General features: G+C 32.9%; 15 protein-coding genes, 2 long non-coding RNA genes and 2 pseudogenes across 21 annotated transcripts; 9 read left to right on the top strand and 10 right to left on the bottom strand.

Annotated features, from left to right (window-relative positions):
* The window catches only part of LOC148211054 (uncharacterized), a 1,433-nt pseudogene extending 1,001 nt beyond the window's left edge, over positions 1-432 (top strand).
* A 9,764-nt stretch (positions 433-10,196) lies between these two features.
* Positions 10,197-14,229, top strand: LOC111023279 (uncharacterized). Of its 2 annotated transcripts, none has more exons than XR_015791240.1 (2): positions 10,197-10,735; positions 11,272-14,229. It is a non-coding gene; the product is annotated as an uncharacterized LOC111023279 (long non-coding RNA). The 2 variants fall into 2 exon arrangements; XR_002603098.2 differs by having other exon boundaries at positions 10,994-14,229.
* Positions 14,230-16,193: 1,964 nt separating this feature from the next.
* Positions 16,194-19,052, bottom strand: LOC111026086 (methionine gamma-lyase). Its single transcript, XM_022304065.2, has 3 exons — positions 18,441-19,052; positions 17,452-17,656; positions 16,194-17,028 (listed from the first exon to the last, which is right to left on the bottom strand). The coding sequence occupies exons 1-3, from the start codon at positions 19,002-19,004 to the stop codon at positions 16,466-16,468; spliced, it is 1,332 nt and encodes a 443-aa protein (XP_022159757.1). The 5' UTR covers positions 19,005-19,052; the 3' UTR covers positions 16,194-16,465.
* An 8,845-nt stretch (positions 19,053-27,897) lies between these two features.
* On the bottom strand, positions 27,898-31,618 carry LOC111026174 (esterase/lipase/thioesterase family protein). The gene is made up of 8 exons (XM_022304201.2): positions 31,018-31,618; positions 30,478-30,606; positions 30,216-30,347; positions 29,416-29,558; positions 29,203-29,300; positions 29,002-29,096; positions 28,411-28,464; positions 27,898-28,272 (listed from the first exon to the last, which is right to left on the bottom strand). Exons 1-8 carry the CDS (start codon positions 31,462-31,464, stop codon positions 28,081-28,083), a joined length of 1,290 nt encoding a protein of 429 aa, XP_022159893.1. The 5' UTR covers positions 31,465-31,618; the 3' UTR covers positions 27,898-28,080.
* Positions 31,619-33,939: 2,321 nt separating this feature from the next.
* Positions 33,940-34,591, bottom strand: LOC111026045 (DUF538 family protein (Protein of unknown function, DUF538)). The gene has a single exon (XM_022304010.2). The coding sequence runs from the start codon at positions 34,538-34,540 to the stop codon at positions 34,073-34,075; it is 468 nt and encodes a 155-aa protein (XP_022159702.1). The 5' UTR covers positions 34,541-34,591; the 3' UTR covers positions 33,940-34,072.
* Positions 34,592-39,118: 4,527 nt separating this feature from the next.
* YSL1 (YELLOW STRIPE like 1) lies at positions 39,119-44,072 on the bottom strand. 2 transcript variants are annotated; one of them, XM_088125725.1, is made up of 7 exons: positions 43,283-44,072; positions 42,695-42,867; positions 41,614-41,708; positions 41,353-41,487; positions 40,671-40,860; positions 40,427-40,587; positions 39,119-40,176 (listed from the first exon to the last, which is right to left on the bottom strand). In XM_088125725.1, exons 1-7 carry the CDS (start codon positions 43,707-43,709, stop codon positions 39,288-39,290), a joined length of 2,070 nt encoding a protein of 689 aa, XP_087981851.1. In that variant the 5' UTR covers positions 43,710-44,072; the 3' UTR covers positions 39,119-39,287. The 2 variants fall into 2 exon arrangements, with proteins under 2 accessions (XP_087981851.1, XP_022159813.1); XM_022304121.2 differs by having other exon boundaries at positions 39,119-40,213; positions 40,479-40,587; positions 43,283-44,070.
* A 7,437-nt stretch (positions 44,073-51,509) lies between these two features.
* LOC111023163 (NADP-specific glutamate dehydrogenase) lies at positions 51,510-52,509 on the top strand. Its single transcript, XM_022300536.2, has one exon. The coding sequence runs from the start codon at positions 51,599-51,601 to the stop codon at positions 52,316-52,318; it is 720 nt and encodes a 239-aa protein (XP_022156228.1). The 5' UTR covers positions 51,510-51,598; the 3' UTR covers positions 52,319-52,509.
* Positions 52,510-55,209: 2,700 nt separating this feature from the next.
* LOC111024874 (uncharacterized) lies at positions 55,210-60,933 on the top strand. The gene is made up of 9 exons (XM_088125274.1): positions 55,210-55,855; positions 55,907-56,154; positions 56,209-56,377; positions 56,884-57,224; positions 57,381-57,666; positions 57,815-58,894; positions 59,102-60,090; positions 60,151-60,450; positions 60,913-60,933. Exons 1-9 carry the CDS (start codon positions 55,210-55,212, stop codon positions 60,931-60,933), a joined length of 4,080 nt encoding a protein of 1,359 aa, XP_087981400.1.
* Positions 60,934-64,185: 3,252 nt separating this feature from the next.
* Positions 64,186-67,868, bottom strand: LOC111022739 (phosphoribosylformylglycinamidine cyclo-ligase, chloroplastic/mitochondrial). Its single transcript, XM_088125928.1, has 8 exons — positions 67,337-67,868; positions 66,169-66,263; positions 65,987-66,088; positions 65,831-65,890; positions 65,143-65,315; positions 64,959-65,061; positions 64,715-64,873; positions 64,186-64,552 (listed from the first exon to the last, which is right to left on the bottom strand). Exons 1-8 carry the CDS (start codon positions 67,698-67,700, stop codon positions 64,382-64,384), a joined length of 1,227 nt encoding a protein of 408 aa, XP_087982054.1. The 5' UTR covers positions 67,701-67,868; the 3' UTR covers positions 64,186-64,381.
* On the bottom strand, positions 66,169-67,110 carry LOC148211053 (uncharacterized; annotated as a pseudogene). Its single transcript, XR_015791831.1, has 2 exons — positions 66,534-67,110; positions 66,169-66,263 (listed from the first exon to the last, which is right to left on the bottom strand). The product of XR_015791831.1 is annotated as an uncharacterized LOC148211053 (transcript).
* A 3,586-nt stretch (positions 67,869-71,454) lies between the features above and the next one.
* LOC111004499 (zinc finger matrin-type protein) lies at positions 71,455-73,976 on the top strand. Its single transcript, XM_022275545.2, has 6 exons — positions 71,455-71,781; positions 71,869-72,075; positions 72,157-72,236; positions 73,097-73,172; positions 73,361-73,486; positions 73,603-73,976. Exons 1-6 carry the CDS (start codon positions 71,632-71,634, stop codon positions 73,744-73,746), a joined length of 783 nt encoding a protein of 260 aa, XP_022131237.1. The 5' UTR covers positions 71,455-71,631; the 3' UTR covers positions 73,747-73,976.
* A 750-nt stretch (positions 73,977-74,726) lies between these two features.
* Positions 74,727-77,777, top strand: LOC111004498 (Metal-dependent protein hydrolase). The gene is made up of 7 exons (XM_022275544.2): positions 74,727-75,066; positions 75,324-75,470; positions 75,648-75,746; positions 75,903-76,094; positions 76,221-76,340; positions 77,129-77,200; positions 77,276-77,777. Exons 1-7 carry the CDS (start codon positions 74,803-74,805, stop codon positions 77,498-77,500), a joined length of 1,119 nt encoding a protein of 372 aa, XP_022131236.1. The 5' UTR covers positions 74,727-74,802; the 3' UTR covers positions 77,501-77,777.
* A 209-nt stretch (positions 77,778-77,986) lies between these two features.
* OPT7 (oligopeptide transporter 7) lies at positions 77,987-82,943 on the bottom strand. Of its 2 annotated transcripts, XM_088124990.1 has the most exons (6): positions 82,748-82,943; positions 82,156-82,658; positions 81,954-82,051; positions 79,362-79,931; positions 78,840-79,278; positions 77,987-78,763 (listed from the first exon to the last, which is right to left on the bottom strand). In XM_088124990.1, the coding sequence occupies exons 1-6, from the start codon at positions 82,782-82,784 to the stop codon at positions 78,158-78,160; spliced, it is 2,253 nt and encodes a 750-aa protein (XP_087981116.1). In that variant the 5' UTR covers positions 82,785-82,943; the 3' UTR covers positions 77,987-78,157. The 2 variants fall into 2 exon arrangements, with proteins under 2 accessions (XP_087981116.1, XP_087981117.1); XM_088124991.1 differs by lacking the exon at positions 82,748-82,943 and having other exon boundaries at positions 81,954-82,056; positions 82,156-82,297.
* A 2,450-nt stretch (positions 82,944-85,393) lies between these two features.
* LOC111025697 (putative serine/threonine-protein kinase WNK10) lies at positions 85,394-88,902 on the bottom strand. The gene is made up of 8 exons (XM_022303596.2): positions 88,681-88,902; positions 88,320-88,586; positions 87,868-87,905; positions 87,497-87,724; positions 87,187-87,407; positions 86,935-87,092; positions 86,338-86,842; positions 85,394-86,233 (listed from the first exon to the last, which is right to left on the bottom strand). The coding sequence occupies exons 2-8, from the start codon at positions 88,395-88,397 to the stop codon at positions 85,518-85,520; spliced, it is 1,944 nt and encodes a 647-aa protein (XP_022159288.1). The 5' UTR covers positions 88,398-88,586; positions 88,681-88,902; the 3' UTR covers positions 85,394-85,517.
* A 3,232-nt stretch (positions 88,903-92,134) lies between these two features.
* LOC111025429 (UBX domain-containing protein) lies at positions 92,135-97,746 on the bottom strand. Its single transcript, XM_022303295.2, has 4 exons — positions 96,819-97,746; positions 93,129-93,299; positions 92,757-92,960; positions 92,135-92,616 (listed from the first exon to the last, which is right to left on the bottom strand). The coding sequence occupies exons 1-4, from the start codon at positions 97,653-97,655 to the stop codon at positions 92,386-92,388; spliced, it is 1,443 nt and encodes a 480-aa protein (XP_022158987.1). The 5' UTR covers positions 97,656-97,746; the 3' UTR covers positions 92,135-92,385.
* A 2,494-nt stretch (positions 97,747-100,240) lies between these two features.
* Positions 100,241-104,078, top strand: LOC111004494 (BTB/POZ domain protein). Its single transcript, XM_022275539.2, has 2 exons — positions 100,241-100,414; positions 102,393-104,078. The coding sequence occupies exon 2, from the start codon at positions 102,866-102,868 to the stop codon at positions 103,739-103,741; it is 876 nt and encodes a 291-aa protein (XP_022131231.1). The 5' UTR covers positions 100,241-100,414; positions 102,393-102,865; the 3' UTR covers positions 103,742-104,078.
* Positions 104,079-107,922: 3,844 nt separating this feature from the next.
* LOC111023092 (Dof-type zinc finger DNA-binding family protein) lies at positions 107,923-109,836 on the bottom strand. The gene is made up of 2 exons (XM_022300444.2): positions 109,503-109,836; positions 107,923-108,912 (listed from the first exon to the last, which is right to left on the bottom strand). Exons 1-2 carry the CDS (start codon positions 109,524-109,526, stop codon positions 108,079-108,081), a joined length of 858 nt encoding a protein of 285 aa, XP_022156136.1. The 5' UTR covers positions 109,527-109,836; the 3' UTR covers positions 107,923-108,078.
* Positions 109,837-115,970: 6,134 nt separating this feature from the next.
* LOC148211052 (uncharacterized) lies at positions 115,971-117,714 on the top strand. The gene is made up of 2 exons (XR_015791825.1): positions 115,971-116,835; positions 117,173-117,714. It is a non-coding gene; the product is annotated as an uncharacterized LOC148211052 (long non-coding RNA).
* Positions 117,715-133,805: 16,091 nt separating this feature from the next.
* LOC111025864 (uncharacterized) lies at positions 133,806-139,082 on the top strand. The gene is made up of 8 exons (XM_022303753.2): positions 133,806-134,024; positions 134,314-135,636; positions 135,822-135,912; positions 136,062-136,219; positions 136,323-136,374; positions 137,624-137,703; positions 137,784-137,877; positions 137,975-139,082. Exons 2-8 carry the CDS (start codon positions 134,461-134,463, stop codon positions 138,559-138,561), a joined length of 2,238 nt encoding a protein of 745 aa, XP_022159445.1. The 5' UTR covers positions 133,806-134,024; positions 134,314-134,460; the 3' UTR covers positions 138,562-139,082.
* The last annotated feature ends 2,445 nt before the right edge of the window (positions 139,083-141,527 follow it).

Genomic DNA, 141,527 nt, shown 5'->3' with positions numbered 1-141,527 from the left:
TACTCTACAGACTCGCTGTCATACTCTAATGGAAGAGTTGTATTTCAAATTTGCAATCGTTTTGGACACACCGCATTGGACTGCTACAACTCCATGAACTATAATTTCCAAGGTAGACATCCCCCAATGCAACTTGCTTTCATGGTTGCTACTCAAAACCAACTGTTCTTTACTTCTACATCTCTAAATCCCACTGTTTGGTTAACTGACTCTGGCTGTAATGCACATATTACGTCTGATTTAGGATACAATTCAGAGAGTCGTGTGGACTAACTGATTGTTATCAACTTGAAATTCTTTAATCCACATCCTGATTTAAGCATGCAATTCAGAGGGTCGTGTGGACTCAATATCACACCGATGCAAAGTACCCTCATCTACAGATTGTTAGATCGCTCGGAGGAGACCTGTTGATATTCTTAGGCAGAATCATACATCAACACAAAACTTCAAAAAGATTTACTTTTTTGCACTATTATTTTTGCAATAATTTTAGAATATAACATTACAGCTATAAAAGTGGAAATTCAAAATTTCAACCTATGGAAAATATTATTGATGCCTTAACCACCACCGGTACAAAATTTAGAATAATATAAATCATGGTCATATAATTATGGTCTACTGGTATAACCATCGTTTTGCAGTGGTAGTTCATGTCAATTTTGTCTGTACTATAGACTAAAACTTATGTGATGAATTGTAGTCTATAACACGATAGATCATGGTTAACGTTAGCTGTGGTCTATAATACTATGACTATGCTGAAGTCGACTTAATTTTTTAATATGTTATGTTAGCTGTGATCAGCCTATTAATTTTGCAATTCTGAAATTGGCCTATAAATATGGGTTCTTCATGCTCTTTTCCATACGTATGTTTGTTGTTGGATGAGTATAAATGATCAATATTAGGCATTTTTCAAAAGTTCAATGTCAAGGTCTAAAAAAGAGCTTTTCTTTTAGAAAAACAATCTTTTCTTTTTCTTTTTAAGGAAAAGGTCAAATAATATTAACTAGTAGAAAATCTAGGAAAATAAAAGAGGGTCAATAAAGCAAAAACGATCCCAATGAATGCCGCCTTGGCAAATCCAAATACTATTAGGACAATAAACCTTCCATTTTTCCACCAATTATAACTTTCCTTTAGTTTAAATATTATTTTTATCTTTTTTTTTTCAATACAATAACACTAACACGTGGGACTGGGGATTTGAAATCACAACTTTTTTTTGTTGAGACAGTGTCTTGCTGAGCTAAGCTCAGGTTGGCAATATTATTTTTGTCTCTATGTAATTTTGATTTTGGTTCATTTTGATTATTATACTTTCAAAATTTTTGCTTTAGTTTCTATATTTTCAATTTTTTTCAGTGTTGTTATTATTGTACTTTGGAAATCTCTATTTTAAGTTCATTACTCTTAAAAAGTGACCAATTTTGTCCCTATTTATAAATTTTTTTTTCAAATTTTAAACTCAATGAAAATCATTTGATACAAATTTATAGCTATATTTCAAAAAATTTAATGAGTGAATTGTCATGCTAAAATTATGATCGGAAAAATGAGATAAAAATGAAAATCAATAGACCAAAATAGTCACTTTTTAAAAGTACAAATATCAAAATGAACGATGTTTTGAGAGTACATAAACTAAAATAAATCAAAGCTAAAGGTACACGACCAAAATAATATTTGAACCTTTTGTTTTAGTTTCGTTCAAGATGTCTCATACCAATAAAAAAATATTACCGATTCATCCTTTTTTTTTCTCTCCATATGCATGTACAACTATGTTTGAATTCAGCTGAATATGTGTTTTAGCCTCTCACATTCTTTGAGTAAGTTTTCTTTATTTGGCCTTTTAACCTTTTAAAAGTTTTAATTTGTGTCACACCGACGAGGCTGGGTTGCTTGTGTGGTGTCAGTCGACAGAGATATCTGGTGTAAACAAAGCATGACGGAGGGAGGGTGAGGGACAGAAAGTGGGGGGTGGGGGTGGGTTTGATTGGTTTCAGTCAATCAGGTCAGTTTTTCGATTTCCAATGTACCTTGTATTAAAATATTTGTTTTTTTAGAAGAAGAGGTATCATATTTCATTAAAAGTACGTGAAAGACACACATTCAAAAGAGGAATTCTGGATAAAAGCACTCCAATTGAGAGAAATATTAGTAGATATATCGTAATTACAAAAGAGACTTGATTTTGAGAACCAAGTAGATCCAGAGACAATAATATCCAAACATTATACGAATTAAAACATATCTTTAGCCTTTGCATTCCAAACATATACCTAAACATGTGTGTATATATATACTACAACAAAACCATTAAACTTTTCAGCTAAATCTTTCATATTCAGTGTGACAACTTCAAAATTTTGAGAGTGAGTTCTTCTTCCTCACACAAGAAAATCTACATAAATGGTTACATTCTTTAAGCCTCAAGCATTTAGCAATGACAATCCTCTCCTAATTAACCTCCACCTCTTTTCTGAAGACATTATTTTTAACCCTAGAAAGAAATTTAGCCCAAAGCCACAAAATTTCTATCTTTATTGTTCTTAAAAGACAATTCCTATAGAAGAGTTATTGCTTTATGAGATGATTGACATATCTTCCTCACATGTTATTCCCCATTACAACAGTTTCCTTGATCATTCTTCCCCCAGAGGCAATTTGCAGCCACTTTACAAGAGTTGACTGATAGGTCCATAAATTTTTTAACCTAAAGAGAAAGAGGAAACAATGGCTTTAATATTATTATATCATGTGGTGGGGATTTTGGAGCAAAGGGAGATAGATATTGTGTTTGAATTGAGACCCAAAAAGCTTTGGACTCATTTTCAAGCCATTTTCATGAAAGACATGAGGATTAGGTCAATGGGGTCAGGTTGTGGAGTTTTTCAATAATGTGAAAGTGTGAAGAAATTTTTTTTGGAAAAATTCTCCAAACTTTTATGGTCAAAAGCAAATAGTTTTATTTGTGTAATTGGTGTCAATGTCTACTTTTTATGGCCATTTTGGCCAAACCCAAAGTGTAGACTTTTTTGCAGACTGAATATTTTATGTGTAAAATGAATTATTGTAATGTGTCTGTTGAGTTCTTGGTTAATTTTTTGATATATATAACAAATTTCAATGCAATATAAAAAACATGGTAGTGATAGAAATGGATGCATTTTAAATAATTAGGTTACACTGCAGATTGGGTAGGTTAAATATATACTAGTATTAAGCCCATCTTTTGATGACATTAATTAATTGAGTTATATTCAGGCACGTTAAATAGCTAAAGTGAAAGTTGTTAGTACAGTGAAAGCTTTTATTGTTGTACGAATTTTTTTAGAATTAAAAAAAAACTTTGTGGTAAAATATAAAATTATTTAATTGAACACACATTATATATAAACAATATAGTTCAAAAATCATACTACTAATTAATTTTTGAAATAAATTTACTATTCTTTATTAATTGAAAATATCTTTCAGAATTAAAGTATCATACATAAAGAATAAGGCAATAAACAAAAATCATATAAAAAATAATTTTATAAATTTGAGACAATTTCTACCCTTCTCTAATTATTATTATTATTATTTTTTAATATCAGTATCAAGGAGAAGCAAAATATAATATAGAGATTAGATTTTTATTTTTCTTGTTAATGATATAGCATTTTAAAGGTTAAACTAAGAGATTCAAACATACGACTAATAAAATAAGTTATTAACAATCCATGAAAATTTAATTACCAATCTGAGAAGGAATTCAATAAAATCTATTAATATTCATAGGGTTCCATTTTAAAACCAATTGGCAATAAGAGTAACACACGTTTATTATAAATTATTGTAAGGCCTCTTTTCTTTTCAATGTGGGATGCTTAATAAAACCAACATTCACGAGTTTAAAAGAAACTTACAAGATAGATAATAAAGAGGGCTAGAAAAGAATTACCTAAATCTTTATATCGTATCCCATTTAATTTTCTCTGTCTTTAATATATTGTAGTTTACATACCTACTCCAACTATCACTAATTCCAAAAATGTTTGAAAAATATTGCTTTACAAAAATTTATGTTTTACTTTTCCCAAATCTATCTTTAAAAAACAATAAAAAAAAAAACCTTAAAGTATTGATCATAGGAATCCATAGATATGTACACTTCGATATTGACGAAACCATAGTAACCTAATCAATATTTAACCCATTTTAAAATATTATTAAAAATATTTAAAAATAAACATTACAGTCTAATTAATTTTTTTTAATCTTATGTTCATTATAATTTAAGACTTAAAAAGTTAATTTGAAAATAAATTCATGGATAAGTTAGTTGTACAAAATTTCTAGGGAAAATTCCCACACCCTCATTTTCTATATTTTATAATGAAGATTTAAATGAAAGTCCAGAATGATTGAGAGGTGGCAACAAGATCTAAAAATTCTGGATGTGATAATAAACATTACAGTCTAATATTGTTTTTTTAGTACAAAAATATATAATATTGTTATATAAAAGTAGATTACCGATTTTCAATCTCGTACCTAATATCTTTAGGGTAGAAAATTAAAATTTCTAGGTTAAAAAACACATTTAGTCCATGAACTTTCGTTAAAGTAACAATTTAGTCCTTGAACTTTCAAAAGTAACGATTTAGTTCCTATACTTTTAAATTGGTAACGAATTGGTCCCTACGGTTAAAAATTAGGTTAACAATTAACAGAATGTTGACGTGGCTGCCAAATAGGATTGATGTGTACAAATTAAAGAGCCACATGTGCATGTCGGTTCGGTTCAATTTGGTTTATATTTAAACCGGTTTAGGGCTTAAAAAAAAGTAATCACCAAATATTTAAAACTCAATCTCCCCCGTTGACTATTCGCATATCTCATTGTTCGACGGCTGCTGTGCAAAACTTCAAAATGACTTTTCCTTCTCCTGGCTTCTGCTCAAATTTTCGAAGGAGCCTTCTCGGCAAAGTTTCAACGATAAAAAACGATCATCCTTGACAGAATTTCTTGGCTAAAAAACGTGACTTTTTGGTTTACTTGAAGTAGAATTTCCAGCGTTCAATTTCTTAAGTTTTGCTTCTCTTTCCAGGTATAATATCATCTTCAGTTTTCTATTTTTAGAGAACCTTTGCATATTTGAGGTCGTGAACTAGATTTCTCATTGTCTTTTTTTTACCTGATGGGTTTTTTTTCTCATTAAATTTTGTGTATTTTTCCCATTGAACTGATGCTAGTTTTGATTCTCATATTTATCTCTTTTTCTCTCTATTTTTCTGTCAAAGATAAAATGTGAATGTTATTCGATATTGTTATTTTTGTCATTTGATATTGTTATTGTCGTGATTTGAAAGAGAACATTGGTTCGATCAATATTGTATTCATAAAACAATAGTTCGATTAACAAGTAAAAGAAAAAAAATTCACAAAACCAATTTTTTTTTGTTCGAGAACAACCAAAAAACAACTCTAGTTTTCTTTTCTTTAGAAAAATTTTCAGCTCACTTGTAATCTCAATATAAAAAAATATCTTTTAATCATCTCAAGTTAAATTATTATACTTTTTAGATATAAGTCAGTTCAAGTAACCTTCAAATAATTTACCTCTAATATTTATATTTTATTTTATTTGTAGAGATGGCTACTTTTATAGTAGAAGTACATCACAGTGGTTATTTTATGCATGAGCCGTATTTTCGTAAGTGGTAAGGTGGATCGTTATACAAATTTTAATCCAGATTATTGGTCTTTATTTGAGGTAATTGACGTTGTTGAACAATTGGGATATTATAATTATTTTAAATTGTGGGGTAGGGATTAGGTGGTTAAAATAAATTAGAGCTTTTAAAATAAAATTAAAAAATAGTTGATAAATTAATATATTTTTATTCTATTTTTCTACCTTTTTTCAAAGGATATCCTAATTGTTGTTCTAGTTGAGTTTGTTTGACTTTTTCTTTTTGCATCTCTTTTGCTTTCAGAAAAAGAAAATGAAAAAGCCATTAATTATTATTGTTGATTGTGATTACAGGAGAAAAAATTGACCTCAATAAAATTCAAGATTGGATTAAAATAAAGCAGTAATTAACTTTTATTAATTGAGTCATTTCAAAAAGGAAAAAAAAAAAGCTTATGAAGTTAATTAAAGTGTTCTTTTCATTTTCATTGACATGGCTCAACCAATATTAACTTTTTCCTTTTTGTGCAATCAACCATTATTCACTTTAATTTGTCAGCTAAATAGTTAAAATGCTTAATCATACAATTTTTTTTTTTATTCTTTTTTTGAAGGCAAGCCTAAATCATAGAATTTCAAAAGCTTTGACAATATGCCTATTTGAAAACATAACATAGTGAATGGAAAAAGAGCAGTCATTCTGTAGTTTTTTTTTAAGAGAAATATATGTATAGCATTTATTTTTGGAAATACATTAGTTATCATCTTCTGTTCCTTATTTTTTAGAAATATTTTCTAGTTCATTGTTTATTTTTCCTATTTCTAAATTTTCAGAAAGTTAGTATAATTTTATCATTTTTTTAACATGTACAATGTAAAAGTAACTTTTTTTTTACCGATCAGACCATTTTATTAAAAAAGATATGTGAAGGATATACAAAAGAAGAAGGCCTCGATGAAAACATTCTAATTAAGTAAAATGGTAGAGATATTCATAATTACACTATAGGGACGATTTGGATGACCAAAACGATGCAGTAACTTTGATATCATTCCATGTATGTACACATAGTCTAGTAGTATAGAAAAAGGGCGAAATCAGAACCTTCAACTTCGTAGGAGTAAGAATAAATAGATATATGAGTTATCATTTTAAGGAAAAAGAATGAAATAATATTTTGTAAAGTTTGACATTTACAAAATAAGAATGGGGGCATGGGCGGGCTTTTGCTTCCCATCAGATTCATTTAAACTTTAAATTGACGTTAGAAAGAAATAATAATTGGTGGGAAAGAAATGAAAGGATACCAAAATAATTAGACCAATTACTCAATAATTGAAATAATAATAATAGGAATAAAAAAACCCCAACAAATGTTATTTAGAAATATTCGACTAATATTCTTAGAAATCATATTTTTAGAGAGACCATCTAAAAATATTGGGATTTTAATGAAATAAATATCAAACATCTTTTTGACAAAATTTTATTTATTAAAGGTATCATAAATCTTTGGAAAATTACTATATAGTCCCCCAACTTTTTAATATTTTATTTGGTATCCAAATTAAAAAATCTCTTTACACTTTCATCCCTAAGGAGATATATACTCTATTTTGGTCCCCTATCGACGTTAGGTTTCCTTAGTCTATTTAACACAAAAAAAAAGAAAAAAGAAAAAAGATATGTGATGTGGCATTTTAAATTAATTTAAACATTTATGTGGCAACTTTCTGTTTTAAAAAATCTCTTTTTTCTAAATTTCAGCCTTACCCTCTTCCCAACGAGATGGAGAAGACCGTGGTAAGGGTGAGATCGATGTTTTTAAATAAAAAAATTATCATATCAAAATTTAAAGTAATTTAAAATGTCATATCTTATCTTTCTATTTAAAGGGGCTAATGGAAGCTTAATCTTAGAGATGAAAATGTAAACATTTTGAAATCTGAAACTAAATAGGTATATTACGGTACTAAAAATATATATATATATAGGTATATTACCCAAATCTCGGGACCAAAAAGTAATTTTACCTAAATATTTGTCATTAACTTACCGAATGTTTTTTTAGATATCAAAATAGTCTCTTTTTAAAAGTATAAGGATCAAAACCAACATTTTAAGTATAGGAGACCAAAATGAACTATCTATTTTTTTTTTGTCAAAATTTCAGGACCATCTATTTTGCACCCTCCCTGTAGAACTGCTTCTCTATGAGGGTTTTTTATTTGTTACTTTCAAGACTTCTCTCGAATTTCCAGCTCACATTGAAATATTGATTCCCTTCTTTGGAATGTTTGACTGGAAAGAAATAATCGAACCTTCATAAACGTCTCTAGATAGAGTGCTAATCTGTAGGAAGACATCAATATCTCAGCCTCATTCTAGTCTTCTAAATCTCTTATTTTTTTTGCAATTATAACATCTCTACTATTTCTCTTGATTGGAGTGCTTTCCTCTAGCCTCTTTTTTTGTATGCTCGTTGCATATTCCTTAATGAAATGTTACTTCTTTTAAAAAAAATGAGACAAAAATAAACCAAAGTTGAAAATATAAGGACCAAAGTAAACATTTTAAAATTACAACAACTAAAATAACCAAAACGGAAAGTACAGAGATCCAACTAGTATTTTAACCCTGTATAAAATGATCAATACAATAAAACAGAAGCAATCATTCATAGTAATAGTATATGTGTTGGGCTCACATGTCAAATTAGTTATCCAAACCAAAGACCCATATCAAGACTATATCGTAAGTTTAAAAAAAAAAATCAAGAGTATATTAGATAATTATTTCTCATCTTTGTAGTCCTAAAATTCATTTTAATATAACTTATCCATTTAATTTCAGAGTCTAAATAGTATAGTTTTAAAATTTATTAGCTAAACAATAAGTCTAATGTCTACTTTTTTGGCTTTTAAATAGTGAAATCTTTAATCTTTGATCAACTTTCAAATGTTACGGTCTAGTATGTCCTAAATTTTGTATAACAATTTATTTTAATCATTCTCATTAATTCTTTGATAAAAATATAAAATTGTTTCAATACTCAACACACACGTGTCTTTATCATTTTTCTATTAAAAAATTTAAAAATATATGTGTGTTATATATATATTTAATATAAAGCCTACAAACTAAGATAACTTTTTTAAAAAAAAAAAGATTAAGAACTAATTAAACGTAGTACCATAAAAAAATGCGAAGTTGTAAGAAGTAAAGACTCAGTCATATCAAATGCACCTAAATCTAACTCATACCCTCAAACAGCTAGTAAAAGTTGAAAAATGAAAAAAAAAATATTTAAGAAAAAACAAATGTTATGCATAGACTCATATATAGTATTTGATATTCATAAATAAAGTTCCAAAAGTGAAAACAAAACAATAAATATACTCATTCAGTAGTCATATCAACTCATTCAGTGATTGAAATAGTAAAGCTCCTTCCACTTTCCCATTGAAAAAGGAAAAAAATCTCCAAAGGTGGGGAATTTTGTAAAGTAGGGAAAAAGAGAAAAGAGAGAGAGAACAGTAAAAGAAACTTAAAAATTAACACACAGAGGCAAAATAATAATAATAATAATAATAATAATAATAATAATAATAATAATAAATCAAATTGAATCTGAAGATGAAAGAAATCTAAATCAGAGAGGAGGACACATGGGGTCTCGGTGGACCAGCAGTCACCTGAAAAAATAAAGCTCCATTTCTGACTTTCCACCAACTCTGTTTCCTCTCATCTCGAAGAAAAAGAAACAAAAATTAAAAAATAAAAAAAGGAAGAAACTGAGAAAACCCACTGAACGAGGATTTACCTTTTTTATGAATAATTTGTGGACACTTACCCCAAAGTTTTTCACAGTACCCCCATCCAAAATATATAAACTTTATGTAATTTCTTTTTCTTTTTCCCCAAAAACCCCATTTTCAGATTGTTTTTCTTCTTCTACATTTCATTTTCCAAAATAAGGTTTGGTTTGGTGGGTTAGCTCAACGAATCCCCTTTTCTTCTCAATGTGCTATGATACAATTGACTTTTGCTCTAATTTTTGGTAACTGACCACTAGACTAGAGATTTTTTTTTAATTTTCGGACGAGCTAGCGATCTTGTGGAACAATATAATAACAACGGCTTTATTTTGATCCTCTAAATCAACTTTCTTTTGTAACTATGATATTCTCACCATCTCTTTAGACGAAAGCACGTTTATTTAGGCTTTTCTTATAATATATGTCTATGTATATAATATTACCTTTTCTTGTTTCATATATGGTGAATTTTAAATTTTCATGGCCATCAATATCACGCTCATCATCTTTTAATCATAGGGCTGATTTTGTAGGGAGTTTTGTGTTTAGGTTTAGAGTAGTGCTGATGCGTGATTAGGTCATCATGATCTTAGAGTAATAAAAAGTTCTAGAGAGAGAGAGGAATTCTAATTTCTATATATAGAGCATTGGTATGGTTTAGAAGGAAAATATAGGATGGGATTTGAGAGTGAGAAAAAGGGATTTTTTTTCCTTTTTTTTGTTTTAGGTGGGTTGGAATTGGAACCCAAAAAAACCCGGTTTTTGTAGGTACCCATTTGTCCTTTTTTTCACTTTACAAGTTCTATCCTTTTGCCCATTTCAATCTTTCATCTTCTCGAACACGCATTTCTCAGACTGCCCTTTATCTCTTTTTCTCCCTTTTTTCTTTATCTCTCTCTCTTTATTTCTCTCTATGGAAGCTGAGGAACGAGAAGAAGAAGAAGGCCAAAGAAGCAATTTTGTTTGAGGGGAATGTTGTCTGGCTCGAGGCCACTGATTACTGAATCTGAAATGGGATCGAAAAAGAGAACCAAAAAATCCTCTCTTTATCTAATTCTAATTCACTTGAAAATTACGACAAATCGGCCATTACAGAAGCAGTGTCGTCGGACCAGGCTTCATTCCCCCCACAATTCTTGCTTCGATTTGCAGAAGAGAAACAAAGAACCCCCAAATCGATCGCTGCTGCTTCATCGGGTTCTCCTCCTCCTCCCGATCTGCAGGTAAAATGGTATTTTCTTTTTTTTTTTTTTTTGATCTTGAATTTTGTTGGTAGGAAAATAAAGTTTCAACCTGGGATTCGGTTTAATTTTGTGAAAGAAAATAGAGGATGGTTTAGATTCGGTTGAGGCAGGAGCAGATTGGGGTAATGATGGTGTTTATTTTGACTGTCTTTTATTTTGTTTTTAGATCTCTTTTTCTGACTAAAGAGTGAAAGGATCATCATTACTTCTTTTTTGTATTTCTCTTTCATGGATCAGATTCAGGGCTGATTTAGAGAGAGAGAGAGAAAGGTCTACGCTTTCTCTTCTAACTGATCTTCTAGTCTCACCCTTCATCATTGTTCTGATTTTTCTTTCTTTACTTGCAATCATGCCTTTCAGAATCTTCTTTGTCTGTTTCTCTGATCCATATATATTTTCTTTCCATTTTTTCCCATTAGGGTTTTCTCTCCATTTCCCTCATTGATTTCAAGTTTGAGTTTTTTTCCTGTTCAAGTTAGAGATTCAAAAGCTTCTTTTGTTTTCGTGCCTTAAAGGCTTAGATCCCTGTTGAAGTGCTTTTATGAAGGGGTTTTTCAGAGTGTGGTGTGATAAATAAAGAAAGAAAGACATGGATGAGAATCTGATTTGGTTCGGTTTCATGAAGATCTGCTTCTGTGGCTGTATATCTGAGGAATTTCAGCCTTCAAACTGAAGTTTAGTTTCTGCACATTGAAGGATAAATAGCTATAACTAAGACTAATTAGAGTGGGAATTGGAAAACCTGTTCCTACATGGACTTGAGAATCGCTTTCCCCTGTCGAATAGTGGATCTTCAGACATTATTGCAGGACTTTGAATGAGCTTGCCAAGAAAAAATTTAGATTTTCTATGGTAAAAATCACTCCTCTCATTATGTTTGACAAATTAAAAATTTTAAATAGATTTTTAAGTTATCGGATGGTGATTTTGAAAAATCATCATATTTCAATCCATCTTTTCAAAATCATTCATTCGTCGATCACTCTCAAACAAATCTTTAATGCAGACATGATAGATTGATTAACAAGTGATTATTTGACATAACATGCCAACTATTGGCACAAAAGAGTATGTTAACACGATAACAAAGGACTTAAAAGCCAAAAAAAAAAGAAGCTTTCAATGTATATGTTGTTTTCTCATTCCATTATTATTATTATTATTACTATTATTTATTTATTTATTTATTTTTCTCACTCTATTTTACTTAGCGTCTCTTATCTCACGTTATGTCGAATTATTATTATTGTTGTGGTAAAAGATTCATTATAATCAAAATCAAATACAAGATACAAGTGGTGATCTAAATTCTAACCCACAAAATGTAGGAAGAAAAAGAAGAGGAAAGAGAGTGATTTGAAAAGGTGAGGAGAGAGAAAGGAAGAGGAGGAGGGTAATGGGTGAGTGTACTGTGTAAGTATAGGGTGTCTGATGGGGAGGAGTGGTGTGTCTCATTCTGTCATCAATTTTTGAAACTGAGACATATGCTCCACATAAATGTTTATAATTATTTGTCTGCATCTCTCTCTCTCTCTCTCTCTTTTTCTCTGTCTCTGAAAAATCTGAATCATTTGTGTTAAATTAATAAGAGAAGTCAACATCAGCAATTACACACCATGCACAGTCAAAGAAGCTACTAGGGGCTGTGATGTGTGTTCTTGTTTTGCCACACCTTTTTGCAAGTGAAAAAACCTATAATTTTTTTTGTGCAAATTAATCTTGATTAGACAGAGCCTGAAAAGTAGTGTGGTGGGTTAATTAGAGGGAATGTTCTTGGATTGAGTATGGAATTGCCATTGAAAGCATTTTGTGAACATGCAAATGAAACAAAAGAGATTAATTTTTTAGGACTGTGTCTCTAATGGGTTTAACACTAAAGTGTTTAATGGGTCTTGTCGAATAGATCTCTAAATTTTGAAAAATGTCTAATAAATTCTTGAATTTTTAATTTCGTGTCAATAGAGTTCCTAGCCCTATTAGATATATATTTCTTAAAGTTTACGGATTTATTAAAATAAAATTGAATTGCGTGCTTAATAGAACCATTATCCTTCAAATTTATGTCTAATATCGTTGTGAATTTTAAAAAGTCTCCCAGATTTATTAGATACCGATTAGGAATCTAAACACTTTTAAAATTCATGAATATATAGAGACAAAATTGAAAGTTTAGGATTTGTATTAGGTAATTTTTTTAAATGGAGGAATTTAAAATTTAGTAACTAAACTTCTAATTCAACTTTTAAATTACTTTTTAATTATTAGAGATGAAATTGAGGAGGGATACAAAACATGAGAGAAAATGTTACATATTTTTCTTTTCCTCAGATCATGATTATCAACCTTGATCGTATATGCTCACTGATTTTATTCCTTTAGAAAAAAAGTGTCATTGGCTTTTCTGACCTTTTATTTCATTAATGTTATAAATTATAAGTTAACTTATAAACTTAATACCCTTATTTTCTCGCTAGTGAATCCTTCAACTCCAAAATTTTCAATTACATACATCTCTAAACTTTACATTAACTCACATTTAATCCTTAATGGACCAACATGTCATGCCACTCTATGCTCTATTCATTTAGAAGTTAGGTATTTTGGAAATAATTAAGCAATCTAAAACTTTTTAAAAGGGATCAACTTTCTCCACTTGAGAATTAATGGTTTTAAAAAGAAGATCAAACAAACTTCGTTTTGATATTTCGGATATTTTGGAAAAAGTGTATATTGTGGAACTATATTGAATCTTTGTCATTATAATTATGAGTGGTTGCTTCCTAATTTAAAAGAAAAAATTAAAGAGGGAAAGCAATTATTTGTTATATTTTCTTCCTCTCCACTGATCTCCACAGCTAGTCAATCGAAGATAGAAAGTAAGAGAAATTCTGATTTCAACAACACCTCATGTGAACTGTAAAGTTTCAAAATTTTCTGCCCTATATTTGTAGACTTTATCTAGAACTTTTCCAAAAGTAGAGCGGGGAACACAAACTCTTCAAAGTCTCTCTTTCCCGAAAGAAGAGTTGGGAACACAAACTCTCTCTCTCTTTAAAGTACTTAGTCTTTCGGTGTCGATAGCAACCATGTGAACTATATTTGATGAGATTTATATTAGAATTAATTATTAGTTTTAGTTTCTACATAAGACATATTTTACAGGAATGAAATGAGACAAAATGGATCAAATTGAAAAAAAATTCATGGCCCGAGCAAGTAAAGAGAAGACATTACTATAATTATCGAAGTTCAAATATCCAAGAAAAAATGCAGCACGACACATGCAGCCAAAAACAGAAAAGCGCACCTAGGCGTTGCAGCATAGCACTGCGATGCTGCCTTATGGCGCCGTGGTGCTCCGAACTTTTTCGTCCATCTTTTTTTTCCCCATAACAGTATGACGCTCACTTATGGTGCCATGTGCCATGGCGATATCGTGACAGTTTTCTAATAAAATTATCTTTTTCACCCGTCATTGGTAATCTTTTAAGACTTTTGAGAGAGATATGAGATAACTCGAAAATAGAGGGAAAAAAACCATCAAGCACCTTAGATAAAGGATTTTCAAGCCTCGAGATCGTGGAGATACCCGTCATTGGTAATCTTTTAAGACTTTTGAGAGAGATATGAGATAACTCGAAAATGGAGGGAAAAAAACCATCAAGCAGCTTAGATAAAGGATTTTCAAGCTTCGAGATCGTGGAGATTGAGTAGGAAACGATCAATCAACACAACAAATTTAGTTTATTTCTTTTCCCTTGATTTTTGTAGTTTTTTATGGAACTTTCTTTGTGACTTTGTTGTTTTATATTGAATATAAATAGCTAAGGGTCTATTTGATTGGAACTCGGATTCTGTTTTTTGTTTTCAGATTCACTAAATCAAATAGATTCATTGAATACGCATTTTGCAGGATTTGGAAGATCCATTTTTTAAAACTTCTGTGATACAAACCGTAGAAATTCTGAAAATCACTTTTTAAAGTTTACAGTGTTTTCAGATTTAGAATTTGAAATTTTTAAGATACAAATTACATTAAAAATGATAAAAACTTTAATAAATATATTACTTCATATTATAAACTCATTTTATGTTTGTTTAATTCTCTGAAGAATGGGATACAGATTGACCAACACAAAAGCCATCTCTATCAATCTACGCTCATTGATGAGATGGCGACATAGAAAAGAAAGTCTACCGATTGTCACCCCCCCCCCCCTTTTCACTTAAAAGTAAAAAAGAGAGACAAACTTTGGAAGTTTAATAGGGTGGGATCGAGGATGGAATCGAATAGCGAATGCACTTGCGGTTAAGACAGGTCCTGCATCTCCTACCTAATGCAATTGACCGACCCGGCGTCTCTTTCGTTCAATAATGCCTTCGCTTCCAGACGCTATTTACCAATAAGAATAGGAAAAAGACACTACCTTTTTGAATTGGAAGAAGCTCAACCTTGAAAAAGAAATGTGGTAGGCCGACGTTGAACGCTTCAACTTGGCCACTGAAGAAGGCGAAGACTGGGCAAAGACTAGGCCCACTTACTGCTTACTGCCATGCCATGGTTTAAGCTTGATTGAATGATTATTAATATTCTATTTATGTAGCTCTATGTTTAATACCTTTAATCTATTGATTATAGATTAATTAATTTTAGAATTGAAATCTTATGGTCAGGAGAGGTGGTTTAGAGTTAGAATTGAGATGCATGAATAAATGAGTTTTAAGATAGCTAGGGGGATTTAAAAGTCATTTAAAGGTTGTCAAAATACTGTCTTTACTTGTTATAGAAACTAGATAGAGATATTGGTTTCAATTACTTAGGAGAATTGCCTTGTGCTCAGGAGATGCAGTTGAGGTTTGAGAGTTCTAGACCTATAGAATTAATAGTCTTCATTCTTGGGAAATTAAGTAATTGGTTAATAAATTCACGGATGAAATCAATTCCCTAGAACTTTTATCCCCATTGATTTTATCTTTATTATTGTATCTTTAATTGTTTTTATTCTAATTCTTTCATTCGATTTTGACTCTCTAAATGAATTGAGCGATTGTATATGTGGTACTTAAGTGAACTAGAAACCAATTCAGAGGACGATATTTACCACTTTTATTAAAACTTGATCTATACACTTGCAATAAGCAATTTCTGCTGCATAATAACTTATGAGAGTTTCAATTACTTTAAAATAATTTTTTTAGATAATCATCTTTGAACTATTTCTTCACAAATGAATTTTATAGCAATCTTTTTTTTTTTTTCAAAAAAGTACTTTTATTTATTACCAAACACGGTATAAATTGTAAATGTAGTTCTAGTTATAAAAAGTCACTTAAAAAACTATACTTATATTAACATACTTTTTAACTCTTCCAAACGTGTTCCTAAAAAATGATGTTATTTATTAAAAACCAATTTTCTCAAAAAAATTATCCCAAACACACTATTAATGCCGATACAAATACATAGATTGTAACCAATAACTATAACTCCCAATTAATTTCTATCTTACATCAACTTCTTAACTTGATTACAAAGAATTACTCCAAGCTCAACAATATATCCTTATAACTAAATCAACTCAAAAAAACATAAGAGCCACATAAATAAAAAACATAATTAAGACCCGACCAAATCCTACATTATTCTACCTTAAAAACCAAACAAAAAGTGGTTGTTCTTTTTTATTCATTATTCAAAATGATAAATCTTCAAAGCTTCATCTTCAACAAGCCCCTCTCCAATTGGCTCCACTTCTGCTCCAAGGTTCCCACATAGCCAACAGAAATCCTAACCAAGCCGGGAGAAATGCCAGCCAGTTCCTTCTCCTCGGCGTTCAGCTCGCTGCTGGTGCTGCTGCCGGAGCACGACATAAGGGTCTCGAAGAACCCCAAGCTGACGGCCATGAGCCCAAACTTGGTGTGGTTTTGAAGGAGATTCATGAGCCTATTGGCTCGCTCCTCGGTTTCCATGTCGATGCACAGAACGCCGCCATAGCCATAGCCATAGCTTGTGTTGGCTATGGAGTTTATGAGGTGATGGTCAGGGTGATCCTTGAGGCCTGGATATATCACTTTGAAGCCAAGGTTCTGTATTCTTTGGGCGAAGATTAGAGCTCTGTGGCAGTGCTCTTTCATTCGGAGCCCTAAATGGGGGACTCTTTGTGACAGTTCACAAGCAACTTTGGGGTTCATTGTTGGCCCTAGAAGCATCAGTGTCCCCTGCTGCAGGTCCATCATCGAATGCACCAATTTTTTTGACCCACAAACAGCACCTATGCAAACCATATAAATATCCATGTTAAATTATAAATTTAGTCTTCATACTTTTAAAATAGTTTTCACTAGTGGTTCACATTTTACTAATATTTTGACACGAATTATTCCACATCAGAAAGTCAGCCGGAGCTCCTCCAGATGTATAGTCGCCAAATATTCTCCTCCCCACAATTAATTAAAAAAAAAAAAAAAACTTACATAATTGCTTGGGTGGAGGCTATTAAGTAATGGGCTAAAGGTTTTTTTTTTTTTCTCGAAAAAGGCTTAAGTATGATTAGGGTAGCAAATTGGTGTTTTAAAATCTCAAATACATTATTAAATATATATTAGTTTGACAGAACAACGTGGATAAGGCACATGTAATCTCCAATTCCCTGAACTATAAAAAAGTAGAGAGACAAATGGCGCTATCGTCATACCGGCAATAATGTCGGCGCCGCCGCTGATGAACTTGGAGGAGCTGTGAACCACGACGTCAGCTCCAAGCCTCACCGGTGAGATCACCATTGGTGCGAACGTATTATCCACGACCACCGTCACCCCCTTTTCATGAGCCATCCGACTTAGCTCCGGTATGTCCGCCACGGTCAGGGTCGGGTTCGCCACTGTCTCGAAATACAACACCTTGTCGAGAATATAAATAAAAGATTAGATTTACCATAATCCATAAACTTAAAGTTTTTTTTTTACGGTGATCCTTCACCGTAATATTTTAGTAGGAAATTATAGGAAGAACTCATTTGTTATCTTCTCCCAACTTAATATAAATAATCAATTTGTTCGAAAATTTGCATTCGCTATTATTTGTAATTTTAAAAATTTCAATTTAGTTACTCTTATTAGTTTTTCCTTTGAACTCACAATAAATCATCTCTAAATTTAACCACTTACATTATACTTATTTATTTATTATTACTATTATTTTTACTCAATCTTTAAACCCTACTATAACTAACTAAATATATTTATCCACATATAAAGCATTATCTTATTATCATGTAAAAAAATTATTGATATAGTAACTACACGTGCAATTCAAATTCAAATACAACTAAAATTCAAATTCAAATACAACTAAATATCTAAAAGATGGATAGTTCGATTCTCACCCTAAAAAATTCTTAAATTAAAATAAAAAGAAAAAAAGTCACAAGATATTAGGTTCTATTAAGTTTGAGTAAACCACACCAATCAATTTAAAATTTTTAAATCTGAATCACTTAATTGAAACAAAACTAAACTAAAGCTATAAAGACCAAGTTGGAGTTAAGTCCACACTAGACTAAATCTAGACATTGAAACTATGTTTAAACTATAGAGACCAAATTTATAATTTAACGGCATGAATAACATATAAATTTAAGTTAAGTTTTAACCTAAAAACTTAAAAGTTTTGGAATGAACTCACCTTGGTCTTCCCCTCCAGCATGGCATTTGCAACCATCCCATGGTCCTTAATATCCACAAACGTGGTTGTAATGTTGCAGACCCTCGGCAGAAAATGCGAGAGAAGCGCGTGAGTGCCGCCGTAGAGAGTCCTCGAGGCCACAATATGGCCGCCGGAGCTCACCAGCTGAAGCAAAACCGAAGAAACGGCGGCCATCCCACTGGAAGTGCAATACGCCGCCTCAGTTCCTTCCAGCGCCGCCATCTGACGGCTGAGAGCCATCACCGTCGGGTTGAAGTGACGGCTGTAGATGAAGCACTCCCCTTCTGGGCCCTCCTCCCCTTCGAACATCCGCCGCATCGTTTCCGCCTCCATCACGGTGAATGTGATCGAGGCCTCAACCGACATGTTCACTCCGCCGTGCTCCCCGAACTCGTGCTCCGCCAACGCCAGCGCCGCTGCAGGATCCTCCTCGGTCGCTGACTTCGTCGCCGGCTTCGGGCTTTTGGCCTTCTCGTACTTGATTAACTTCTTCTTCTCGTTCCAGCATGGGTGAGGAATAGGACGAGCTTCTACTTCAGCCATGGAGTTCCCCTTTTTTCTTTCTGAAAATGAGGAAATTAGAGAGAAGGATTTTAGGGGGTTTGGAGGGATGGTGTTGGAGGGTGAGTTTTGAAGTGTTATTTATAGGGGAGAATTTGAGAGGTTGTTGATGACTTTGCCAATTTAATAGTGATCAAGTCAAGTTAATTGCCTATTTAAATTAAGTTTACTAATTAATTGAATAGTTAAAGTGAAATTAAAATTTGTTCGTTTTGTTACGAGTTCTTTCTCTTTTAATTAAATACCGTTGTATGTTGACCGTGGAGTCATGCACCTTGCATTCGTCTCGATGGTTGGTGCCATTTATTTGTTTATACCCATGAGGATTGGGATTCTAATACTTTAAATTGTGTTGGCCTGCTGTTGATGTTCGATTTTTTGGGTAATTGCCATGTAAGTGATACTTCGATGTTATGAATGCCTTCATCTACAAGTTCTGACTATCTGCACACAAAAATCTAGGATCAATCTGGTGATTTGCTTAATGTACTTTGATTTTTAAGTTATAACTCAAATTATGAGCGAACGAGTGTGGATCTAGTATAGTAGAAGAGAACAGTAATCTCTCGATTAAGAATTTGCTTGAAAGTATTTATCAAATCCTCATACGGAGTTGTATAGGAAAAATTAACTTAATTACTTTGATTAGAGTGGCTCTTTTCTTTATATATGAACAACCAATCAAGGGCGTGGGACCCCTCCCGAAATTTCGTTTCAAAGTGATACTATGCCAGACCTATGCTGGGTGACTTTGTCAGTACCTTTAATTGTATTATAGGACGTTCGTACAATGTGCTAGATCTTCTCTTCTCGTGCACTCTGCCCACATACTTTGCAGTTTGATGAAGCCCGACTCGTCCTTGTAATTAGCGAGTTCCATGTGGTGGCCGTGGCTTCCTCTTAAAAATTTTCAACACCTACCTATTTTCTTTACTTTGTTATCTCGTTTTTTAAAATTTCAGAATTTAACTCAAATTTTTAAAACTAATAGAAGTAGTTGTTAAAACCTAAAGTCTATATTTGTCTACCTATAGATTTAAGACAAATATTACTAAAAATAAATATTTAAAACATAAATATAAATAATTTCTAACCAATTTTTAATGACAATTAGAGTAACTAATTTCATGTAATAAATATATCAAGTTAATTAAACATACTAATTGAATAACGCCATTAACTCCAGTAATAAATTTTTACAATCAATGTCTATCATATCAATATAAATTAGAAAGGAATAGGAGAAATATAATTTATAGGTTCAATCAAATTGTGACCTTTTATACCATTAAACGTAAATTGTCTTTAGAGAACCGATTAGCCTCATAAATTTGCTCAATTTTACCCGACTACTTCTAAAATTATTTTACTTTTATCTTTTCTCAACTAAAACCTTTGAAGTTTTCTTAAAAACTCAATTATTTGCATCACCGCTGAAACCTTCAAATTTAGTTTGAGAAGCCTTCCCAACTTCTCTCTCTTTTTTTTTTTCCACAATTAAAACATTTTCAATTCTCTTAAAAACAAAATTAAAAAAAAAAAAAAAACCTACCATCAACATATTGCATAGGTTAGACTAATTTTAATTCATTCCTTCTCCCCCTCTCTCAACTTTGATCCCTTTGTGGCCACCCGACACCAAGTATGATTACATGATTATATGATTACTAAAGTAGAAATCCAATCTTCAAATTTTTTACTTGCTTAAATTAATCTAGCAGTTTTAAAGTTATACATTTTTTTCTCCATTTCTTTTACTTTTTAAAAAATTTATTTCATGTTATTTGATACACCAATAATTGTTTACTTTATCATATTAATATAGAATAATAGAAATTTTAAATTTCAAATAATATATTCTATATACGAGGACTCCTGATCAAAATTTTGCTAAGACTTCATATCATCTCCAGCCACCCCTACCTATGGTAAGGTCTAGTTTGACAATTGTTGGAGGTGTAAAATAGCACTGCCACGTGGAGGATATCGGATAGACGTCAACACTAACGGTTTGAGCAAGCTGAACCGAGAGAGCAGAATAGCCAATCGAAAGAGCAACCTCCTAGACTTGATCTGCTTCAGGAACAATCATCCCTACTTATCTAAATAAATGTGCAATAAGAGCTTCGACTCCACATGGCCATCGCCGACAGGAATAGCATCAATTCGACATGCCCAACTATCAATCGAATATGCTGTCGGACGTCCAAACCTATAAATAGGGGATCTCGCTTTACAACTAGGGATCTGATTCTATCTCAGTCTTAATACTTTGGTCGAGCTCCTTACTGACTTGAGCATTTGAGTGTTTTGACTCTTTTGTGCATGTATTTTCAGTGCAAGATCTTCTAGCTTGCTCCGATTCTATAACTCACTCAATTGGTCATCTCGACCTGCTGTCGAGATTGAATGTTGTTGCACCAAAAAGGAATAATTTTAGAATAAAGTGATTTTGGTAAAAGAGATTAATGATAATTGATTTTGTGAAATTGATTTTTGGATAGAGTTACATACTCTCTCAAATGGTTTTTATATAATTAAAAGTAATTTAAAATGATTGATATTTTAAGTTTAAAGAGAGAACTTGCCAAAAGTGGTAGAGAGAGAAAAAAGTTAGAGACAAACAAGAATCTTAGAGGGAAAAATTTTAAAGAGTGAAACAAAATTTTAAAGAGAGAAATAAACTTAGATGCTAAAAATTTAGGGAGAGATTAAAAAATTTTAGGGATAAAAAATGAGGGAGAACAGACAAAATTAAAGATAAAAAAATTAAAGTGAATTTTTTTTTTTCCAAAATCACCTTAAGAATATCATTGCCAAACGTGTCCGGCTTAAAATCGGAGTGATTTCGACATTTTTGGAAGTGTGATTCTATGTCAAAATCACTCTCCATGTCCAAACTTTTCTAAAGAAAATCAATCTATTTTTATAGTACATCCGGTTGGAGCGAAACAACCGAATATTACTAATCGTGATTCGTCATTCACTCATCTTTGGGAGGATATCAAAGTTTCAGTATCTAATTGGTCCTCCAAGACCTCTCCTTTAAATTACGATATTTCTGCCATATCATTTAATTGGAGTGCTTTTATATAACCTCCTTTTTCCGTATGTTCTTCGCATACTTCTTAATAAATTATCTCTTATTTTTTCAAAAAGAAAAAAAATAGAACATCAATTTGAGTCTATTTTAGAAGATAAACTATCTATTACTATTTTTGAAGTCAACGTCTGATCCTTCACCACAAAATTTATTGGACTAAAAAATTAATTTTCAAATATCAGTTCACTACTAGGCATATTCATATGTACTTGTCCAACAATGATGTAAAAATGTACCTACATGGCCAAAATGAGCATAGCTTACCGGTAATTGTCATATATCTTCAATTAAGAGGTTGTGAGTTCAATTCTCACCCTCACGTGTTATATTAAAAAAAAAAAGAACACCTACATGAAATACTATATGAATAATTGGCCTCAAAGAATAGTTTGGATGGGTGGTCTTGGGTTCAAGCCACGCGCACGCAACCTCCACGAATAATGATTTCTTGGTAATTAAAAAAAAAAAAACAGATGAATGATTCGACCCATGTGAAATGCACCCACCTGAAATAATAAAAATTAATAGCATAATTCCAAGTGCTAGTTTGAAGAGGGAAGGTCCAAAGATAAATTAACCTTTTTTCTTATTTCAGTACAAAATCAATCTCACTTTTTAATTTTCTTGTTCACACCATAATAATTTCGATGTTTTTTCAACTTAAAAAGTTTAATTTAACTAAAATAGATTGATATATGAATAGAAAATTGAAAGTTTAAAAATAACTATAGGAATCCAAATGAAAATATATGTCAATATACATTACGATGAACTAATCGTTTATAACTTATTACATACCATTTATTTTATCAGAGTACCATGTGACCCATATGTCAGAAATTTATAATATCATGATAGGACGCACCACAGAGCTAAAATGTCTTGTAAAAAAATATATCAAATGCAGGTATTTTAAGGTTTCACAGTTTTGGTCTAATGTTGGCATGTGGAATTAATATTCTTGGGCTATTATTATTATTATTATGCTAAAATTTATTTTCTTTTTCTTTTTTTTCCTATTCACTTGAGTTTGGTGGGTGCCAATCCTTAGAATATCCCAAGTAGATATATTAATTTCTATACTAGATCTACTATTATTAGGCCAAATTCATTGTATTGATTAGCAAATTATTAAATCCATTCAACTGACTTGTTTCAGAGTCAATCACTTTGTTTTCCTTCATGTATATTTTTCATTCAGAAGAATGTACAATTATTAAAATTGTAATAATTATAAAGTCAAAAGTTTACTAAAATTTCCATATTATAGAATTTAAATTCTAGAAAAAATTACTTATTTAGTCTTGAGTTTTTGTTTATAGGTTACTTTAGTGTTGAGAAATTTTTGTTTTTATTTTTAAAAAATTTTTAAGTGACACATCATCAATCTAATAAAAAATTCAAAGTTTTTAAAACATTAGTGTTGGTCTTCAACAGAATAGTGCAAGCACAACCTCGTCCTAATGGAATTCAAAGTTTTCTTTTTAAAATCAACCGTAAAAAAATGGGTGAGCAATTGATTTATGATGGTAACAGTTGAAATAATTTTTTAGATTTAAAGATTAAAGATCCAACTTACCTACTATAACTTAACAAGAAAAATAATAATAGGCAGTACTAAGTGTGTTTCTGGCATGCTTATATAAGAAATATCGATTATGCTCCCTAATTAACTTACATCAAAGGGATCTTAAAGTTTTAAGTTAATTATCAATATTTTTATTAATAACTATAACTTTAATTTTATTATTTCCAACAGTAACAAAAGAAAAGACCCTATATGTCTAGGTTTGGATTCTTCGCTAGTTATTTGTTCAAATTTTAAATATTAAATTACTAACCTTTTCAGAATCAAGTAAATTAATTATCCTTGAATTGGCCAAATCAAGATTTTAATTTAGAAACTCAATTCAAAAGAAGAATGGAAACATGCCTTTAAAAACTTACTACTGTGTTAAAAACAAGTTAAGTTTTCATAGGAGGACTAGGATAAAAGAATTACATCATAATGGATTTTTGAAAAGTAAACTTGTTGAAAACTAACATGGAATTCATTTTCTTTAAGACCAATGGAAATTTATTGACAATGATTCGAATCGACTTGAACTTTATCCTTATTTTTTCTTTTTCCAATTTTTTTTCGAATTTGAAAGAGTTAGCACTCGTTCAAACCTACAAAAATGTCTTGTTCAAAAAAGAAAAAGAAAAGGAAAGGAACCCTTAGAATATGAGAGAAAGAATAAGAACATGGATGGAAAGAATAGTTGCTATTTTTATTATTATTAGAGAAGTAAAGTTTGAAACAACATACAAAAACAATGCTTGCTAGAAATAATTTAAAAGAAACACTATCGTATATTTTGGATTTATAAGGTGATTGCAAACAAAGTCCTACATTGACTAAGGAAGGGAATGATCATGGGTATATAACAAAGAATAATTATCTTCATTGGTATGAGGCCTTTTGGGTGAAACCAAAAGCAAAACCGTGAAGACTACGTTTAAAGCGGACAATATCATACTATTGTGGAGTACAAACGAATCACGGAGTTTAAACAATATTGAATTACTAAACTACAAAGTCAATGTTAAGAAACTAAATTTGTGTTTTAAAAAAATAAGTGAACATTTTTTTTTGGTGAGCTTGCTTATCCTAAATTAATTATTAAGTTTATAATAAGGTGATTTTAAATAAATTAATGGCATAGGATCAAATTTACCCTTTTTTTTTTTTTTAGAAATGGATCAAATTTACCTTTTAAACTCTACCTTTAACTTTTACAAATTATATCAATTCGATGAGATATATATCTATCTTTTAACTAGGTCGAAAGTTTGATTTACAACCCCACATTTATGGTACTAAAAAAACTTTTACAAACCATGAACTCTCAATAATAATAATAATAATAATAATAATAATAATAATACACAAACTCAATATTCTTATTTTCTTCCAAATTAATACGACTCAAATTGGTTAATTGCATCGGGGTAGGAACATTTGTCCTCTCTCGACCTTATATATTATATATAATATTACTCATTCTGAATTTTTACCAAGGAAAAACTCATTTATAATTCTACTGAAGTCAACATCAAATAGATAAAATCAATTTATTGCCATTATTTCACGTGTTTTTTTTTTTTTTTTTTGAGATATCTTTCACATGTTCGTTGGAATATCAATGTGAAGGAAATTTCCTCTACTAATTAATTATTTGAGAGAGATTAATTTTAATTTTTGATGTTACCCCAACTCCAAATATTTCTTTAAGAAATTAGAAAACCTCAATTTAAATAATGAATGCACGAAATCAACATGGAAAGTTCAAATGAAAATATATATATATATTAGAAATCCTCTGCAGGGAAGCATCTTAGGTTTGTTCCTATTTTGGAAGATATAAGGATAAGGATTAGCTTACACGATGTTAGAGATAGTATGGACACGACATAATATGAACATAATAAAGACGTGTTAATTAATTTATAAAATTTATTTAATTAAATTATAGTTGGGGTTAGTTAAGAAACATTTTCTAATATCATGATTTAGTAGTTTTTTGTTACGTCCCATGTTGGCTTGGAACATGATAGAGAGAGAAAATGTTGGAGATGTAATACCTTTTTTCTTTTTATGACTTGGAATTAATTGCTTTTTTTAACATTTTGATGACGGGTGCCCGAATCTTTACATGAGCTTAATACTAAAAATTCGTGTGTTCGAAACTATGGGACCGAAAAATACATAAGAATTAATTCATAAGGTAAGTGGTCATTAATCGAGTTTGAACACATTTCCTCTCAATAATTTAAGTTTCTAAACTTGACAAGCTTTTATCTCTCACTGCTCACCAATCCTCCATTAAATTAGAAACTAAAAAAATGTGCAATATGTTCTAAACATTCTAAACTTCAGGACTAATAAGACTACTCTATTTAAAAGCAAAAAAAATGTCTGAAGTTGATCTACCAAATATCTAAATGCAACATTTAGATTGTCTCCGGATAAAATGGTACACAAACGAATTTTCAGAAACAAGAGATCACTAACACACAATACTCAACTAATGAAGAGCTAAAATGTCTGAGGGCAAACTACTCAAAGCCAGCCATGGGAGAAGGCCAAGGGCCGACCTGATAGGTCGGGATCCAGTACTTCGACACATACGAGAGCATCCTATGCGTATGCCTTGGGACAAGGAAGGGTTCAAGGACACCCACATGGAACGGTGGTCCTTGGCTTGTTGCCCAACTGAGTAAGAAAATATCCTAATGGGACAGATAGCTACCCTTTTTGATGGTTATAAATACACCACCATCCTACTGATTCAAGTATGCAAATCTGTCTGAAGCGGATCTATCTAAGCTCAAATACTGTACTAATTTGAGCATCAAAGTGACTTATCTGTCCCTACAGGTACCTTGAAGAAGCTTGTTCCTGATCGCTCGCACCCACTTTCATACATTTAAGCACATCAGTGAGCTAGTGCAATACTTCTACTGAAAAATTAAGCCATATGTTTTGAACCATGGATTTAACATGAAGGCTAGAGAGTGTTTGACCTTTGCTTTTCAATAATTAGAGCAAATTTTATCTTGTAAAACCATTAAAAAAAAAGTAACAAGCATGTGCGAAAGGGGAAAAAAGTAGTACAACACTAGCAGCATAAGTAGCATAAGTTGAAAGTAAAATAAAATTTTGCGCTTGAACAGAAACTGTGTTGGATAAAGATAAGGAATCTAAACAATCATTCCTTCAACACTACCAAATAATTAATGGCTTCACTTCAGTAATTATAAGCAGCACCGTATCTAGAGTAATCATAATGTTGGAAAAAAAATAAAGAGTATATCTTTTAAATTTTCAAACAAAAAGAGTCATGTCTCATCATCTTCTCGACAATGTTATATATTTTAGCAACTCATTGACTACTATTTAGGGTGTTTGGAAGTGACGGTAGAATTAGTGATTTTGAAAAAAGAGATTTAAATAAAATTGAATTTCCAAAATTATCATCCAAGTGATAACATGATCAATGGAAAGGGAAGTGATTTTGACAATAACCAAAGTTATTTTGGTCCTGCCAAAATCTCTCCATATCCATATGTATGTAAGGGGTCATTGTTTAGTAGAGTTGTGTTCCATGTGACTTGAACCCAAGACTTCAAGGATATTCTTTGAAGTCCCAAGCCTCTGGAGACATAGTTGGGTACTATTAGTGGTTAACTTTTGGACACTCCCTCCTCCTGCCATTTAGGATTCTTCAACAGGATTATAATCAAAATTTATGTGCTCAAACCATCGAAGAATCCTTTAAAGAAGATCGGGAGGTGGAGGAAGAAGGAAAGAAAAACACGCAAATGAAAACCAAATTTTAAGTCTGAATTCTATTTATTGTTTTCAGAACATCTATACGAGAGAGATTTGATTTTAAAAAGATTTACGACATGTCGTTGACTTAGGAGTAAACTCAACTTTTTTCCTTGTAGATATGTTGGACCCTACGAGATGTCGAGCGACATTAATTGTCGCTCAAAGTTTAATACCATGATCCGTCTGGCCATCATGAAAATTTTAATCTTCATTATTTTAGTCAAGTTTCTACTCCTAGTTATGAACCCACTTATAGTTCTACAACACGTTCCAATTGTACTGAATACTTTTAGTTAATTGAATTTTGTGTGACTTGTTAATTTTGTTTGTTAGTTTATAAGCTAACTTTTTAATTTAATTTGGAGAACAAGAAACAAAGACATTTTAAGGAGTAACTGAATATTTAATCTCACTTCTCATTGGAGGACCATAACTACTATTCAGATCAACATACATTCTACAGTTTTGTATAAATCTAGACATGGAAAAAAGCAAATGGCATTATGTTTAAACCGTTTCGTCGATAGCTCAATTTGCTATTCTTCTATCGTGCTCATAGATGTCACCATCAATCGCTATGCCAATGACTCTGCCACTGTAAAACCAGAAGAAGATGCAGGAGCCTTGGATGCTTGCCTTTCCAAATGCACGAGGAAATCAATCACAAAAGGATCGGGCCACGGAGCTCCAAAGGGAGCCTCGGGGCCTGCAACCCACCCTAGATGGCCACCTTTAGGTGTCACTATTAACAAACAGTTCGGGTTTTCCTGCCACGACAATAACATTTGAAAATATACACATTAAACTACTACTAAATTCATTTCAAAATTTTACAAATAACAGATTATGGTATATTTAATCTTTCTAATATATACTTTGGAGCTAAAGGATAAGCACGTTCGAACCTTTATATCTTCACGGGGGATAGCCCTGTCTGGAGCAATTGGATCATTTGCTGCCTGCAAAGCAATACATGTCACCTTTAGGCAACAAATCTTGTTCCTCAAAACATTAAAAACAGCATTGTACAAAATGGCCCAGAAATATCTGTGTGGGAGAACAATGTTCCGAACTAAAATTTGCCTAGATATTCTGTAAGTTAAACTGAGTGGCTTGTAAAATCTATAATATTTGCCAAATAATTAACAAATGAGTGTTTATTTATGTGAAGAATTCATCCTTTTGCTAATTAACAAGACCTTGTTCACAACTGCTTTAAGTTGAACTAAATTAATGGAAAAAGATGGTTTAAGAGTTGTTTGGAAACTGTTTTCAAAATAGTAAATTTTATTCTTGTTGAAAACTTGTGTTGCATTTTTAGTGAGTTTAGTGAAGGTTTAAAGAAAAGCAAAGAACTTCTCCCTTAAGCATCTTCTCTCTCTTACATTTGAATGAACATGTTTCTTATCTTGCTCTAAATACAGAGTTTAACAGCATTCTTGAGTTCTAAAACAAAAATGTGACAAGACAACAACAATTAAAAAATAGAAAAGTACCTGGATGCAAAGCAGAGGAATTTTGACATCTTTTATGAATTTTGAACTGCTAGACTTGGAGTAGTATTCATCCACAGAGTTGAAACCAAATGAAACTGCAGGTTATTCAAGTAAAAAGAAAGGAAAAAAATTCTAAGCAGAAGAAATGGCGTAGATCGACAACAACCAACAACACTACCGAAAATTAAAGGGAAAGAATACCGCGAGTTAAGGCGTCATCATAGTCTCTAACAGTTCTAGCATTGGCAGCCAAGGGAATATTGAATTCACCAGGCATATCACTGAACAGATCAGCATGCCTGCAAGAGCAAACTCAGGGGAATCTGGTGAGGTGATACAATCTAAACTAAGCTCCGTGGATTTTTCGGTATCAGATACATGGTAACAAAAAACGTTCAGACAACGGAGGATTACTTGTTGAAAATTCGACATAAAGCTCGGGCGAGAGAATTGTCATAAACTTTGTTGAAGCCCTTCCGGAAGTCCTCATCTGCAACTACTAAATCAAAGGGATTACACAAAGATACAGCACCGGACAGTGGACAGGAAAGAGAATCCTGCAATGAGACAAGTATGAATGATACGTAAGAGACAAAGAACTGGACATAGGAATGCATATGATATGGAAAAGCAACTCAAGCTATTGTATAAAGGGATTTTGTTCTTCTCCCTGGTTGTATTGGGAGGTCCTAGGATCGCCAACCCCTCCCCATTCCACTTGGGATTATCGCCAATTACGTTTTTTGACAATATTGTAACTTTCAGAAGAATGCTGAGTTTGTTTCAAGTTGTATTATAAGTTATAACATATTTTGAAATGCAGCGATTTCATTATTGAAATTTTCATTTTTTAAGACCAAAAAGATGGGGGAGAAGTAGGCACAGTTCCACAAGTGACCAAGTTGTTCACATTTGTAGACATGAGGCCTAATATTGTCTTACTTTGAGCTCAAATTCACAGAGTTTTGTTGTTTATTTCCACCTAAAAGACTTCATACAGAGCTATCGTCCTTGTACGTTTTGGATCTTCTCACTTCTAACTAATATGGGACTACATCCTCATCCCAATAACCACTGTCCTAACGGGCTTTTTCTCACAGTTTCAAGACCCAGTTTCCCTCATTCCATGAGATTTTAGGGAGTTCAAAAAAGAAATGGCAACCAATAAATAGAGTTAGGAGAATGATGGAGATTAATATGTACTATTTTTTTACCTGTCCCAAATAATTAACGAGAATGTTTCCACCAAGAGACCAGCCAACGGCATACACGTTAGCCTTGTTGTATCGTTTAGTAACGTGTGCAACTACTTCACGCATATCTCCTAAAAATGAAGCCGAATAGAACTGCATATATATCAGTGTTGTAAAACGAATCATAAACAAAAATATCGACTCTTAATATTAGAAAAAAATGGAAAAAAGATCATCTTAGATACAAAGCATTTCTATACTCCAACAAGAAAAAAATGAATACCTGGGGAGTGGTAACAGGGCTATTCCCACATCCACGGCTGTTGAAGACCACGACCCTCCAGCCACGATATTTGGCTCTAAGCAACATGTGCCTCACATATGAATCCTGACTTCCTCCTGTCAGACCAGGCTGCAAAGATTCAAGAACCCAATGTGAAATCTGTTAGATATGGATCAACCCCATTGAAGTATTAAACTACAATTTCAAGTTCAATGTTCAAGCATTCTTTTACAATTCATGCATTGAGCTAATGTCAAGAATGATCCATCTCTTATTTATAGAATGTTGGAATTCAAGTAACTTGTTCTTAATCTCTTAAAGTAAATTAAGTGATTGCTCTAGTGTTTGTGAACTAGGGATTCACATAACTAAAGAACTCCTAATCCATTCCAATTAAGTAGATAGTTCACATCATTAGGTAGCAGAGAACATATTTGATATCATATCCAAATCCATCTATACTCATAAATGCTCCTTCAATAATTGTATTGCAGCAAGTCCCAAGAAAGAGAAAAGAAAAACGAAGAAAACCCCACAAACCAGGAGAATGAGAACGGGAGAATCCGGTGGCTGGCGGAGATCATCACCGGCGACCCAGTCCAGAGCAACGGTGCCATTGTCCGGCATCCGCAGGCACTCCCGGCGGAGCCTCACATTGGGGCAGGACCTAAAGAAGGCGGCAAAAATCGTCTCCAAATGGCGATTCGACCCGATTACAGAGTAGGGCTTATAGGGGCGGTCCAAGTTGTTGATGGCCGGGAGGAAGCGGTCCCGGCCTCCGCCGAGAACTTCCAGCGAGGGATGAGGCTGATCGCAGTTCTCCACCATTCCGACGGCGGCGGTGGTAGTGGTGAGACGCGAGAGAAGAAGGGGGAAGCGTCGGTGGGCGGTTCTGCTTGTGGTAATTAAAGGAGTGAAGGAAGAGAAGCGTGAAGTGATTAGTGGTGAGGAAAAGGGAGACGTGGAGCCCAAGAAGGGCGTCGCCATTGGTGGAGGAAGATTGATCGGAGGGTCCCGCCGAGAAGGCGGATAAGCTCCGGTAACGGTAACAGATGTCGCCGCTGGAATTGGATTGGCGAGATCGAGATCGAGACGGAGATGGATGGATTTTGATTTCTGGGTAAAAATCCCATTCGAAAATTTCGGACACAGTTTCCCAAATATAAGGTGTTGCAGTGGACCACGCTACTGCTGTATTTTCTTTTCGTAGATATTTCATGGACCTCCCACAGTCTCATTGTTTAACCCATCAATTTTAATATTGATTTATTTTAAGATATAATGATACAAAATTTTGAAATTTTCGGGTCCTACGTGTCATATCTTTTTATGATTGATTTAAAATGGTAGGTCAATTTCTAACCTTTCAAATACCGTGCACATATTTACAACTTTAATTCCAAGTTTAGAAACCTCCAATCTCATTGCCATGGTAATTTTAGATCAAATTAATGGTTTAGTTGTTTTCTTTTTTCATGTTAGATATCCAAATAAATGAACTTTTAGATTGTGTGGTGGTTTATTCATCATTAATATGGTATCAAAGCGGAGGGTCTTGCGTTCGAATCCCCTCCCTGCACACCCTTAAATTGTAGTTCATAGGCGAACATCGAATCTTTAATTTCTATTGAGTTTAGTAGCAATACGTGTTTGGTAGCAAATTTGTATATTTGTAAACTAGTGATAGTTACCAACTAATATTAGTTAAATCTAAAAATAATATTAGCGAATTTATTAACATATATGTTATAAATTTTGTAAGATTATTATTTTACAGTATTATATATTTTATAACCTATTACATTTTACATTCTTTTTTAGTTTTAACAAAAATGAAATGTGAGTTTATAACATGATGAAATACATTTGATTTCATCAAAGTTTTTAGCTTTCTTAATATAATTTTTCATTTTAAAGTTTCAAAATTCATAATCTAAAACACTGAAAACATGTTGTTTTTAGAATTTCCACGGTTGGATCACAAAATACAAAAACACATTTAAAAAATCTAAATATTTACTAAATCCATTTAATTCAATTAATCTGAAAACAAGAACAACAAATCTAAATTGCATAGGAAGAGACCTTAAATTATTGCGTATAAAAGTTTAGAGACTAAATTGTTATTTCAATATAAAATCAAAGTTTTTTCAAAAAAAATTTATTCCTTTAGATTCAAATCAAATAAATTTTATGAATTTAAGTGGAAAATTTTATACCTTATCTACACATTCATCCAAGTATTTATCATTAACCATTATTATATATAATGTGTTGTCTCTAATTTATTGGGCAATTTTTAAATTTCACGAATTCGAATAGAATAATAACCTTTCAATTTTGAATATAATAAATCTAATTTTTAAAAGATACTTAATAGATAAAAAGAAATCTAAAAAAAAGAATGTTTTTACTCATGAACTTGCCGTGAAAGTTAAAACGATGAATGACACACAAAAAAAGAAGTATCTTATTTTGGGGTAGGCCATTGTCTAGGTTTTCTATCCTTCGATCACGTGGGAAGTACGAGGACCCATATCGTCCTAACTTGTGTCATTTTCTAACTATATAGTACAACTTAAATAATTTTCATACACATATTAGTGATAACTATAGTTCAAAACGTCTTGGGCAACTATCATATTTAACTCGTGGTGATCATTCTAGAAAATCAAGTTGATATGAATTATCTCGGACCACAAGATTGGCAACATAGTTTTGATCCACACTATTAGTTTTAGTTTTCTAGGTTTTATGAAATTTTTCATTGTGCTATTTTATTTCTTTTCAATTTTACCTAGCTACTTGGTTAGAGTAAGGATATATTCATGTCTTTTACCTTATTGACACGTGACTTTTATTGAACGGTGGTTTATTTATGGTTATATAGGACGAAAAGTACAACAATATATTATCAATATTTCACAAAGGTTTATCTTTGTTATTATTTACACTTTTTTATTTCCAACATTAAAATATGATTTTTTTTGTCTTCAAAATACTCTCCATTAATTTTCTCTTATTACATCGATCATGTTTCTTTTTTTCAATCGATTATTTCCTAATAAATGAATGGTCATTTAAGGCATATGTTTACATTTATTAACAAAGGAATGTTTTATGTTGAATTTGAATTTGAATTTTTTTTTAACAAAGAGTTTGTGATTTGGGATTATGCTAATTTGAAATATAAGAAGATTAAAATTGGATTTAGTTTAGAACAATACTTAGTTAACTACCATATTTTCGTGATGACCACCAAAAAATTTTTGACACACATTTTTAATTTTTTGAAAAGAAAAATCTCATTTTCTGCATTTCTCTCGTGCTGCAAAATAAGAGTGTAAGCACCTGACTCGGATTGGGTTGATTCGTTTCGTTTCTTACCCCGTTTATATAATAAGAATAATCCATCAAACATAATTATTAATTCTGATAACAAAAAGAATCAAAACAACAAGGTATAATAAATCTCTTCCAGAAAATTAAAGGAAACAACACTTAACAATAATTAATAACAAAAGAAAAAAGAAAAGAAAAGAAAGCAGTTGAAAACAATGTCATCGTAGAAGATGAATAATATTATATTGTCAATTCAATATTCATCAGCCGTCTCCAAATACTTATGCTTCTCTTCCTCAGACATAAACGCGGTCACCGGATACGATTTCCCGATCCCCACGGGAGTTTTAAAACAAATCTTGTTCCTCTTTGGATCGTCGATGCTCATCTCGGCGATGGGAACCCACAGAAGAAGCTGCTTGGTCTTAACGCCGGTCATCTTCTTCATCCTGAACTTCTCCACGTACGCAGTGACCTCAGTCGCGTACACGACCCGCGAGTTTGTCCCCTCGAAGAAATGCTCGTAGGGGCTCTTCTGCCTCATCCAAATGAACCCCGTCTCCTTCACGATCCCGCACTCCTCCAGCTCCTTCAACGGCATCACTCCCGTCGGGAACCCCAGCTCCTTCAGAAGCTCCACCGACCTCCGGTAGCACTCTTCGTGTCCGAACGCGATCTCCGCCCCCGCTCGCTCGTCTTCTCGGGGTCTCACTGTCGCCATTGATCAAACTCTCGCCAGGGGACTGATTTTTCTTTCTTCTCTTTGATTTGGATTTGTGGGTTTAGGTTTTATATGTATGTATATTTATATGTTTGTGACTTAGTGAGGTGGGTGGGGGGAGGATGAGCTGAATGGGGGGTTTCCTCATGAGTTGTTGAACGACAAAACAAAAGTGTGGGAGCTTTGAAGTTTTGTTTTTAGGTGGAAATGTTCACCTAATTAAACAAATGACTAGAGTATTAAAAAGGGTTATTTTACTTTCTTTGATGATATTGACTGGGGATGAAGAGAGAAGAGAGGCTAAAATTGAGTATAGTTTAAGACATCTTATGTTACATCAATATCGGATATCTGATTATGAGATATGGTGAGTTTAAATTTTTCTACAAAATATATAATAATAATAATAAATAAAATAAAATAAAACCATGCATAAAAATGGGGAATCGAGGCAAGGACAAAGATGGGGAACATTATTCCCCATCCCTACCCCCGTTTAAGTCATGACGAAAAATTTTCTCGCGCCCTACCTTGTTGTTGAATGAGAAATTTCGACTAATAATTAAATGTCACGTCACAAATTTAAAATTATATTTAAGACCAGTCATAAAATTACATGTGTCCTAAATTAATTTTTAAATCGGCAAATCAAATTGTGGGATGCGTCTCTTTCATGGTCGTCCGATAAAATCAACTAGTTGAATCAAAACCTATAAAAGAGACTAGGCCCAAGCCCATGACCCAACAAGACCCAGCAAGACAATATAAATAGAGGAGGTCACCTCTCATTTGGGGATAGAGAAAAAGATATAGAAGTATTGGAGATTCAGAGCATTAGGGACATTCAGAGTCATCTATAACCGTTTAGAGTGTCAAGCATCCAGAAGTAACAAGACTCGAAGAACTGAAGACTTGAAGACTACGAGACTTTAAAAATTCTGAATCTTCTCTTCGCCAAACGACCGACCGAAGAACTTCACAAGCTGCAAAGCTGAAGAACTTCACAAGCTACAAGCCGAAAAACTTCACAAACTGCAAAGCTGAAAAACTTCACCAGCGCAAAATCGAAGAACTTCACCAGCGCAAAGTCAAAGACTTCACAAAGTCTTCATCAAGCTACAAGCCAAAAACTTCATAAACAAGTCAAAGTCTTTAAACAAGCTCAAAACCGAAGACTTCACAGATCCTTCGTCAAGCAAAGAAGCTGAAGGCATCAACCATTCAAGAACAAGCTCACGAGCCCTTGAATTAAAGTTTACGTGTGAGAGAATTAATCAGAGGATTATACATTAGAGGTTATAACACCTACATTGATAGCATACTTTGTGAGCTACATTTCATGAAATTTACATTGAAATTATTTGTTAGTTTTTGTTTCTTCATGACAAATTTACCTAAGATATATTTTGCAGGAATAAAGTATCGGGAGAAAACGAGACTTATTTGGATCAAAATGAGAAAAAAATCAGAATCAAAGTGACCAAGATGGAATAACAACAAGATTTGAAGCCAAAAACTCGAGAAGATAGCGCCACGGCGCTGGCCTAGAGCGCTGCGGCGCTCCAAAGTTTAAATTTCGTGTTTTGTGAATAGTGTAGAGTCATGACCCTGTGTGTAGCGCCATGGCGCTGCTGCGACAACTTTTTATAAAAATAGGGTTGTGCAACCGTCGAGATGGAGGAGTTTGGGAGAGGTTTTTTGACAGTTTGCTTTTTTGGCCAATTTGGAGGGCAATGAGACCATTGGAGAGCTTAGAAAAGTGATTTTCAAGGCTCGGGATCATGGAAGTCGCTTCGGGAACGGACGATTGACACGTGGAACATAGTTTCTTCTCCTTTCCCTTGGTTTTTCTAGTTTTGTTATGGAGTTTTCATTGTGATTTTATTGTTTTCCATTGAATATTAGAAGCTAAACCTCTTATCTTAGAGATTGATGTAGCCATTGAACTTTATGCATTGATTGTTTAGTTTTCTTGATTGAATGTTTATGAATGTTCTACTTATGCTTCTCTATGCTTAATATCTTGAATCGACTGGCCATAGATTGATTGATTTTAGACTTGAAATCTTTTGCTGGTTTAGAGTTAGAATTGGGATGCATAACTAAAGGGGTTTTAAGATCAGGAGATTTAGAAGTTCTTTAGAGGTCGTTAAAAGACTTGTTCATTAAAGCTTTTACTTATTATAGAAACTAGATAGGGATATTCGTTTCTTAATTGGTAAGGAGAATTTGCTTGCGCTGGAGAGATAGTTGAGGTTTGAGAGTTCTCGGCCTATAGAATTAATAACTCGTTCAATTTTGAGTAATTAAGTAGTTGGTTCATAGATTCAACAGGTGAAATCAATTCCTTAGGACCTTTTGAGTAATTGTATATATGGTGCTTGAGTGATCTAGAAACCCAATCCAGAGGACGATATCGGTATTGACTTACCACTTTATTAAAGCTTGACCCGTACAATTGCGATAAGCAATTTCTACTACAAGTTTTTGGGCCAGCGCCGGGGCGCTATCTTCTCGGGTTTTTGGCTTCAAATCTTGTTGTTATTCCATCTTGGTCACTTTGATTCCGATTTTTCTCTCATTTTGATCCAAATAAGTCTCGTTTTCTTCTGATACTTCATTCCTACAAAATATATCTTATGTGCTTAAATTTGTCATGAAGAAACATAACTAACAAATAACTTCTATATAAATCTCATGAAATGTAGCTCACAAAGTGTGCTATCACACATACATAAATACAACACAAGTTCATCAATTCGAATTTTCTCTTTGTTGAATTTGTCGTCGAACACTTGTAGGGTGCTTAATTAATTGGATGGGGTTAGTTTGGTTGTAGAAAGGTAATACTTCTCGTCCTTTTATGATAAAATTTATGGCAGTATCTCTAATTAGTAGCAAGAGCAATATTATGATCATGATTGTAGAATTTTTATTAATCTATTTAATCGTATTTGATAGATAAGTGAACTCTACTAAATATTTTTTAAAATAGTTGGTAAAGTCAATTTATTCGACCGTTATGCAAAAGTGTCAGTAAGAGTAATTTCACCCAACTATTCTTAAAAATAGTCGGGAATTATATTATTTGAAAAAGTATGAAAAATAACAATAATAGCCTGACAGTTTTTAAACATAGCCAGGAGATGTATATATGAAAAAGAACAATAATAGTCTAACGGTTTTAAAATCTAGTTGGGAGATGTATACTTTTTCCGATTATTTTAGGCAACCGTTGGTCAAAGTTCCGACCATTATTATTTAATTTAGTCGGGAAAAAGATGTTTGTAAAGATGTATACTTTACTAATATCGAGAAAAAAAGTATCGAAAAAACTCATAATTCTTGCAGTGTTAGTAGCTCAATGCGACCCACAGTTAGACTCTTCCCTAATTATTGGATTGAGTGCTCTCAATTTATCTATAAGATTTGGTTTACTCTCTCATTGTGATAAAATTTTGTAAACATTTTTTTATTTATATAACGAGACTGAGAAATTATACTTATGAAATGAGCTTTTAATCCAACCAAACGTATCCAATTAAAAATAATAAATGGTTGGTTAGCCTTAGAGTGATGTCTCTCAATCTCCACTTGGAGTCAATGATCATTGTGGCTTGAAAAATACTTCATTCCTCCGTGGTAAAGGCAATGATCATTGTGGCTTGAAAAATACTTCATTCCTCCATGGTAAAGAATAACTTTGTTCTCACTGCCATTAAATGTCTGACAATTAAGAGAGGTCTAGGCGTTTCATGTTGTTTTGATCTTCCCTATGCCTAGGACGTTATCTGGCCAAGAGTCATAGTTGTTGCTGTTTCCATTTGTTTTTTTTTTTTCTTGTTGTTGATATCTGCAAGATCACCCCACCAAACTCTTAGTACCTGCATACCCAAAAGAAAGGGGAGTCAAAGGCTGTTGCCTCATGGCTAACTAACTCGAAGGGACTGAAGGTGGACGCATAAATGCGAAAATATTGATGTTTTTAAAAAAATAATGAATTGTCAAAATTTCAATAGTGGTTAGTTGGTAAGAATAAGATTTGGTCCTCATTGTTAAGGACTGCCAAGTATTTTCCTTTGTGGGTTGCCATTTGCCTTAGAGCGATTTTTGAATAGACTTACAAGATTATTTTGTAATGTCATGTTCCCTTCTCTGGACAGTAAAATATGAAATCGTGTTGTACCCTCATCCATCAACAATGAGAATTAAGATTTTAATCTAATAACTTGGATTCTAAAGCAAACGTCTCTTTGGAAGGTATATAAAAAATTAACAAAATATGAATGAAAATAAATAAAATGTCATGTAAACATAATAGTAATAATAACAATTTTCAACTTATTTAAAAAGTGTTAAATCCTTCTAATAATTTTTTATGATTTTTCTTAATTTTAATGATTTTTCCAGATGATATTTGATCATATTTTCATCAACATGTTTATAAAGTTGAATCATTGACATTTTCATCTATATCTACGTTTTAAACTTAAGATGGGTAGAGATTATTATCTCTCTAGTAAATACTACATTGATATTTCCATAAAATTTGAATGTTTGACATTGATCGACAATAGATTAAGTGAGTCGACTGATACATGTATCCATATATAACTTTAGAAAAGATTTTTTGGTTACAAACTCACTAATAACAATGATGATCACATCACGACTCTAAAATCACTTCAAAAAAAAACACAACACACATGCATAAGCTAGATTTGATAAAGTTATAAGGGTGTTGTTCCTAGGATGGCACAAACTTCATACAAATAGGAGGATTAATCTTAGCCAGAGCAAGAACAGCGGCTGGCAAAGTCCACATCCCCTCCCCACAAATCAAGCCGGAAGCCACCGCCGGCACCATCATCTCCGCCGTGGCCCGATCCAGCTTCCCCCAAACAAACACAATCAAACTCCCCAAACACATATCGATCGCAAAATAACCCCCCACCAGAAACGGCACTGCCATAACCATCGGCAGCGGCATCCACTTCCCCACCTTCGCTGGTCCCAAATCCTTCATCACATTCACCCCGATCGCAAACCCAAAAAACCCATAACAAATCTGCAAGCAATGCCTCGGCAGCGCCCCCACACCTTCCACTCCCAAAACCGCCATGTTTCGGTAAATGAGAGCATACGGCGCCTTGAACTCCCCATCCGGGTTGCCCACGTCGAAGGCTTTGTAGAAGAGGAAGAAGCTGAGCGGCGCTGTGACGCAGCCAACCGCGGTGCCGATCAGCTGGCTGACAAACATGGCCCTTGGGGAGGTGGAGGTCAAGTGGGCAGTCTTGAAGTCCTGCATGAGAATGCACGCGACAGAGACGACGGATTTGACGAGGCCGCAGCCTGCAAGCCCAGCAATTAAGGCATCTGGTTTGGGGGAAATGGCTGCAAGGAGAAAGAGGGCCACCTTGCCGTAGTTGTAGGCCATGTTGATGTCGGTGAGGCCAGCACCATAAGCATTGCAGAAGGCGAGGGAGGGGGCGAGGAAGTACGCGAGGAGGACGAAGTACCATTTGAGCTGAGGGAACATTATGGGGATGGCAATTACGGAGATGGTGGCGAAGAGGAGGTAGCCAGCCACTCCCACCCACAGGGGAATAGTTTCTCGGAGGAAGATTTCGTCCTGCCTCTCGTCTGTAGCTGGTTTTTCATTGTCGTCCATTCCTATATGAAACAAATGTTAAAGAATCACACATTGAAAAACCGACGATCAAACTGGTGCCTACTGTTAATTCTATTGCTTAACCCTTTATATGGCACACGGACAAAGATTATTTAAAGATTCTATAATATTCAAATTGATTTCAAATAGGTGTAACTTATAAGCATTATGCAGTGTCAAGACTTTTTGAAGCACATAATTGAAAGTTGATGAACTTATTAACTTTTTCAGGTACAGGACAAGAATATATATAGGATATAGAATAACCGGTTTTTGCTTTCTTCATTCTAGTGTGTATATTGATGATTGTTGATGCAAGAATCTTGACGAAGTTGTAAAGTCCATCTCCAAGAATGAGAGCAACGGATAGAAAGACCTGAAGATTAAAGTTGATGTAAGCCGGGAGACTAGTATAAATTTAAATTTTTTCATGACGTTTAAAAAATGACAGGAAAAGACCTTGTATCCATATAAGCTCTTCATATTACTCTCTTCTAAGGAATCAGGGAACCAGCGGCCTTTGAGGCGATCAAGAAGAGGCCACATAAGGCCATAAGAGAGGACGGCTCCTAGAAGCAAAGACAAGTTCACTAAGTGGGAACAAATCATCCCTGCTCCCACAAAAGTTGTGTTAAAATCGAAGAAGAATCTGCCAAAAAGTTACAACATTTCCACTAATCAACCACCAACCTCATTAAATTATTATCGTATCCAACATATATTTCAAATACTTAAATGCTTTCAAATAATAAATGGGATTTAATTTTTTATTTAAAATATACTTTTCTATCCGGCATCCCAAATTCACTCTAAATTGGATGATTACGCTAATTTTCAAATAAGAGAAAACTTCTTTTTTCTCTCTGGACTAGCTTGGACACGTAGTTGGACTCATGACAACTAAAATATTAAATCTTAAGCAGATAGTCACTCGTATCTTCGACATGAAAAGACAAACTTAAAATGCCAACTCCACATACATCTCTATCACATTTAAAGAGAATTATTAACACATGGTAGATATTTTTGAGAGATTTAACTAAATATCAGATACTATAAAATCAAAAGAATAAAATTTTGATTTAATTAGGATAAAAATAGAAAATAATTTAACCAAAAAGAAGGAGAAAAAGATGTGTACGTTTGCTTCCAAGCTTTGAGTCCAAAAGTGGGGAATTCAGAGAACCCACACTTCTCTTTCCCAGAAAAGAACCACTTGAAAAAACCCCACAGAAAGCTCCATGAAAAGTACTTCATAAACCCTCTAACTTGCTTCCTGTCATAATTCAAATTCAAATTCAAATTCAAATTCAAATTCAAAATATATATATACATCAGCTATTTCTAATTAATAAACTATAAAGAAATCGAAATCAAAATGGGATTTTGGAGAAATGTCTACTTTGCCATCTCATCTCCCTGAGTGTGAAAGCCATTTATCAGAACTGCTGTTGCCATGCCACTAGGATATGTCAATTGCAGGTCCACTATCATAACCTGTGTGCCAACCACAAGATTACAACCCATAACTCTTTTTTTCTTTTCTTTTCTTTTTTTTTAGATATTTCATCTTGACAAAAATTTGTTTGGATGCTTCCCATTAAATTTATGTAAGGTATTTTGTAGATATTTAATTAATTGCATAGTATCACACAGACCAGAGATAATAGACTTTTAATGGGAAAATATTTGGCTCCTTGTACTCATTTTCACCTCACCACTATCAACAAATCAGACAGAGAAAAACAAAAGTAGAGAATTTTTTAAAAAAAATAATGAGTTGTCAATTTTTAGGACAATATTTGTTATCACCGATAAGGAAATTTTTTCGCTCCACCTAATATCAACCCTACCAACCCATTTTTTTTAGTACAACATGTGAGGATAGTAATTCGAACTTACAACGCTTTCGTCAGAGATAAGGTCTTAATCTATTGAACTATGCTTAAATTCTTTACCAACCTATTTGAGTTTAATATATGTCACATCATCCAAATTAACAGTATTATCTACTTGTTAATTTCTTTTTCAAGAAGTATCTACCATCATAACAATATTTAGATGCTTACTCATCAATATCCATTTTTGTACTAATCTCCAAATAAAAATTTGACCGTTTTGAAAAATAGAAAGTATCTCTTTTTCTACCTTACTCTCTCCTATTTATAAAATATTCAATGGTGACTAAAAAAAAGATAAATGTTGATCGATAAACGCTTAAGTATTCTTTCCAACTTTTTGAGTCTCCCTCACCCAATAAAAAATCTTTGGAACAAATGATTGAAAAGCTATAACCCTCAAAAGCTATCATATTTAATAATTAATATCCGATGGTGTCTCATCTTCAACTTTTAACTAAACACCAAAAGAAAAAGAAAAGCTCTGAAAAGCTCTGAAAAAACTCAAGTATAAAGCAGAACTGACTTTCCCCCTTTTCATTTATTAGCTTGTGTAAAAAAGGGGAAGTAGAGAAGAAGAGAAACCTTTCTGAGAGGAATCAAAACAAAAAGACCCACAAAGCAAACCACAAAAAGAAAGCCAGTCATCCACCCAAGTCCAGGCTCTTTCACACTATATGGAGAGTTCCCTTCTGTGTTCACTCCTGATAATTCATATGTCTTTCTGTTCATCCCCAGCAGATACGAAGCAAATCCACCTGCATTTTTTAAAAAATCCAACATTTTTCTTATCTGGGTCGATCTCAAAACAACGTAAAAACTTCGAGACTAACTTTCTAAGAGATCTTTATTAAGGATCCCACGTTAAAAAGAAAAGGAACCTTACATGGTTAATTGATTTTGAGATCAAACTCCATTAATATTAATAGGTATCATAACACAAAAGCTCAAACGAGCATACGGTCCAAAAATGCGATCCAATCAAAAGAGTCACGATCTTGAAGAGTATGTTAAGGATCTCACGTTGAAAAAATAAATGAACTAATAAGGGTTTATAATAGAGAAGCACTGCTCCTCTCATTAGTCTTTTTGAAACTTTTATTTTAAGAAATTGTTACGGAGAGAAAGAGATTTACCATAAATGAGAAACAAGAAATAGAAACAAGAATTTACCCCCAACCGCGATGCTGTAGCATGCGACAGCACAAGTTTGGATCATGGTATTCTCTTGGCGAGTGAAGGGCTTGGTTACGATGCCAGCCTTTTGCAGCGTCTTGTTCCACGTCCGGACAAAGACGAAGGCAAGAAGAGCGGCGGAGACGTTGAGGTTTGGGACGAGCCCGGTGGTGAGGTTCAGTTTCATGGCTATGACACTATAAGCGCTTCCGATAACGACACTCACTGTTACTCCTCTTACTGTTAGTTGCTTCGTCCATGGCTGCAGCCTCTTCCAACCTCGGTTTTTACCCGGTTCTCCACCTTCTCCGACGACGGTCGGGTCAGCCTCAACCGGATCTTTGGCAATCTCCGTGGCCATAGAATTACAAAACAAGGGAGAGTCAATTGAGAGAAAAAAATATATATAGTAACTAGAGACCATGGATTTGGATTCTTTTGTCTTGTTTTGTCACGTGTAGAGGGAGAGGACTAAAGAGAGCATTTTTGGGAGCAATTGACAGCCATTATAAGCAACTGGGTTGAGGAGTCTTCTTCTTCGCTGCTTTTTTTGCTATATTCTTTGGTAGAATCTAGAACGTAATGCTCTAAACTATGCCAAAATGTATACCAATTGTTTGTAGTTCAAGCAAATTAAGATGCTTTTTTTTGGGAAAAAAGAAGAAGGGATGATGAGAATTAGAAGGTTGCTGTTTTGAAAATGGGGTTAGAGCAAGGGAAGATTGTTTTGGAGAATAAAGCTTTTTGGGATTTAATTGAGAGGTAGTATTGAAGGTTTTTTTGGGTTCTTTATGATGGGTTGTTTTCAAAAGAGAAATAGGGCATTGGGTTTTGATTGGCCAAACCTTATCTTTGTGATAGCCTTCTGTAGACCAAAGAGTTTACTTTTCTTTGGGTGGGTCCATTGCATACATTAAAGTGAAGAAAATTCTGTGGAATTTTTTTTACTCCACTGATGTGGGAATATGGTAAACATCAACCTTGAAAAGGAGAGAGATACAAAATTCATCCATATCATTTGACTCGAATAATCTTATTTGATGTAAATTAGAACATAGTTTAACTGATTAAGGTATCTCTGATCTAAAAATTATAAATTAATTCGAATCTCTATCTCCACATGTTATAGGTAAAAAAGATCATATTCAAAAAATATCTCTTATTATAAAAGATGATACATGTGTGCATAATTGAATATTGAGAGATGACAACAATAATGGAAGTGCGGACCTCTTCAAAAGTTCTTATTTCTTTGCAAAAAATACTTGTTTTGGGAGAGACATTATCAATTAGAGAGGGATATTTTGATTCACACAAATTGAGCATTAAGAATTCGCTGACACAATTTTGGGGTTGATTCAGTGAAGAGGATGATGCAAATCTTGGTTGGTTAATTGAATTTTTTTGTTAGATTAAAATGTGGTTTATCTTTTGATGGTTATGCCCTACTACTTAGGCTTTGAAATAAATTTTATGAAAGAAATCAATTTTTACTTTAGAACTTAGGATAGCGGGTCAATTAAATTTTTTTTTTTGTTAGAATCACAACATTAGGATGGGTCAATTAACACTTTGAACAAATAATTTCACACAACTCAACATTACCTTGCGACCTAGATGCGTCATCTACTGACTTGACTTAATTGACTTGACTTACCCGACACTATGACTAGGATATGTGCCACTCACTAACTTGAGAATGATAATTTTGTTCCGACAAACCATGATATATATCTTTTCATCATGTTCTTTATTTACTTACTTTCTAAAGAAAATTCATTTACCTACTTTCTACGAAATTTCTTTAAAGAACTTATCTAACACAAAATTGTTCAAATTCAAACACATTTACTTTAGGATTCATGTAGCTGCCCAAAGATGAATTTACGTTGTTGTTATAAGAAGTAACTATTAGTTTTTTTTTTTAACTTTCCAGCTTAATTATCATGCTTCCATAATCTTAGAATCCCTCTCACATTAATGCAACGTTGGTTCATTAACAAGCACCTACACTAACACCTACACTCGACTCATCACATAATAGGGGTAGAGATTATTCAAATATTAAACTTATATGTGATTAATTACTAATATATGCTTTGACCATTTAATTCATTCTTAGCATAGAAAAAAATTTAGTACTATAATGGTACTATATTAGTCTACCTTAATAATTGGTGTGTATTATTATTTAAATATCAGTGATATATGAGTTACATTCCTAATGCTTTAAATTGAATTGGAAATTTTCCCAATAATTATGGACGTTAGTGCAAGGTGTTGTCCCCTGACTCTTATTTATGCTATTTTAGATGCCATACCTATAAAATTTAAGTGAAATAAATGTGGCACTAATTAATTAAACTGTTAACCTTAAAAAATAATTAATATTTTATCAACTCCCTTATATTTAGATACAACAAAATATCTTACTCTATTATGTCTTTTAGTTTTTTCAATACAAAAAAATTTGAAATTGGGAATTGAACTTTCAACTGGTAGAAAATAAGTCAAATGCATTAACGTGATTGGCTTTAATTTTTAACGAGTATAAAAAAAATGGCCTTAATTTTTTTGTTTTATTCAGGATATATATATTACAAGTAGTGGCTTTTAGCCTTTTATTTTTGAAAAAAAAAATGCCTGTGAGATTTTGGAATGTCTATTGGCACTAAAAAAAGAAAAAAAAAACTGCATACAATTCAAAAATTATAAAATAAAGTATTGAATTAAATTCAATAAATAATTAAAACAAACTATTAAATGTTAGGCATATTTTTTATAAGCCAAACGAAATAAAATTTATATAGTCTAATCCATCAAAACTTTGAAAGTCTATGTCCTTCGAATGAGACAGTGGTAAGCACTTTGGACCTTGAGATACTACTTGAGGTCTCAAATTCGAGCCATGTACGGATCAATCTTATTCAGCCACCTATTCAAAAGTTAGGAAAACTCAAAATTCAATCTTGATTTAATAGATCTATTTGATATAAAATTAAAAATTCATATAACAGAAAATTCAAGGATGTATTAGATATTTTTTAATGTTTAAAGACCTATATTAAAAAAAGTATATCGATATTTAGGGATCTATTATATATATATATATATATATATATATATATATATATATTTCAAGATATGCAATAAGTTTTGACTCCGTTTACCTAACATATATGATTTGATAGTTAAAATCATATATAAAAGTAAAATAAAGAGGTGAAATTTCATTATTTTCAACCAGAAATTGGAGTTTTTTTTTTATAGTAGAAATTTGAGTTATTGAAGGTTAATTAAAGGTTAACCTCAAAACTACTTTCACATCATTTCTTAAAATTTCAGCAAGTTTTAATTTATCAATCTTTTATTTTTAGGAAAAAAAAAATATTTTCTTAGCAAATTTATTTTTAGACTTAGAACTCGAGTTTGAAGGATTATTCCACTATAGTATACTCACACTCTTAAAATGTCAATTTTAGTTTTTACGAATTTGATAACGATTTCTGTTTGGGGGTAAACATACCCGAGACACGTGGAGGACCCTTATTAGTGTTTGAAGAAACTAAATAAAAAGGATTGCTTAGGTCCACCTCGGCCCCGCCGAGGTGGCTGGGTTCGCCCAGTACAAAGGACTAAGTGTGGGCACCAAGGTTCGATCTGACTGGGGTCCGACCTGCTCGGAACTCGACAGGTCCGATATGAGGAAAAAACATATAACCGCCGGTCGTGTGTACTGTCGGATCCATCACCTATAGATAGAGGACTTCATTTCACGCTCAGGTATCGAATCTCACCTCGAACTACTTACGGAGTCTGATCTATACTGACTTGAGCGTCGGAGTGCTTACCCTCTTGTGCAGGTCCACTCTAGTGTTCAGGTCGGAACCGGAGACCGGGTTCGAGCTCGCTTCGTGCAGAACCGTTGTCCAAATTCCCGCATAAACAATTTCTATTTCTAGTTTTTTGTTTTTTGGTTTTTCTATTTTTCTATTTTTAATTTTATATTTTTAAAAAATAAAAACTATATATGTTTCATAATGGTTCTTTCTGATCCTCATCCAGATCTAGGTTTAGGAATCTCCGTTTTAGGGATAGGGATATCCGTGGAAAAACTAACTGATTTAGTAATTAATTGTATTTTTTTAATTAAAAAATAAGAAAGTAATAAATGTACATAAATTATATCTATTTTACTTAAAAAAAATATTTTTTACTAGTATAAATAATGAGTTTTAAAAAAATATTTAATATTTTATTCATAATTTAGTAAAATAGTTATAAAATCTATATTAATTATTTAAAAATGTAATCAAATATGTGATGGAAAGATTTTAGAGAAAGAAAGTAAAGTTGAGAGCAAAAGAGAGGTTAGAAAAATTAGAAAGAAAGAAAAAATTATAGTGAAAAATAATTTCCTTAGTAACCATTTTTTTACCCAAGCTTGAACTAATTTAAGCATAAAAAATATTTGTCGAATGCCATGCTAGGTCAAATACTCTAATATATGCAGGTTATATAATAATGACTATTTCTAGTGGTATGAATGTGCACTCGATTAATCCAGTTACTATCCAAATCAAAATGAAAATGAGTAATAATAAGGCAATAACGTTTTTAATAAAAGAAATGGGATGTTTGAAATTAGTCCATGGATACGATAGTTTCACAAAGTTCTATGATAAATATAAAGACAACATCTAATCACATTTGAGCGTTCCTTAATCACGAACAGGCATACATCCAAGTGATATTAAAAAATCAACGTTACAAGAAAATGCTGTCAAATCAAAGTTCTAATAGTCATATTGTTCAAAAATTGTGTTTAGATTCTATATGGTTTTTGAGGAGTATGCCTGCCACGTGCCTTTGCCTTTATTATTCTTATTATTATTGGACCCCTCTCTCATTCTGATGATGTCTATATACTTTGAATTGATTCCATCCCCACTTCAGGAAGCTTATTTTGTTGAAAAAGAAAGTGGTAGTATGGATTTAATTTATTATGGAGTTTGGTTGAACTATGAATTTGAAAGCTTGAATTAAATATAATTGTAATGAAACTTAAATGCGTGATGTCATTAATTAATTAAGTTTTCTTTCTTTTTAAGGTTTGTAGTATATTTTTGCAGTCAAACAACACTATTTTGTTTATATTTCATTTTGTGGCTAGACTCAAAGTTTTTTTTTATAGATGGATTTGGATATTTTTCTTCTGACTTGATTTTCTTTGTTTTGTTAGTTTTTTTTTTCTTGGATTTATTTGTTAGCTCCTAGAAATCTGTCTAAATTCAAGTTTAGGGTTCAATTTAATAAAATTACAAATCTAAAAATTGAAATTGACTAATACTTGACAAACAAATTAATTAAATTTATATGTTTCCTATTTTTCATTGGTGGAAGTTGAACGAGATCACTTTCCTAAAAATTTGGGCCAACCCATTTGGCCCATCAGAGGCTTTTTTTGACTTTTGGGCTTCTTTAATCCAATTAATGGCTGATTACTGTTCTTGATCCCAATTAATGGCCGATGGACAAGAGTGATTATGTCACCTCTCATAAATTGTTCTATAAATCGATCTAGTGATACCATGAGATTGAAAATCTATAGTGGTCAAATTTTATAAGTTTTTAAAAATTAAATAGTATAGTGTCATGCTTCCTTAAATTAGTTCAAAGACAAATAAACTCGTTTAATCAATATTCAGGTGTTGACTGATGTGCACCCATTTTATTATTGATCGACTATAATTAATTTTTTTTTAGTATAACATATGTTAGAAGATCAAACTCACACCCTTTTAATTGGAGTTATATGTCAATTATTGCGGAGCTATACTCACTTTGATTGGGTGACTAAGTTGTACGCATACAAAATAAATTTTACAAATCTTAATGTTGGCAGTGATTGATCTTTGGATCAACGACTTGAGAAAATTCCCTATACACACCGTTATATTTGCGAATTTAGAGAGAAAAATGGGGAGAGAATAATTTATGGGTAGAATGTTTCTTAATAAATACCTAATGTGTAGTAGTATACTTATACTAATAAAATGTAGTTAAAAGGTTGATTTGCCCTTATAACGACAGAATCAAGACTAATCTTTGGTCTAAAAATCACAACTTGAAAATTAAATCAACTTAAAATAAGGTAATCAAATATTTAAAAACCCATAAACTTTTTGAGATCCCCAATCAAGAAGTTATATAAATCAATTATATGGATCATCAATCCAACGTACCAATTAAATTTTATGAGGTCAAATGTTCAATATCCCACTTCACTTTTTTCTAAATTATTATTTTAACAATTGAAAGATAGAGGATCGAACCATATATCGACATTTGAAATAATAATAGATGACTTATCTACTAAATTATGCTCGAATTGGCACTTACTCACCCTACATTTATTGTATTAAAAGAATACTAATCAATAATATGTCTTATTACATTATTATCTTTTGATAAATAACATGTCTTATTTTATCATTACATATTGGATTAAATTTAGTATCTTTTTTCATCACGGGCTTGAGTTTAAGCTTAACTGGTTAAGGTATCTATTATATTTTCTATTCTTGTTTATTTTAGTTATGTAATTTTGAAACGTCGGTTTCGGTCTCTAAAGTAATTACCTTGATCCCTATTTGCAAAATTTATATACAGTACTAGAAACTCTTTAATAAACCTTTATGACTATGTTTCAATAAATTTAGTGATCAAAGTTTTATGTTAAAATTGTTATTAAAAAAATGAGATAGAAAATGAAAATGAAAGGATCAAAATAGCTTTTTTTTTATTTGTTTTAATACAACGATCAAAATAGACGTTTAAAAAATAGTCACGATCAAATAACTGATAAGTGAGATATCTGAGAAATATTACATAAATAATAAAATATATATTCTCTTATTAGTTATGTTTCATGAGTACAAACCGTTGGGTTTTGTAGAGAGTTTCAAACTCATGACTTCTTAATCAAAATAAGTATTCATTACCACTTATATTGGTTATTGTAACAGCAGTGTGTCTAAATATAATAATAAATAATGGTTTATTAATACATCAACTTTTATTAATAAAATTAAAAGAAAAGATGAATAAGTATTAAGTCCATACCTCAGCTTCTGAAAACGGTCGCCCTGGTACACCACCGAAAGTAGCAATCTGACATCTGGATCGACAAAATCATAAAATCAACGGTTAAGGATTTCGGGATTTTTTTTAAATAATACTTATTTGTAAAATAGTGTTTTTTTTATATTTATATTGTTTTTAAACTTATTCTAAAATAATAATAATAATGTTTTTGAAATTGTTCCATGCGTTTGACCATGCCATTTTCACAAGACTAATTTTTAAAAAGAAAATTTAATTAAGATACGATCGTCTCTTTAAGACACGACCATCTGTTGGTGTGATCATTTCTTCAAGAGACGATTGTAGAGATATTGATTTTTGTGAAAAATAAGATATTCTTATATATCATATAGCAGCATTAAATGTAGGATATCTGTCAGTGGTATAGTGGATGTAGCGCATACACCGATTGTACAGCATACAGGACATCTATTATCGGTGTACTATTAATCAACTTTTTACTTATTATTATTATTAAACTTTTTTAATAGCTTATTATGATTATATATAATTGTATTTTACTTTTTTAATAATATAAAATACAATAATATATAATAATAATAATAATAATAAGTAAATGTTGATTTTAAAATAAAAGAAAGAAAAAAAAAACACGAACCCATCTCGAACCTTGAAAAGTCAAGGATGTAAACTATGTGCTACACTCACTACACGGCTGCCATATATTTTCAATAAAATACTATTATATAAAATATAAAATTTATGATAATATAATTTTTGTTTATTTAAAATCAAGTAGTCCTCTTTTGAAGAACAACTACAAACGCACGCTAATAAAATTTCCGCCCCATTATACAAACTAGCGTTATTTCACAAATAAATAAATAAAAAAAAGCATGGTTTAAAAAAAAAATCCCAAGGATTTCGTGTGCATTTATAATAAACCGTACACCTCGAAGCACCGGAATGATGCAGCTTTCAGGAAACGAACAAAGAACCCACCTTTCACGCGGCAAGGCAAATGCAAATGTTGCCACCAATTTTTTGTCCGTTTGTCCACGTCACCATCGAATCCCGTGTGCTCTCACCCATAGAACTACGGCCGCCTTCTCCCTTCTCCGTTCCGCGTTCTTCCCCTTTCGCTTATAATACATTTGACCTCAGAAATCGGAGCACGACTCGTTGGAATCTCCGAAACAAAAATCGATGTGTAGGTCCACGGATTACCAGCGCTTCCCCGGTCGTCTCAAGATCAAAGCCTTCTTCGTCCGATTTTCGCGTCCGGAATCCCTAAAGCCACCGCCGGAATCGCTCACTCTCCTCTACCTCCCTCGCATTGACGAGATCGACGGCGCAAAGATCCGGCCGGACTCGGCGGCGTTGGTGGCGCTGCAGCGAGTGGTGTGGAGGAAGGACGCGGTGATCTTCGGGAGCAGAGAGCGAGTTCGAGCGAGCGAGGGGGCGCGGTTCGAAGTTTATTTGAGGGAGGAGAAGGTGGTGGAGGGGACTTTCAGGAGGAGCGAGGAGGGAGAGTGGAGATTGGAGTGTAAGGGCGCGCTTGGAGGAGAGTTCGCCGGAGCGGCGGCGGCGGAGATTTGCGTGGATGTGGAGGAACAGGGGGCGATGTTTGAGAAGGTAGTTCTGGGAGTGAGAAGAATGAAGAAGAGGGGGTTCTCTGGATTGGAGGAGATTCCGGAGGAACGAGAAGGAGAAGTAGAAGAAGCCGATTCCGACGGCTGCGGAGATTCGTCGGAAGAAGACGATGACGGTTGCGGTGGCGATGGAAGAGAAAACGAAGTGGAGATGGAGGTGGAGGGGGTGAGATGGGCCGTGAATTTGGGGATTTGGGCCGTGTGTTTGGGAGTTGGGCTCTTGGTCTCCAAGGCGGCCCACTCCAAAAAATTGAGACCAAAACGAATAATCTGAACTGAGCTGAACTAAACTAAACTTTGAGGAGTTTTTCAATTTTGCTCTTTTATTTTTTATTTTTATTTTTTAATTTAGGAAATGTATAATTACGAGTTGTTTGAGAACGTTTAGACTTTAGATGATGAAATGAAAATGTTGTTGTATATAGTATTTTTGGTGATAAAATAAAAATAGTGGTATTAAAACTATATCAAATTGCTTTCCGCCTCCTCCTTAGACCTCTGCCTGCATAAATTTCTCTTCCTCGCCGGAGCCCCATTCCGGATTCTTCATCGCCGTCGTCATTGTCAACGGTGGAATTGTTCTTCTCTTCGGCGATACGCCCCTATCCTGCTTCTCCTCGTTCCAATCGTTTAAGGACTAAGAGAGAGAAATAATGAGTTGTCAAATATTCAACCCTACTTCTCCCTCGTTCCAATCGTGTAAGGACTAAGAGAGAGAAATAATAAGTCATCAAATATTCAATGATGTTGAGGAGAAACTTAACTTTAGGAGCCAAGTTTTTTCCTAACTATAAGGTATTTTTTAAAACTCTTTCTTAAACTACAACGACAAAAAATTTCTATTGTGAAACTTTAAAAATTTCTATTTTGAAACTTTGAGAATCAAATAGACATGTATTGCAAATTTCAGAGACCAAAATTGGTCTTTTTTGAAACTTCTAGAATCAAATAGATATCTATTCCAAATTTCAGACTATTCATATATTAATATTTATTGATTTTGAAATGAAACTCCATAAATATTGATATAGTATTAGAGTCCAAAAGCTCAAACAAATATCCAGTCTAAAAATGGGATCCAACTAAGATCAATGAGTCGAATAACCACGATCTTGAAGGGACATGTTACGGATTCACGTTGGAAAGTACAAAAACATTACAAAGTTTTTATAATAGACATGTGTTACTCCTCTCATTGTGAATATGCATATTAACATGGTATCATAATCAAAAACTCAAACAAGCTCTAGTCTAAGACAACATTTTTCAATTGGAATTGATTAGAAATGTACAATCCAGATTTTGTTTCTTGATTCAAATAGTGGAAATTATAAATCAACATTTTTATATTTTCAATGTTTTCCTATCTTAAATTTAGAACTTAAAAATGCATAATTAGATAAAAATTTTGATAAATATGCTATTTCGTTTTATTCAAATTAGAAAATGTAAAATATAATTATATTATAAATTGTGTAATAGTGTAACATAATAATTCATATGTTAATAAATTAATTAATATTATTTTAAATTCAGCTCAGCATTTATTTAGTATTTTCCTTTTTAAGGAACTAGATATTTAGTGGGTAAGTATCACTACTTATATTACTAAATACTTTGAATAATTAGACTTTTTTAGCACAACACGTGGGATGAGAGATCCAACTTACAACCTATTCTAAAATGGATAGATTGTTGTAGATTGTTGTGGTCCCTTTTTTCCTTTTTTTTCTATTTTAATTTTGTTATGATAAAGTAACCAGTGAACAAGAAATCATCAACAAGTACAATTTCAAAATTATTTTTCAAGCCATCTAAATATGGATTAAATTGACAACAAAAAAAAAAAAGAAAAAGAGTGATACACCATTTTCTTTTGTCATAATCCATAATTACACTTTTATCCTGGCTTTTTAGTAATATAATTCATAAATCTAATAGAAATAACTTATTTCATGTTATATATATATGAAAGAGATAATAATTGGGGGGTGAGTGAGGTTACTTGTCATTCCGATTGATGTCCACAAAAAGGACGACATTACAAGCTTATTCACCCCATATTTGAAATGTCATGTTTTCTCTGAGGGTTTCAATTTACTAATTGTTAAAGATAAATTAATTAATAACAAAAATTAATGTTATTAATTAACTCCCTGCATCTTAGCAAGAGAGTGGGGATTTTGGTTTTGTTTTGAATGCAGAACTGAACACTCTCAATCCCTATTATTCAAAACGATTGCTCCCATAAGCACGATCTTGGTATCCAGAGGATAGCACGGAAGATCGTTTGGTGGTGTTCGTTGGTTAATCCATTGAAGAAAAGTTCTTCAAAGGTAAAACAAATTTTCCATGTATTTCATCTTTGAACCTTTGATTTTGTTTCTCAAAATTGATGAACGATAATCCGCTTCCGCTCCGGGATTCACATCCCATCAACTTTGACAAAAGCATTTGAAGTAAATATGACTTTTCAAAAGCCTCTATCTCAAGGAAAAAAACGTTATCACTTTGTTTTAGGAATAATATACTAAACCATACTATCTTAATTAATTCGAGGGGATCTTGGAATAAGCGACAAACTTGACCTAAATAACAGCATATTTGCCCCATGATAAATATTATGCAAAAATAGAACAAATGTGTAAGAACCCATATATTAGTTATATTTATACATCGTCCATATACTTTACATTAGGGTAAACATAAAAGGTGAATTAACATTTTCATTGTATCGCAAAAGAGCCGAGAAAATATTAAAAAATATATCAACATAATTTCACTTATATAGACATAATGTTAATATTAATCATATTTAATTGTGTGAAATGCTTATTTGTTACTGATTTTTTAAAATAATATTTACATAATTATCCATTGACATAGACTTTTTTTACTTTTATTGGTTTTTTTCCGAGTTCAACGACATGCAGGGGCTATATTCGAACTTTTATTGGTTTTTTTTTTCTTTTAAATAATTCTCCATAAATATCAATTATACAAAAGTAGTTTACTTACCTATATACTAACATTATATTGATGCACAAGTTCCATCACAATAGAAGAGGAAACTAATTGGACTTTTTTTCTCTCTAAAATGAGAGCACCCTTTCTGTCTCTGACAGTTCTTAGGATTCTTGACTGGCCATCTTTCATTTCCCTACAATGGCAACATTTGATTTGTTAGAGGAATGGAAGAATTTTAAACTAACCTCAGAAGAAGAGGAAACTGCTATTGATGTAGACGCCTCGGCCCCTGCTACTACTGGATCCAGACTCGAGCAGATCTTGGTTGGGAAACTCTTTATTAAGCGACCCATCACCTGCCCTGTTATGAAAAACACAATGAGAACCGCATGGAAGCTAGAAAATAATGCATTTGAGGTTCAAAGCTTAGGCTACAACTTATTTCTCTTCTCATTTGCTCGAGCCCTTGACAGAAACAAGATCTATAAATCTGGGCCATGGACCTTTGACAGGACGTTGGTCCTGATTAACAAGCCAGTAGCTTTGATTCCACCATCAGAATTGGATTTCACAAAACTGCCTATTTGGGTTCGTTTCTTTGACCTACCATTAGGTTGTATAACAAGAGATATGGCTATCCGTCTCGGTAACGCTTTGGGTGGTTTTGAAGAAGCTGATTGTGATGATTTGAATCCTGATTGGGGCTCTAATCTACGAGTCCGTGTAATGCTTGATATCTCTAAACCATTGAGACGTGGAATTAAGCTTAATTTAGATGGTCCCATTGGAGGAGCATGGATTCCAATACAATACGAGCGCTTACCAGACTTTTGCTATCATTGCGGTAAGCTAGACCATACTCTCAAAGATTGTGATGAGTGTTTTTCTGATGCAGGACTTAGTTCTTCACGGAAGAAACACCAATATGGTTCATGGCTCAGGTATCAAGGAACTGTTAAACCCACCATGCCTCAAATGAAACAACCTCAGGAGGATCTCCTCGACAAATCTGGAAATAACTCTTTCTCTAGCTCTACTTCACCCGTCGGTGCCGGATCCCAAGGTGTACAGTCAGCGCCGGCGACGGGTCCAATTGCAATTCCGATGGAATCACCAGTTACGGAAACTCCAAAGAAAGGGGCGGTTACAAATGCTGGCGTTTTTAATTCCACGTAGGCATTTATTACTACTTTAAAGGAGCCATCTCAGCAAGGAAAAAGTCCCGTTTTGATTGATGAGGGTGAGCAAAGAATTAATGTGAAGGAGATTTCCAATTTGAATCCTCCCTTGAAATCAGGAGCACCATCAATGCAGCCTTCCTATTCAGATTCACTAACTAGGATGGACCTAAGCCCAGGTTTTTCTGGTAATTTGAGGAGGTGGAAACAGAAAGCCAGATCAGGCCCATCTTCTGAAGGATAGGACCAACATGTATTCAAGTATTGCCCAAAACGGAAAGCTACTCCCCAAACTTTTACATCTGTGAAGAAATCGAAGCTCCAAGCCCAACTGCAGGACCCAGAAACTATTCACTCTTTTAAATCGGCGAAGGTTGTTAAACAACCTCGCCGAGAGCCATGAATATCATATGTTGGAATGTTCGGGGGTTGGGGGACCCTCGAACTTTCCGGGTCCTAAGTGATTTCTTATATCACGAGAATCCCTCTATTGTTTTTCTTATGGAGACTAAGTGTACTGAGCGTTTAACTAATAAACTAAAACATTCGCTCAACTTTTATGGTTGTTTCACTGTATGTTGTTCAGGACGGAGTGGTGGTCTTTGTCTTCTTTGGAAGGATAATATTGAAGTCACTATTCGTTCCTACTCTCCGAATCATATTGACTGTTCTATCTTGTTTGATAATTGTTCAGGGAGGTTTACAGGTTTCTATGGTCACCCGGCTGCTCATAAACGCCATTTAACTTGGGAGCTCCTCAGGAGAATTTCTAATTTAGATGCCTCACCTTGGCTTATTGGAGGTGATATGAATGCAATCCTATGGAATTATGAAGCCTCATACACCTCCTCTTATGATACCTCTCAGATTGAGGCTTTCCGGAATATCATGGATGCTTGCTCACTCACTGACATGGGTTTTAAAGGAGGGATATTCACGTGGTGCAATAACAGATTCGCTGGAGACCAACTATGGAAGAGGCTGGACCGTTTCTTATGCAATGATACTTTTAATTATGTTTTCCCAGATGCTTCGGTAGTTCACCTTCCTTGATCGAAATCTGATCATCGAGCCATTGCTTTGCATCTCAACAAAATAACTTCTTCCCGAGTTCGAAGGACTTCAAAACCTTTTCGGTTTAAAGAATATTGGGTCTGCAATCCAGAATGTGAGCAACTTATATCTGAACAGGGGCATTGGTCTAATGCAACTCATAATTATTCTTTTTCTGACAGCATTCAGGCATCCTCATCTGCCCTTCGGCATTGGGGCCGATCCAATGTCTGGGATCTATTCAAACAGATTAAAGCACAAAAGGCGGCTATTATAGACGCTTACAATCAGCCTCTTCCGCTAGACTTCACCATTATTCATGCTCTTGAGAATGATTTAGCTGGCCTTCTGGAGTTAGAAGAAATCTTCTGGAAGCAACGCTCGAGGGAAGACTGGCTTAAGTGGGGGATTGCAATACTAAATGGTTCCACAAGAAGGCCTCTTTAAGGAAATCTTGTAACTCCATTTATGGCATTGAGGATCAAAATGGGTGCTGGACAGAGAATACGAAGGAGATTGAGAATATCTTCATGGCATATTTTCAATCTATTTTCACTACAACATCCCCCAAGCTTTGGATATTGAAGCAATCATAAATCTTATTCCCACACGGATCACTTCGGAGGTAAATGAGCAGTTGTTAGCTCCATATACTAAGGAGGAAATTGAGTTGGCTATCAGGCAAATGTTCCCAACAAAGGCTCTGGGACCAGATGGATTTCCTGCCCTCTTCTACCAAACTTATTGGCATGTGGTGGGTCCTAAAACTTTGGAGGCATGTCTTAATGCTCTTAATAATGGGGATGATATTAAAAAATGGAATTCTACATATATTGCTCTTATTCCCAAGATTAAGCAACCAAGATCGATTTCAGATTTTCGTCCGATAAGTCTGTGCAACGTCTCTTATAAGATTATTTCTAAGTCAATCACTAATAGACTAAAGAATGTGATTGGATTAGTAATATCAGATGCGCAGTCAGCTTTTGTCCCTTCTCGCGCCATATCTGACAATGTCATTATTGGGCATGAATGTTTACATACTATTAATAGTTGTAAATCTGGTTTAATAGGTATGGCAGCCCTAAAACTTGATCTGAGTAAAGCTTTTGATCGTGTTGAATGGACCTATCTAGAGTGCATAATGCGGAAAATGGGATTTAATGAAGGATGGATTCAGGCCATTATCCAATGTATTTCAACAGTTCGATTTTCGATCCACTTAAATGGCTCTCCAGGAGGTTGTTTCCAACCCTCCAGGGGTATCAGACAGGGTGATCCATTATCTCCTTACTTGTTCCTTTTGTGTGCTGAAGGCCTGTCTGCTTTGATCAACCATGAAAATAACTCCGGACGACTTACAGGTATTCACTTTGAGGAAAATAACACATCTATTACTCATCTACTTTTCGCAGACGACAGTCTCATTTTCCTGCGTTCTTTGGAATCAGAATGCTTAGCACTAAGGAGACTTTTGGACTCCTATGGAAGGGCATCTGGGCAATGCATTAATTTCTCAAAATCTGCTCTTCTTTTTTCTCCAAATGTCCACCCTGAGAGGCAACAATACCTTCAGTGCATACTAAACGTCAAGTTGGTTTCACATTTCGGAAATTATCTAGGTCTCCCTTCACATTTTACAAGGAGGAGAGGTATGAATTGGCTCTATTTAAAATACAAAATTTGGAAAGCTATGCAGGGTTGGAAGCGCTCTTTTTTCTCTGTTGGAGGAAAATAGGTACTCATTAAAAGTGTTGGCCAGGCTATTCCTTCGTATGCCATGAGCGTTTTCCGTCTTCCTAAAGGTTTCTGTGACGAAATTGCTCAAATGTTTGCAAGATTTTGGTGAGGCTCCACAGGAGAATCTCGGAAACTACACTGGATGAAATGGGGAAGAATGTGCTATCCAAAAGAATGTGGAGGACTTAATTTCCGAGATTTGGAAGGATTTAATCAAGCTCTGGTGGCTAAACATGTCTGGCGCTTCCTTCAACATCCAAACCTTTTAGTCTCCAAGGTTTTGAAACATAAATACTTTAAGGATACAAGCCTTCTCCAAGCTTCAAATAATTCCAAGTCCTCCTACTTTTGGAAAGGTTTTTTGTGGGGCCGTGATCTTCTAGTGAAAGGCTTAAGGTTGCGTGTGGGAAATGGATCTACAATTAAAGCATTCTCAGATCCTTGGCTTCCAAGACCCACCACTTTCAAGCCGTTAAGGTTTAACAATGGTGCTTTGGATACCACAGTGGCCAGTTTCATTACAGCCGATGGAAATTGGGATGTTACATCTATTTCACATTCTTTTTGTAATGAAGACAGAGATCTGATTCTCTCTATGCCCATAAGCTCCTACAACTTACAAGATTCTTGGCTATGGCACTATGATAAGAGAGGAAACTATAGTGTTCGCAGTGGATATAAGTTGTACATGCATCTAAAATGTAATGCTACTTCTGCTAGTACGAACTATAGAGGGACGCAATGGAACTCCATTTGGAAACTTACTGTTCCTACGAAAATTAAGATTTTTATTTGGCGATCAGCGCACGAACATATTCCAACAGCCCAGAATCTACTACTAAGAGGAATCGGAGAGTTACCAGCTTGCACCATTTGTGGAGATAGGCGAGAAAGTATCATTCATGCTTTTTTTCACTGTAAGCGAGCGCGTCAGATTTGGAGGACCCTTTTCCCTTTTCTGACTTGTTTATCTGCAGAAGACAATATCAGTTTTTTGGAGCTATGGAGCTCTCTCACAGAACAATTAGAACCAAAAGATCTAAATCTAGCGGCTATTACCGGTTGGGGCATCTGGAATGACCGGAACTCTCTCATCCATGGGAAACAGGTATCCCCTGTTGAATTTAAGTGTGAATGGTTAACTCCATTCCTTGATTCACACTCTCAGGCACAGATGAGTAACTATTCACCTCGAACTCAGTCGAATCATAGGCCAGTCGTTCAATATTGGCGCCCCTCATCGAGTGTCTCTCTAAAATTAAACACTGATGCGGCATGTAGGGGCGCATCCACGAGCTTCGGCTGCATCATAAGAGATTCTTCTTGTTCTCTGGTTGCCGCGACTTCAATTCGTGTTCCATTTCCGTTGTCGCCTCTTCTTGCAGAAATCAGATGCATCTTGGAGGGTCTGAAATTTGCAGCTGCTTCAAATTTCACCCATTTAGAAGTCGAATCTGATTCTTTGCTGGCAATTCAACTGATTCGAAATGAGATACACACAAGGGGAGATGAACAAAATTGGGTGATGGAGATTCAAGCCCTAACCTGCTGCTTCGCCTTCATTTCCTTTTCCCATTCGTCAATGCAATCGTGCTGCCCATGGTTTAGCAAAATGGGGGGGGGGGGGGGGGGGGGATCACTTCCCCTTCTGCCACATATGCTTGGCTGTTTAATTTCCCTACGTGGCTTTTAGATCTTGTTCAAAGGGACTTCCCTTCAAATTTTGCCCATGTGGCTTAATTTAATGAAATCACTTCTTCGAAAAAAAAAACATTATATTGATGCACCAATTAATTTGAAAGACCCTATCAAATTATTAGGATTTGGAAAAATTAAATGACAATGGTCAGTTTTATGTTTTTTTTTTGTATAGTTTTATGTTTAATTAAATGATAGCATATTTGTGTAAATGTAACTTTATATCCTATAGTTACAAATAAACTGCGATTGACACATTGTTTATGAACAATAAAATTATTTCTCCATATCGTTTCCACCAAAAACTATATATACATACATACATTAGTAAATATTCATATATTTAACCTCTTCTTAAATTATCGTCTTCTTTTTCTTTTCATATATGATGGAAAAATAAAGATTTGAATGTCAATTAAATTATCCTCACCAATTGATATTAAAAGAAGTAAATAATTTTATCTTAATTAATACATGAGGCTTTTGAAATAATAGCAAATTTAGTCTAAATAATAAATTGGTCCCATGATAATATCTTGTAAAAATTGAAAGTATATTATTTAGTGATGCAATTTACATTGGTATATCAATTATACACCTTTATATATATTGATAATAGTATGCCTAAAAATATAAATATATATATATATATATATATATATATATATATTTGTTTTTTGACATTAGTATATACTTTACTATATAAATGGTATCAATAATATTATGATGGAAAAATTTTCATATTCTTAAACCACCCTTCAATGTAACAAATTTAGAAATATAGTGTAACAACTTTAAAAATATAGCAACTCTTTTACCTCACATTATAAAATTAAAGAGCATTACGGAAGCCAAACATGTTTGTACTAAAAAAACATCAAATTTTTGTATTTTCTCTCACTAAAAAGTGAGTAACTTATTTAAATAAAAATACAATCAACTATTAAAATAGCCATTACATATATCAATTCATTCAACCTTTCATGGTAAGATTTGGAATACTCATTACCAAATGTAAATAGCTGTTGGTCGTTTTTTTTCGTCTCTTCATATTTGATAGATAAATAGAGATGAAAACATCGATTCCCATCATCCTCCACGACATCGATGGATAGCGGAGCAGCCACGATTATAGGGATTAGCAGGAACTCGTGGATGATGCTTATTGTGATGAGATGGATTGCAACTTGGAGGTGGGTTAGGTCGATGACACTCAAAAATTTTAAGATATTTGTGTTCCGCTGCAACTTCTTGGCCCACCACCAACATGCTAATTAAGACCAAACATATCATCCATGATTTCATCTTCTTTCTTTTCTTTCAAGGGAAGAAATGCACGACCTTTGGTGCGACTATCTTAGTCGCTAGTTGATTGCTTATGATTTTTTTTTCCTTCTTTCCTATTTATAAGTTTTTGAAAATAGAAAATTTGTTAAGGAAGTTATACAATTGGTGGATATAGTTAAGGGGGTTTCCTTCTCTCTTTTTTTAGACTCAAACTGTTAATCACATTATAATTTTATGGCTTATTTTAGACAAATTAGAATTTTAGTCGTCTAATCTAAAATTGGTAGACTATTTTGTTGTTGATTTTGGTGGGGAAAGGTAACCAACTAAAACAGTATGATTTATTTTTGAAGTTATCATAAATAAATTAAATCCACATAAAAGAGTTTCATGAATTATTTTTTGAAAAAAAAAGTATCATGTATTAGAAACTAATGTGATAAAACATTATTTCCTTTTCTCATAATCATCTTTACACTTAATATATTCTAACTAATTAGAAATATAATGCATAAATTGTAACTTACTCAAATTTTTTTTTTTTAGACTTATACTGTGTAGAAACACTACTTATATGCATGCTTTCAACATTTTAAAATACCTAAAAATGAGAAAAAAAATATATAATAATAATAACAAAAACATAATTTATAAAATAATTTGAAACATTTGTGATCCCATAAATAAATAAATAATAATAATAATAATAACATCTAAAAAATTCTTAGTAAAGATAAAGTAATAAATTAATAAACAAAAACATTACATCAAATCCTTAAAATACAACAATTAAAACATTAATTAATAAGAAATGTATAAAACGCATGCTGATAATCCTCTCACTTGCTTGCGTGTTCTTGCCATTACTTTAATTTTAAGGAAAGAGGGAGTACTAAAAATATTCTATGAGTTTATCAGCTAACAGAACATAAAAAAAAAAAAAAAAAAAAAAAAGAAAGAACAATAATAGACGTGAAAATTTTCGAACTAGAGAAAGACGCCCACAAAATTAACTATGTGAAAAATTATTATAATTACACAAAATTCTCTCCCCGACCTCAATTACACAAAACAAAAATAGTCTCTCAAGACAAATACCGTAATAGCACTCAGTAAACTAGAACTAGCGTTATATTTCATAATTGCTTTTGAATTTTTGTTTTTTAAGTGATATATATATATATTTATTTATTTATTTATTTATTTATTTTTATTTTTTTACCGGTACAAAGAAACGAAACGAGGAGAATAATGGAAAACAATCAGAAGCAAGTAAACTGGAAATTTATGAAGGACCCTCCTCAAGCCAAATGCGGTTTAAATACCGAACAATAGTCATTTATGCCAATTTATGAGCCACTACAATGCCTTCACGGTGTGTGAATGTGAAACGAACCGAATCCAACAAAGAATAACGTTAACAAATCTCAGTAATGAGGCATCCCACCTCAGACAAATCTTCAACATCGTGAATAAGAAATGGAAACGTCGCAGAGAGTCCGACTCGAGGAGAATGGACCGAAAAGAGATATATTAGAATAGAAGAGATAGAGAAATAAAAGTATATTGAGATAGAAAAGTCCAGAGGGAGAGAATAAATTTGTCAGGAGAGATACATTAGAAGAAAAAAATATCAACATTACAAAAACTGGGATTTGGAAAATAAAAAAATTTACTTTTAGAAACCACTTTTTTAATCCTTGACATTTACTAAAAATTTCGAAATTATTATCAACCGCCTCGAAATATATATAATTTGAAATTTGTAATTGCTTTTTATTTATCTTACCTTAGAATTAGGAAAGGCCTAACTTTTTTCCTGAAATGTTTAAAATTTTCTATCTTGATTATCACAGATTAAAGATAATTATATAAGAAGAATGTGACTTTTGGCCTTGATCAAATCATTGTACTTTTTTTTTTCCTAATGAATGCAGAATGTAATTTATCAACTTAAAAAGGTATGAATGGAAATATTAATTAACTTTATGGACAAACAAATCTAACAAAAATTAATTACCATGGTCCTTCCTAACAATATGAAACAGAACCTTCATCTCTAGATTCTCGGAGTCAATTTTAACTTTAAACTTAGTTTTACATTATTAACTTTACTATCAAAATAAGTGGTTAAATTAATAAAATTGATAATTCAAAATATTTTACTACTAGATCAAGCACCAAAATTTCTAATTTATCCAAGTAGGTGTACATTAAGTTTTTATCTAAAAAGAATGGGTAATTTATTTGAATAAAAACCCATTACAAATCAACTTATTCAACACAATATGGTAAGACTTAGAACACCCATTTACCATAAAGATGTATCCTTCAGTTTCATGACCCATTGTGGGTTAAACGCTAAAATCCTTGTTGAAACCAAGGCTTTTGGTTACAAAATTTTCACTCATAGATTACAAAAATCTTACTCCTTCGCCATCTGCGACCTCTCCGATGAGGTAAGCTCTGTCTGATCCACGGTCGTCGTTGAGTATTCTTTGCGACGCCTCTTGGTTCACCACAAGAACCATGCCAATACCCATGTTGAATGTTCGTCTCATTTCCACATCTTCGATTTTTCCCGCCTGATATGTTACCAAGATAACAGAGAATAAACAAAAAGAATGAACGTTCTAGCTAATATCACTAATATCCCTCACACTTCTTTGATATATTCGACAATATCAAAATGTCTACCATTAGTTCCTAGAGATATACAAATAACATAGAAAAAATTTCTCATTTACCTCTTGAATCCAATTAAAAACAGTTGGGATCTCCCATGAATTCTTGTAAATAACAGCTCCAAGGCCTTTGGGAAAAACTCGGGGTATATTATCGGTAAAACCACCGCCGGTGATGTGGGCTATCCCCTTAACCCCTCCCTTACTGATAATGTCAAGTACCTGTGGTTATAAAATAGAAAAGAGCTGAAAAACTTTGATGCCAATCAAACCACAATTGTGAAGAAAACAATGAATAAAGATTGACCTGTTTGACATATATCACAGTAGGGGCCATTAAGGCCTCACCTAATGTAACATCTCCACCAGGAAGTTTGTCTTTCAAGGAAAGGCCGCTTCGCTCGATGACCCTATAAAGATATGACAGCAGTTGTCAGAGACTAGTGTCGTGTTTATCCCCGTTAAGAGAGTAAAGCGTAATCGCGATCAACCTTCTTACAAGAGAGAATCCATTTGAATGGACTCCACTTGAAGGCAAGCCAATGAGAAGATCTCCAGCCACAATGTTTTTCCCATCAATAACAGAATCTTTTTTTACAATGCCCACCGCAAAACCGCTGAGATCATATTCACCATCTGCGTAGAAGCCTGGCATCTCTGCGGTCTAAAAATGTACAAAAAGCATTTGGAATTCAAACCACGGTTTCATGGAATGACAAATGGGAAAACAAATACCTTCTGGTTTAGATTTCAACAACTTGGAAAACTTGCTAGGAAAATAACAAGATAATGAAAAAACAAGAGAAATCGTCCCAATAACTTCAACTATAACAGTTTCTTTTTAAAATATGAACTGAAAACAAGTTCTGTGTCGATCACAAGCACTATCAACAAGTTTCAATTAAAAAATGAAGCAAATTTAAACCAAATCGTATGTTTGTTTTTCAGCCACTTTATTTTATTTTTCCAGCCATAAACCATAGCACGTGTCCAGCAAAACCAACAGTTATTAGTGTGCGAACTTCACTGTCAAGTAGGTCAAGTAGAAACTTCAGAACCATATGTGATAGACATCAACCTAAATACTAAAAACTACTTCCAACCCAGAATTTGCAGCAAGATGGGAAGCACCATATAACAATTCGAAACCAAATAATAATTATAAAGAATCATTTGTACCTCGCCGCCCAGAAGAGCACAGTCAGATTGTTGGCAACCGGTCACGATACCTTTTATTACCTAAACACGAAGAAAACATAAGCTATATAGAACATGTGGAGGCATATGAACAAATGAAAACTCAACCAAGCAACTTATTTCAACTTTCATCTATACCTTTTCGGCAAGATCAACGTCAAGGTGGCTTGTAGCAAAGTAATCAAGAAAGAACAGAGGCTTTGCGCCAGAAGTAACAATGTCATTAACACTCATAGCAACCTAGGATAAAACTTATTTATAAGATCACTATTAATCAATACAATGCATAATTTACCTACATATAATATAACACAGCCTACCAAATCAATTCCAATAGTGTCATGAATCCCAGTTTCAAAAGCAAGTTTTAGTTTAGTTCCAACACCATCTGTGCCAGCTACGAGATATGAATCACCTGTTCATTTAAACTTATTCAGCATAGAAAGGAAGAAAAAGAATGTAAAGTATATTAACTATAAAACAATAGCATCCATCAGACCCTCAAGTTCCCATGATAAAAGAAAACTAACATTCTATTTTTTTTAAAACAAAACAATCTGTATTATATTTATATGAATATGAATTCTTCCCCCTTCAATAGAATCCAATTGAAGCCATCATCCCCCCACCCAAAAAAAAAAAAAAAAAAACTCTCACACATATCATCAAGTTTATAATCACATACAAACAACAAATCAATATCAGTATCAATCAATTTGAATGAAGAACAAAGCCAAAACTCAGAATTTCATGCACTGTTTTCTGTTCTGTTCCACGCAAGGAATGGCCGAGCCGCCCAGCTCAAATCCTCATACTGCTGAACTTTGCCGCTCCTCTTCCGGCCCTCTCCATTCCCTTCAACGTACATATAATACTTCAACCAAAACGCAAGAACCAGAACAACCCACTTCGGGCAGAATATCAGAGCGCTCAATCCACCCCCCAGTTTCAGAATCAATGATCCGTCCTCCTCCCTCTCGTACGATCTTAATTCTCCCAGGAAATCCCCGGTTCTGGTGAAGACCAGCACCGCGACGGAGCCTTGGAAGATGGCGGTGAGGACAGCGAACATCATGTGGACTCCAAACCAGCGGCTGGTGCCGGCGGAGGCGAGGGCGAGGCCGGAGATGGCGCCAGCGATAGTGAAGGCGTGGAGGAAGATGAGGTAGAAGCCGCAGACGGAGGAACAGTTTGTGGATGTTGTAGTGAGCCCTAGAAATCAGGGATGATGGCGATGCCGCGAAATTCATTGAAATTCCCATCGGATTTCTGCAATTGGTTGCAGGAATTTTGGGAAATTCGAATTCTTGGTGAGATTGAAGAATCGATGAGAGTGATGGTAATTAACATTCTATGTCCACCAAAGTTATGCTTCTCAGTTCATAATCAATATGAAAAATCTTTCGGGTTGACCCACTGATAAGCTTAACAGTAATATTTCAGAATCATTCAACAACTTCAGTAATTACAAATTCAAAAAGAACAAACCTAGAGGAAAAAGACCACCAAAGCCGCCAATACCGGGGGCCATCTTAGCAATCCTTATCACAAGCTCTGTACCAGCGTCTATGTCGACTCCAGCATCCTTATACGTAAGACCTGCTTTAGCCTCCACACTAAAATTGCTCTTCGATACAGAAGAAGCAGCTCCAATCCTCCCAAATCTTCTGCCTCCAACTCCTGTAGGTCTCACTGAAAGCCCAATCAATCCATCGGAGAAACACTTGGATTTGGATGCCACCTGAACGCAAAGAAACATGGGGGTTGGACTCGATTTCGGCTGGGACGGCAAGTTCAGATTACCTAAATAGCCATAGAACTCAGTGTTGGAGGAAAATCTGGAGGTCGTCATGGGAAACAGAGGAGGTAACTGAAGAATAGCGCCGCCGGCGAACTTTGAACGGCGGGAGTGGCGACGGTGGGTGGTCGGATGGATGAAAGGAAGGAGGGAAAATTTTGGGAGAGAAGCGCTGCGCGTCGCTCCCTTGTTGGGGTTTTTTCTTTCCTTTTCTTTTTAATGTAATATTTTGGTTAGAATGTTAGTTTGTTTGTCACTTTTTTTTTTTTCCGAAAGACAGTTTGTTTTGTGACTTGGCTGGGTTGATTTTGGTCTTTCTAAAAAAGCTTTCATATTTTAGTCATGGTAATTTAAAAATATTTATTTTAATCATTGTACTTATACTTTTTAAACTTAATTATTTTAGTCTCTCAATTATATTCTTAATCTCATTTTTTTTATATCACAATTTCAATTCGATATTTAAATCAATATATTTCTTAAAATTTAAACATTAAATAATTTCTATTATGTGTAAAATTTTATAAAAAGAGACTAAAATTATCACTCTTTAAAAATATGGAGACGAAAATAACCATTTTCAAAGTAAAGCGATTACAATGAGCCAAACTTTAAATACAAAGATTAAAATAAATATTTTTAAATTACAAAAACTAAAATCAACAAGTTCGGAATTAGAAGGATGAAAATAACATTTCTAACTTAATATTTTTTATTACAAAACCATTGTTTCAACCTCGGATTCCGAAGGGATTTTGAAATCTATTTCCAAGGTTTGAAAAAAGAAAAGAAAAATGAATTTGAAATTATAAATAATTTGAAATCATTTTTCTTTTTCTTTTATTTTTTTGTCAAAATAAATATATCTTTTTATTACAAATAGATTCAAGGGTTACATGTTCGTTTTCCTTCTATTTCAATTTTGATAACTAATAATTTGGATCTTATCTGTTTACGTTTGAATAGTATATTCCATCAAAATTTGATTTTCTTTCTTTTTGGAGTTGATTGAGTCTAATAAACTAAAAAGAAAAAATAAAATTAATTTGATTCCAGGGGGAGGTTTTGATTATTTAATCTACAAAATTATAAGGGTATAATAATAAAATGTTATATTTTATTTTCTTGAATATTCCAACCACAAATTTTAATTTCAAATCAATTTAGTTTCACATTCCAAATCATTTCTATCTTTTAACAATAAAATATTATAATTTAAAATTATTTTTTATCAATCTCATACACCAAACGGAACATAAAAGAATAAGGTTGAAAATTTATTCAATCTTAATAACCCTTAAAAAACAATGAATCAAACCCAATTAATCCTGAAATATTTAGGCTGGACTAGTTTGAATTACTTTTGAGTTACATATATAATATTTTATAAATTAATGGAAAAAAAAAAGTAAAGGCTAACATCTCAAACTATTATTTACATATTTTCTAATAATTCAAAACTCATAGTCAACGTCAAATTTTTAAAATTATTTTTAAAAGGTATTAATAATAAATAATTCATAAAAAATTATTGAATTAAATATATCCAAGTTATAAAATATTTTAAAATTAATAACAAGGTCAGATGATTCATTTTAACCAAAATTTATTTGAGGTAAATGGTTACCTAAACCAATCTTTTAACTCACGTAGTTTTGATTTATTTAAATCCAATCCAATTAAGGTTTCGAGACATAATATTGATGGTTACTTTTATTTTATTAATAAATAATGAATAGGAAAGAAATATTTTTTTAGTTCAACCATTTCAAATGTCTTATCCATTTAGTTATGCTCGGATTGGTAATAATGAAGAAACAAAATAGCGTCGAGTATACTTGTTTTTTTTTCTTTTTTGTTTAATAATGTTTCAAAAATATAGATTCATAGCTCATTTTCAAAACCAAAAAAACAACCTTTTTTTTCTTTTTTACCAATATGATTTTAACTCAACGGTAATTAACAGTTGTCTCTCACTAAGAGATCATGAGTTTGAATCCTTATCCACTTGTTGGTACTCAAAAAGAAAAAAAAAACCATCTTTTTTGTCTGTTGGACTCTTCAAAATACTCTTTATTTTTATGGTTGGTTTCAATAATACTTCTAAACTTTCAAAAGTTTTATTTTTATTCTCAAATGTAAGATTTTCATGTTTGCACCTTTCTCTCTTCCGTTCATGCCTTAACGTTTCTTTTTGTCAACTGATTGTGAGATAAATGCTCCAATTTTTGTTGATCATTCATGATCTACTTATCTCGTCATAATTCTTTGTTCCCCATCTTTTGATCATGAGACTCAAGAGGAAGGAACAGTATTTTATTCTAATCTTCAAATTTGTTCTCCTAGCCTCCAAACTATAAAGTTCAAGAGCAAAAAGAAATTTGAAACCTTTACCACATGTACCACTATTTTACGAGTCACCACAACGTCATTTTTCAGTCTTCATTTTAACAGAAACGTTGACAAAATGATAGATTTGAAATAAGTTTAAAGTTTAAGGGTAATAGTGAAACTTTTAAAAGTGTATGGGTATTATTGAATTCTACCCTAAGGTTTATGGGTATTTTGTATTATTAACTTCTTTTTTTCTTTTTTTAGTTTTCTGCTGAATTCTTCATTTTTAGAAAACACATTTTTTTGACTCACAAACTAAACGAGATCGGGACATCACCTTTTCACCAATATAGAAATCTATTCCCAATTCAATAATCTTAGTTTAATATTTTCGAAAAAAAAATAATAATAAATAACAGAGTGAATAATTCGTATGTTCGAATTTGTGATTTGTAAAATAGCTGGAAAAATTTAAAATTGGTTTGGTTGGATTTTAGATCAAATTTGTTGAATTGATTGGTTAATATATTCTTTTTTTTTAATATATTAGAGACTAATACATCTCTGAAAAATAACAGGAAAATCAAGGGTAAAACTGAGAGAATAAATAAATAGAGCAATTAAACTTTTCCCTGTTAAAATCGCGGTTTTAAAAATTTCCATAATAGAAAATGGTTTGAGAAACTCTAAACATATATTTAAAAAAACATTCAAAGTTGCCAAAGGTGAGCATAAAATTATTATATCACGAGAATCGAAATTTAGTTTTGATAAGATTTTTCATGGGGTAGATAAATTGTTTTAAGTTATAAACGATAAGAACTAAATAGTTACCTACTAAAGCTTAAGTATTAAATTATTATCAATTTAAAAGTAAAGAAACTGGACTCTTACACACTAGAGTTTTTGCTCTGACAATGACGCCTCCAATAAATTGTTAGTAAATTACTTGAATTGAAGGCCATGATCAAGAGATTCACAAATTGATTGGAGTCATTTATCTACTAAACGAAACTAAAGAAGAGATCACAAAATGTAATATTATCAAATTCGAAGTCAAAAGGCCTCTGGATAACTCCTATGTTGCCAATAATGTTGCACATGTGCTGACTTATCAAGCTGCTTCGAGCATCCTAAGAGGAAATTTTGGGAAAGACTTTTCCCGTGTTATTAAAACTTGAGAACGACGATTTGTAAGCTATTGTGCATTCTACCTTTTCAAATAAAGAAAATATAGTTATTTGTCATATGCCATCTAATTTATTCCTTTCAATTCATCAGACAGAAACAACTGATTTCATCTTTTGGTGTAGTCATGACATGACCAACTAAACAAGTTAACAATCGTCGAAGCAAAATTGCTTACTTGAAGATTTATGGCTGTTTGATTCATAATCGGAAGCTAACCGCCAGGTGTCCTTCAATCAATAATGAGATAATTCGAACTAAATCGTTAATGAAACCAAATAAAATCACTCGCAAATTGCTTTAGAAAACAGAATCGTACAGTAATGCCGTGAGACGATTAGGCACGGTTACCAACAACGATTCCAGTCGAGGAATTTTCCCGACGAATTTTCGTTCCAAACTTCTGATTCTTACTTTCTTCCGATTCTCCTCTCACTGATTCGCCGGAATTTGAAGAACCCCAATGATTTCTCTAGCTTATGCTTCTCTATCATCCTCCCCTTCCAATTTGTCTTCTCTGAAGCTTCGTCTCCCCAGACCGCCTTCCACCTTCTCAACATCCCTCTCCAATCTCAAATCCTTAAATCCTTGCGACAAAGCAGCTTCCGACCAGGTAAAATTTTTCTATGCTTTGTGTTATTCTTTTTCTGATTGTTTGATTGGCCGCTGAATGAGAGAATTAACCCCACTTTGATCACAGAAGAGGATTGGGAATGGGGTTTGTAGGGCGGACTTGGGGAACGACGGGCCTTTTGCCGTTGCGATCGGGGCCTGCATTCTCAGTTCGTTTGTTTTTCCGGTAGCTGGCGGTGGTTCCGATGATGAGAGCGATGCCGTCATTGATTCCACCGATACCAGGTTCGCTGTCATGGGTATCATTAGCTTTATCCCCTACTTCAACTGGCTGGTATGTATGTTTCAGACTTTTCGGTTCAATTTACTTTTATTCAGATGTTATTTCATCTTCTTCTTTCGTTTAATTGGATAGAGTTGGGTTTTTGCGTGGCTTGATTCTGGGAGAAGGCTTTATGCTGTGTATGCACTCGTGTATTTGGTCCCTTATCTAAGGTGATTTCCAATTCTTAGATTATTCTCGTTTTTGTTCCCTTCGAAGCTCAGAAATTCCTAGTTTCGAATTCATTTCTAGCTGTATCAGTGAACTAGTTGTCTAAATTTCTAAGAACTCTAAATAAAGAAGAAAAAAGAAAACAAGTAGTGTGATATGAAAAGAGTAGAATGTGCCAGAATGAAGATCATGAGTTTTATTTCATCTTTTAAGAAGTTACAATAACAGGCTCAGTGCCTCAGTAGCGTCCTTATCAAAATTCAATGGACAGGGGGTAATGAAGAACGTTTCATTTTGTTATTAGTGAGTATTTTGTGCTCTGGAAAAAGTTAAGAGGTATGAAGAAGCCCTTGTAGAGTGCTTTTTGAAGCAAATAGTTCACAGTGCTCATTCTATAGATACTAGAAAAACCAAAGAGAATGAAATTTCAGATTAGTCAATTGAAATTGAAGAACCACATTCCGACCTAGCCGCAAATCCCTTTTATGTCAAAGTGGTTGTTAGGAAAGCACTTAAAATCACTTTTAACAGTATAGAGCCAAACATCACAGTAATTTGTTATTTAGCACTTTCACTAAAGACTCGAGTACTTTTGCTAATTTCCTTATTTTAAAAGCATTCCCAGTAACATCTTTTGTCATCTTCATGATGATCACTTCCTGTTAGGACGTTTCAACCTTCAGTTGTGTGGATTTGTTTAGAGCTAAAGCATTTCACCATCCTTCTGGCTAATTGTCGTGTGTTTGAACTTTTAGCCATAGCTAACAATGGAGATAAAAGAAATGAATTTTGTTCATCATTTAAATAATATACACAGCCATCATTTCATTTTTCTCACCATAATTTGTTATTCCCTTATTAGGTCAAATTTATCTCTATCCCCTGAAGAGAGTTGGCTTCCTATTGCCAGTATACTTCTCTGCATTATTCACATTCAGGTATCTTGAGAAATTTCCTGCTTATTAATTGAACTATTTACCAGAGGTTTTGCAAAATGCTGCCCTGGACATCTTGTTCCAAAACATTTTTGAACGCCAACCCATACTGTCATATTGAAATATTGTAGCATTGGCTTGTTTCCATATGCATTTTTTGTTTTCATTCACAACTTGGCATTTACTTGTAGCTTGAAGTGAGCATTAGAAATGGAGATATCCAACCCTTCCAAATATTTGGAAAAACTTCCAAGAAAATTTCTTCAACTACAAGAGGGAGAGACCATTTCAAGGGGTCCCAAGGACCACCCGAAGAGGTAAACTATACTACATAGACAAAGGCAACATACACGTGTTTATACATAATTCATTGTTCGATCTAGTTATATTTGTAATCTGCGTCTGATATGAGTAGTCTTACTTTACATTCAAGAGTGGAGAAAAAGAGGACATGAAGCTGCCATCAATTCAAGAACAATTAAGAGATGAGATTAGAAGATGGGGAGATTCTAAAGAGACATTAGATCATGAACAATCAAATGGAGAATGGGATGATGAACAGAGGAGAAAACATTAGGTGCTATGTTCTAACTTTACTCTGCTTCTGGTGGGGGGATACAAAAACTGTTAATTCTGAAGTTGTATTCATGTTTATACAGCTTGAAAATTAGTTTTTCCTTCTAATCTAGCTTTTTTTTTTTTTTTCTTCTTTCTTGAGATACAACATGTTGGGAAAGGGATTCGAACTCACAATCTCTTGGTTGGAGGTCTATGCCAATTACTATTGAGCTATACTCATTTTGGCTCCTTCTAATCTAGCTTACACATTCTTAAGAACTCTTGCAGTTGTAGTGCTAAGCCTAGTTATCTCATCTGTTTGGTCCGATCAATATTAATGGCAATTTGTTAGATTTCATACTAATTTTTGAACCACGAATGAGAGGAGTGTTGAGAATTTATATACCTTAATCTATGACTATGAGCTTAAATTCTTTATTGTAGTGGTGATTTAAAGTGGGTATTTGAGTAGAAGATTGTGCGTTCAAACTCCTGCAATGTCATTGCTTTCTCAATGTAATTACATGTTGGACTTTGTGAATCACATTAATATTCAAATTTTGAGGTGTTCGGGAGTAGTTTTGACATTTTCTAAAATCTACAATGACAAGAATGATCAAATTGATTTTGGTAATGCCAAAATCATTGTTAAATATGTCCCGATGGTTTATAATGATATACGTGATTTTAGAATAGAAAATGAATGAATTTTTACACATTTAGAGGAATAGCATGATTTTTCAAAGACATGGAACAATGACATCAATAGCCAAAGTCTACAGGACTTTCTATATGTAAATGACTGCAAAATAGTAGAATTTGTATTTTCTTATAACGATATAAAATTTACCATCTAGTAACCAATAAATATGTTGAAGTTGATGCATCAAATTTTAATTATCTGATGGTTTGCCTAATTCACCCCTGGATAAAAAACCTAGGGCACGACCAGATTGGGCTCAGCCATTGAAACAATCGAAGCCCACCATAGGATTCAGACCCGACCCTTCTCTTCCACAAGGAAGCTCAAAAGACCAAAATTTAACATCCCTTTAATGTTGATGATTCAAAGGCCATGGTCATTCTCAATCTTAGCAGAGGTTTAGGGTTTAACCAGAAGCAATTATTCTTCTTCCCCAAGTTTTTCTTTCTCCGTCCTTTCATGGCTTCTTCTCCCGTCGCTTCGGTCTCCTCTCCTTCTTCTGGCGATCCCATTTCTGTAAAGCGAGTGGGCACTCACCATGGAAGCTTCCATTGCGACGAAGCCCTTGGTTGCTTCATGATTCGCCTCACGGATAAGTTCTCCAATGCTCAAATTGTTCGAACCCGAGATCCCCAGGTTTGCGCTGTCGCTTTGTTTTTTCCGTTTGAATGGAGCTGAAGATTGAGTAGTTATTGGGTTTTTTTTTTTTGGTAGTCGTTTCCCAGAATTTAAATGAGCTTTTCTTGTCGGTAATGTAAATTTGGGGACTCTTTTTCCTGCAAAGTCGTGAGAGAAGTGGGCATTTTGAACAGGGTCCTGTCTGTTTTGAGAGTTTATGGCCTGGCTTTTGTTTTCGGCGTGAAGTCTCCATTTCTGATTGAGTTGAGTGGCAGGTTCTACAAGGTCTTGATGCAGTTCTTGATGTTGGGGGCGTGTATGATCCAAGTCATGATCGATATGATCATCATCAAAAGGGTTTTGAAGAGGTTTTCGGCCATGGTTTCTCCACTAAGCTCAGCAGCGCTGGTCTTGTTTACAAGGTTGGTACCCTTTACAAGACTGCCTTTTGAATTTGTCTAGAGCCATGACTATATTTGCAAGTTCTTACTTTTACTTCTCTAAAAATTGTCGTCAATTTTCTTTGATCACTAACCTTTATCGTGCTGTTTGTAAAGAACCTATTAGTTATGATTATTGTTCTTGTTGTTTTGCTTCAGCATTTTGGGAAGGAGATTATTGCAAAGGAGCTTCAGGTTGATGAAGGGCACCCAGATGTGCATAGGCTATTTTTGGCTGTTTACAAAAGTTTCATGGAGGTGCGGATTTGATTATTTTGTTAACCCTTTGTCTGCTGCCGCTGTTAATTATTATAAATATTTGAGCTCAAGGTTTTTCGGCTTGGCTCGCTTGGGTTGATTTATGTTTCGTAGTCATGTCTGTTTCTCTTTTGACATTTATGTTCATTTTGTCAGGCAATTGATGCTGTAGATAACGGCATCAATCAGTATGATATTGACCAGCCACCAAAATATGTGAACAACACACACCTATCTTCAAGGGTGGGGAAGTTAAATCTGGACTGGACGGACCCCGATCAATCACCGGAAAATGAGAACAAGGCCTTTGAGAAAGCAATGGTTTTGGCTGGTGGAGAGTTTTTGGATGTGAGACTTTTTGAATTCAGAGAATATGAAATAATCTTTTAAAAGAGCATGATAAACTTTCTATATTTCCTTGAACATTGAGTACTCTGTTTACTCAGGTGAGTTACTTCCCTTGCTTAATTTCAGAGCGTTCGGTTTCATGCGAAATCGTGGCTACCAGCAAGGTCAATTGTGATGGGATGTCTTGCAGCAAGATATGAAATTGACCCTAGCGGAGAAATAATGGTTTTGACAACATTTTGCCCTGTAAGTAGTACTCCCTTTAAAAATATATATATAAATTGAGCTCTGGTTTCGTTCACTCACTCATTTATTTTTTCTGGTCGCGTTGGAGAGGGTATTGGAATTATTGAATTTGTCCACTTTTTTTTTTTTTTCTCATTTGCATTTGATATTACTGAAAGGTGAAGTATCATCAATTTTTATCTCAGGTTGCTTTTTGGATCATTTGGTCACATTCTTATTTATGATTTTCTATTATTTGACTTGGTTGCATTTGGGGTAATTTTTTAGAAAATGCACCTTTGAATATTATTTTCTGTTACAACTTTTGGAGTAATTCTGCTTTCTATCGAGTATTCTGTCCCCTTTACAATAACATTTCAAAGAACAACTGATATGACGAATTTAATAACATTAAAGTTAAGAGTTCTTAACCATCGAGGTGTTTTTTAGTGTCAATAAGGGCCAGATAGCAAATGGCTTAGAGAGAGAATGAGATCAAACCATGGTGGCCACCTACCCAAATGTAGTAGGGTCAGGAGGTTGTTTCTTGAGATTAGTCGAGGTGTGCCCAAGTTAACCGGACATTCACAGATATTAAAAAGACATTAAAGTTAGAGTTCTGTAATAGTTCTTGGTGTACTATTTCTTACTGATAGTGAAATGACTATTTCCCTCACTTATACGGACATCACATTCGACAAGAAAAGCTTTTTATTAGTTTGAGTTGGAAACAAACATTTTTGTTGTTTACGATGAGTAACATATACTTCATATCAATAATGTTTCGTGTAATCTTCTTTTTCCAACAGTGGAAACTTCATCTATTTGAGCTCGAGGAGGAGATGAAGAATGACAATTTGATCAAATATGTGCTGTATCAGGTACATGTAACTTGTAGTCAACTAATAGAACGTTCAGATATGTTATTTTCCATCCTAATGTGGTTTGATTTTCAGGACGACAGAAGCAAACACTGGCGGGTGCAGGCAGTGGCAGTATCTCCGGACAGATTTGAGAGTCGCAAGCCTCTGCCTGCTCAGTGGCGAGGTCTAAGGGACGAGGAACTCTCGAAAGAGTCTGGGATCCCTGGCTGTGTGTTTGTCCATATGAGTGGCTTTATTGGCGGAAATCAAACTTATGAAGGGGCTCTTACCATGGCAAAACATGCACTGAAGCTGTAGAAAATCACATCTATTTACATATTTACTCAGCTCGTGGCACCGGTCCAGAGAATCTCGTGTCAAATGTGAGTCCAGGGCTTACTGTTTTGTGACTTTCCGAAGTCCCATACTCTATTCTTTCAATTTGAAACATTTGCTGTAGAAACAAGAGGAGGTTATTCTTATGGGAAGCGAAGTCATAAGACATCTTGGATTTTGGTTATTTGGAAATTGAAGTCTGTAATACCATACAGAACAAGGAAACTATCTACTTTTCCACAGGAGATTTTGCTTTTTAGATGTCTCGGCTCAAGTTTTTAGGTTTAGTGGTAATTTAAACTTCGACAATAATTGCTTGCTCTTATATTAGATTTATGATTGAGAACTTTCTAGCTCGATTTATATTATAACTTCTAAAAGTTTTTGAGTTTCTGCAACTGGAATCTTGAAAACATGTCATGCTGGAACCTCATGCTACACCAACAAAGTAATTAAGTACATAAGAGATCAAAGAGAATCGAAAGTCAATAAATTTTTGGACAAACTACGAAGTTCAATATACACAAGATGATGAACTGAAATTCTGTAAGCCAATATGTGCATTTCCAACGGAGGAACTGAAATTCTGTAACAATTCTGTAACTTAGAACTAATTGCATTTCTCACTTTGATTGTACCTTAAGTGAAGAGAGGGCATCCTTCCACAGCAACTCCAGCAGCCGTGGGGCAGTGAGCCAGCGGACAACCATCAAGGTCGTTCCCCCACCAGTCGAGGTCCATCTCCTGCAACCCTAATGAGAAGTACAGTAGCACCCCCATGAAAGCAAGGCCAGCATCCAACGCCCCGGAGAGGACATAGTTATGTCGTCGCCACCATTCGGGCTTGTATCGGTACACTACGAAACCAGATAGAAACCCGGCAATGATCCAAGTTATGTAGTTAACTGCGGTGGCTGGAGGCATATATCCGGTGGCTGCAATCAATACAGGCATGTTGACAAGTTTGATCCACTCTTGCTGTGGAAATGCCTTGATGGCTAACCATACCAAAACAGGAGCAATTGCACCCACAAGGAAGAACCAATTTACAGAAGAATAGTATCCAAGGTCTCCAAAAATCCGACGAGGACCGATCAACCCCCATATCACTGAGGCATCGTAGAACACCGTATCGGACGGGCAAGTCCAAAAGGATTGAGACGAGCTGCATATGTCGGGGATGGTTTCCAAGAGCCACCAGGCAGTGCCCAAATACACAAAGCTGGCTATCAAGGTTCCAACAACCTAACACCAAAACAAGAAGATTTAGAAAGTGCCTTGTTTTGAGATTTTGGCATGAAGAAAGTAAAACAGGATTGACCTGAGCCATGAACATGGTTCTTGGTGGGATCTTCATGTAATGACCGAGCTTGAAATCTTGCAGAAAGGTAATGGCTTGGGTCATGCTAATGTATCCATACACTTTGAAGCACATATTGGCGACGGGATACCCCGGGTAGATATATCCGATAATGTACTCGGTGATTATGTTCAAGCCCGGTGCTTGGTTGGTGATGGCAGTGATGATTCCGATCGGGAGAGTGAAGAAAATGGCGATACCACAGGCGAGTAGAACTCCCCACCATGGCAACTGAAGCTGGTCGTTGTAGTATTCGCAAGCGAAAACGGTGAGCGCGATGTTCGCTAAAAGAATCGACATGAACCACCATTCGGGAACTTGATTGTACTTGCTCATCAGCTTTGTATGTATGTCCATTGTCTTTTCTTGAAAGCTTGACTTGCTCTGCTGCCATATTTCCCTGCCAATTATTTCTCAACTGAAACAGATCAATTCATGCCATCTTGAAGTCGTAGATAGGAGTAGGAAGCCGTAGTGAAATACCTTCCATGGAAGAGAGCAACATGAACAATGGTAGCAGAAAGAGCAGCAAAGCCAACGCCATAAGTAACAGCAAAGAAAGTACTAAGATACAGTTTCCCTTGTCTGTCATAAGCACCAACATCAAGGTGGAAATTGGAGTCAACAATGGCGGAAATATCATACTTTTGACCCTTTTCAGTGAACAAGGAATCCGAGAATATGGGAAATGTGCGAGCTTTGAAAACGTCGAACCAGTAGAAGACTGGGGTCAAAATGTACATGATGAAGACAAAGCCGGCTGCAATATTGGCGGTGGCAAACCATGGGCTGGCAAGTGGGCTGCCCAGATAGGATGAGATGGTGGACCAGTCGAGCCCAATAGAGCCGAGGCCCAGCCCGTGAAGGCCCGAGCCAAGCTGTTGGGCCAGAATGGAGGTGGGGAAGGCCCAGCAGGCCCATGAGAGTGAGGTGAGGATTTGGAAGAGGTAGCCAGGGAAGACGTAATAGGCGAAGCTGCAAATGAAGGATATTACGAAGAATTGGGTTCGGCTTAAACTCCCCTTGCTTCGCTCCTCTTTCTCGTGTAGAGCCCTGTGGAAAAGAATTGCAATAGGTGACAAATAGATTTGTTATATTTACAAATATAATATAAAGAATATGATTTCACAAATATGATAATTAGGGTAGGCGTCTATCACTAAAATTGATGTATATTAATAATAGACACCATGATAAATATATGTATATCAACTATTTTAGTAGCGAGAAATATTTATTAGTATCTATCGTTCATAGGATCTATTGGTGATGGGTGTCTATTAGTCATTGATAGATGTACAAAGTTGAGATGTGTTGATGATTTTTTTTTAATTGTATTATATTTGCAAATCTTTTTAGTATGCACTAGATTTGTTAGGCTTGAATTGTTATACGTGCAACTACAACTATTCTATAATCGAATAAATTTTAAAATGTTTAGCCCTATTTGACAACTATTTCATTTTTTTTCTATTTAAAAAAAAGTAAATTTAGAAACATCTCTTTTACCTATGTGTTATTTGTTTTGTTATTATAAAGATTTTCAAAATCTAAGCGAAATTTTGAAAGAAAAAAAATCTACCTTTCAAAAGTTTATTTGTTGTACGAAAACAAACATAATCAATTTATCATTATTTCCTTGTTTCACTTTTCGACTCTTTTTTTAGTACAACATTGTGGGAGTGGGAGTTCAAACTCATGACCTTCTAATTAGAGATAGGTACCTTAACCACTTGACCTATGCTCGGTTTAGGTTCACTTTTCGACTTAATTTAATGAATTAAGAATACCAATTTCACAAATCCATTTAACGAATTTGAAAGAGTAAAATTGACTAAGGTAGCCTATTATAGATTATATAGAGTGACAGTTGTAAATATGACAAAAACATTTAGTAAAATTAGCATAATAGCAACTAAATTTAATTTTTTTTTCAAATACAACACTTTTTTTTTAACAAAAATAGAGGTCCAATTTTAAAATAACAACTTTACCCAAATAATACTTTACCCAAATAATATATACCGGTATTATATTTGTAATATATTTATTTACTAATATATGTATGTGATATATATCTTATATATTACTAATATGAGTGCTGATATACTTACAATATGATATACTACTGATATAAGTGAAAATTTATAATATATTTAAAAATTAGAAAAAACATGTAACATATTTTGAAATATGTAGAAGATTTTTGCTACCCAATGCAATTTTTCTCATATAAATTTGGTTATTTGACTCAATCAAATTCCAACCATAACCATCAATTAGTTAATTAAAAAAAAAACCTTTTTTTTAATAGAAAAGTTGTAACAAAACAAATAGCTGTCTTGTTGGTTGGCAGTTTTCGTACCCTACAGACACATCTTTTTCTCCTAATTAATAACTCAAAAGAAAACACACAGGCTTGGAGAATTTTTTTATTTTTTATTATTATTTTTTATTTTTGTTTTTAAGACGACTTCATCTCAATGGATACAATAATAATTAGACCAATATATATTTTCATCTCTAAAATTTTGATCAGTCACCCTACTTTTTTCGTGAGGTTGGAGATTAATCTCACCTCTCGCATTTGTTATACTAAAAAAATCTATAAAATTTTGATATTTTAAATTTTATATCAGTTTCTTTTAATAAATGGCAGACCTAAAAACAAGAATTAAATTGTAAAAGAAAATTTTGAAAATTGGGAAGAATTAAAAGAATTTTATCTTTTAGGTGGCATTTAACTCCATTAACAATAGATTATGGTATTAAAATTTTATCTGACGGACCAACATTTTTATCAAAATTTTTACATGTTTATATGTTTCACATCGAGCTAAGTGGTAAATCGAAATTTCTATTATATAATAAAAAATCAATAAAATATTTAAAAAATAAAAAAAGCAGTATTGACATTGACACCATATTAATAATAAAAAAATTTAGTTATTATAAAAAATGTGAAATACGAATCTGTTAATTTAAATATTTTATAGGAAAATATTTATGTAGTATTTCCATAAAATGGCATAATTAAAAAAAAATAAAATATATTTAGAGTTGATAATTGGATACCTGAAGAGTGAAACTTGGACCAGATTCGCCGGCCACCACATCGCCGCCGGCTCGACGAGATATTTCCTGAATATCCCGGCCCACCCGAATCCTAACACCTAATCTTGTACCATTCCAACGCCAAATCCGTTCAATTGCAACTCTAATTTGACAGTAATCGCAAATTTCAAAATTGGAAACTGAAATCGGAGGCGGAGCGAACCTGAGTGGTGACGACGACGATTAAGGAGACGAAGAAGCTGATGCGTTGCTTGTAGAACGTTTTGACGACGGTGACGACGTGAATGGCGTAGACGGTGCCGGCGCCGGAGTTGGCGAAGATGGTGATGAGAACGTGCTCCTTGACATTGAAAGGGCCAGGGTTGAGGCAGAATTCCCACCGATTTCCTTTGAAGAAGACGCGATTTGTGATTCTGGAGGCCATTAAGCGGCCGAGAGGGACGACGGCGATCTGCGCGGAAATGGCGGTGATGGAGAGCGGCTCTTTGCGGTACCAGAAGAATTGGTTGAGGAAGGAGAGGAGGACGCAGGAGAGAGTTCCGAGGAACCACATTCGGAAGGTGAGCACGGGGAGGGAGGCGTCGTCGGTGATCGGAACGGTGAGAGCCACCTGAGGAATTGGGGAATTTTCATCCTCCGGCTGCGGCGGCTGCGATTCTGCGATCTCGATCTCCGACGGTGAAGCTTTCTCATGCTTGGATTGAACTGAAACCAGAAGAAGAGAGATAAAAGAAGAAGAAGAAGAAGGTGAGTGAATGGAAATTGAAATGAAATTATAGGGTTTCAGATTGTACTGAGAGGGGCTGTAATGTCCTGTGCTGAATCTTCCATATCTCTCTGTTTTTCTGTTTCTTCTCTCTCTGTTTTCTTTGCTTGTTTGTTACTTACAAGTTACAAGTTACAAGTTATGTGTTGTTGCCATTAGTGGGCAATATTCATACACGTTTTAGAATCTCTCTCTCTCTCTCTCTCTCTCTCTCTCTCTCTCTCTCTCTCTCTCTCTCTCTCTCTCTCTCTCTCTCTCTCTCTCTCTCTCTCTCTCTCTCTCTCTCTCTCTCTCTCTCTCTCTCTCTCTCTCTCTCTCTCTCTCTCTCTCTCCCCCTCCCCCCCCTTTGTTAAAGGCGAAGAAATGGGATTAATGTCATGTTTACCCTTTTTTTTTCTTCTTCTTAGTATAATATATGCGGTGGGGGTTCGAACTCATGAACTTTTTGTCGTGCCTTGACCACTTGAACTGTTCGATTTGGCAAAGTCATGTTTACTTAAAAGAATAAGAATGAACTTTTTAATTCCGTGTTTACGAAACTAAATCAAAAAGTGAATCTCACCTCAAAATTGATGGCACTCTGGACCTCACACTCTTAATTTACTATTTTTATCCTTTCTCTCCATTTATTATTAATTAATATTAATAAATTTTTTTAAAAAATATAATTCATTGTTAATGAGGGCTGTTTTAAAGAAAAAAAAGTATTTTAGTTGATGTAATTTTATTTAAATTATTAATTATTTATTAATATTAAATAAATTATGATAAAAAAATATTTACTATCAATAATATAATAATAAAAATAAAATATTTATTTTCTTTTTAAAAAATTAATAAAATAATGTATTTGTAATTAGCAAGAAAGAGAAAAGAGGTATACTAGTAATTCTTATATATCTAATTCCAATTCTGATTTCATACTGGTAAACAACATCAAAGGAATTCTAATTCCAATTTCATAAAATTTCTGATAAACATCAAAGGAATAACATTCTCCCATTTATTTCATTTTGATTCATTCTTATTTTGATTATTAGTAAGTAAACATGGCCTGAGAGAAGAAGGAAACAACAACCATCAAGTAGAAACCACTAGTAGATAAATAATATCTACTATTTTTCTTGAGATTGAAAATTTAAGTCCGCATGACCCCACATTTGTGGTACTACACAAAATGAACTATTAGTGAAGAATTCAGATCGAGCAAGAAAAAAGAAAAATGATGTATAATAAGTTGAGCTTTGGGCATGGAATCTTTTGAACACACCAGAAGAGAAGGAAACAGGAGAAGCTTATGTCACAGCTTTAGAAATGGAAGAGTTTTGAGTTGAAGGGTGAAAGTTTTTTTTTTCTTCTTCTTCAGATGTTATAATGTATTATCACGTTGAGCAGTGTTCAAGTTAGCTATTGATTAACCACTTTAGTCTGATGGGAGTCAAGCTGAGTATAGAAATCACAGAAAACTTCTTAAAGTTGAAATAAAAGAGCTTGCTAAAAATTTATCCTTTCCCTAAATTTAAAGAATAGAAACTAAAATTATAATTTAATTAAAAGGATATATAAGTCTATAAGGAGGGTATTTCTGTAATTCAGTGGAGATGAGTTGCATGATAAGATATTTCAGAATAAGCTAGAAAACAAGTTGTTAAGGTAGGGCTATGAGAAAGCGATTTAATTGTTTGATAGCACTAATTAATTTTCAAAATTATGTGAGTATATTGGATTAGTTTAACGAGAACAAATAAACGAGAAAAAACATATTTGATAACGTTTTCTTTTCTTATTTCTTGTTTTCAATTTTATTAAGAAAAATACAACCATTTATGTTCTTATTTATCCATTTTGAATCGATAAGTAGGATATTATGTAATTCTATTTTCTTTTATTAAAAATCAAATTAGTTATGTAGCTTTAAATATGTGTACTAGTATGTTAATATGGACATAATTTCAAGCCACATTGATTAGAGATGAGTAGGAGTGTTCATGGGCGAGGATGCGACCAACAATATCCATCCCCACTAAGTTTCTCATTTATATTTTGCAGGGATTGGGGTGGGAATGCCGGCTTGTTATTATTTTAAAATAATAATAATAATAATTAAATAATTTTTTAAAAAAATTAATTAAATACCTAATTTCCATCCAATAATGAATCCCTATTTATAGGATTAAATCCTTAAATTCTTAAAATGTATAATAAAAGTAAACCTTACTTGAATCCAGATTAATAAGAAGAATCATGATAACAATAAAACTCTTATGGAAGAGTTTGAGATAAGTTGGAACTTGTAGAAATTAAGGAAAGAAAAGACTGGATAGAGCTCCTCAAGTTGAAAAGCCATTATAGAACCATTGAACAATCAAAACTAATGTTTTAACTCGTTGAGCTATATACTGGATATAACATGTTTTAACCAATTGAGCCATACTGGATATTGGGCATGGCTTATGTTGAATCTAAGAAAGTATCTTCTACATAATCAAACATTATAAAAAGAATAATTTGTTAGGAAAAGATCAGAAAGAGAGAGAGCTCATGCCAAAGTGAAAGAATACATGGAAAATATAGAGTTTAAAAAAGTTGCACATGGGGAAGAATGTGGAACAAATGCAACGCAATGAATATGTCTAAACTATGTAATGAAAGGACTGTGGGGTGAGAACAGAAGTTAGGAGTTAGGACTTGGTTGGATAGAATGTAAAGAATAAATGTCAGTATTAAAAAAATAAGACAATCTTCAATTGTTGCCAAAAGAAAACATTGTAAATCCTTGGGAAATTGGGGGCTGTGCTTCAAATAGCACAAGCTTTCTTCTTTGCCATCCACCTCTTCTTGACACTTTCTATTGCTTCCTCTCTCATTCTTGAGAGTTCACAAAGGCACTGGTGGTACTGCAAGTCAATAGCATCAATCTCCAGCTTCAGTTCATCATGGTGATCTCTTTCTTCCACAGAAAACGAGGAAAAGCTCGACAAACTCAAATCTTTAGACATTCCTGAGCAGGAGGAGATTAGAGACGGTTTCGCAAAATCTATCACAGTCGAGACGGAAACTGCGGTGTCAGAATCAATTGGTTCGCTGATAAACACTTTTTCGCCTTCAGGGTGGCCGAAGTCGCCGTATTCTGATCCTTTTCCAGTGCTGTAACCTGAGGTTGTCGAATGGATGTAATCCAGTGATGCGCACGAGATAATCGACTGCTGGTTGTCTTGATCTTCCATGTCGGCCAAATGTGTCAGAGATTTCCTAGCGTCAGCCACCATGGGAGATGACAGTACAAGCTCAGGGAAGAAAGGAGGAATGAAGGTCTTATCCTCTTGAGTTTCAGAGCAAATATTTGCACACGGTTTCCAGCTGGGAACAAACTTGGTAATTAACTCATCTATTAGTTTGGCTATGGTAGTCGCATCTTCATTTGACAGTTCAAGTTGTTCAACCATCTCCAAAGCAATTGCCAAGGCAGTATCAGAATCAAGGTAAAAGGCAAAATGGATATTCTTCGATTTACCTGCATGAAAATAAATGCTCAAGTTACCATGAAGAGTACTAACACACTCGCTAAACAAAAAAGAGCTTTTAGAAGATTCATGAAAGGTTGGCCAAAAAATTTACCACATTGTTCAGCAATGCGCAAATGGAATGAAATTGTATTATGATCCGTCATTTCCCCTTTCAACATCAATTCATTATTCTCAGTGAATCTCTGAAGTTCCAAACTTGAAAAGTGGGAAACTTCATTAATGCTTTTGGCAGTGAGCTCCAGAGTTGAAAAGTGAGAAATTTCATTACTGCTTTTGGCAGAGAGCTCCGGAGTTGAAAAGTGAGAAATTTCATTACTGCTTTTGGCAGATGAGCTCTCTGAGCCTGAGAGTTTCATGCAGCTATGAGCTATGTCCACTGGATTGGAACCAAGCAGTGGAGGATTTACCGATATGAACTGCGCATTCAATAACCTTGAAGGTTCGGAACTATGCTCCTTAGTATTTTCAATCACAAGGAATGGATCTTTCAAGAGTTCACTTGCAGGTAGTCTCATGGATGCTGGAACCAGACACTTCTCTATGAACTGCTTAACTTGAGGATCCAACACTTTTTCAAGGGAAGCAGGCTTTGTACCCTGCAAGAAAGAGGAAATGATTTCAGGATCTCAATTTGATGGACGTATTAAATGGACAAGAGATAATTTGATAGAAATAATCATTTACTTACAGAAGTAACCTTCTTGAATATTTGAGCAGCATTTTTACATTCATTATATGGGTATTCACACGTAACTATTTCCAACATGCACATGCCAAAAGAATATATGTCGACAAGTTCATTATAGTCCTCATCATAAAGCTCTGGGGCCATGAACTCTGGAGTGCCTGAATAATAATCACACGTCTCAAATATCAGTTGAAGTGATCAAGAATACTATCCCCACAAAAAGAACTCAGAGCCTGAAAATGAGATTATTACCAATAACACTTCGAGCAGTAGACTGCTGCATGACAATTGCCAATCCGAGATCTCCAATTTTAACTTCTCCAGTATTTCCGTTAACAAATATATTATCGCATTTCAAATCCCTGTGAATAATTGGAGGATTGTGACCATGCAAATAGGTTAAACCCCGCAGTATCTGCCTTGCCCAGTTCTTGAAGGCCTTCATGTCAACTTTACGGTGCTTCTTTCGATATCTGAATTCCAACGTATACCATAAATGAGAAAATGTTAAATGATAACAATAAACACATTACAGAAATAAAAAGACGACTCTGGATCTTACTGCCTCAAACTCCCAGAAGTGAACAATTCTGTTATCATGTTGATAGTCTTGTTCTCATCATCAACCCAGTAGCTATGGAACTTGATGATATTTTCATGTTTCAGTGACTTTAGGAGATGAACCTCAGAATATAATCGTTGGAGTTGTTCCGGTGACTGCAAAACATCTTCAATGTCCACTTGGCTCCATGCAACTTCTATTCCACCGACTTCGTCGAATGCTTTGTATCTGAAGAGTCGACAACAACATAAACAGACCACAAGTCAAATAATATACCCTTACTTGTTTGAGAAGGTACTCAACTAAAAACTGATGTAACAGACTAGCAGAAAGAATAAAAGGATTGAGATTGATAGATATCAGAAGCATACACTGTCTTGAATGCTCCTTTACCCAAAATTTCATCGTACTGAAAAGTTAAAAGAAAAGTAAAAATGAGGACTGAATCATAAAGACAAATTGGAGAAAACATCTACACAATAAAGCAGAACCAAAAAACACATCCATAACATAAGTAGTCGATTATCAAACCATTAGCGACGAAACCACCAATCCAATGAACAATATCGAGTTTAGTGGTTAATCACGGTTAATAAAGGTAACACAAATTTGTGCTTACAAAAGTAAAACAAACCAACTAAATCTGTAATCAGCAGCGAATCCCCAAATAAAAAGTTAAAAAGTAGAAATATAAAGTGCAAAATTCTCCCCTTCCTACAATCCAGCCAGTAGCTAGGGCAAATCCCGAGCTGATGACAAAATTCAAAAACCTAACCATGGATCGCCGAAAAACAACAAAGGAAGAGCTGGTTAAAAAAAATACCCGTATGTACCGTCCCGTCGGATCTTTCTCCGCAACCTCACGATCTTCAGGCTCAGAATTCCCAGACATCAAATCCATCGCAGCAACACAGGCAGATTGGAGAGAAGAAGAAGGGAAGAGGGGGGGAACAATAATGGAGAACCCAGTGAGTCAGAGAAGAACAATGAGAATGAGGGCGTGAAGGCGTTCAGAAAAGGCCTCGGAAGCGGCGTCGAAAGCGGAGTGGAAGTGGAATCGGGAGCCCATGAACATCAACTCCATAGGCGACTGCAAGCGGAGAGCAGAAGAAAAGGGATGAGCAGAGATTGTACACATCGCAAAAGGAATCATGGGTTGGGGGATATAATAAGCATCCGCATACCTCAAATTGGTTCCTCCCCGAAATCGGAAAAGGAAACCCTAAATTGGAAGGGAGAAGAAAACCCAGAGAGGATGCGATTGAATTGAATTGTTTGTTGGAGTCGTCGTCGTCCCCAAATTCACAATTCACAATTCATAATTTCACAATTCAATTCAACTGTTCAAACACTGAATTTAGCTCCGCCACCCTTCCTCTACCTTTTTTTTCACTATTTTAACCATAACCTGATAAACATTGACAATATGAATGAATATCTGTTTTTTCTCTTTTTCTTTTTGATAAACTTTATTGTAATTATCTTTTCGATAAATTCCACTAAAAAAAAAAATCAACCATTCGCGAGATGATAATTTGAACCTAACCTCTAATTTAATCTATATGCTTAACGAATTCAACGTTTATATTGGCAATAAAAAAAATTAATATGTATTTTAACCAATATCACAACATTTTAGTTTTTTATAATAACATAAGTTTTACTTCTTTTCTTTTCACAATTATATCTCTTCGTTAGAATTATTTTTTCAATAAATTTTATTTAAAAAAATGTTTAATTGGCATATGAGAATCCAATAGTTGGATAGGAAATATATGCTTAATTAGTTTTTTTTAGGGATAATTAGTTGAGTTAGATTTATATTGTCAATAAAAAAAATTAACTTCTTAATTTTATTTGGTATGGTATATATTTGACTTTTTTTTTCACCATTTTAAGTCTAATTTGATAGATTTGTTTATTATTATCATCTTTTCGATAAATTTCACTTTGTAACAATTATTTTTTGTTCGGGGATGGGTGAGTATTTGAACCCTTGTAATATAAGATAAAAAAAAAAATTAATGTGTATTTTAACAAATATCCCAACTTCTTTTTTTTTTTTTAATATCCTATAAATTTGACTTTTTTTTTTCTAGAAACAAATAAACATGTACATATATGTTACTTTTCTTCTCTTTTCATAAGGTTAATTATACCTATTTAGCATTATTATCTTTTTGAGAAACCCCATAACAAACGAAAAATATTTATCTTAATCCGTTAAGATATGTTTAAGTTGGCGGAAAAAAAGAAAAAAAAAACACAAAACAAAACAAATGTCACAAATTTTTTATTTTTAAATATGGTATAAATTTGAATTTTTTAATGTACAATTGAGTTTGACTTTGATTTGAATTAGGCTAACTTTTAAATATTTTAAATATTTTGGTATATTTAAAAATATGTGTTCATTTAGGCTAACTTTTAAATATTTTAAATATTTTGGTATATTTAAAAATATGTGTTCATTTAATGTTGTTTTACGTCATTGTCTCATATATATATATATATATATATATATATATATATATATATATACTAATTAATTTACGTTTAGTGATTTTTTTAACACAACAAGTGAAGATTCGAACTTACTATCTTAGTTGGAGATATATGACTTAATTAGCTGATCTGTTTACTATTTTATTTTTTGTGTGTTTTAATTTTATTCTCATAGTTTAATTTGATAAAAGAAAATTATTGGTAATTTTTGCTGTAATTGAGACTTTTATTGTGTTGAGGGCGAAATCAAAAATAAGTAATAAAAAAAGAAGAAAAAGTTAAAGAGGTAAAATTGAAACAAAATAACTTAGACTGGATTGGTATGTGAAGCCCAAACATTTTGAAATGATCAAATATCAGATTTACTCTTGAAATTTAAATTCTCTAAGATATTTTTAAAAGTAAAATTCGAAGGGTAAAACTTTAAGGATAAGATTGAATGAGGATAGGAATAATTATCTGTTATTCAGAGTGATAGATTAATTTAATGAAAATTTTTATATTTTTATATTTATAGGGTAATTTTTTTTTTTACTTAGAAATATAGATTGTGTTAACTGTTAATTGGTTGGTCAATGTGATATTTTTTCTTTAAAAAGTAGCCTCGTCTTTGGAGTTTGAATTAAAGTTTAAATGGGAGAGAATTATTTCAATATACTTTTACTCTAATTTTGTTTCGGCACGTCCTGAGAACATACTTTGGGCACCGAATTTAAATAATATTTTCGAAGCCAGTAAGTTTTTTAAAAATGCAATGTTTGTAATTAAAAAAAAATTAATATTTACAGTTAATTTTTAAGAAAACATATTTATTTATAAAGTTTTCTGTTTTTGAAAATCAAATTCCTAAATACTATTTTCACTTTTGCATTAATTTATTTTCCTATAAAAGTTTTTGAAATGTTTTCAGAAATTAAGCCAAAATTTTGAAAACTGAAAAAATTAGTTTTAAAAACTTATTTTTATTTTTTGTTTATGTTTTTGAAAATTAAGGTCGATAATTATTTCGTTTTTAGTTTTCTGTTTTTTAAAATTATGTATTCATCGTTTTAAAAACACATTTAAACTCTTAGCCAAGTTAAAAATTAAAAAAAAAAAAAAACAAATTTTTGAAAACTATTTGAAATTTGGCTTAAATTTTGAAAACAGTTTAAAAAATCAGGTGCAAAACAAAAGAAATATAGGAGGGAGAATAGTGTTTATAAGTTAGATTGTAAAAAATAAAATAAAATGGTTATCAAATTGCTTTGTTTTGTGTCAACATTTTAAAAATGATGCAAAATTTTATACAAATTAAGAAGAAAAGTAGTTTTTAAAATTTTATATTTATTATTTTTCTAATTTGACTAAAAATTTTAATGTATTTATAAAAGATATGAAAATAATACTAAAGAAGTGTGAGAAAGCCGTCATAATTTTTTAAAATGGAAAACTAAAAATCAAATCATTATTAAACAAACCTAAAAAAGAGTTGAGGTTCCCTTTAAATTTACAAAGATATTTCTTAAAAATATACCCACGTAAATATGTTAATAAAAGTCTATTAACATTTTTGTAAAACAGAATTGGATACATGTAAATATAAAATTTTCAAAAAAATAATTGAGAGGATAGGATATAGAAGGTGTCTAAAATATTTGAGAGGTTCTAAAAAATTTTTAAAGTTTCAATTGTGTTTGAATAGGGTGTCCAATTTTTAAGGTGCGAAGTGTCTAATACGTCCTCTACTTTTTATATAAATGTCAAATTGGTTAAGAATTATTAGACATAAAATCGAAAGTTCAAGAATCTATTAGATTCAAAATTGAAAGTTGAAGGACCTATTTCACACGTTTTAAAGTTTGACTTATTAGACATAAAATTGAAACTCTAGAACCTATTTGACTTGTAATTTAAACTCACAACAGTAATAAAACGAAAATCAGTTTTCATTTCTATTTTTATATTTTTTAAATAAGAAACATGATAAATACTTGGAAGAAAAAAAATTATAAATTTAGTCTCTAAACCTTCGTACGGTGGGCAAGATTGAGATTGCAAAGGGGGAGAGGGAGCAAAACGGCCAAAAGAGAAATGAGAGATTTTTATTTTTTATTTTTCCAAAAAGAAAGAAAGAAATAAACACGTATCAAATATCAAATGTGACCCAGATTCTAAAATTACAAATACAGAAAAAATTAAAGTCATTATTCCAAAACCACCATTAATTTATACTGAATATGCATCTACTACTATAAACCTGAAACATTCAGAGAGCTTATACTGTCATCAAAGGAACTCTAATCAAAATGAAACAAGCAAGGGCTACTATAAATATCTTATATCTTGCTTTTACAGTTTTCATCTTCAACTAATTTTAACCGTTCTACTACTAGTTGGAGATTTCAAGAGGTTAGCTCCACAAAAAGACTGGCCTGAGGATGCAGTCCAGCTTCTTTCAAGGACAACGAGAGCTTCTCGGCACCATAAACAACTCGAGGGAAGTTGGAGACCAGATTGTAAGTATCGACCTCCAAACAACCCAAGGAATCGACGTAGTCGTAGAGAGTTTGAATCGTAGCGGTACTGTGGAACCTCCTTTCACGGCGTTCTCCAGCTGGGAACCGCACCAAAACCTGGTTGGTCCGAAAATTCAAGAAGATTGATTATTAGGTTCTCCCTTTATTAGCAAGATGTAAAAAGGAAAAGGTGAGTCGAGTCAGGGGACTCCATAAATAATGAAAACTGAAAACAAGTTGAGAACGTAGAAGATTACCTGTGTAACATTAGGCCCTTTTTCAGGTTCAGGACCAAGTGACATTGCTTTCAACTGCCGGATTCTAGCTAAATCAGCCTCTCTTTCTGCAGCTTCACGAGCCGCTCTCTCACGAGCCTCTTCTTCCTCTTTCCTCTTCCTCTCAGCTTCAGCGGCTTCCCTTTCCAGACGCTCTTGCTCCTCTCTTCTTTGTCGTTCCCTGGCCTTATAAACCCACAGCAAGATATCAGATTAACATAAAAACTTGAAGCGACTGCATGAAAACTCTTTTTGAAATGCAATGATAAAAGGAAGAGAAAGTGACACGGTTGGAAGGGAGAGAAAATGATGAAATTTAGACCGATGAGAAAGCAGAGTCAGAAAGTAGCATACTTGATCTGCTTCAAGTGCTGCTCTGTAAGCAGCATCTTGTTCCTCCCTCAAACGCATGTTATTTCTTCTTTCTTCTGCATCAAGCCTTGCTGAAACCAAAACAGGAGCACTTTCTTCAAGGACTCTCTGTAGAATCACTAACATTTCTTCGGCTGTTTTTGGTCCCTCAACCTGCATTGAGAGGGAAAAAAATCTGATGTCAAAAATCAAAATGAAATGGAAAGTCTGTCAAAACTGCTTATCAAATCCAAGTTTTAATGCCCATGGACGTTATGTTCCACCAATGCTGGAGTTCCAAAACGTGCAGAACCAGATGTAATAAACAAAAGCCTCATTGCCCATTGAATGGGAGAATAGAGCTTGTAAAAATAACATCTCCTTTGAAGATTATCACTAAAAAACTACCCAAAAGATAGGAGAACATATGCCTACAAATATACTCCTTAAATTGCAAACTATCAAGATTTCCCTTTCCAAACCTTTAACATCACCATTTTTCTATTGGAAACTCCAAACCACCAATATTGGAATAAATGCATTAGATTGTTGTGCATGAGTGCATGTCTTCAACAACAAAACTTTAACTCCTCTCTAAATAAGAATTCCAGCCCTCATGGAAATGATACTATTGTTTCTCTGTGCTGTATTGAGTGCCCCAAAATAGAGCCCAAATCAGAAATCTGACATTGGCATCTTTGTCTTCCATAAAGCAGCCACTAGTTCCTCATTAAGCAATGAAGATGAGCCTAATAGTTCACTGAAGATAGATTTAACCAAGGTACCTGATTTGTTAAGACTCTTAAACTTTTCTGTCTATCTTGTGCCCTTGTCAGCTGCAATTATCCACCAAGTGCTGGAGCTCCAAAAACTCTTTCACCCATCATCATGTAGGTTTCTTCTAGCCAAAATCCACCATGAATTGGTATTTTCCTCCCCCAGTTCCTGCAGCATTGCATCTCTTTATAATGCTTGGAAATTTGCAGCAAAGAGCTTGATCATCCACACACGAATCATTTTAAAAGAAGGTTCTCTCACCATTCCCACCTCGATTCTGGTGATAAAGTTCAGCAAACTGTCATTAAGCTTGCTGATGATCCACCATGGACTCTATAGCTACCTGATTTTCTTCCTGTGGTAAAAAAAGCATCCATTCCCCCTTTTTTCCCATGAATGCTAGCTACTTTGATGCCGTAACTCACTAGTTTCACATGGAAATTTCAAAAGCCATTTTATGGCTAGTGTTTTTCTTCTTTGACTTATGTTACCAACACCTACACCGCCACTTTCCAAGGGCTGTGAGATGATATTCCAATTCTCTAGATGAAACAACCTTCTTTCTTTATTGCCTTCCCACAACAAAAGTCTTTATCTTTCTCTCTATCAACAGTGCCATTTTTAAGGATCGGAAAGATAGACATAAAGGAAGTAGGAAAGCTAGATCACACTGCTTGGCTTAGCATATAGGCAAAAGTTTTTCCACTTCATCAACTTCTACTCTAATCTTTCAATAATGGGGTTCTAGAAGTCTTAAATTGTTAGGGTTACCATCAAAGGGCATACCCAAGACATAAGAAATTCATTGAAGCTACATCTAAGTGACCTTGCCTTGTGATTTCTCCCAAGATGACATGGAAACATGAAAGCCTCCACGAAAAACCCAATAACCAGCTCACAGCCCACCAAGGTCCTCCAGCACTCTCTAGAAGCCATTCCTTAGATGAGACTTGAAGGGTTGAACATGCAAATAAGCCAAAAACAAAATCCCTTAACCAATAGGAGAGGGCTTCAATGGACAACCCATAAGCTGAAAACAGAAACCCTTAACCAAAATGACTGGAATGGACAAGGAAAAAGAACCTTCTATCGGATCTACAAGATAGAGTAAGTAGTGCTATTTCAAATTGGAATGCTACCAAAAGCACCCCACATCTCTAGAGTTCCATATAATTTTGAAGAACAAATCAATCTCACTCATTTCAGCAATGAAGTAGGGACTTGCTTTAGGATAACATTTTCTATCAGAATCCTCTTTTCCAAAGCAATCACACCAATCCTCTTCAGTTCCAACTGAGAATAAGCATGGAGACCCAGGCTTCTCCCTTCCTTGAGAATTCCTTTTTATCTTTATTACTGGGATAACAGAAGTTTATCAACTCTTTGAAGCCACTATTTCTTCTTCTAGACACTTTCCTTTCTTCCCTTTGATGGTATTGGAACAATGCAGAGATCCATAGATCTTAACCACTGAGTCAACATCTTCTTTAAAGTAGTTCCCAGGAAGGGAATCCTACTCGATTTGGCTATTTCAAACATTTTGAAGGTTTGGGAACCCTTAATTTGGAGGGGTGGGAAATAAACTTCTAGAATTGTTAAGAAGAAAAAAGTCCGCTAAAGCCACATTATTAACTAACGTTGAGAAGTCCTCACTAACAAATTTTCTAACTCAAGCTTTCCTCTTAATTTAAGAATAAATAAACAAAATACAACAGAAAACTTTCATGCTTCTCACAATCAAATAAAGTGTAACTGGAGCTTCAAACATAGAATACAAAACCCAAACAGGATTGTACCCTCACAGAAATCTGACTTGAGACCATTCCATAATCCATCCATCCATCTACATCTTTCTAGGAATCATTGCCACTCACATTCAAAGAAATAGCTCAACATTCATGTAGTCTACAATTGTGCCAATTATAAGAATAGCACAGGCTATTGAGCAAGATGTGTTAACATGGATGAAGTGTACATATAGGTATGAACGCACAAAAACCATTAGGTCATCCTTCAAATTTCATGAAGTAAAACTTCAACGCCTCCTTTTTAGAACTTCAAACATTTTAAACATATCCAATGAGATATTTATTTCAGAAGAAAACTTAAACCACCTTTTTTATTTAGTTCAGCAACACGTGGGATTTGGACCTCTAATAACCTTTTGGTCAAAGATATATATGCCTTAACCAATTGAGCTATGCTTGAGTTGGCTAAGCCACGTCATTCATCGTGAAAAACAAGAGGGGCATAATTAAACCAATTAGATATATAATACTTTTGATCATGATACATCAAATTTAGAGGGAACAACAAATCCACCAAATGGCAGCCAAAAAGTTCAGGTTTGAACTGCCTAGTAGAACATAGGAAGGAGGGAGGGAGAGATAAGGAAATAAAACACTCTCCTCAAATTTTAACCAGAAATCATCCATCCAATGCTAACCAAATTTGCTGCAGATGATAATACTTCACAGTTCACCCTACAATATTTGATAGTTAAAACATGTAAGAAATTTGACACATCAAGTAGATAGTCCCACATGGTTTTATACCATGACCACTGGTTGAGAAGGGCTCTTACAAGTTCCAACTGTACAACCTATGACTAAATAAGCTGTTTTTTATTGTATGGACTATGGCTAGTAGCAATCTCAGGCAAGGTAATCAATTTCCAAATGGAAAGGTCGTTCATAATGTGGAATTCAACATCACATGCCAGAATTTAGTGTGACCAGCAGACTCAGTAACCTTTCAGCATAACCACAATGATTGAGGCTTCCTCCCCTCTTTTGTAATTTCACCTATTCAATGATATTAGCGTCCTTACAAAAATGAATGACCTCGAAAACTAGACATGTTAGACGTAGTGATGAAATTGAGAAGTTTGAATAAAAAAGCTATAAATATGAATACCTGCTGAAGCAGCGCAATCCTCTGATTTGTTGCTGCCATAACCACAGCACAAAAAGGGTATCTCGATGCTTTCAAGCTATTACTCATCTTAAAACCTTCACTAGCACGAATGCTCCCTCCCCACGAAACAAAATTCTCGTTCAAAAACGCTGCAATAGTCTCCGAACACAAGGTTCTGTCGCAGAAAAATGGCGTATCCGGATGATCAGGAGAGTGCAGGTAAACAAACAAGAGCTTAAATGCGTTTCTCGAACGCTGCAACGCGTCCATGAACCCCTCCCCCACAAAATTCGGCCTCGTACTCCCATAATCCCTCTCAAACGCCGACACGAAATCAATAGCTTCCGAAGCCGCAGCAGACACCGAAACCAACCGAGCCGACGATTCAGCGTTTCGCCCAGAACCAGACCCAGACCCCAAACCAATGACTCCAAGAGAATAGGAGAGTATACCCCCAGCAGCCCATAACCCGAGACTAACAGCACCCGAAACCAGCCCTAAACTACCAGAAATCACAGAAATCGGAAGCGTAATGATCTTCCACGCCAAGCCAGCGGCCGGGGCCGGGGCCGGTGCCGGTGCAGCATTCTCGTGCAATTCCGATCTCTCGAGGAATCGGCGCGGTGCAGGGTCAAAATGGGCGTTTCCCCCACCATAATCGGCGGCGGCAGAAGCAGAGGATTCCGAATTGGTGGCAGTAAAAGAAGAAACAGCGCGCTCGAGGTCCCAACCGTGGGCGGCAAGGATATCGGTGCATATATCAGGATCTTCTAAGCCCGTAATCGCTTGGAAATAGGCTAATTTATCAGCAACATCAACCATATCCGGCAAGGACATGAATGAATGCAAGAATTTGGGTTTTGTTTTTTCTCTTCCCTCTCCCTTCCGAGATTCCTCAGAGATTGATCCTCCCCCCTCCCTCTCGATCAATCCACATAAATCACCGATCGATTTCACAGTTGACGATAATGCCCCTGCCGGTTCTTTTAAATTACCCAATTTGCCATTCCTCCCTCGCGCCACGAGCGATGGGCATGCTCGTAATTTTGTCGCCGGCGAAACCCGTCGTAGTAGTAAACATTTTTGGTTTCAATCTATTTTAATCCCTACAATCAATAACATTGGTGAGATTACAAATTTAGTCTCCCAAAATTTGGGAGTTTTGTCTACTTAATTTCTTTTTTATTTTTGAAAACTTTAATTATGTTATCGAGTTTGATTTTCATAAATATAATTGGGGAAAGATTCTAACTGCGATCAAAAGGAAGTAGAGATATCTTTAACTTCCAAATTATCTATTGTATTAGCTTTTTCGAATTTGATTCTAATAAGTTATTGTTGTTAACATCGTAAGTTAAATAATGCTAATGTAGTATAGTGATTGGACTAACGATCAAGTGATAATTTGACATGACGTGACACAAAAGAGTAGGCTAGTTGAATAAAATAATGACAGATAGGGGAAAAAATTGCTGGAACAAGCAAATTTTTACTCCTTATGTTATGTTATATTATCATATGTTCATCTAGTCAATGTCTCACATTCAACACATAAATAACGACATTGCTTGCAAGAATGTATTAGAATCGAAATCGAAAGTTCAAAAATGTTATTACAACTTTTTGAAATTTTGAGATTAAATTGACACGATGTCTTGTCTAGTTCAATATTCGTTATTATATCTAGACGTTTTTTTATATCAACAAATTTATACAACCAAGGCAAATTCTCAAAAGATTCCTAAGGTGACCCATGCTTTATCATTATTCATATCAATCCAGTACTCCCATGACATACCTAAAATTATTTCCTTTCTTATATTGGCGAATATTTTTCCTTTTAACAACTCTGAATTGGCAATCTTGAAGTGACCTATCACTTAACTAATAGCTTGACCATGGTTAATTCTATATACATAATCACATCTTGCCGTTCCCTTTTCGCTTTTTATTTTTAATACTGCCATCATTGTTTTAAATATCCGTCGACATGTTGACATTTCCATCGACATATCCATGTTTTTATGGATTCGACATCGACATGAACGATAAATACAAGAAAATCGACAAAATATGACAAATATGAACAAAATGTCACTAACATGTACATAATATTAAGATTAATTATTTTTAACTAATTTATAAATAGGAAAATGTTTATTTCTTCATTTAAATATTTTTTACAATTTTCTTAATTTTTCTCACTTTTATCGATATTTCCATGAAATCGAGGCATCGATATGTCCATCGACATTTAAAATCTTGACTGCAACGGGATAGAAGATTTGAACTTCTAAGCTTTTAGAAAGTAAATAATACATTTATTAATTGAGTTCTACTCAGGTCGATCATCTTTAAATCTTCTATGAATATGAATTTCTTTATATTTCTTTTATAGTTGTACAATATTTTTCACTTTGCATTTATGCCTACTTAGTTTTTCTTTTAGTTTCTCCCAAAATGTCTCAGGTCCTACAAAATGTTTGTTATTTACTTATATGTTCAATATTTTTCCAATTTTAAGTTGGTTAAATTATAAATTTGGTTGTCATAGTTCAGATATAGTTCCAATCTAGTCTCTATGATTTTAAAAGCTTCAATAGGATCCCGATAGTTTGATTTAACTTCAAAAATCATCTGTGAACTATTTTTTACCCACCTAAAAATCCACTATATATATATTTTTTTGGACCTAAATCATAGTATAGTCACCCATATAGAAAACATAAAGTTAAGTAAATTGAAGAAAATAAAAATCAAGTATTTTTGTGAATTTTACCAGATCTATTTAAAATTTTTAGAACTTACCAAATCAAAATTAAACTCAAATCATACGACTAATCAGAAATTTTGCTCAAGAGAGCAAAATTTGTAACGCAACTAGTTTTTTTCCTTTTTTTTAATTTTTTTAAGCTATGTTTACATCCCTAATTAACTTCATTTATACACCCAACATATAGTAACTTCTGAGTAGATTTCTTTGCTAAAGTTAACACTTGTGGTTTTATAATCTATATTTATTGGCAAGTATATATCCGAAATATTAGGTTGGTCTCAATTTTCTTTAAACATCTATTTTGATCTTTGGACTTTTAATTTTTTTTATATTAACCTTTTTACTTTAGAAAATATCTATTTATCTATTTTTTATCTCATTTCTTTTGATCATAATTTTAACAAATAACTTCACTGAATAAATTATAATATAGGATTTTAATTTTTCATAAATTACTTCACTGAATAAATTATAATATAGGATTTTAATTTTTCATAAATTTTGTGTTCAAATTTTATTTTATAAACAAGACTAAAAATTAATCCCTTCTTAAAATTACAGTACTAAAATCGACATTTTCAAAGTAAGAAATCTAAATTTCATTTGTGAAAATAGTATTTTAGTTTTAAACCTACAATTTGATGGAAGAAAATAAAATAAATAAAGAAAGTAGATGAACTCCTCCGTCGAGGGCTCAGGCAGTTCTTATTCTCTTCTCCGCAGAACGATAATCTGCAACAATTAGTATTCTTGATTTCAATTTCTTCTCTTCTGCTTTGATTCAGAGGAAAATTTGCAGAATTGGAAGAGTATTAGAACGGTACTTCGCTATATTTCTGATCTCTTACACTAAATTCTCGTTTTCCCCGCTTTCTGTATGTATCTCTGTTCTATACTGTTTACTGTATCTTTACATGTTTTTTTTTTCTACGCGCTCTTCCTTTGAACTTGTTCTATGATTCTCATGTTCTGCTGTTTCTGCTATTCCCCTGTAGTTTCTTTTTCGATTTCATTTTATCACCGAAATTTGATTTAGTTTGACCTCAATCTTATTCCTTGTCCTACCGCAATCTAAACGCTAGTCTTCTTATGGGTTCAAATGCACGACTGATTTCTCATCCTCTGTTAGGGTTGGTCAAACTTTCCCCTCTTGCATCTCAGCTTTGCACACTGATTTTTGACATAGTTTAAGGATGTTTGTTCTTTTTGGATTAGATAAAAAGTTTTTATGACTTTTGTTCCACAATTATTGTATTTATCTAGAGAATGAAAGTCCCCCGGTGGCTAATTTAGCCTGTTCTCCCATTTAATTGTTTCAGCTGCTTTATGTGTTTAATTTGTGTTGGTTTATGCGCGCTTTCTACTGCTTTGTGGGTTATTCTTGTTGAAATGCTATATATTTGAAGCTTAGTTTTTGCTTGGAAATTTTGTTGCCAAGTAGTAAGTACACTGTTTGATAAATTGCTTCAATGAAGTGTAATTTGTTGGTATTAAATTAGTACTATTGTTACACCCCAAAGCTAACTGGGTTGGATTTTATTTCGAAATGGCTGTAAACTACACAGCTGGCCAATATAAGTAAACATTCTTGTGTTTCTTTTGTAACTTTACTTATTTATCAAAACAGAGGACTCGGTCCAATCCAACTTCATTTTATAATTTTACACAGCCTAAAGTAACTATTTTGGTCTACCTTTAATTACCTTCAAATGAACCACACAATTTGTGAGTAGCCCTACACACATGCTTGCACGCGCACACGTAACAAATTTTCGAGTTTTTTAATATTTATATACACACACATGTATGCACACAAGGATTTTCTTACATTTTTGAGGTTAAAGAAATGTTCTTCATAATTTAATACTATTGTTACTATTGATGGTTTTTCTGGTTTCTTTTCAATCCAATTTGGTGAGTTCAACAATTTTCTTAACTCTTTTAGCAAGGAAATTGTCTTCAATTTTTTGAATTCTAAAATTACAATATTGGTGCTCTCCAGGTGTATTTGTGTTATCAGTTATGTATGTGTGTGTATGGATGGACACGAGCGAATTTTCTTACACACGTATGTATGTATAAATAATATTTTTGGGCTCTGTGTATGTGTGTGAGATTGTGTACAATCACACACACACCAAATTTTTTTAGTTTTCAAGGCAAGGAGAATTTATCGATTTCCTTGTTGATCCTAATATTACCATGTTGATGGTTTCTCTCATTTCCAACTAATACTCCGTTAAGTGAATTCAAATGGAATATATTTTCCAAAAAATTATAAACTGATAATATTTTTGCATGATCAGAATTGGCTTCTTTTGCTTAGGAGACCACTTCATTTTTCAAGAAATAACTTGGATAATGTTCGACGAACTTTTGACAACTATTTTAAAGGGGTAGTGTGAGTTGCTAATACCTTTCTTCGATGCTGTAACTATAAGTTTCCCAAACTTTAAAATAAAAGTTTTTGCAAACTATCTTCTTTGAAATGGATGACTAACAACATTATGACTTATAGCAACTGTAAAATATCATTTTTTAAACCCCACTTTTTGTTATTTTTTACTTCTAAATGAGGATTATTAGTCGTAGTAAGTTGTGATAATGGGCTATTGGTTTAATTGATATTTATTAGAAGCTGCTGAATTATGAAAACATCTTTTATGAATTGTAATATGGAATTGTTCTACTTAACTCTTGATAACTATGCTCAATTATATAACTCAAAGAGTTCTATTCCAGGATTGCATACACAAGGGAAATTGACATATAAGATCCTAATTTTTGTGCTTTTTCAGATTCTTTTCTGGTTGATATAAGCCGCTTGCTTGGGGCTGGAAGGCATTTTGCAGTTCCATTGTTTCAACTGCATTTAACATGGATATTGACTTTGCGCCCCTTAAAATGGACAAAGCTGAAGCATCCAGCTACTGTAAACTTAACAACATGGCTATAGTTGTTGCAAAAAATGAGTGGGGAGGACATAGCCACTCAAACTCCTTTAGTCCATGAGACTCAGGCAAATTGCTGATTCATGAGCTTATAGAATTGTCTTCAGTCCTTACCCGCTCCGTGGATTGTTACTCTGACAATGTTAAACTGAGATTTCATCCTTCTACAAAATGAATTTTGGACACGTTGGGCTCTGCTTGATTTGCTATTGATGTACTTCACCCTTATCCTGATTTTGGAACTATCTTTGAAGTACATGTAGAGAGCTAATAGATCTTGAAGGCAGACTCCAAAAAGGGTCTCTTCTATATCTAAAGCAATGTCCGTTCCACCCAGTGTCAAATTTGCAGATTTGAGCCCCGCAAAAGATGTTTTTGTTTCAGCACTCCGCTTTGCCCTGTCAATTAACAGACCATGTGCCCCATTTGGAGATGAGCTTCAAAGATCTGCCCAAGAGCAAGTTGACTACATGTTAAGGGCAGATCCTGACACATTGTCGATAATAACTGATGATGAAGTTAAATCAGTGTTAAGAATGGGTTTTTCAAAAACTTCTACATCGTTTGAGAGGGAACTATCTTCCCTACTTTTGGAATCTAGCCTTATATCTCAGGCAAACGAAGACAAAATATTGAGGACATTATCTGATCTTGAATGGATTTGTACTTTACTTCCTAAGATGAATTTAATGAAAGACTTCGTTTCCTACTGGATTGAGATATCTGGTAACATATTGAAGGTAATCGAAGACGAAAAGTTGAATTCTTTAATGTGGGGTTTGAAAGTTAAGCTGATTGAGATGACCAACAAGGCCTTGGAAGCTGTTGGCTATGGCACTGTGATTCTTCCTGCACCGTACCGATTGTCACTGCTTAAATTCTGGCTTCCATATATAAGGAAGATGAAGTCTCTGCTGGATTCAAAGTGCGTGGCAGAGACAGATTTTCGTTATAAGATGGACGACGAGCTGTGCTTGAACATCGAGGGGGCAATTGTCTCGATGGTACTTGCATTGCCTTCAAATGACCAAGCATTTATCTTGGCAGACTGGATGAAAGCAGAGGAAATGCAATATCCTGACTTAACAGATGCTTTTGAATTGTGGTGTTATAGGACCAAATCTGCAAAGCGGAGATTGGTTGAAAGCATAGATGGAGTAAGCTCTGATGATGGTGACGCTGCAATCAGCTTTTAAACTGTCCACTGCAGACCTACCGCGGCTCCTTAATACGACGAGTGCTGGACGATCAAATGATGTTGAAGTCATTGACTCGTAAAATTAGTTAAGGTGCATGTAAGGTGACCCGAACACTGAAAGGTCTATTGAGTTGATTCAAACGGTTGTCGATGTAACTCTAAATTGTAAATGTCCAATTTTCATGCTCTATTAATCTTTTTTTCCCTTTTTAAACATATCAATTATGTTCAGGTTAGCAGAATTAATATCTCTAATTCAAGTACCATGTTAATGAACTCATTGTTTGTTTTAAGAGTGTCGAATTATTTGTTAATTGATTTTTAAATTCTTGTTATTTAAGAGTCTTGTGCTGCTCTCTATTTAAGATGGTGCATGTTGAAGACCTAACAAATGAGACTTTTACGTGTAGACACCATGTTAATTGGTTTTTGGATTATGACATTAAAATATGTTTGGTTGACTCATCCATGGGAAACTTTTGACGCTGTCATTTATCGCTGAATTATGTTTAAATGTTGGCCCATTGTCTTTTTTGTTTACTAACGACAGAGATAAATTAGGGTGCTTAAAAAAAAATTAATGGAAAGTTGTAAACATAACAACTATTTTTATGATTTGCAAATATATAAAAAAATAATGATGGCCCAACTCAATACAAAATAAAAAAAATGGAAAAAATGATTAATCTGATCACTTTTTTAAATATGAGAAAAAACTTCCATGTTGATATATCTAATATATCAAGTATATCGATAATATACTTTCATATTATATATATTAGTTACATAAGTGATATCTAAATAAATAAAGTATATCATTGATGTAATTAGTGTGAGTATATTGTTATATTACGTAGTATACCTGAAATAAAGTATGGCGTTGGTTTTACTTTATATATCAATAAGTAATCTACAATGTTACTTAGCTAAAGGAGATTAATCAATGATGTACCTAATATGAAGTATATTACGTCGTCATTCATATATTTAGTGTGATTGATATATCTTCGTCATTTATATATTTAGTGTGATTGATATATATTAGTGATATACTTAATTAGTATTCAATATATTAGTTATATAATTGATATACACCCAAAAAAAACCTACAAACGTTACTTAAACCAGGATCTTCAACTCAAAAAAAATTTATTAGTGCTATATAAGTATATCAGTCACATATGTATTATATGTGATTAATATACTTTATGTTCAATATATCATTAATATATTTGATATATTAATTAAAAACTTGCAATGTTACTTTCTTCCATTCAAGGAACAAGATTTATCAGTGATATACCAAAGTATATCATTGATATACTTAATATATCAATAAGAAACTCGAATATTACCTGAACCAATGCTTCAATTGGGAGAAGGTTTATCAATTAAATACACAAATGAAATTATATCATATGTTTAGTGTGATTGATATACGACATATCTGTTATATAATTTGTAATATTGAGTTATAGGATTGATATACCTAATATCAAATATATTAGTGATATACTTCATATTAGGTATATCAATTTCTAGAAATAATTAATAAGAATAAAATAAGAATAACAAAAACAAAAACAAAAATCTATCAGAAAGTTGCTACTAGATTTGCAAATATGACAAATATTTTTGCTACGCATTAAAAATACACGATAAAACTCTATGGTTATATATTTCTCGACCTGCCAGCAAGATGAACGTTGAATTGATTTGACACAACGTGGCAAAATAAACAACAAATAAATGGCCAACTAGACAAACTAAAATGGCAAAATAGATGGGTGAGGATAGACCAAGCTAGTTACACACATGCATACCAAATGTAATAGAACACAAAGTCTCTTAATGGATGACATAATGTTTTTAACTTTCATTTGGGATGCATACCAAATGTTAGAGAGGACAATAAAATTTAGGGATTTTTTTTTTAATTCTTCTCTTATTTGAAAATGAGAGAGTGATTAAAAAAAAAGAAAGAAAAAACCGAAAGAAGTGAAACTGTAATATTGCATCATGGGCATGGCAGAAATGCATTGTTAAACAATGGCAAAAACTCGTACGTCTGATGCACTTGTACCATTATATATACATACATATATATAACATATGATAGCAATAGCCATCTTTTTTTAGAATAAGGTATAAATGTAAAATAACCAACTTTAATTTATGTACTTTAGTATTTAATATCATGGGCTTTTGTACTCTTACATTTATTATTTTTGTATCCTTTCTATCAAATTCACCAACCTTTTTAAAATCACATGCATAATGTCCATATCCATACCCTAAAATGAAAGAAGAGATTTTCTTGTCCATGGAAAATACTAACGCTCCCTCTTACGAGTATTCTATGTCTGGAAAGTAGTTTGGTAGCTTAGATGTATTTAGGTCTCGAGAGAAAAAAATATAAAGGATATAGTACGTACAGGTGACTATTATTTTTCTTTACTTTCTCTCTCATATACAAACACACAGGTGTCTCTCCCTCTCACAATCAATGACTAAAATTAAGGTAAAGACTTGAAAAATATTGCGAGGAATACTAACAATTATGACTGAGCATATATTATTAAGACTGAGTCTCCAAGGGATAATTAACTTGGGTGGCTTGGAGTCTCGAGAAATATCCTTGAAGTCTTGGTTCAAGTCACATCAAATGTAATTCCGCCAAGCAATGACTTCTTGCGTATATACGAATATGGGAACAGTGCGCATACTTCTCAGGTATAAGGGCATAAAGGCCCAGGGGTATGCACATTGTCCCCGTACGTATACATACACAATGGATCGTTGCTTATAACCCCTACTTGATATGGATCGGAGATCATGTTGGTTCCCTATTACTAGATTATTAACGACTCTAATCTAAACTAGAAAGAAGATTATAATTATTGATGGGATCTTTCTATTCAAAAGTAGACAACTTGCTCCATCTCTTGGGTGAAATAGAGAGATTCTTTATTTTTTTATTAAGAAAAAATATAGAGAATTAGAAATATACAATAGATTTATATATATATATATATGGTGCCCTACTAGCATAACCTAACTAGCTAGCTTCTTTTTCAAAAGATGACCTTTAATTTTAATCTTCCCACTAAAGACATTTCAATTGGAGACTTAACCCTTTCTTTTTAAAAGAGAACATTTCTCCCTTCCCCGAATGAGCTAGATTGGAGACATTTCAATTGGAGAAAGAGCTAGATTCCCAAAATCTTTGGGATCAAACACAATAAAGAAGAGAGACATTGAAATGGACATGACACCCATGTGATGTTTGATGCATTATTATTTTCATGTACGATGTTTTCGATCAACAATTTGAATACTAAAATTTTTAGGAAAATAGTATTAAGTAATGTCTGGACCAATTCAACCATGTTCATGTCCGCGTACCGATAAAAAAAAAATAATATAACTGGCCCCTTCTCTCCATTTCATGCATGACCCAGCTTCAAGCTAGTATTTTGTTTAGCACTAACAAGAGAGAGTTCTCTAATGAATCAATGTCTTATGCCCTTTTTTTAAAATTTTTATATGTGTTCCTTTGTAGAAGCAAGAGAAAACTTAGGCTAAGGATTGTCAGAATGCTTCTGTAAACATTTCACTTAGCCAAAAAGAAAGAAAGTAAAAAGGAAAAAGAAGGGGGTTTGCAAAGAATCCAACATGTGGAAGATTTCAGAACTTTTTCTTTTACCTGTGACCCAAAATTGAAACAATTCAAACAGCCTTTCTTCCAAGTTGAAACAATTATTATTCACCATCTTCTTATATTTATATTATAAAGATAAAAGAAAAGAAACTAATAATTAATCTAAATAATATAATGTCACAGAAAAATGGGCTCAAATTTCCCTTTTCTTTTAATCACTCAGCAAAAACTTAAGAGAGATAGATTCATAGTGTGCTATCAGTTTAGTAATGAAAAAAAAAGGATTTCAAACCAAAGTCACCCACAAGGAGAAAATTAAATTAAACTTGAGAAACTATTTATATTGATCTACTAAACTAGGGTTTGAAAGAAAAGGAGGGTTCATGTTATACTAAAACTTTATTCTTGTTTCTAAATTGTTTTTATACATCAATTCCGTCATTGAACTGATTGATTTTTCTTTTTCAAAGCCGATCATTTTGTCAATGAATCTTAATGAAAAGAACGAGATAAAAAGATGGGTTAAACAACGATCCATTGACGAAAAGAAATAGATCAGTTTGATGACTGAAATTGAGGGAGAAAAACAATTTGGACACAAGAATTAAGGAGAAAAAAAAAGGATTGAAAATGATCCAAAATGTGGAATTGTGATTTTTATAGCCTTAGAATTTTTACCATGATCCTCCTCCCAACATCCCAGTCCAATACCCACTTGAATCTCCTTGCTGACCTTTCCCTTCCTCAACTCCTCCATTAGAGCCTTGCTTCAAATCCTCAAATGGCAGCTGCAAAAGCCTTCCCCCGCCATTGCTAGCCTCGGCCGGGACGACGCCATAGCCATCGAGAGAGAACCCGAGGCTCGGCTTGAACTGATCATGGAGATCGGGAAACCCCGCCGTGTAAACGGAGGCAGGATCAGGGACAGGCATTGGCATGAAACAATTCAACCCCCTAGAGTTCGCCATCCCGGTGAGAAGCTCCATAGCCGAAAGCTGCTGCGACGACGACGGCGGGGCACCAATCGGAGGGTTGCCACTGACGACGATCTCGGAGAGATTATTATTGGAGGAGCTAAAATGATCTTGTTGATGGTGGTGAGAGGATGATGGGAAAGCCAAGTTGAGATCTTGAGGGTTTAGGGTTGTACTTTTAGGGTTTTGATGGGGCAAATCAGGGATTTTGTTAGGAAGAGTAGGGGCAGAATTGGAAGAAGATATTGTGGATGAAGATGAAGAGGGTCTCTTGTTCTTCCTTGAACCTCCTCCAACAGGAATGTTTCGAAGGGATCCTCCTTCAGTCCAATACCTTCTACAAGTTTTGCAGAAATATCTTGGCTGTGTGAGGCTATAATTATTGTAATAACAGAATTTTGTGTTGGTTGAATTGCACCTAGGACAATTCAAAGCTTGTTCTTTGTGGGGTCTAATTTTCCTCTCTAAAACTGAAACACCTGGTTTTGGGCATGTGTTTGCCACTATTTCTTCAATGGGTTTCACCACAATCTCCTGAAAAAACCCACAAAAGCAAAAATTTAAACACAAACAAAGATGAAAGAAATGAATTTAAACTCTAAAAGTGAGAAATAGAGAGAGAGAGAGAGAGAGAGAAAAATTATTCTAAGGTAGAAGAAAGACAGACATAACAAAACAACAGCCACCTAAATTAAAGCTGCCCCCTTTAACAGTTCTCAAGGTTATCTGATCCAAAGAAGAGAGAGAGAGAGAAAAAAACCCCTTTTTCTTTTAACACACACATAAAAGAGAAAGGACAAAGGCCAAAATGGTGCAGCTAGAAGAGAGTATCAATTTTTTTGTCACTGAATATTTTGGGGGAAGGGGAGATCAGATGATAGATCAAAGGAAGCCCAAAAGAAAAATTAAAAAGAATTCCATGGAGCAAAAGAAAAAGAAGAAGAAAAAAAAAAGGTAGTGTCCTTTGTTTTGTTTTGTTTTTGTCATGGCCATAAATAAAAAGCAAACCCCACAAGAAAAAGTTGCTAAATTTCTGAAGAGATCACAAAGAAAGAAGAAGAAGAAGAAGAAGAAGAAGAAGAAGAAGAAGAAGAAGAAGAAGAAGAAGAAGAAGAAGAAGTTACCTGTGGCCATTGAGCAGTATCCATGAGATTGATGAGAATTGGAGAAGGCAAATTTTGAGGGTTTTTTTTTTAATTTTTTTTGGGGGGTTTTCTAGAGAGAGAAGATGAAAACTGAGTTTGTGTTTTCCTTGAAAGTGGTGATGAAAAGCTGGAAAGAGAATGTTTCCAGAGGGTTCATGTGGAAGTTCTGCCTATGAATTGCTCACTCCTTTCCCTTTAATCTGCCCACACACTCAAACACAAGAGAGAGAAGAAGACAGAGAGAGAGAGAGAGAGAATTTTATTCTGTTTATTATATGTTAAATTGTATTCTATTTTTTCCCAAGAGTTTACAATAATTGTGTAGCTATACTTAGTGGGAATATTTGTCTACAAATAAAAAATATGAAAAAGAAAACCTTTGTGGGTGGGTTTTTGAATTTTGATGGTAGTGGCCATAACCACTGCAACTCAGATTCTCTCTCTATTTCTATTATCTCTCTCATATTCTCATATTGTATTATTAATTTTGGCACTCTTAATTCATCAATTCCTCCTAGTTTTGTTAACGGTGGCATGAATTAAATTTACCTAATTTTATAGTGTTTTTTGGAGTAATTTTTGACAGGGTTAAAATCACTCCGTTTTTCATTTTTCATTGATCATGTTTGACAAATTAAGAAATTGATTTTAGAAAAGCTTAAAACCACTCTAAATTAATTTTTAAGGTATAATTTAGATGGTGAGGGTGGAAAATCAAATATGCTTAATTTTTTTTTAAATCGATCACTCCCAAACACACCCTTAAACTTTTGGATTGAGTGGTGGTTTATTCATCCTTTATGTCGGGAGAGTAGGTTGAAAGTGCTTTTTCATTTTGCTTTGTTTTGTTTTTGCTATATACTTTATAAAAATATCATTATCTAAGCTAACATCTATTTTTAATAGTCCTTTTTGGAAAGAGATTGAAGTTTGAATATCAATAAGGCTTTTCTTATCTCTCCAACACATGTCAATTATTATGTTTCTCTTCTTCTTCTTCTTTTAATATTCTTCTAAAATAATGAAAAGTCTAACTTTAGAAGTTGCATCTTTATCATATTATTTTTGAATATCATATTGCAACCATGTGATCATGTGATAATTTGAACCTTTAAGTACTAAAAATGTATATATTTTGGGTTCAACTTTATTATGATGAGCATTTTGATCTAATTTACATGTTTGAGGTAGATAAATTCACTTAGATACAATATTATTGTTTGGCTTGATCATGAAAATAAAAATTAAGTCGTTAATATTTGAATTTGATTTTTATTTAGTTCTTGAAATTTAAAAGCTAAAGTTTTAAAAGTGATACTTTTGGTCTATAAAATTTAAATTTGACTTTTATTAATTTATGAATTAAGTTGATTACTAGTTGATTTAATGGGAAGGTAATTAACGCAGTAGTTAACATACTCACTTAGATTATTAACCCACCATGTCATTAATCATTGGGTTCACAGACGTTCAAGAATAAGCGAGTAGCTTTTGGCATTGACAAAGAATATCTCGTTCCTTTTAAAATTTATTTCCTCAACACATGTTAAACTGTGGTGTGGTTATCTCTTCGGATTAAGTCATAATCAATGGTTAATTCAATTCAATGACCAAATAAAAGTGAAATCCAAAATTTAAGGAAAAATTGTCACTTTTAATTCTAGAGACTAAATAGAAGTAAAATTCAAATCTCAAGGATCAATACATTGCTTTTTTTAAATTTGAAAAGGATAAAATATTCTTGAAGGCGAGAATTATCACCTGCCACATGACGACATCATAATTCATCCATCACTATGATGATTAGAAGAACTAAAAGAATCTTTTCATATGGATAAGTCCATGTAGCTCGGTGAGGGAAGGCGAGCGGAACCATATTTCACCTTTCCGCCAACCTTTGTTAAATACGAGCTGATCTTCAAAAGCACCTGCAAGTGCAAAAGCAATGAACATGTTCTCCGATAAGGCACCATATTTCTCGGACAGTCGGAGATCTGTTGGAGCGTTGTTGGAAGTTTTGTCTGGAGCTTACCTTTATAAATAGATCTCTGCCTCTCACCCAAGATGCGTAAAACAATACTCTCGAATATTGATCCAATTGTGTACTGACTTGAGCATTGGAGTACTAATTCTATTTTGCAGATCCTTCACATGTTGGTATATTTAATTAGTCCAAAACTTCGCAACCAAATTTGATCATTTCGTGATAAAAAACAAGTAGAAACTAAACTCTCTAACCTTTCAAGATCATATAGGGGTTATATAGGTGTTAGAAACCGAATTCAAACTTAGCATAATTTTCCCTAACTACTCAACATGTCACTTTTTTATAAGACTACTTCATACCTAGATTGATCAAGAACCTTTTCTTTCAAAATCCAAATTCTCTACAACTCTATTCCTAAGAGTTCTCCCTTATCACATTTTCTTTATCAGATAAACTTCTTATATCCTATTAAAAGACAATGTTTTTTTTAAAGTGCCATGTAAGGGTAGGTCGAACTCAGGATCTTTTCATCGAATATAGACGTCTTAACTAGTTGAATTATGCTCAAGTTGGCATGAAAAGCGGAAATTGACAAGTACTTCAAAATTTTGTTGATATTAACATAGCTCAAGTGGTTCAAGACATAATTTATCTAATGAGACCGAGATGATTTTGAGTTGTTTAATAATAGGGTTTGGGTCTATATATGAGTTTTAATAAGAATAAATTTGATCTTTAACCTTAAAATTTCTATATTATATTTAAAAGAAATCAAAAGAAAAAATTGGTTTTCGAACCCAATGCCAAACATAATACATGTAGTGTTTTCATTTCTACATGTATGTATGTATATGACCCAACTAATCTTAAAAATATAAGAACCAAAAGTCTAGACCTGTCTGATAACCATTTCGTTTTTAGTTTTCTATTTTTGAAAATATGCTTATTTGTTCACAATTTCTTTAGTATATTTATGATATTTCCTAAAAATACATTTGTATCCTAGTCAAATTTAAAAAGCAACTGCAAATTTTTTAAAACTACTTGTTTTCATTTTCAAATTTTAACATTTATGAAAATACTTTAAAAAGTAGATAGAAAAATAAAAACATGAATAAAAATAGTACTTGTATACTAATTTAAATTCTAAAAATAAGAAATAAGAAATAAAATAATTGGGCGAGCTCAAATATATATTCTCTAAAAAGTGAGACCTAGAATAAGATTTAAACCAATCCACGAGAAGAAAATGAATAAATTCGGATGAGTAGTATTTTTGCAATTTATTTGTAGTTCATATGGTGGTGGCCGTACCAGAAAAGGTGTACCAGTTGGCCAATATATACTTTCCCATTTAATACACCATTTTGTAAGAGAAATTGGATGCTTATGTGATGTGACTCATTGCTTAATAGATTCTTTCCTTTTTAATTCATTAATGGAGAATTAGGGTTATCAACCGAGTCTTCTTGAAAAGTTTTCTTTTTTATTTTTCAAATTGATGTCACGTATGCTAGTGAATTCTTACCGTCGATGTTTGTTTTCTGGGCTGAGTAACACTATGACGTGCGCAGAGCATGAATTTGAGATCTGGAAAATAATTTTCTAACCAAATTGGGTTGATGGTATAAGTTCTCTAGAATATTTGAAATACTACTTTGGTGTATAAAGCTTCGGTTTAGGTTCATTTTAGTCCATGTACTTTTAAAACGTCAATTTGATCTGTGTACTTTGAAATTGTTAATTTTAGTATATTTACTTTAACATCTATTTTGATCGATGTACTTTTAAAAAGTTATCATTCTGCTCTGTTTGCTAATGAAATTTTTTCAATACAAATTTCTGACTATAGTTCAAAAAATTTAGTAAGTCGAAAGTATCAAAATATAAATTAAAAAATAAAATACCAGAAATAGAATCATTATTTATAAACAAGAATAACTTCGAAGTGGTATAAAAAAAAAATATTACAAAATGAACTTTTGATTTCGTAAAATAAAATAGGAAAATATTCTTCCAAAGACCCCATGCAGTTTTGACTGTATTAAAAAGAGATTATTTTATTTTAGTTTTTAAAAACAAATTATTCTAAAATTAGGTTACTTTTCATCTTGGTGACATGACACATTATCAAATTAGGAAATGTTTTGTAGTATTCCAGTTTTTGTCAGCTTTTCTAAGAGATAATTTTCTTATTTATAAAAAAATAATAATTGACCAAATTAAGGTTAATTTAAATCTTTTAGCAAATTCTTATAGGTCTAAAGTTCCAAAAAAAAAAAAAAACTACAAAATTTTTAGCTAATTTTACAAAGCTTCACAAATTCATACTCAAAATAAATGAATTATGAAAAGTTGGTGACCTAAAAAGAACAAAAAAAAAAAAAAAAGGCTGAGTCAAGTCAGTTAACTGCTGGAGATCACATTGAAATATTCCTTGAAACGACATGACGAAAAATTCTCATTCTCACGCCATTCGTAAAACCACTCTCTAACCACTTGCGTTGTGTCGGTCGTGTACTATTATTTTACCCTACTCTCACACTTTTAACATGTAAACAACTATTTCAATTTTATTTTTTTCAAATTTGGAGACCATATTTACATTCTGGTCATCAATTATTAGATTTATTTCATTTTAGTCCTTCAATTTTAAAAATATAATCACGTCGGTCCTTGTATTTATTTTACTTTTTAACACATGTATAACGTGATTTCGAGGATGTATTAATGTGCTGATGACATGAAGCTACGTAATTTAGTTGAAAAAAGTATTGAAGAAAATATTAAGGTCAAAGTAATAGTTAGGATGATATGGTATTTTTTTTTTAATTTAGAAATTGGAGGATAGATAATTTTGAAAGTTGGAATGAATCAAGAAAGAATTTTGAATTAATTTTCAAAAATAGTGTTGAATCTAAGATTTCAACAACTCTAAATTGAGAAGTGGGAACTTTAAATAAGTAAATTATACCAAACAGAAGTATTTATTAATGGTTATTAATCGAGAAAAATCATTGGGCAAAATAGTTATTATAACTCTTCAAGGTGTATTATTGGATTCGAAAACAATACCAACAAACAGAACTATAAATTATGCATTTTTTTCTTCTTTCTCATAAATTATTTCAGATCAAAAGTTTGCTTTATAATTTGTAGGCACAAGCGATCTAGAAGTTATGAGCTCGAATCTCTCCATCTCGACTTATTGTATTAAAATAAAAATAATTTATATGTAATAATATTCCTGAGTTGTTTCATTGAAATAGGAGTGTAAATCAGTAATTATATTAATCTATAACAGGGTAAAGAGAAAGAAGTGAGAGTTCAGCTTGTCCTTCCACTCCACTCAACTAAGGAAATCTCATTAGCTTTAAAGAGAATTAAAAAAAAAAAGATAAAAAAAGATGGGGTAAAGGATACACTTTTTTAAATATGAAGAAGGATAAGTATTTAAAAATTTAGATTTAAAAATTATTTTGGTTATGTAATTTCGACTTTCATTCAATTTGGTATCTATATTTTTAATTTTTGTTTATTTTAGTCACTGTACCTTCAAAACGTTTATTTTGATCTCTGCACATATGTAAATTTAGATATAGATGAAAGTGAAAGGACCAAGACACAAACGTTCCAAAAGTATGAAAACTAAAATGAACAAAAGTGAAAAGTATAAGAATAAAAAATAAATATTTTGAAAGTACATTAACGAAATGAACCAAAATTAAAAATACAGATATCAAGAAACCAAAATTTATGAGTTAAAAATGAAAAATACAAAAGCTGTGAAAGTACTTAAATTTAATGATACAAAATTTGAAAATTCATATTATAAACATAATCAAAATTGGGAGAAGGATGAAAAATTATGTATATTATTTTACTAATGATGTTTATAAATTTAATTTTATTAAAAAAATAATTACAAATTTAAACCATAGACCTTTTTGTACATTTAAAAATCACGCAACAATAAATTTAATGGGATATGAGTAAATTTAATACATTTAATTGTTCTGATATATATCATTAATACCCATGCTTCAATAACATTAAGTTTTTTTTTTCTTTTTTTGAAATGAATAACAATAAGTTATTGAATCTTATCTAGTATATAATTATTGAAAGTGAGATGTTGAGTATAATTAAGTAATTATTAATACTATGTTTCATTGTTTTTAGCAAATAAATTATTGAATCATTAAGGCTACGTAAAGTGATTGAATCTTATCCTGTAGTTATTTTGATATTCGGTATAATCAATAACTACTAGAGAGTAAAGATTACCAATAAAATTTTTCTACTTTTGAATACAATAATGGCTCTTTTTTTCGCATTAAGTATATTGCAAAAATAGATCCTATGTCTTAGGTACAAATGGAATAAAGAGACCTGTTACACGAACACTATTCTCAAACAATTTCTGAGAAAATCATAAACTTGAAATAAATGATCTTGATTTGTATGTATGTATAAATGTTACAATATTGAATATGTAATCCTCTAATGCTTCTTCCCGGATGCAAACTTCGAGCTTGTTAAATAATCTTTGAAGTTTTCGGATTTTCAGCTTCTTAAAGATATTCATCTAGTTGATGAAGTTCTTAGGCCTATATCTGTTATTCGATTTGTTGAAGTTATTCAACTTGTAGGTTGACGAAGTTATTTGGTTTGTACGTTGATGAAATTCTTAGGCTCCTTGAAGTTCTTTGACTTATAGGTGGTTGATGAAATTATTTGGCTTGCAACTTGTAAAGAAATAATGTAATAGACATGGGCTACTCCTTGTCAATTGGTTTTGAAATGGAACTCCATGAACATTAACATGGTATAAGAGCTCAAGCGCAATCGGTCCAAAAATGGGATTCGACCAAGATCAATGAGTCAAAAGAGCCACGATCTTGAAGGGCATGTTAAGGATCCCACCTTAATAAAAAAATGAACCTAGACATGAGCTACCCTCTCATGATCAATTGGTTTTGAGATGGAACCCCTGGAACCCATAAATATTAATAGGAAGATCCGAGTGATCTATATTTTTTTCCCATCACGAACCTCCACATTCTTCTCCTCTCTATCGTCGCCCGTGGCCTGCCACCGCTACTGTTCATTTCGTTTATCGTCGCCGTCCTTTGTTAATTGATGTCTCCCGTCGCTGCCACCCGCGAAACCCCCTATCAAGCGATTCTCTTGTCCTCTCTCTTTGCCGTTGCCGTCGCCCATCGCTGCCGCTTATCTTCTGTCGCCGCCGTTATCATCCCCTCGACCGTTGCTGCCGTACGTTGCTCTGTGCCGCCCGTCGCCACTGCCGCCTCCTCTCGGGTGGTGAGATATAGTTTTTCCTTCTTGTGCATGCATGGTATAGATTTTATATCCTAAAACTTCCAATACCATCATATACTTAGTGATTGATACAATAATAGTAGATTGAAATATATGTAATATGAGTTTACTAATATGATTACATCATAGCACAGGTAAACAAATTTTCCCAAGTAGATTGTTTACTTCCCATTTTGATTGATCCCAAATTTGGAAACGCTTTAATCTGGCACAATCACCATTTGGTGCCATAGGCGATAGATATTTGATATTAAGAATTCATGCATTGAGTTTGAAGAATTGAACTTGCATTTACAAGTACTGAAATAATTCTGTGTAGATGGATGAATTGGCGTGCTTTTCACCAGGAATGCTGGCTTTAGGATCATTTGGGGTATTGCCCTGAAGATTCCCATAAAAAGTTTATCCCTTTCAGAAGAGGTATTTTTAATTTCTAATGTCTAAAACTAGTCCTCAATTGTATTCTCATTTGTTCACAGCTTCTCTAATTCCAGTTGTCTAAAAGTTGAGCTACCAGAATAATCTGTCCAAGGTCGTGTGCTGGAGTTTGGGTGTTATTAAGTTTTGAAATTACGTTGTAATTTTAGTGTTTAACTTGAGTTTGAGACTGATTGTGACTTTGCTTGATATTGCGGGGAGGAGTGCGAGGAAAAGGTTGATTGTGACTTTGGTTGAAAATCATTTTAGCCTAGTTAGTTTACGTGCTTTGCTTAAAGACTAGTCAGTTTGATACTATTTATTGCTTTGTTTTTTTATGTTTCTTTTTATGCCATTCTCCATGGTTCGATGAATCTTGATAGATTCGTTCCGAGTGTACATTATTTTTTTCGACTTTTTGAATGTAAAAACTTTAAAGCTATTTGTTTTTTTGGCTTGTGGAATGTAAATACTTTTGTATAAACTACGTATTCATTCATCATTTATGTAGATATTTGATATATTTAAATTTATTTTTAAGTTTTTAAATTTTAGGTCTTAAATTTCAAGAAATAATTTACCATTAAAAAAGGTTATGGGGTTTTGCCGATGTTTTCTACAAAACATGAGCAAATACCACTTCTACTAACGTTTTTTAAAACTCGTGTGAAAAGATATCTTCTGACGTTCTCTAAAACGTCAGGAGTAAGTTTCTACTCGACGTTTTTTAAATATTCGTTGGGAGTTGGCTATCCCATCGAATTTTTCTACAAAAAACTTCATCGAAAAAAGATTTCTGTCGTTTTTACTTCTTTTCTCAATGTTTTGAGACGTCAGGAAGGACCTTATTTTTAGCAGCGGATGATATCCAATAATCTCCCTTCTCTTGTCACGACCAACAGGTAGACACTTTTTTTTTAATGAAATGTATTAGAAAGAAACTTTTTAAAAATGAAATTGGACCTCTAGAATTGAGATAAGTTTGAACCAAGCAATTGGGAGAGATAGAGAGAGAAAAGGACGTTGTATGAGTTGAGTTAGTGTACTTCTACTGTACTTCACGTAACCTTTGCCTTCCAATTAATTACCCTTCACTTTCTCTTATTATATTAAATATTATTTTTCCCACGGCCGAGTTTCATTCACAATTTATCACGTCATGAAATAATATATTGTTGTTTAAATATCGTTGATGTGACAAACGATAAATAGAAATAATATAAAAAAAAAACTTAATATTGACGTAGCATTAGAAGTTTCTAAAGAAACTAAGGTTGATTGAGAAGAAATATATTCAAATCTCATAATGACCACCAACCTTATGAATTAGTAATTCTGGTATTTCGCAGTATCAAATGTTCCATCATGAGTCAAGAAATTATAGACACCTTTTAAAAGTACATGGACCAAAATAGACGTTTCGATGATATAGAAACTGAAATGAATAATACTTGAAAGTAAAAAAAAATAAAATAGATATTTTGAAAATTCAGAGATATTAAGTGGACTAAAATAAACTAGTAAAGAAACCAAACCAAATGGGATTAAAATAAATATATATCTATAAATTATTAAATGAAGTTGAATAATTATTGAATACCATTTAGTGATTTTTCACTAAATAATTGATCTACAAATTTTGTACTTGAGATGGTCCATTATCTATAAATTATAATAAATAATTTATTTTATTTACATTTGAAGTGTTAATGTACACGTAATGTAAAGTTCCATCATTAGTCACTTAAAAAGATTCTTCCTTTTTTTTTTCTCTTTTTTTTTCTAATTCCTCTTTCAGTTGGCTTCGCCCACACTCAACCGCTGAGGGAAACGGCGCACTAAACGCTTAACGGCCCCCATCATATTTTTAACGGTGTATGATTACGATCCCCACATTCCATGGCGTAATCATGGCCATTCATTGATGCATCGTGGGCCCTACGTTTTCAATCGCGCTGGCCCACGTGACAACCCCGTCAGATAGATCAAATAATCGCTGTCCCATAAAATTGTTGTGGTTGAATTTTGAGGACACGTGTACTCCATCTAGTGGCTTGATTTTGAATTTTCAAAAGGGTGCGGTGGGAATTATAACTAATGGGGGTTCATTTAATGTTGAAATTACAGAGATAGCAATTAATTTATATTGGTAATTGTAATGCTGTTACTTGTTGAGTGGCCTTTTTCTGGGGATTTGTTCTTTTTTGAGGATTTTTTTGGAGAAATTATTGGATGAGGGTTTCATTAACTTTTGTGAAATCATTGAGGCATGGAAGTTAAAATATGATACTAATACATATAATAGCTTAGTAGATTAGATGCCTATTATATTTTTTTTGACTTTGAGACCTAAGATTGACCTCTTATTGTAGGAGTGTCTTTTTTCCGTATCTGTTCTCGAGTAAGATTAGAAACTACAATAAACAAATTTCATCTTCAAAATTAACATGCTCTTTATAGAACTAAAACGAGCATAGCTAAGTGGTAATTGACATGTGTCTTCAACCTATAGGTCGTAAGTTCGATCCCCCACCTCACATAATGTACTAAAAAAACATGCTCTTTGTAGATCTTCTCAAATACAACGTACTGCATGGAACTCACAACCTCATGGTTGGAGATATATGATTACATGATAGATTTTTCGTTTTCTCTTTTATAATAAATAGAAACATAACTGCATTTTGTAATTGTTTTTGCTTCTTTATTGTTTTACTCTTGATTTTTTGCTTCCTCTATGTTTTTTCGCTTCAATCATTTCTTGTTTTTCTTTCTAAAATTTTAAATTAAAAAATTAATTTTTATATTAATTTTAAATGAAATATTTAAAATTTTAACTTATATTTACTTTTTAATGTTTTTTTTATATATTTTGTAAATCAATAATGATAAAATAACTTTTTTATTTATATTTAGAAAAAACAGAAAAAAAATTAATAAAAAGGTTAGGAAACCGGCTCTTATTAGATTCAATTCAACCATTTAAGTTTTAGAACGATGAAAAATTTTAATTTAATAGATAGTGTTTAACAGCGAACAATTGAGTGGAGATGTAGAAAAGTAAAGAAACTATGTAAGTTTATTGAGTAAACAAATATTATGATATAATTTTAGAGACTAAAACAAATATTTAACTAATCAATAATCAACATACAATTATAATGGTTAAAATAAATTATTATTAATTTAAAAATCAAAATCAAACTTTGGTTAAGCGAATTACTAAACTAGGCAGCAAACGTCGTAGTTAGGTGGGTAGGACCCACTCAGCAAGTAAAAGCAGCATCATTCATTTTCTTACTCTAACGAAACGTGTCCCTCGAAGACGGGTGGGCCCTACCCCGAATATTTTAAAATCCTTTGTATGTGAATATATAGAGACGATAATTCTTAAACACGATAATTTCAAAATCTTTTGGATAATTCTTTAAAAATATATATATATATTTTTTAAATTCTCAAATTTTTTTTTTAAAAGTTGATCATTCATTACACTTTTATTTTATTAGTGCATCAAACACATGGACATGTCTCTTAAAATCTAATCTATCCATTAGTCAAATTAAGAAAATATTGAGAATTCAAAGAAATAGAAATAAAAATAAAAATAAAAACCAAATTAGAAATTACTGAAAAAAAATCAAGAACTATTTGGTGCAGTAAGGAGGGGGCGGTGGCGAGGTGAGGCTGGTGGGTCCCACGAACCTTATTTATTTTTCTAAAAAAAGAAAGATATGGTAATTCCAATTCCACAATAAAAATAATAATATTAACAAGTCGCGCGTGATGGTTCCTTCCGAATCCAACTCAGATTATATACTAAAATTCCTACCCCAACCGAACCGAGGAATCCAATCAATCACAGCCGTCTGATCTTCCCTTCGGAACTGAAATTCCCATTTCACCCCCCTAACCCAGTCCTCCGTCCCCCGACCTCATGACGTCACGTGACTGGGTTCTCTCCAAACGTGGACCGCATGTGCTAGTGCGTCACACGTCAGCAGTCAGCACCGAAATTTTGGAAAAAAAGAAAATAATAAAATTGATTGATCTGTTTTCTGTGTAACTTCTTCGCTGTCACAAATATTCCCATTAAAAAAGAAAAAAGAAAAATGAAAAATTCCAGTGCGGGAATTTATATTGTTAGTCAAATAGATTTGGACGTGGACTGATGGGAAGATCGGGGCCGTTGATTCTGGAGGAATAGAGGAGATTAGATTTTGTGATGGGGCCCACGAAATCTGGCGTTAATTTTTCTTGTCCACCTCGGAGTTTATTCGCGGGGGAGGGGGAAAGGGACATTCACTGGAGTTTGTGTTTTCTCCGTGCCGATGGATGGAAAACAAAAAACAAACACACAAATTAAAAATGTTTATTTCTACTATTTAATAATCATGACTTATTGTCTTCATCTCAACGGAAATAGATCTCTAACTTTGGACTTAAATCTCGTGTATTTATTTGTTTATCTCGTTTAAAGTAACTGATATTATAGTATGCATCGATTTGACATCTTGTCTTTTATTATATCTATTCATCCGACTGTTGTGAGTAGGTTTCTTTAGAAGATATTAATCAAGTAGCAATGATAACACTATTGTAAAGTAGACATGTTTATCAGTTTGTCGGCGTTAATTTGGCACCAAAAGCGACTTGGTCGTGGAAATTGATATTATTTTCGTCTAACGATCGAATAGTCGGTTCGGTCGGTCGATCAATTTCGTCGACCGATCGAACATATTATTTTCATTTTTCAAATTTTTCTTAATATCATTAACTAATCTAATAGAGAGGTGATTGCGAATGTACTTGAGGTGAGACGAGAGGGGAGAGAGACAGAGAGAGCAAAAAGAGAGACAAAGAGGTAGCAATGAATGAGTTTGAGAAATTGAGAGAAGGGCGTCGGGTCAATCTGAAAGCAATGGATGTGAGATTTGAATTCGAAGATGATAGAAAGGTGGGAGGCGTGAAGATTCAAATCTAAATTAGAGAGGTGGGAGGCGAGAGATTCAAACCTGAAGGAGATCAGAAGGGCGGGGAATGAGACTGTTAGAGATATATGTAGAAAAATTAAGGAAACACACAAAAATAACCAATCTGAACCCAAAGTTGTTTCCTTAAGACAATTTTGTTCCTTCTACGGTGCTTAAGGTTTCACAAACAATTGTCTCTCAGGTAGGACGAATTTACCAACCTGTGAGTGCAGCACTTCATACACATGACTTAACGAACTTTAATATTTAAGTACCCGTATAAAGGGAAAAAGAAAGAATGAGTTTTCTATATTGCAAAATTGAAAAGAGCCACATATTTATAGATTATTTGTGGTCATTCAAATAGTCATATATTTTCATGTAAAATTATGTCTTTTGATTTAAAGACGTAATATTTACAAAAGATACATCATTTCAAGAAAAGTTGTGATTTTTCATTTTTAATGAAAATAATTTTATTCAAAAATTCCAACAGAGACGATATCTGAATGAGAGAGAGGAAGGAGAGAGGGGCCATGAGTCGATATTGGTAGGAGATGGAGGTAGGGAGATCGGAAGGAGAGAGTGGGTGGCACAGAAAACAAACTAAAGGTAAAATGTGCCAAATATGATCCTTTTTTTAAATAGTTGGTCGGTCGGTTGTTTTTCTATGGATTCAAATAGATCGATCGATTGATAAGTTTTTTTTTCATAATATAAAATTGGCCACCGACCAACCACCTTCGATTCGATGGGTTTCAACTGGTCGGTTCGATTTTTCAGTCTCACTTGTACACTCCTATTGTGAAGTGTAAGTGAGTCCAATATACATGGTGACTAGGTGAGATCAGGAAGTTATCTAACTCAAGTGAGTATAACTTAAAGGTGAGAACAAAAGCTAGCTAAGTTGAAGTGAGATAAATTAAAAAAACCAACTAGCCCAAGAGTGACATCAAGTAGATCTTAGGTGGGTTGGAACCCATGTTGGACTAGGAAATTGGTTAAGTCAAGTGAGTCACATTGTGATCGTAGAGTAATTATGGCCAACATCAACATAATTTAATGGTAAATATTCATCTATCCCTTCCTATAGGTGGAAAGATTCAAATCTCTATAGCTTAACTTTGTACGTACTAAAAAATCTAATATTATTGATAGGAATAATGAATTTTCAAATTTCGAAAAATGTTGGGTGAAAGTGTGTATGAATAGACATATATTTGAAGAAAAATCATGAAATCATAAAACCTTAGTAAGATATATTCTAAATATTTTATCATTTTTTTTCACAATATTTTGGGAAAAAAATAGAGGATATTATCCTCTGCCATAAATGTTCAACTTTTCAATATGTGAAGATGTTGAAAGAAATATTCATATGTGAATGAACATTTAATTGAAAGTAGACGTGAACATATTCCTCAAACATTTGAGAATGTTGTTCTTTCAATCGTGGCTTATTTATATAGTGGTCGATATTCTTACGTGCTCTTCCTTACTTATCGATAAAGTGATCTTTGAATGTTGTCGTGACACTTTGATTACAAAGACTACTGAAGTCTAAATTTATGAATGAATATTTAGTCAATGAAAGCCCCTCAAACTCGATCAATATCACATGAGTAGTCGAGTATTATGCAACTTCTTTGTCTTTTAAGAATTCGATTGTTTTAGATTTAGATTCTATTTAACTTTCTTAAATTTTATACCAATTTTTTACTCCATAAATTTTTAAATGTTTTATTTTCGTCTATATAAACTTAGAGAAAAAATTATTTTATTCATCGTGCTTAGCTTATCATTAACTATTATTTAACATAAATTTGAATCAGTTTTAAAATATGATATATATAGTACACACGAGATTAACCTGAGACTTCAAATGCCAATATGAGGTTATATCATTTGGTTAAGGCATATATTGCCAACTAAAAGGTCGTGTGTTAAAACCCTATCCGTCATTGTACTAAGAAAAACATGAGACTTTAAATATGTCTTTATAAATATCTACATACGAAATAAATGATCAATGCATTTCTCTACGTCAAATTTCTGATAATAAATTATAAAAAAAAAATTGTTTCATAAATATTTTATTCAAAATGCATAATTTCTTTTAGAATATAACTACGTCTAACTTGTTAGGATTGATAAAACAAGGGACCTTACATAGACTTATAATAAACATGGATTACTCCTCTCATTGTCATGGTTTTGAGATGGAACCCCGTGAATATTAATAAAACTAATTTGGATCTAGCTCAACATGTTAAAACATGTATCTTAACTAAAAGATTGTGGATTCGATCTCTCGTTGTGTATTAGAATTTGTGTTAAATTTTACGATTAAAAATCAAAATGGTCATTTTAAAAAAATGCAGATATACAAATGATTTAAAAGTATATAAAGCCAAAGGTTGAAATTGCATGAATCAAAATAGGTATTTTAAAAGTACATCGACCAAAATAAGACCGAAAATAGCAAAATAGTATTTATACCCAAAGAAAAAAAAAAGAAAAAAAAAAACAAAAGGAAGCTTCCAGCAGACTTGCTCAAGTTGTGGCTTTGGGCCACAAACCTGGGCCGAGCATGGGCTGCCCTTCTAGAACGGACCAGACCCTAATTTGGTAGTAAGCCCAGCCCATAAAACTAGGATAAAAAAAGAATGAAAATCAACTTATATCCATGGATTCCAACAGAATGTGTCCCTTATATCTATGGATTCTACAATCTAATCTACCATCAAGCTAATTAAAATTGACCAGTATGTTTATTTATTGATTCTACATACGTCAACCTCTTAATTTATGGTGGTTCGATTACCTACTTATTGTAAACGGTTGAAGATCTAAATCGTTTGTACTCCATTTTCTTTAATGAGATTGAGACTCAAGATAAAGATTTTGTACTAAACCAGATACTCAAATTTAACGAGGAGAGTATGAAAATTGAACCATCAACTATCTTCGATATTAACCCTACCCCACATTCCCTACCATTTTATGGACTAAAAGGAGGCGAAGGATGATTTTTAAGATAATAACGTGAATTATTAAATACTTATTATGAATAAAATAGTTAGATTATTTCTTCACTATCATACTTATCACATTTAAATTGTTAAATTAGCTTTTGCATTTTAATCGCATATTGCAAAAACTTATTTTTATAAATCAAACACACACAAATTCATATTTTCTAGCTCTTTTTTTTTTTCACAATTTGAATAGAGTTTATATATATAAATCCACACAAAATATTCTCTTAAAATATTTATAGCATGGGAGACCATGAAAATGCTCATGCCCATAAGTACTTTTATTAATTAATAAAATAGAGAAACTTAGTCTTCATACAAATATTTTTCTTTCTATCTTCTTTTCTTTGTCAAAGTTGTTGAAAGTTTACTCTTTCAATCTAATTGATTTCATTTAATTAAGAAAAAATTAAATTAGAGTAATTAATCCCTCCTACTTGAGGTATAAATTCATTAATATATTAATATTTTCATAAATTAATTAAAATAATTTGACATTAAAGCATAAAAATAAATGAGTCTATATTTGTGATATATTATAGTATATTGATGAAATATAAATATTAATCCCTCCTACTTGAGGTATACTGCAATCAAATATTAATATAAATACTCTAATAAGATTTAATTTGATTATGATTCATAAAATTTTTAAATTTAACTTTTAGATTTTCTTTTTTTCCTCTAGGTAACTCTTTTCATCTTGGAATGATTAATATGATTCAATATAATTTTCATAGTTTATTTTTTTAATTTATTCAATCAAACTATCTTTCAACAATTCCAAATAAAATCGAGATCTTGATATTTCTATCCATATCAACATTTTAATGGTTACTTGTACCGAATTCCAACGATCCATACTCATCTTTATTTTCTCTTTGCTGCTTACATCTGCAAAGCATGCTACACAACAACTAGCTGTTGAAGATAAGGATGTGATGGAAAAAAATATTCAAAATCTAATTTATTAGAATTAATTAAGAGTATAACAACATTTAATTCTTTAATTAATGTAATTTGTTTGGTATTGGTTATTACACCCCACCAACAAAAAATTTATCCTTTATTTACTTGTTAAAAACATTTGATATGAACTTAGCTATTCTGGGTCATGATCAACAAATTAAATATTCAAAATTTGGTCTTAGCTAGGATTATAACCTATGACCAATCCTACATATCTCTATATTAATATAGGATATTATATTTATCTGTATTATTTACCTATATATTATCTTTCAAAATATTATCTATATTTATTAGCACAAATGATATATATAACGAAACTCTTTAATACAAAGTTATGATAGAAAAATAAGATTAAAAAGAAAATAGAGGGCCAAAGTGGTCACTTTAAAAATATATTAGTACCAAAATTTACGTTTTAAAAGTATATAGACCAAAATAAATAAAACTGAAGGTACAAGGTCCAAGATAGTATTTGGTTGGCCTAACCCCATTACCATGTGGTTCGAAATCATTAAATCAAAATTGAAAGTTAAAAGCATAATTAAAACAATTTTTTTTCTTTTTTAGTTTGCCAAGATGTGAATTTGAACATCTAACCTTTAGGATAGATGTATAATGCCTTAATAATTATGTTCGTGTTGACCTAATAAAAACTTTTAAATGTTATGTCTCATCTGATAACCATTTCGTTTTTTATTTTTTGTTTTTAAAAATTGTGTTTTGTGTTTTTCACCTCTTTAAAAATACATTTGAATTCTTAGCCAAATTTTAAACCTAGAAAACAAGATTTCAAAAACTACTTTTTTTTTTCGTTTTTAGCTTTCAAAATTTAGTTTAGGTCTTGAGAATATTTTTAAAATATATATATTAAAACTAAAAAATATATAAGCGGAAGTAGTATTTCTGAGCTTAATTTTTAAAAACAAAAAATCAAAAATAAAATAGTTATCCAACCCTACAAACTAAAAAAATATAACCAATATCCAAATTTATAAATTAAATTTGTAATTAAACCATTATATTTTTCAACAAGATCAGATTCTTCAAGGTTACAAGTCACCACAAGTTGACACCATATATATTCCAACATTCTACAACTTTTTTCTCTCTCCTCTTATATTTTTTAAAAAAAAGTGATTTGAAAATATTGATATTATTTGCAACTAAAAAAGACTAATTCTTTTTTTTTTTTTAGTCAATCTAGACACAAATATTTTGAAATTAAAAATAGCATATCCACCCACCGCCCCATATTAATTTTCAATATTGCGACAGCCGACATCGAGATTTTTTTAAAAAAACAAAAAATAATGTATTTGAAAAAAATTACAGAAATAATATAGTGATAAAAGTAATTTCAAAAATAGGCAATAAAATGGCAGCGATTCTAATTTCTAGAGAAATCGCATCAAATAAACGCGATTTAGGAAAACATCGCGTTCATTTGCCACGATTTTTCCTTACGACTCACCTTACCCTAAGGCCTACCCTCTCTCCCCTCCATATATGCGATTTTTTACTTTCACTGAATTTACCCTACTTTTATCAATAATTTTTTTGATATCTAACTTAATTTTTAAATTTCTTATTTAATTTACATTTATTTTTATATTACTTCAAATTCTTCATTATTTTTTAATTTATTTTTGAAATAGCATTATTTCTAAAATGAGCCCAAGAATGAAAGAAATTAAATTTCTTCGTAAATAAAATTCAAACGAACGAACGAACAATATTGAATTTTAACATTATTCTAACTTCGATAAAAAGAGACAAATTTTACTTTTCTATCATGGAATTAAGTTAATGAGTTGACAATTTTTATGTATTTATTTATTAAGGTTAAACTATAAATGTATTCCCTTGAAGTTCCAAAATATCATATAGTCATCGTCCATAAATATTAAAATGTCAGTATTACCCCTATTAAATATGTAAATATGGTGAAAGCGAACATAGCTCAACGGTAATTGTCATATATATCCAATCATCATGGATGATTCATTGATCCAAAAGGATTAGGGTTAATTAAGAAGGAATGGATTCAAATCCCATGATGGCCACCTACCCTAGGAATTAGTAACTCCTATGTATTTTCCGACAACTAGATTGTAGGATGAGACGGAAAGCAATAGATAATTGGACGGATTAATAGGATTATCATATCAATATTTCGTTAATGTTGTTAATGACATAGATGGAACAAAAGCATAATTCAATATATATAAAAGTTGATCTATTTATATTATTCTATTTTATGGACCTCGCATTATTAATCTTAAATATTATACACATTGTCTAAATATAAAAAGCTTGTATAAATTTTTTTTAATATGATTGTAGCATTAAAAATTTACTTGTTTCGATGGAATTATCATATCTATCTAAAAAAATAATATCATATAAATATTTCATTAATGATGTTAACGACATAGATCAAATAGAAGTATAATTCAAAATCTAAGAATACAATTAAAACTTACAATTAACCATTAATTTCAAAAAAAAAAAAAAAAGACTTGCTATTAACCATTTATTTATTGATGATCAATTGTTATTTTTGTGCGTCAACTATATGGATTATTCAAATCAAAGAAGATTTCCAATCCAACTGAAGTTGACCATCCTTTTCATTCCCTTTTTTCCAGCTCCTTATATCTATACAACCTTTTATTAAAATTATATTTATATTTTAAACTTAATTAATCTCTTTTTTTTTCCTTACTTTATTAATAGTTTGCTTTAATTATATAATGTTGTGCTTGGCTCAATGAAGATCACCAGAGATCAAGTTGTTATGTTCCAAAAAGTTTTCAAAAAATTTTGCTCTTGTTTGATAATATTTTAATTTTTGTTTTGTTTTAAAAATTAAGGTTGTTTATTAAGTATTTCTTTACTTTTTTAGAAAAAAAAAATCGAATGGACTCTTTGATTTTAGCTCTATATTTTTAAAAGTATTTTTTGAAAATTGTAGCCTAAATTTTTCTTAAGAAAAGTAAAATTTTTTAAAAGTACTTTTTTATAATATTAAAAAATGTGGCTAAGATCCTTATTTAAATTTTTATTTAAAGTAGACCAGGAAAAAAAACCGAACAAATCAAATCCACACTAAATGATTTTTTTTCCACAAAAGAAAAAATAACTAAAATTTTAATTCTACCAAATATCAAATAGTAGAGATGCTTTTTCCTACATAAAACAATTAGAAAATTACAAAAAGAAAAAAGAATAATGATCAAAATTAGACTTAATTAAATAATTGGTGTGACCCATGGCACTTACTATTCAAAGCTTTAGCATTTTTGGACATTATTGTCATTTCATGCTTTTAAGGGCCTCTCACCATTTGTGCCACTAGGTAACCTAGCCACCCTATATATAATTATTAATTTGCTTCCAAATTCAATAAAAAGAGAATGCCTCTTGTGATATTTAAATTGAGTAATAAATAGGTTTAAATATTATTTTGATTCCGTAGTCGGGATCATTTTGGTTTTTGTCTTATGATTTTTGTATGGTTATTTTAGTTTATGTATTTTTAACTTTTGTTCATTTTAGTTCGTCTACTTTCGAAATACTTTCCATTTTGGTCCATGTATTTTTAAAAAGGAACAATTTTGGTCTTTTAATTTTAATTTTTATCTCATTTATTTTTATCACAATTTTAGCATGATATTTCATTCACTAAATTTTTTAAAACGTAATCACAATTTTGTATTAAACAGTTTGTATTGTGTATCTAAAATTTTACAAATAGAGACCAAAATGGTCATATTTGAAATATACAAGGATCAAAACGAACATTTTGAAAATATAAAGGTACTAAAATGAACAAAAACTAAAAGTGTAGTGATCAAAATAGACGTTGTGAAAGTACATAGACAAAAATGAATCAAAGTCGAAAAGTACTGAGACCAAAGTAATATTTAAACCCTAATAAATATATGAAGCTCATTTGTTACCATCTTAAATGTTATTAGTTCGATCTCCACCTCACTAAAAAGAATAGCCAAACATTAGTACGTTTATTAAGTCATAGGTTAGAGTTTCATCTTCCTTGTTTGGGTTCAAATTAAACCTATCAGGGAGAATAATAAATATATAGTACTATACTTTCTTGAACATTATATTATAAAGAAAATTTGGATAATCATGATATGATATTTATGACACTTTTCACCAATTTTGGTTAAAGATAATGAATCTTAATTAATTTTATCCCCCAAAGTTGGGTTGTTTGACAAGGAAAGATCTTAGAAAATGGGAATAAAGTGTGGATAGCAACCTCAAGAAGTGGTTGAACCATTAAATTGTGAGGCAGTGGTTCAACCATAAAATAAATATACCTATACTTTACACACCATATTTTCTTTTCCAATTTTTTTAATTCATTATTATTTTTTCATCTAAAATTTAAAATAATATATATATATATATATATATATATATATATATATAAATAAACAATCTAACCAACAAAATTTTCTATAAAGTTAGATATGAAATAAGTTTTTCTTAAATAATTGAAGATTGAAATAACTGGTCAAATAAATATCTTCTTTTTATTTTAAAGAATCAAATATATAATAAAATTGATGTGGTATACAAGTTTTGATATGTAAATAGTTTCATGTGTATTATTAATATTTAATAATTTGTCTCGATATTATTAAATTTTATTCAATGATTTATCAAGTAAAATTCAATTATTGAACACTATTGAGTGATTTATCCTATTTGTATACAGATTATAAAAGATGGCTTGAGTAAATTTATTATTATTTTTTTTAGTACAAAAATACTCACAAGTAAATTTATTTTTTAAAAAGAAGGTTTTTTATATGAATTTTATCATTTATACAATGTCTGATGTCTCTATATAAAATTTTAGAAATCGTATTATTTTAATGTATTATGTAAATAGTTGATAAATGTTATTTTATATATCTTGTTTCAAAAGTTCATTTTATTTTTTTCTCTATATAGACATAATTTATTTTCAGTACAACGTGTTGGGAGAGAATTCGAATTCACAACCTCTTGGTTGGAGCTGCATACCAATTACCATGGAGCTATGTTTGTTTGGACTAAATTGCTTGATCCACAGGGGAAACAGTAATTTATTTTTTATGTTACTAGAAAAAGCTAACATGGTTAAAAAAAGTTTTTTTTTGTTCCTTCAGTTGAGTAAGGATTTAATTTTTGATCCAGTCTATATCCTTTTCAAAAAGAAAATAAAAAAAAGTCTATATACTTTCAAATTGATAAAAGTTTAAGTCCATGGACTTTAGCATGTAACAATATAATTATCCTATAGTTTAAATTTTAGAACAATTTACTCTCTACCGTGAAAATTTTTATCAAATTTAAATGTCGATTTTGAATATATAATGGTTTAGTCTTTGTAATTTATAAACACATTTGACCTCTCAACAGTTTATCAAACAACACGTTAAGAACCCTATTAAATCTTTAACATTTTTCATGAAATAGAGATTAAATTGTTGCAAAATTTAAACTACATAAAATAAATGATTACATATTTAAAGTTGAGTAACTAAATTGTTACCGACTTAAAAGTACAATAACTAAATCGTGACAAATTAAAATTTAAGAATTAAATTGTTACTTAAAAAGAACAAAAAGTGTTTTTATACCAAACTTGATACAAAATATGGGATTATTTGGGGTTTTCTAAATTTTTGTAGACTAATTCTTGAGAATTAGTTGCTATCGTTTTCATTCTTTATAAATATAACATGTGGGGTGGACAATCGAACTCACAACCTCGTGATTGGAGGTATATATCAATTACTGTTGAACTATGCTCACTTTGACAGACAATTAATGATAATAATCACCCACATGTTCATAATTTAATGGTTAAGGTAAGAGTTACCTCTAGAATTTTGAATTTCCATCCGAAATAATTAATGATAATAATCAATATACAAGGATAAAACAAAAAAAAAAAAAGTTATATTATAGTTCATAAAAATTTATACGACTTTACATGAGATTGAAGAAGTATCATTTTGCCCCATGCAATAAAATAAAGTAACAAGTTTGTCAAAACTATCTTCATTTTAATTTAAAAAAAAATATAAATTAATTCAAGCCTTTAAGACTTGTTCACTGCCACACATTTTTACATCAAAATTAAATTAATTTTTTATTTTCTTAATTTTGACTCTTTATGGGAGGGTTGGAAAATTGAATTTAATTACCTCTATAGTTATTGATAAATAAAAAAGTAGAATACGGGTAGTTTTACCTTTGTTTATAAAAATTTAAAGACATATATACTTCATGGAATTTAAAAAGGTTTGGAATTCCAAAAGTTTTTAAAGACTCTATTTTCCATCTATATTTTATTAAACAACGTAGCTTTTATCTTTCTTTCACAAAAGTGTAACAAGGTGACATGAGAATAATTCTCCTTTAAAGAAATTTTTAATGATGTGGTTTTATCTTCTTCACTTGTTCTTGTTGTTATTATTTTTTACTTCTTTTATATATATATATATATATTTGTTATATTTCAAACTTCTACTCATATTTAACTTTGTTAATTTTATTTTTACTATATTAATTTTGTTCAAATCTAACATAATTTTTTTTTATCAAAATTTATTGTTTTTCAACACAATAGTAATAATAATAATCAGTTTTACAATTTATAAATTTTTAACAGTTTAATTTAACAAATTAAATAGATTAATTTACTCGATAGCATAAATTTAATATGTATTTTAAAAAACATAGTAACTTTTCTTCTTTTTTTTTCTAAAAAATATGCATAAGTGTGAATTGAATTTACTTTACATCAAATATCAAATTTGTTTAAATTTGATTACTGTGACTAAACTTTTTTTTAATTCATTAGGTGGAGTAGGCTTTGGCAAATAAATAAATAATATGTTGATATGGTAAAAGTCTTCAGGATTTTTTAATAACATGTAGAGTGAGAGATCGAACTCACAACTTTTTTTTTAATGTTCAAGTTATTCTCGGTCGATCAATACACTATTTTAAGAATAGTTTCACATACCTAAAAAGTGAGGCGAAACTCTCTATTTACAGAGTTTGAACTTCCAATCGGAACTGAGGGATGGTTTATGAGAGTCCTACAAATCACAAAATGCTTTGTCATAGAATCGATTGTTGGTTTGCGACAACCAACACAGAAAGCATTGACTCGTCCCTTACGAGGATGAACTGATAAGACGGCGGTTGGTCAACTTGGCCTTTAAGAAGTCTCGATCGGCCAGTCCTAACTATCTCGACTCGACCATTATGAAGGTCCGAGCGATTCTCTTTACTTTTAAGGAGTTACTCTTTTGACTATACTATTAAGATAGTTTGGAGTTTTCCAACGTATAATCTAATATATAGTAGTGAGTAGTAATAAAGTAAAGTAAAATGGTTAGATGTTTAATTTTGACCGAAAGAAGATGAGAGAGCGAAAAAAAGCGACTTGAAATTCCGTGTACTAAGATTCTCCACAAACCATCTTCAGCCTCCGCACTCCAATTGTTGTCACAGGCGGTCGCACCGAGGCGCTTGGCTTTTTTACTCCCATTTCCCAAATTTTTCATTTTTGTATTTTTGCTCTCACTTTCCTCCTTCAATTTCCTTCCTTTTTCCTTCCTTCGGTTAACATCACCGTACAGTATTCTTTGCCTCCGCATCTGGTAACTTCTCCGCAGAGAAGAGTCCAAAAAGCGGAAGAGCCCCAGATGGGTTTGACCCGAGTTCAGGGGTGACCCAGGTGAGAAAAATCGCTTCCCCCATCTTTACTTTGGTTGTATGATTCCTATTCTTCTCTAATTTTTATGGTTTGGATCATCGGTTACTGTTTTCTTCTGGGTACTGATTTTTCTGTTTCGCCGGAGAGTCGTGATTGCGTTTACTGTTGTGTTCGTGTCCTTTGGGTTGGTCTGTTTTTGTCGATTGATTCGATGTCCCTGATTCCATTTGGGTGATGGGTTGATGACCGTGGATCTAACGGCTTTTCATTTTGTTTGTTTGTTTTTTGAATTCTTGAAAACGGTGACCAGAGTTGAAGTCTATGTAGGATCGAATTGAGATTATTGAGCGTCCGCGACGGTTCAGACGACTGGTTTCTGGCTTCGTATTTATCATTGAACTTTTAGTCAGGATGCCATGGATTTGAAGCGAAGGGAGGGGGTAAATAGAGAGAAGACATGATGGATGTGATTTACTGTGAGGAGGAAATTGAAAGATTCTATGATACCCGTGAGGAGATCTCCTCTGTTTCTGATTGGGGATCTGATTGCTCTGAGAACTGTAGTACAAGTTTTGGGGATGACGGAGATGTTCCTGAAACTTTAGGGTATGGGGCCTGGATAAGGAATCTGGAAAGTGTTCATGAGAGGAGAAGTAAGTTCCTCAAATGGATGGGTTTGGATTTAGGTCAGAATTTTGACGACAGAGATGAAGAGGAAGGGCTTTGTTTCGGGAGGGTTTATAGTGATAGAATTCTAGAAGATTGTGGAACGGTGTTGAGACTTTCAGGTTCTGAAGGGGAGTTGTCTTCAAGGCTTACCATGTCTTCCATGTCAAATGAAGTGCCAGAATCGTCTGGAAATGTTGCTGTGGAGGAGAGTTATGCTTGTACTATCAGGAATTTGGACAATGGGACTGAGTTTGTCGTGGATAGTCTCAGTCAAGATGGAATGTTGAACATATTACGGGAAGTTGGTTCGAATCGATCCTTCAGTTTTGATGAGTTTGAACGGAACATTGGGCAGTCTCCCTTGGTTCGGCAACTCTTTCGCAAAAATGCTGAAAAGGCTGGGCCTTTGGTCAATGCCAAAAAAGAGGTAAAGAAGGGTTGGCTGAGAAAATTGGGTGCGGTGACTTGTATGGTTGACAACCAGGAGGACACAATTAAGCGTGGTGTTCTCAATTCATCATCTAAGACAGGGATTCAACAAGTTCGCGTTCATCCATATAAAAAGCAGTCCAAGGAATTATCATCCCTTTTTGTGGGACAAGAGATTGAAGCACATAAAGGGTCAATTTCTACAATGAAGTTTAGTGTTGATGGAAGATACTTAGCTACTGCTGGTGAAGATGGTGTTGTGCGTGTATGGCAGGTGATTGAAGATGTGAAATTCGACAATTTTGACATTCATGATATCGATCCTTCCTCTCTGTATTTCTCAATGAATCCTGTGTCCAAGTTAGAGCCCTTGGATGTGCCAACAGAGACTGTAGGCAAGACCAAATTGAAGAGATCATCAAACACAGCCTGTGTAATCTTTCCACCAAAGCTATTTAGGATATCGGAAAAGCCTCTGCATGAGTTCTTGGGACATAGTGGCGAGGTCTTGGATCTCTCTTGGTCAAAGAAAGGGGTCAGTATCATAAACCACTCTTTTATGGGCCTTTATACAAATTCATTTCTTCAGTATATATGCTTATGATTGTCATGATGCCTCTAATGATACCAGTAATTTGTGGATACCCTTACGTATTGTTTACTCTTTATTCTTAAATTGCTAAAGCCACTGATTTTTCATGTTTTTATGTTCTATTGCAGCTTCTGCTGTCATCTTCCGTTGATAAGACAGTTCGCCTTTGGCAGCTGGGATGTGACTCGTGCCTAAGAGTTTACTGTCATAATAATTACGGTAGATTTCTTCAGGCATACATATATTGTTGGTTTTTTATGTATGATTTCACATTAATATTGATGGACGAAATATTTTTCTTGTTCTTGTTATCTCCCTATGTTTATTCAGTAGATTTTTTTTGATGATTTCTTTACCATCTTTTGCAGTGACGTGTGTTTGTTTCAACCCTCTAGATGAAAATCACTTCATAAGTGGCTCAATAGACGGTAAAGTTCGGATTTGGGAAGTTCTTGCTTGTCAAGTGATTGATTATATTGATATCCGTGAGATAGTAACTGCAGTCTGTTACAGACCAGATGGAAAGGTTCGATATAGTTTTTGTGATTTTTGTATTTTTGTCTGTCGGCCTCCTGCCCCATCCCCTATTTCTGTAGTATTACTTACTTTCTTACTTAACCTGTGTGTAGGGAGGAATTGTGGGATCCATGACTGGAAACTGCCGTTTCTATAATATCATAGGTATACATGTGCAGTGCAATATTGCTTTAATCCAGTTCTTTTCTCTCACGTTGTGTCATTCTTTTTATAAATATAATCTACTTGATATTAATAGAACTCTTGGGAAAATGCTATTAGTTCTGCCTCTTGTTGCAGTTTATTTGTGTATTGATGATGCTGTTTTTTCAATTGGGGGTGTTTGGCTCCTTGGTTAATGTTTTTTATCGCTCGAGGTTAATAAGCCAAGCCTATGTTGGGGAGATGTTAGTTTGCTTATCCTAGGTCTGGGGTTTGGTAATCCTTTAGGCTTGTATTAAACCCGTGTTTTATAAACTCATGCTATGAAATTTACCTTTATTACGTACTAACATCTCCAAATTATAAACCCCCAAATCAAACCTATGTTTTTTCCCCCTTTTTTTTTGTGAAAAAAAACTGAACTTCCATCGGGAAAAATGAAATAATACAAAAGGACCTATAAAAAAATGGCCCAACAAAAGGGAGCCAAAGTAAAAGAATGGGCTCCAATCTAGCAACATCAAAGAGCAAAAGGGCACCAAATTCCAAAGGGAAACATGAAACCAAGCCAGAGTGCAGACTTCCTCCCAAGATTTCTCAACCCCTCCAAAGACCATGTTATTGTTACACAAGCGTAGATTTTTAAATCCTATTTCTTCAACAATTTATACTTATTCAGGCTTCCCGACCCCAAGTTTCATAAACCCAAACTTATCAAAATTGTCAGCCAAACATCTCTATAGAACCCACATCCCAAAAGTTCTCATTGCATTGACTGAAGAGTTGTATTCTTTCGCTGCAATCAAAATGATTTATAATATGTTTTTGCCTCCTACTATGTTTTGCTTCTTTTCTATTGAATAGATCTAGTTTAAGTAAGGTCATTGCACAGGTATTTTTATCAACATCGTATGCATCTTTAGAACTCAAGGACATAATTATACAATCTATTAGGTATAGAATAGATCTGGTTCAAGTAAGATCGTCTCATCTAATGCATCTCAATGTTTTACATTTAACATAGCTAGGCCTGAAATTATTTGGTCTAATTGTATAATTTAGCTTGTTGAGATCTTCCTTTACTATCAAATAACATGGTGGAGGTAACTTTGTTTGATGAAAATAAGATGACACATGCCTATTTTTAGTACATGTGTATACTATTAACTTGGTGTAGTAAAGCAATTGAATGGGAAAATGCTGCAGCTTCTTTATAAATTTCTGAAATTTATTTCTTATTTTATTGGTTCAGATAATCGATTGGTGCTCGATGCTCGGATATGCTTAAATGGGAAAAAAAAGTCACCTGGGAAGAGAATAATTGGTTTTGAGGTATTTTTATCACATCCCCAAAAGTCTTCTCAACATGTCGATTCGACTCGCTTATGTATTACACTCTGTTGTCTTTACAGTTCTCTCCTAACGACCCGAACAAACTAATGGTCTGTTCTGTTGATTCGCCGGTTCATATAATTTCCGGAAGTGATGTCATCTGCAAATTCAAGGGTATGCCGATATTTCCACTTTCGGGTTGATGCCATAGAGAAAAAAGGAGCAAGAAAGAAACAGAATTGTTAATCTTCTTTCTGCTTTTTCTCCTTAGGTCTTCGAAGTGCTGGAAACAAGATGTCTGCTTCTTTTACCTCAGATGGGAAGCATATTGTTTCGGCCGGTGAAGAAAACGTTTATGTTTGGAACTACAATTGCAAGGACAAAGCATCTCGGAAAAAGAAAATCTGGTCATCCGAAAGTTTCTTTTCTCGAAATGCAACGATGGCCATACCTTGGTCTGGTGTGAAAAAAACCACACTGGAACCACCTTTATCTCCAACGCAAGTTTGTGATACAGTGGGAAGTGTCCCTGAAAAGGAGCTGAAGTACGTGGATGATGATGGCGAGAGAGAACACAAGGTTCCCTCATCGTCACCGGATTGCTTCTCTCTAAGCCGTACTCTTTTTCCCGAGTTGCTCAAAGGATCTGCAACTTGGCCGGAGGAGAAACTCCATGATTCTAGCTCAATGACCCCTTCACCTTCACCTTCAATGTGCAAATCTGAGTTCAAGTTTTTGAAGAATGCTTGTCAAAGCATGCTTAACTCTCCGCACATGTGGGGTCTTGTGATTGTAACTGCTGGATGGGATGGACGAATCAGAACATTTCTCAACTACGGTTTGCCTATTCGATTATGAGCCAGTTCCCCCGAAATGATTCGGTTTCGGCATTTGCATTTGCTAGTTGACAGCAGCCTGCCAAGTAGGGGGGGGGGGGGGGGGGGGGGTTCATGAATTATGAACCACCCTCGATGTAATGTTCCGATCCCTCCGAGCCATGTTGTTTCTATGATCTAATTAACGTCCCTTGCAGATCGTCGAGATATCGGGATTAGTCTGGAAGGGATGCCAGTATAATACAGGTTTAAATTATCATACATGATTCTTTTATTTGTGAAGAGACTGGGAGCCTGGCTTTCAGGAAATAGGAAAGAAGAAAACAGAAAACAAAAGAAGAAAGAAAGAAAAACTGAGTGAAAGTCTAATCAAAAGAGGCAATGGTCCTCCTGTTTTGATATATGTAACAATTATTACATTACATTATGTGTATAATAGAGGCATCTATCTGGTGGGGCATTTGCTTTTGATGTCCCTAAATTTGGATAATTGTGATTTTTGAATTTCCATTCAATGAAGGAAAATGTTCTTTTGATGTTTTAGCAGAATCTTTCGTTTTGATTTGTTGTTCTGGTCTGGCATTTAATGTCTTTGATTATGTCATTTTCTTTTCTGCATAGGAAAGTTTGTCCATCTGTATTCCTCTTTTCTTGGGATATATCAAAAGACAAAACGGAATTAGAAGGATGAAAAAGCAGATGTCTTTGATGGGGTTGTCTTATGGTTGAAATGGGACGGTGTTCAAACTCTCAAAATACAATTAACCTACACAATCAATTCTATCAGATAAAAGAAGAAAACTAAGAAGGATAGATCTACAATGAAGGAGAATAGTTTTCCTTTGAAATGGAGAAGAAGGGTGATGGTATTTTTGGTGGGTTGATTCTATTAATAAAGACAGAGGGTTTTGGATTGAGAAGTTGGGAAATGGGGTAATTTGAGGGTGGCCAAATTGGGCATTAAATGAAAAAGTGTATTTGCAATTGCATGCAGCTGTCAAGTCTCAAGGCCAAGGGAAAGAAGGGGGTGGTTGAGCTTTGCCTTTCAACTTACCCTACACAAATAATACACACATGCACTTTCCAATTACTTGTATGAAAACTTCTTCAAATCAATTCCCCAAAACTTCCAAATTCACTTTCCATTATGAATCATCATGCTATTATTATGTGGGGTAACTTGTATGACATGAGCTAGTACATACCCTTATATTTTACTCTTTTTCTTTTCTTTTTTTTTTTGGGTTAGTTCAACGATGTGGCTGCTGGGTTCTCGAACATATGACGACATTTTGGTCGAGGATATATATGCGTTAATCGGTTAGCTTTGCTCATGTTGACCATTATATTTTACCTTGGTAAGTATGTATTATTTATCTCTATGTTTTCTTTCTGTGACAGAGAAAAGGGAGAATTCGTGTTTATGGTGTACCTTCTAATTTAAAGACTTTATTTTTAAGAGATTGTTTTTCTTTAAAAATACTTTTTGTTAAAGTGGTTTTAATTAGAATACTAGTGTGATTGGTTATATTTTCTTATGGTAGGTTTTAGTCTTATTGTTGCACTACATCTAAAAGTCATTCTACACATGTCAAATTATATTATAAAGTGCTTCTCAGTTAATCACTTTATAATTATTAGTTACATAATCCACTTTAATTTAATATAGTTCTTTAGAGAAAATGATTTCAAATCAATTTAAATGTGATTTTAATTTGTTACCAAACATGGTATATTTTAAAAAATATATATAGGTACTTTTAGTCCCTAAACTTTGAATGCAAATTTAAGTATAAAAGAGTGAATTGACACTTATTACCCTTCCCTAAGTTGAAGGTTCGATTTCACACCCCATCCTTGCTAAACTCAGAAAAAATAAAATAATACTCTTAAACTTGAATTAAGGAGTGAAATTAATATCTTGATGAAGATTTGTATTAACTACTTTGGCATTATTGTTATGGGAGGAAGATATTTTTTAGAATATTGGTTCTTTTGGTTGTGTCACATACTTTTTTAGCTAGATTTAAATGTTTTATTACTAAGTTTGAGCGTCTCTACATCTACCTAGTTTTATGGCTAGGTTGTGTTGGGACATTTTTATGACATGATTTGAGTATTTTGTCACTTAAATTTTGTGTGATTTCTTATTTGGTTCACCTTTAATTTTCCAATTTGATTTCGATGAGGTATTGATTATACCACTTATTCAACTTAAAGGATTCGTTCCATAAAAATAAAATTTTTAAGTAAAAATTTGTTCATAATATTTATTCATTTTGAATGGTCTGGAAGCTTTATTCGAGAATAACTATGAAACAAATCTCTTATAGACAAAATACTAACATTTCTTGTCAACCTAAACATAACTCAAACATATATCATGAAACTAAAAAATTACATATTTAAACCTAACTTCATTCAAAGGAAAAAAAAAAATTATAAAGTGGTAGGCACAGTAGTATTTGTATGAAATTACCGTTGCTATTTAAACATTTCTTAATTTCCAACTTTGGTTTTTATGTTGATAATGATGAAAAAATACTGTGATCTAAAATATAAGGATTCATAATTTAAACAAAAAAAATGTAGCAAATTATACATATCCAGAAAATCTTAGAAGTGGGCGACAACTACTATAATTTACTCTATTTGTGCATTAGCGTGCTTTCAGTTCAACATGGATAAGTAATGTCTTTTAACCAAAGTTCAAAATGTCGATATCGATGGAAATGTCGAGGTCCCGATTTTACGGATATGTCGATGGACATGTCGATATCGATGGATATTTCGGAAAAAAATATGGAAATTGTGGATATTTATGCAAATTTTTTGAATTATTAAAAAAAACTTTAATGGTAGCTTAATTAGCTCATAATGATTCAATTTTGATCATCATATCTAAATGTATCAATAATAGACTTATGAAAATGTTGTTGTGATGATACCGTGAGAACAAAATCATGTATATACTTACATGTAAATTAT

Source organism: Momordica charantia (genome assembly GCF_013281855.1).
Source record: "Momordica charantia cultivar OHB3-1 chromosome 6 unlocalized genomic scaffold, Mcharantia_2.0 BLBB01000006.1, whole genome shotgun sequence".
Taxonomy (NCBI): domain Eukaryota; kingdom Viridiplantae; phylum Streptophyta; class Magnoliopsida; order Cucurbitales; family Cucurbitaceae; genus Momordica; species Momordica charantia.
The sequence above is the reverse complement of the archived record's forward strand: the minus strand, read 5'-3'. Positions and strand labels throughout refer to the sequence as shown.

What these genes read in the sequence shown, in the direction of transcription:
- LOC111026086 (XM_022304065.2), bottom strand. Translation starts at nt 19,004, where the DNA reads ATGGCTGAAGTAGAAGCTCGTCCTATTCCTCACCCATGCTGGAACGAG. An exon ending in TGCTGGAGGGGAAGACCAAG is followed by an intron (nt 17,657 to 18,440) that starts GTGAGTTCATTC and finishes ATTCTCGACAAG; the next exon opens with GTGTTGTATTTCGAGACAGT. An exon ending in CGGCGCCGACATTATTGCCG is followed by an intron (nt 17,029 to 17,451) that starts GTATGACGATAG and finishes TGGTTTGCATAG; the next exon opens with GTGCTGTTTGTGGGTCAAAA.
- LOC111026174 (XM_022304201.2), bottom strand. Translation starts at nt 31,464, where the DNA reads ATGGCGACGCCCTTCTTGGGCTCCACGTCTCCCTTTTCCTCACCACTA. An exon ending in TTCCTCTGCTTTGCATCCAG is followed by an intron (nt 28,465 to 29,001) that starts GTACTTTTCTAT and finishes ATTGCTTTGCAG; the next exon opens with GCAGCAAATGATCCAATTGC. An exon ending in TCCCCCGTGAAGATATAAAG is followed by an intron (nt 28,273 to 28,410) that starts GTTCGAACGTGC and finishes TTGTCGTGGCAG; the next exon opens with GAAAACCCGAACTGTTTGTT.
- LOC111026045 (XM_022304010.2), bottom strand. Translation starts at nt 34,540, where the DNA reads ATGGCGACAGTGAGACCCCGAGAAGACGAGCGAGCGGGGGCGGAGATC.
- YSL1 (XM_088125725.1), bottom strand. Translation starts at nt 43,709, where the DNA reads ATGGTCTCTAGTTACTATATATATTTTTTTCTCTCAATTGACTCTCCC. An exon ending in CTCAAAGCTTGGAAGCAAAC is followed by an intron (nt 40,861 to 41,352) that starts GTACACATCTTT and finishes ACTTTTTGGCAG; the next exon opens with ATTCTTCTTCGATTTTAACA. An exon ending in AGAGCTTATATGGATACAAG is followed by an intron (nt 40,588 to 40,670) that starts GTCTTTTCCTGT and finishes TTTAATCTTCAG; the next exon opens with GTCTTTCTATCCGTTGCTCT.
- LOC111023163 (XM_022300536.2), top strand. Translation starts at nt 51,599, where the DNA reads ATGTGTAGGTCCACGGATTACCAGCGCTTCCCCGGTCGTCTCAAGATC.
- LOC111024874 (XM_088125274.1), top strand. Translation starts at nt 55,210, where the DNA reads ATGGCAACATTTGATTTGTTAGAGGAATGGAAGAATTTTAAACTAACC. An exon ending in CCTAAGCCCAGGTTTTTCTG is followed by an intron (nt 56,378 to 56,883) that starts GTAATTTGAGGA and finishes ATAATTGTTCAG; the next exon opens with GGAGGTTTACAGGTTTCTAT. An exon ending in TCGAATCTGATTCTTTGCTG is followed by an intron (nt 60,451 to 60,912) that starts GCAATTCAACTG and finishes TATATCCTATAG; the next exon opens with TTACAAATAAACTGCGATTG.
- LOC111022739 (XM_088125928.1), bottom strand. Translation starts at nt 67,700, where the DNA reads ATGACGACCTCCAGATTTTCCTCCAACACTGAGTTCTATGGCTATTTA. An exon ending in TGGTGGTCTTTTTCCTCTAG is followed by an intron (nt 66,264 to 67,336) that starts GTTTGTTCTTTT and finishes TTAAATGAACAG; the next exon opens with GTGATTCATATCTCGTAGCT. An exon ending in GTGCTCTTCTGGGCGGCGAG is followed by an intron (nt 65,316 to 65,830) that starts GTACAAATGATT and finishes GTACATTTTTAG; the next exon opens with ACCGCAGAGATGCCAGGCTT.
- LOC111004499 (XM_022275545.2), top strand. Translation starts at nt 71,632, where the DNA reads ATGATTTCTCTAGCTTATGCTTCTCTATCATCCTCCCCTTCCAATTTG. An exon ending in TATTTGGTCCCTTATCTAAG is followed by an intron (nt 72,237 to 73,096) that starts GTGATTTCCAAT and finishes TTCCCTTATTAG; the next exon opens with GTCAAATTTATCTCTATCCC. An exon ending in CCCAAGGACCACCCGAAGAG is followed by an intron (nt 73,487 to 73,602) that starts GTAAACTATACT and finishes TTTACATTCAAG; the next exon opens with AGTGGAGAAAAAGAGGACAT.
- LOC111004498 (XM_022275544.2), top strand. Translation starts at nt 74,803, where the DNA reads ATGGTCATTCTCAATCTTAGCAGAGGTTTAGGGTTTAACCAGAAGCAA. An exon ending in GCGCTGGTCTTGTTTACAAG is followed by an intron (nt 75,471 to 75,647) that starts GTTGGTACCCTT and finishes GTTTTGCTTCAG; the next exon opens with CATTTTGGGAAGGAGATTAT. An exon ending in CTGGTGGAGAGTTTTTGGAT is followed by an intron (nt 76,095 to 76,220) that starts GTGAGACTTTTT and finishes GCTTAATTTCAG; the next exon opens with AGCGTTCGGTTTCATGCGAA.
- OPT7 (XM_088124990.1), bottom strand. Translation starts at nt 82,784, where the DNA reads ATGGAAGATTCAGCACAGGACATTACAGCCCCTCTCA. An exon ending in GTCCAAGTTTCACTCTTCAG is followed by an intron (nt 79,932 to 81,953) that starts GTATCCAATTAT and finishes TCTTTTCCACAG; the next exon opens with GGCTCTACACGAGAAAGAGG. An exon ending in GAACCATGTTCATGGCTCAG is followed by an intron (nt 78,764 to 78,839) that starts GTCAATCCTGTT and finishes TTTTGGTGTTAG; the next exon opens with GTTGTTGGAACCTTGATAGC.
- LOC111025697 (XM_022303596.2), bottom strand. Translation starts at nt 88,397, where the DNA reads ATGGATTTGATGTCTGGGAATTCTGAGCCTGAAGATCGTGAGGTTGCG. An exon ending in AAAGGAGCATTCAAGACAGT is followed by an intron (nt 87,725 to 87,867) that starts GTATGCTTCTGA and finishes TCGACTCTTCAG; the next exon opens with ATACAAAGCATTCGACGAAG. An exon ending in ACTTCTGGGAGTTTGAGGCA is followed by an intron (nt 87,408 to 87,496) that starts GTAAGATCCAGA and finishes GTTGGAATTCAG; the next exon opens with ATATCGAAAGAAGCACCGTA.
- LOC111025429 (XM_022303295.2), bottom strand. Translation starts at nt 97,655, where the DNA reads ATGTCCTTGCCGGATATGGTTGATGTTGCTGATAAATTAGCCTATTTC. An exon ending in GGATTGCGCTGCTTCAGCAG is followed by an intron (nt 93,300 to 96,818) that starts GTATTCATATTT and finishes CTCTCAATGCAG; the next exon opens with GTTGAGGGACCAAAAACAGC. An exon ending in AAGGGCCTAATGTTACACAG is followed by an intron (nt 92,617 to 92,756) that starts GTAATCTTCTAC and finishes CGGACCAACCAG; the next exon opens with GTTTTGGTGCGGTTCCCAGC.
- LOC111004494 (XM_022275539.2), top strand. Translation starts at nt 102,866, where the DNA reads ATGTCCGTTCCACCCAGTGTCAAATTTGCAGATTTGAGCCCCGCAAAA.
- LOC111023092 (XM_022300444.2), bottom strand. Translation starts at nt 109,526, where the DNA reads ATGGATACTGCTCAATGGCCACAG. An exon ending in ATACTGCTCAATGGCCACAG is followed by an intron (nt 108,913 to 109,502) that starts GTAACTTCTTCT and finishes GGGTTTTTTCAG; the next exon opens with GAGATTGTGGTGAAACCCAT.
- LOC111025864 (XM_022303753.2), top strand. Translation starts at nt 134,461, where the DNA reads ATGATGGATGTGATTTACTGTGAGGAGGAAATTGAAAGATTCTATGAT. An exon ending in TTACTGTCATAATAATTACG is followed by an intron (nt 135,913 to 136,061) that starts GTAGATTTCTTC and finishes CATCTTTTGCAG; the next exon opens with TGACGTGTGTTTGTTTCAAC. An exon ending in AGAGAATAATTGGTTTTGAG is followed by an intron (nt 137,704 to 137,783) that starts GTATTTTTATCA and finishes TTGTCTTTACAG; the next exon opens with TTCTCTCCTAACGACCCGAA.